General features: G+C 41.2%; 4 protein-coding genes across 5 annotated transcripts; all 4 read right to left on the bottom strand.

The window, feature by feature from the left end:
* Positions 1 to 18877: 18877 nt before the first annotated feature.
* LOC123740619 (endothelial zinc finger protein induced by tumor necrosis factor alpha-like) lies at positions 18878 to 24838 on the bottom strand (the record flags this gene model as incomplete). The annotated part of the gene is made up of 2 exons (XM_045714133.1): positions 24818 to 24838; positions 18878 to 19498 (listed from the first exon to the last, which is right to left on the bottom strand). Coding segments are annotated over exons 1-2 (642 nt in total), but the record flags the coding sequence as incomplete, so codon positions are not given.
* Positions 24839 to 32755: 7917 nt separating this feature from the next.
* LOC123740626 (trichohyalin) lies at positions 32756 to 35830 on the bottom strand. Of its 2 annotated transcripts, XM_045714139.1 has the most exons (4): positions 34928 to 35830; positions 34557 to 34897; positions 33425 to 33971; positions 32756 to 33274 (listed from the first exon to the last, which is right to left on the bottom strand). In XM_045714139.1, the coding sequence occupies exons 1-4, from the start codon at positions 35527 to 35529 to the stop codon at positions 33250 to 33252; spliced, it is 1515 nt and encodes a 504-aa protein (XP_045570095.1). In that variant the 5' UTR covers positions 35530 to 35830; the 3' UTR covers positions 32756 to 33249. The 2 variants fall into 2 exon arrangements, with proteins under 2 accessions (XP_045570095.1, XP_045570094.1); XM_045714138.1 differs by having other exon boundaries at positions 34557 to 35715.
* A 554-nt stretch (positions 35831 to 36384) lies between these two features.
* LOC123740627 (inner centromere protein-like) lies at positions 36385 to 38118 on the bottom strand (the record flags this gene model as incomplete). The annotated part of the gene is made up of 2 exons (XM_045714140.1): positions 37973 to 38118; positions 36385 to 37308 (listed from the first exon to the last, which is right to left on the bottom strand). Coding segments are annotated over exons 1-2 (1008 nt in total), but the record flags the coding sequence as incomplete, so codon positions are not given.
* A 34964-nt stretch (positions 38119 to 73082) lies between these two features.
* Positions 73083 to 120957, bottom strand: LOC123740618 (zinc finger protein 436-like). Its single transcript, XM_045714132.1, has 3 exons — positions 120385 to 120957; positions 116734 to 117239; positions 73083 to 73178 (listed from the first exon to the last, which is right to left on the bottom strand). The coding sequence occupies exons 1-3, from the start codon at positions 120767 to 120769 to the stop codon at positions 73083 to 73085; spliced, it is 987 nt and encodes a 328-aa protein (XP_045570088.1). The 5' UTR covers positions 120770 to 120957.
* Positions 120958 to 142874: the final 21917 nt, after the last annotated feature.

Raw genomic sequence — 142874 nt, 5'->3', positions numbered from 1 at the left:
CAACCAACTGACAATTTTTTTGTGCAATTATATTGACATTCTTGCCCTGCTTTTAGAATATCAGGGTTCATTCTCACAAGGGTGGGCAGCCATAAAGATTTGTGTTTTGTGTTTAGCCAGTGCGTTACCATGGATCTTATTTTGACTGCACGTTTTTCCGTATTGGAGATGAGTTTGGTTTGGGCTCATTCCAAGGGGACCAGAGTTCTAGAAGCTAGTCAGTTTTAGGAAGAGGAGAGTTCTAGAAGCTAGTGAGTTTTAGGAAGATGAGAGTTCTAGAAGCTAGTGAGTTTTAGGAAGAGGAGAGTTCTAGAAGCTAGTGAGTTTTAGGAAGAGGAGAGTTCTAGAAGCTAGTGAGTTTTAGGAAGAGGAGAGTTCTAGAAGCTAGTGAGTTTTAGGAAGAGGAGAGTTCTAGAAGCTAGTGAGTTTTAGGAAGAGGAGAGTTATAGAAGCTAGTGGGGGAAAAATGTTTTTTTCTTTTTAAATGTTGACAGCCAGTAGACACCATGTTTATATTAGTGAAGGTGAAGCATTGTAGTTGATTATAATGTGAAATAGAAGTTGTTTTCTGTTGATGGTGAGCAAACTTTTAAGGTGTTAGTCTTTGGTTTTTCCATTTTGTGTTTTGAGGTTGGACTTTAGCACGTCTAGCTCGTTAGCACGTCTAGCTCGTTAGCACGTCTAGCTCGTTAAGCACGTCTAGCTCGTTAGCACGTCTAGCTCGTTAGCACATAGGACGCACTGATTGGTGTCACCTCGTTAATCAGTATGTGTTACACCTGTGCTGGCTTGTCCATCTCGTTAGTGGGAAGGTGTTTCACCTGAGCTGGTCCAGGTTCTATTTAAGAGTGTCTGGCCTAGTGCTCCAGTTGTCTTGATACATGTGGAGAGTCAACACCTTTAGTTGCTCCACTTTTTTGGTTTGCTTCCCGTTTTTAAGTTTGTGGGTTTTTCTTTTGTTTGTCGCTTCTTGGGCAGATTTAGTGGGTCTCATGGTGGGTGTCTTTTATGTCCCAGTTGTTGTTAGTAGTCAACTTTCAGTGGACACTGAGAGCAAAATTGCAAGATTATGTTTTAATACTTTTATTGCATCAAATGGTTGTTTTATGCAACTGAATAGAGGGTTCTTAGAACTATTGTGTCTGTGTGTTCTACTGAGGATGGGCCTCTGGGAGAAAACACTGACAGGAGATTTACAATGTCTTTTGGGTGATAAAACCTAAAGAGACCGCATTCCAGAGCATGAGTTAATGTTTCTGTTCTATATGGTACCAGGGAGAGATGACCCCAGGGCCAGACCCTGGTCTCTACACAGAGTACTGTTTTTACAGCAGATACTCTCTGCTGAGAATTATAAGTATCTTTCATACAGATCTTAACCTTGTGACCTGTTCTATACATCTGTTGTTTGTCATGTAGGTTAAAAGGGCTGTAAAAGACCTTTGTACTTTTGTCCCGTGGGTCGACCAGCCATCATTATCGTAGGGCACTCAATTGATTCACTTTATATGTGTACGTTGTATTGACCCGCTCCCTTATAAGTGAATAAAGATTTAGTTTAAGAATAACTCTGACTTGTGTGATAAGTTTGTCTCATTTGATTTTAAAGAAATTAACAACCACATATGGAGATGTGAATCTTCACTTGGTGACTGCTCCTGATGACCTGGGTCAATGGTGCACCAGGGATCCCTCTAACTTGGGATCTCAGGGAGACCACACTTCAGGAACGGAGCAGATGAACCCACCTTTGATCTGAGTGGATACCACAACTCAAACCTAGTTTTAAAAAAAGAAAGAGGTGAGAAACACAGAAAGTGGAGATTTTAGAAAAGCCTCGTAGGCTCTGAGTGTGTGTTCCTGTGTGGAGGTGTAAACAGGGCCCAGTCAGTAAGCTCTGAGTGTGTATTCCTGTGTGAAGGTGTAAACAGGGCCCAGTCAGTAGGCTCTGAGGCTGTGTCAGCTCTCTGTGTGAACTGGATGAAAACTAGAATCTGTGTTTACTAGTTAAGACCATTTATGATATAGTATAAGCTAGTAAGGTGCACCTGTAATTGTTTTAAACCTGTAATTATTTTAAACCTGGACCCCATTTTAGAAGTATTGAAAGATGTAAATGTATGAGTTGCATTATCCTAGGAACTAACCATGAGATAGAAATGTGAAAATATTCCTGCAGGTTAAAATATTGTTGAAAAACAACTAATTGATTAGGTATGTTTGGGAATAGCATTGTGTGACTGTGATATGAGAGTTGTGTGAATGTGGAAATGAGTCTTAATCTGACGTCTGGATAGTAACATATACAAACTGGGGTGGTATTGAGAATGGGATGATATTTTAGAAAGCAGCAGAAGGTCTATAGTTCCTGGGAGGCTTGATTTTGCCGTGGTCTCTGGGAGGTTAGAGACCCGTTGAGGATCCCATGGTCATTGTCCGGGAAACAAAAGTTTATTTTTTTTTCTGCTGGGTGTATGTTTGGAGAGCTGCTTCGTAGCCATGGAGAGTCCTTGAAAAAGCAAATGGAATGGTTGTCGTGACTACCTGAGAATTTCTTACGTTTTCTATGGATTCTGTGAATATATGAAAATATGATGAATTGTATGTGTGTATAATGATTACTAGAGATTTGATGAAGTAATACTGGGAATATAATTTGATACAATTTAAACAACCCATATGTAGACGAACATAGGTTTTGAGTTGGTATCTTTAATGGATCATTTAATAAAGATGAGGTTTAAGCATTATTAAACAGTCTACAAAGTCTAAAACTGATGGGAGTGTGTCCACTTTAGGGTAAGTTACCCTAACGATGTAACTATAAAACGTCCGGGTACTACAATTGAAATAAAACTGCCCTTAAGGCCTGGGGAGGTTCTTCCCAGTATGAGAGGAGTTGCTAGATTTATTGAATAAACCTTTTTCCATAAAGTTAGAGTGAACCAAGGTGTCTGACTAGCTGTTGATGTTGAAGAAGCGTCCCGTAAAGGTTCCTGGAGTTTAGGGGTTCTTCAAATTGAACATTGAAACTGTGGGGGAACCCCTATAAGTTCCTCAAATAACATTTTGGGGTTCATTTTTTTAACTCTCGGTCCACCCTCCCTGCATTATAAAAACATATTTTAATAACAACAATATAGACAATATTGATTTAAATAATTCATTGTTTGTTTAGTGGCACCACAAATGTGAATTAATATTTACAAAACACATTACAAAATTGCAACATTTCTGCAGACATGTCAGACCATAATAAATAATACATTTACTTTGTACAGTGCTTTTCATGACATTTACAAAAATACAAATAATGATGTACAATAAAAACAACATTAAAAATGAATCACAGGTCAACTAACAATATTGTAGACTTGATGCTAAATACAGATTTTTCAGCTTTAGTGTGTATATTGTATCCACTTAGTTATGTTAGGAAGTTTGCCATCTTTATGACTGGCCCTGGTAACTTCACCCCAACTTCTCTTATCCCCAGAACACAGTAACTTAACAACATAAGTGTTTTTCTGACATTTTTGGGAAATTGAAGGGAAAATAAAAAATCCAGCCGTAGCAGAGCCCCAAGTCCCATGGGGACGTCCTCGAGGGCCTGAATGTTCTCCCCATCAAAGGCCAACGGAATTTCACTCTCATGGTGAAATGGATTTCCGCCGATGTGCAGTAAAGGAGTGAAGAGCGGTGAAACTCTGTGTCAACAAAAGTAAGAAAAGATTAATACACAAACAATTAACAAAGAACATAACAAATGTTCAGCTGTAGTTTTATATAAGCATGCACACCTATGTTTATGAAGAAACAGATGATTGGTGCATAGACATACCTTGTCACGGACATAAAGGCCACTCGGGTCCTCATTGAAGAGGTAGGGCAAGAGCAGAATCGCTGCTGTGGTCTCCAGTCCTAGTAAAGTAAAGCAATGATCTTACTACACTTGATAATTTTATTACAAAATACATTAGAGAAAGGGAAGGAATAAGAGCAAATCCCTCTTCTGTATTGTCCTTCAGGGACTGTCAAAATAGCAGGATGATGTCCTCACCCCTGCCTCGCCTCTCTACCTCTGATAGTCCTTGAATTATCTTTTTGTCTATATCCATTCCATGGACTTGATTCATTTCTGAGAAGATCTGAAAAGATCATTTGCACACATTTGTATGCTAATAGATTTCAGTTTGTATTGACTGCTATGCAGGTTAAATGTACACTTCAAATGCAGCTGTCCTACAACATATCTGTACCTTCTTCTTGATCCCAATTGCATTGTATCCATGTTCTGTCCTATAAGAATTTCAAAGGAAGAGAAAATGTGTCAAAGAATAGTCTTACAAGCATTAATATATATATTTATATATATATTTATATATTTACATTCATACAATTGAATGTAAAATAGAAGAACATATTGGAGAAAGCACTAGCCAATACAGTACTGCCATACAGTAACAGTACTGCCATACAGGCCTAATATCACATTTCAAGATATCTTTGTACACAAATTGTTCAATATTTTATCAGGCTGACTTGAAAGATTATACTCAACATTTTGCTGCGTGGCAATACTGTGTTTGGATTCTGAAGGGCATTTACACAAGAGGTAGTCTAGACACTGTATTAATACCATTATGCATTTGAATCCCATCTACAGCTACCATCTAAGATATTAATTTCTCTCCACAAGGGGGCGGACATGTAACGTTTCCAAAATGGGATAGTATTGTACATGTAACGTTATGCCCCCTTGTGAGTGTTAGGGTTTGACCAACTATTTGTTTGCATAACCTATATAATATAACAATGAAGCTATGCTATAATATTAAGTTTATACTCCATATGATAAGAGCATACTGCTGTGTGAGAGGAAGGGGCTCATGGGATGTTGAGTCATATGGAAAGAATGCAGATGCTGTAAATCAGGGATATGGAAGAGCTTGTTAAAAGATAAGGGCAGGATATGGGTGAAATGTATATGCAGAGGGGTGTCGGGGTTTTAGAGAACTGTGCATTGTGCAGTCACAAGATAAATCGACTGCCAAGATAATAACTACGCCCGGCATCAGGAGGCGTCTCGAGGTTGGGACCAACCTGCACGCCAACGGTAGGATGAGTAACTTTAAACCACGCTCATCCTCCCTCTGACAGGCCAGCAGTGAGCGGGAACTATCTCTGTCAGAGTATTTAATGAAAAGCAAAGGATGTGAAACTCAGTTCTCTGTTTTGCCCTGCGAGGTGTTACAGGGAGCCCGTATATACGAACCACCTATTTACCCTTCAAGTGTTTGCATTAATTAAAGTACAAAGAAATCAGAAGTTACTATGTGCTGACTATTTTGTTCTGATACCAGATTCGAATTGACGCGACCTAACATGGTGACCCCGACGTGATCTGGTAAAGGGACTTCGCTGAGTATTGATCAGCCAATTGGACATCGCTATCGTGGAACGGTGTGCTTCACAAAGAGTCCGGACAACTAAAAACAGGTAAGCAGACACCTATTGTTATAATAACTAAAGATCTGCATATTGGCTTTAACCAAATTAATTTTGTGAAGCACCTGTTCGATGTAAGTGAACCAAATTATGAATTATTATGAGTAGATAAGAAATATTATAGAGTCATAATTGTGAGTTCCAATTCCAATTTGTAAGTCGCTCTGGATAAGAGCGTCTGCTAAATGACTTAAATGTAAATGTAAATGTGACATGCAAACCTGTGGTGAATGTGTTGTTAGTACCATGGTACCATAGAGTATTGGTCCACTGGAAAGATTTGTGAATACAAAGGTGCGGTTAGGTTCAGGGAGAATACTGAAATCTTTCGGCAAGATTCGTAACTTCGAGGGTACGATTAGGTTCGAAGATATAGGGAATAATTGGTTTAGTAATTGGTATCGGCAAGATTCGTAACGTAGGGTACGATTAGGTTCAAGGAATTACCCCGGCAAGGATCGGGAAATTTTAGATAGAATACTGGGTGACCGGCAAGATCCGTAACATTAAGGGTACGGTTGGGTTCGGCGGAGTAATTCTTAGGAAAGGAGGTGAGGTTGTAGGTGAGATAAAAGGGGGCTAATAAATTAGGAACTTAAAGGCAAGGGAAGGATAGCATAATAGAAGTTTGAAGATAAAATTATATGTCCAAATTAGGTGTAGAATAAAGGAGATATTGCAACACATAAACACATTGGGAAGTTTCCACAGGGGTAAGAGGATAATTGCGTGTGAGATGGATAAGAGGGTCAAAAGCCATATACATGTGAGACCTAATGGATCTATCAAAAGTCATGAAAGAAATTATTCTGGGATCCTAGAGGAAATTACCAATAGGACATGGACAAAGGAAAATACAGCACACACATAGAGATCAATAGCAAGTACACACAGATTGTAATTGAATCATAGTTTTTTAAAAAACACATAGAATAAAATATAATTTAAGATTCATACGAATACTCCTTCTAAAAATTCTAGAGTGGGAAAAGGAGCAGAATAACTACGATAGTAATTTAACAAACAAACACCTTAAAGGAGGTGCAGGAATTAACGGGAGATGAGCGATACATGGAGTTAAATGTTATAAAATAAATATTTATTTCGGTCCATTGTGGAGAAGGAAGTATGAATTTGATGGAACTTTGGATGTGGAAAAGTTGGTACTAATGGTAAGAAAGATGCATAAGGTATGTGGGGACAAGACAAGGAAACAGCATGTCGAGGGTTAGACATAGCCAGGGTGTGGCTGTCTGGAGCCCGCAGAAGAAGGCAAGTGTAGAAGGAGAGAGAGGCAGAGTCAACGGTCGCATGGGAAAGGCTTAGACGTTTACATTAGGGCAATATTCTGGAAATTGTATCGATAGTACGTGCCTAATTGTACGACTACAGACATTGATAAATAAGGTTATTTGCGAGGAGTGTCCATCAGTTCAATAGCGCGTTGGTGGTTCTGTGGTAGAAGTCTCGCCTGCCATGCGGGAGACTCGGGTTCGCTTCTCAGCCTATGCATCAGTGGATAAGAAATGTAGGTGCTGATTGTTATTCAACTGTTGGTGTGTTTTGCCTGGAAAGGTACGGTTGTTAGTGGTTGTTAAGGTATAAACCAAACGTTTTGATGGCTTGTTTAGTTTAAATTGAAGAGACAGTTACCGAAATCTAATGAATTATAATGAGCGTATAGGTTTGAAGGGAGTAGTATTAAGTTGTAGTAAGTATTTTATAAATTTTGCGATTTACATGTTACATTTAAGGTCATAGACATTTCATAAGTGTGAAGCCGAACGAGAGATACAGTTGTAACATTGGTATTAATCTTGCGATAGAGGAAAGGCAGAACGCTGTTTGAAAAGAGGTAATATTTTATTCCTATGAGTATGTGGCTGGAAGCGATTCTGGTCTGAATAATGGAATCGTAAAAGTTTTGTGATAAATTCTGGTTATTGAGTCGTGGTATTGATTGTTTAGTAACACCGGTGAATTGAACATTGCATGGAAAAATATCAAGTCATTAAAGTGAATTAAAGGTGGAGTTAATTTTATTTTTACAGGGACGGTGCACATTAAACACAGTTGTGTATAATGGCAGGGTATTCCTAGCAAACAGAATGGGCCGGTTTGCAGACAAACTGAAGGGGCTTCAGCCTCCAGTATTTATGCTGCAGTAGTTTATGTGTCGGGGGCTAGGGTCAGTCTGTTACATCTGGTGTATTTCTCTTGTCTTATCCGGTGTCCTGTGTGTATTTAAATATGCTCTCTCTAATTCTCTCTTTCTCTCTTTCTGTCTTTCTCTCGGAGGACCTGAGCCCTAGGACCATGCCTCAGGACTACCTGGTATGATGACTCCTTGCTGTCCCCAGTCCACCTGGCCGTGCTGCTGCTCCAGTTTCAACTGTTCTGCCTGCGGCTATGGAACCCTGACCTGTTCACCGGACGTGCTTGTTGCACCCTCGACAACTACTATGATTATTATTATTTGACCATGCTGGTCATTTATGAACATTTTAACATTTTAACATTTTGACCATGTTCTGTTATAATATCCACCCTGCACAGCCAGAAGAGGACTGGCCACCCCTCATAGCCTGGTTCCTCTCTAGGTTTCTTCCTAGGTTTTTGGCCTTTCTAGGGAGTTTTTCCTAGGGAGTTTTTCCTAGCCACCGTGCTTCTTTCACATGCTTTGCTTGCTGTTTGGGGTTTTAGGCTGGGTTTCTGTACAGCACTTTGAGAATATCAGCTGATGTACGAAGGGCTATATAAAAATAAATTTGATTTGATTTGATTTGATTTAAGGTTTTAAGCAATCTTGGGTTAAATTAGTCAAGTAGTACGTTAAAATATGGGGTTTCATAGATTGAAGTAAAATATTGTATCCAAGGGTAGCGCATGTTCAATTAAGTTTAAAACTAATGATTGGGGGGAGTACAATGGAATTATAAGTATCATTAGGTTTTATTGTAGTCAACGTTTGGGTTTTTGAATCGGTGTAGTAGGATGAAATGCTGACCAAGTGGTTGTATTTTCTGGAAAAAGGAGCGTTTCAAATTCCTAGGGACAGGATATCTTAAAGGGGTATACACACATGGAATCTTAGAAGTTATACACCCATGGAATCGTTTAAGTTTTATTTTCTGAGTTTTAATTAAATACGTGAAATTCTTTTGATAGGGAATGTCCTGGGAACCTGGGATACAAAATGTAGATAAAGTTCTTAGCTTTCATTTGTGTAATGTAGTAAGAAACACGGTTCTGAAAGGGTGGTATGACTTTTGACCCCTCTAGTGGCTTCCCTGTGTGGTCTGATCAGCCACATTGAAAAGCCATTTGGATAGTGAATTTAAGGTCATTTGTGATACTGACTTTAAGGAAATTTGTAGAACTGATAATTATGATGGAGTTAAAGTTCTTAGACACAATTGATAATTTGAACCAATGAGAAGACATAATGACGATAAGGGTACAATAATTTTTCTTTGTGGAGTAGTTTAGATTAATAATTTTGATCTGATTATGTTATGTGAATATCGTTTGATAATTAGGGGTACTTTTTACATTATCTAGATAAGTTTATTTTCCCTTAGGAAGTCAGCAGTGGTTGTATTCAGTGGAAGAGATTTAACACAACAAGGCTGTGGAATTAATATAATAGTATTATTATATTTTGTTGTTGAATAATTTTAATAATGGTAGACTTATGTCAAGTATTAGGATATATTCTAAGCCAACGGACCAGCATAGTTAAATTATAAACAGGTGAGGACAGAAATAATACTGGGACAGACAGAAAATACATAATAAGAAGAGAAGATAGGAAGAGAATTTAGTTTGGGTTGCTTAGTTAGGATATTAATTCATGGAGAGACTATCGGCTCCATTTGGCATGTATTTCAGTTTTGATTTTAAGTTTATGTTTGGTAAATTCGCTAAGAAGAGATATGACTGTTTACACAGACAAGCACATAGGCATTTAAAACCATACAAAGCAGCACAGATAAATCTTAAATAAGACACTTGACAGAGAATTGTTACAGGGTAGCTAAGGATGAATGCCCCAGGGAGAATTGGACATGTGGAAAATGAAAGGGGGCAATCCTACAAGAGAAGGGCTGACATAAGGATAATTTGTTTAGATATGCAGCAATATTGATACATGGCTTGAGCCATGTATAAATAGGGGGAGTATGGTAGAGCAGGTGATAGAACAGGTTAGGATAAACAAGGATAATTACTTAAACAAAAACATTTTTTGTAGAATATCCATTCCAACATTTGGAAATGGACTTAGTGAACTATTCCGATTTGAGGGGAAGAAGGGGTGTTTAACAATAATAGATAAGTATAGCAAATGGGTAGAAGCGTTCCCAACTTACTTGGTGGACATGATTATGGTAACTAAAAAATGAGGTCAAGATATTATCCCTAGAGTTGGTTTACTGGGATCTATCTCTTTAAATGATGGATGACATTTTAGCTAATCAGGTAGAGCCTATAGAATGCCAGAGTTAGGGAGAATAGAGATACCAGAACAGGTAGACATAGAAGTTGAAGTAATACTAACAGACACATGAGAAGACTGTTTGTTAACCAAACCCGTATGTCCAAGATTTTGTGTCCAACAGGTGAATTACAGGAGAAGGTGATTCACTCAATCCAACTAGGAGACTGGGTGTGGATCCAGTCCCTGAGGAGAAAAAACTGGAAGCAGCCCCGTTGGGAAGGCCCATACCAGGTGCTGTTAAACCATTGCCTTTGCCATTAGGAAAGCTGAGAGAGTCACTTGGGTCCACGTTACCCACTGCAAGAAGGTATGTACACATATGAACCCTGCTGATCACACACAGAGTTAGGAGAAGAACCGAGAACCAACAGGGTCCGGGGGTTACCTCCTTAACGAAGATTTCCTATCCCGACCGTTCATCACTGTGTGTGCTCCTAGAGGTAGCTGTAGCTCAGTTGGTAGCTGAGTGTATAAAACGTTTGGTGAACAATGCTGTACTTTTATCCCCAATAACACCAGCCCTGATGGAAGCATTACCAAAGCTCTACTGGGACTGGACAAGCTATCTGCTGAAATGAAGGGTGTAGCGGGGGTAGACGAGGGGAATTGGCTGAATACCTTTTTTGGTAAGTACACATCTATGGTGGTTACTGGATTTCTGACCCTAGTGCTTGTGTTCCTATTATTGTTGTGTTGTGTTGCCTGTATAATCCCTTGCTTGAGAAAATATCTTACAGAAGTTGTCAGAGCAACGGGAATGATGTCTTTGATGGTAGTGACCCCAGTGGATACTGAATCCAGCTCTGGGCAAAAGACGGGTCTGTCTGAGGACGATCCTTGGTTTGCTGTTGGGGAAGTGGTTGAATAAAGCTTATCCAAAATGTTCTCATATGTATTGAATGTAGTGGCAGGTGGATGTGAAGATTTTAAGTACTGGGACAAAAAGTCTATCCCATACATGTTAGGTGTAGCCACTGTCGCAAAAAGGTCTTCTTTTTATACGTTTTTTAAATAATAATGTTCTGAATTTATCCTGTGTACTATTTGTCTTTCCTTATGTGAAGGTTTGAAGTTCCTGGGTGACTGGTAGTCAACCTAGTACAGGTTAGGTGTAGCCGGAAGGACATGAGGGTTTTTAACTAATCATTTAATCCTTAAATTGGTAATTTACAATTGTGTTGAGTGACACCCTAGGGTGTGTCAAAAGGGGGAATCTCAAAATGTCCCTGAAATTTTAAGAACTTATGTATTCACACCTATCAGGTGTGAAAAGGGGGATTGTTAGGTTTTAACCAACTATTTGTTTGCATAACCAATATAATACATCTATTTAAACCTATATAATAAAATTAGTTGTGGTGCATAACTTATGAATACTAATGCTAAACATAAGAGGTTTATATTGTATAACATAGATTGAGCGACATATAACAGACATGACTAACTGGAGGGTTGCTGACTAGTAGTGTAGGCTGAGTAGACTCGTGACACACACACACACACAATGCCTGGTTGTGGGGCCGCTCAAGGACAGGTGTACGGGAGGGGCTGGTAGAATGGAAGCAGAAACTGTCCTAACTGTAGCATAAAAACAGGCACTGTCCTTGGGTGTATGACTCTCGGGTACACACATGAAGATAAGCTAGAAGACAACTATGCTTGGCAACAAAGATGCGTCTAGAGGCTGGGACCAGCCTGCACGCCAACGATAGGATGAGTAAGTTTAAACCACGCTCATCCTCCCTCTGACAGGCCAGCAGTGAGCTGGAACTATCTCTGTCAGAGTATTTAATGAAGAACTTATGATGTCATTTGCAGTTCTCTGTTTGCCCTGCGAGGTGAACCCGTATATACGGAATTTGCATTTGCCATTTTTATTAACTGCTGAATAAATATTAACATAATATGAAGATTAATTGACTCTTTGTTCCTATATCAGATTTGAACACATGCAGCCTTAACAGCAGCCTTAACCAACATTTAAAATGGTTAAGGTAGGGGTTAAGGTTAGGGTTTAGGGTAGGGATGTCCCAAGGATCCCAGATAGCATTGACCATTGTGCATTCTTCTGTCTCTTTTACATAGCAGGTGATGGGTTCTGACTTCTGTACTTGAAAATATGAAATAATAATGTATGTTGATGCTAATATGATGTACAATATTCCATGATGTTTCTATATGATAACAATACAGTAATATATTTAATATGATGTACAATATTCCATGATGTTTCTATATGATAACAATAGAGTCAAATATTTAATATGACATATACTCTTTTTTAACAGTTTCACTAATTCATCTGAATTAACTTAATCATTATGACACACCCCTCACTATTGTCATTGGTTACACTAATTGCACTGTTTGTCTACAGAACCTGGTTCAAGTATTCATGACATCACCCTGAGGAAGGCACAGTGATGCTGAAACGTTGGTAAATACCCATTAAATTGCTGGGGGTTTATACATGGAGTGTGCGACTTTCTTTATTTTGATAGTTTATAGTTTATTCGCTGTTAGTCAGGACCTCCACACAAACTATTTTTCTGGGTGTGCGCCAGCTCATGTTTTTTAAGGGTAGGTAACAACACATCCGCCACACTGATCCTCAACACAGGGGCCCCTCTGGGGTGCGTGCTCAGCCCCCTCCTGTACTCCCTGTTCACTCATGACTGCACAGCCAGGCACGACTCCAACAGCATCATTAAGTTTGCTGATGCGACAACAGTGGTAGGCCTGATCACCAACAACGACGAGACAGCCTATAGGGAGGTCAGAGACCTGGCCGTGTGGTGCCAGAAAAACAACCTCTCCCTCAACGTGATCAAGACAAAGGAGATGATTGTGGATTACAGGAAAAGAAGACTGAGCACGCCCCCATTCTCATCGACGGGGCTGTAGTGGAGCAGGTTGAGAAGTTCAAGGTCCTTGGTGTCCACATCACTAACAAACTATCATGGTCCAAGCACACCAAGACAGTCGTGAAGAGGGCATGACAAAACCTATTCCCCCTCAGGAGACTGAAAAGATTTAGCATGGGTCCTCAGATCCTCAAAAGGTTCTACAGCTGCACAATCGAGAGCATCCTGACTGGTTACATCCCTGCCTGGTATGGCAACTGCTCTGCCTCCGACCGCAAGGCACTACAGAGGGTAGTGAGTACAACCCAGTACATCACTGGGGCCAAGCTTCCTGCCATCCAGGACCTCTATACCAGGCGGTGTCAGAGGAAGGCCCCCCCCCCCCACTCTCTGTTATCATCTATGCATAGTCACTTTAATAACTCTACCTACATGTACATATTACCTCGACTAACCGGTGCCCCCGCACATTGACTCTGTACCGGTACCCCCTGTATATAGTCTAGCTATTGTTATTTAACTTCTGCTCTTTAATTACTTGTTCCTTTTATTTAGTATTCTTATTTGTGCTTTTTAAAACTGCATTGTTGGTTAGGGGCTTGTAAGTAAGCATTTCACTGTAAGATACAATTCAATTTGATTTGATTTGATAGACTCATAGTACAGAATGAATGACTGACTGCCCAGTTCAACATCAGTTCACCGTCTCACCTCATACTGTATTGGAGCAGCAGCAGCTGACTGCCCAGTTCAACATCAGTTCACCGTCTCACCTCATACTGTATTGGTGCAGCAGCAGCTGACTGCCCGGTTCAACATCAGTTCACCATCTCACCTCATACTGTATTGGAGCAGCAGCAGCTGACTGCCCGGTTCAACATCAGTTCACCGTCTCACCTCATACTGTGTTGGAGCAGCAGCAGCTGACTGCCCTGTTCAACATCAGTTCACCGTCTCACCTCATACTGTATTGGAGCAGCAGCAGCTGACTGCCCAGTTCAACATCAGTTCACCGTCTCACCTCATACTGTATTGGAGCAGCAGCAGCTGACTGCCCGGTTCAACATCAGTTCACCGTCTCACCTCATACTGTTTTGGAGCAGCAGCAGCTGACTGCCCAGTTCAACATCAGTTCACCATCTCACCTCATACTGTATTGGAGCAGCAGCAGCTAACTGCCCAGTTCAACATCAGTTCACCGTCTCACCTCATACTGTATTGGAGCAGCAGCAGCTGACTGCCCGGTTCAACATCAGTTCACCGTCTCACCTCATACTGTATTGGAGCAGCAGACTGCCCAGTTCAACATCAGTTCACCGTCTCACCTCATACTGTATTGGAGCAGCAGCAGCTGACTGCCCAGTTCAACATCAGTTCACCGTCTCACCTCATACTGTATTGGAGCAGCAGCAGCTGACTTGATCGTTGATGCTAATCATCATGTTTGAATCTGAGAGTAAATAGAGCCGACTACACTCTAAAAATGTATTGTTCTCAGATCCCCTAAGAGTTGTTCTCAGATCCCCTAAGAACCGTAGGGTTCTTGGTCAATGAAAAACAGCCCCAAAAGATTCTTCAAAGAACTTGTTAGAAGGTGGGTTCATCGAGGAACCTCCGTTGTTGCTGGACTTCTTCCGGGAACTTCGCAATTACAACTGAAAACGATGGTGACAAGTTTGGATGCGACAACAGTTAAAAAGGTTAAGTTGGGTTGATGTTTGGCTCTGAATATTTATCGAAATAATTTATTATAATAATATAACATACTAATAATGAATAAGAAGACAATGATGGTTTTCTGTGAATATCTTCCATAACGTTACTATAGTTAATGAACGTAAATATTAGAAAGCCGGGTTTGACTGTCGGTGTTGTATGAGCTACAGTACAGTACCGTTAGCTAGCTAGCTAACGTTATGTCCTAACTAGGCACAACTAGGTTATTTCCTCAACTATATTCTTTCCCATATATTGTATATCGTTTCCATAAAGACAATATGGCTTTACACTCATTAACGTAAGTTTCCAATCTAGAGCAGTTCTCCCTTTTGTGATAATGAACTAGCTAACGTTAGCTTCGTTAACTAACTAACTAACTAACTAAACTCCCCCCCAACTCCTCTCATACCAGGAAGAACCCCCCCCCCCATTTCAAATGTAGATTTACATGTATTTGAAATGTAGTACCCGGACGGAGAAAATCCAATAAGCGTTTTATAGTTACATCGTTAGGGTAACTTACCCTAAAGTGGACACACTCCCATCAGTTTCTGAGACAACTGGACAGACTTTGTAGACTGTTTAATAATGCTTAAACCTCATCTTTATCAAATGATCCATTAAAGATACCAACTCAAAGCCTATGTTCGTCTACATATGGGTTGTTTAAATTGTATCTAATTATATTCCCAGTATTACTTCATCAAATCTCTAGTAATCATTATACACACATACAATTCATCATATATTCATATATTCACAGAATCCATATAAAACATAAGAAATTCTCAGGTACTCACAACAACCATTCCATTTGCTTTTTCAAGGACTCTCCATAGCTACAAAGCAGCCCTCCAAACTTACTCCCAGCGGAACAAAAAAATTTACTTTTGTTTCCCGGACAATGACCATGGGATCCTCAACGGTTCTCTAACCTCCCAGAGACCATGGCAAAATCAAGCCTCCCAGGAACTATAGACCTTCTGCTGCTTTCTAAAATATAATCCTGCTTATTATCCACATTTCAATCATCTGATTAAGCATATTTCTATATGTTACTATCCAGACGACAGATTAAGACTTATTTCCACATTCACACAACTCCCATATCACAGTCACACAACTCCTAATCAATTAGTTGTTTTTCAACAATATTTTAACCTGCAGGAATATTTTCACATTTCTATCTCATGGTTAGTTCATAGGATAATGTAACTCATACATTTACATCTTTCAATACTTCTAAAATGGGGTACAGGTTTAAAATAATTACAGGTGCACCGTACCATCTTATACTATATCACAAATGGTCTTAACTAGTAAACACAGATTCTAGTTTTCATCCAATTCACAGAGATAGCTGACTCAGCCTCAGAGCCTCCAGACTGGGCCCTGTTTAAACCTCCACACAGGAATACACACTCAGAGCCTCCTGACTGGGCCCTGTTTACACCTCCACATAGGAATACACACTCAGAGCCTCCTGACTGGGCCCTGTTTACACCTCCACACAAGAACACAAACTCAGAGCCTATGAGGCTTTTCTAAAAACTCCACATTGTGTGTTTCGCTCACCTCTTTTTTTTTAAACTACGTTGGAGATGTGGTATCCACTATATATACTATACTGATGGTATCCACTATATATACTATACTGATGGTATCCACTATATATACTATACTGATGGTATCCACTATATATACTATACTGATGGTATCCACTCGGCTCGCTGCCTCAGAACAAAGGTGGGTCCATTTGCTCCGTTCCCGAAGTGTGGTCTCCCTGAGATCCCAAGTTTGAGGGATCCCTCATGCACCATTTACCCAGGTCACCAATAGCAGTCACCAAGTGAAGATTCACATCCCCATCGCCAACTGTGGTGGTTAATTTCTTTCAAAACATATCACACAAGTCCGAGTTATTCTTAAACTAAATGTTTATTCACTTACAAGGGAGCAGGTCAATACAACGTACACATACAGCGAATAATTTGAGTGCCCTACGATAATGATGGCTGGTGGACCCACGGGACAAAAGTACAAAGGTCTTTTACACCCCTTTCAACCTACATGACCAACAACAGATGTATAGAACGGGTCACAAGGTTAAGATTTGTATGAAAGATACTTATAATTCTCAGCAGACAGTATCTGCTGTAAAAACAGTACTCTTTGTGTAGAGACCAGGGTCTGGCCCTGGGGTCATCTCTCCCTGGTACCATATAGAACAGAAACATTAACTCATGCTCTGGAATGCGGTCTCTTTAGGTTTTATCACCCAAAAGACATTGTAAATCTCCTGTCAGTGTTTTTTCCCAGAGGCCCATCCTCAGTAGAACACACAGAGACAATAGTTCTAAGAACCCTCTATTCTGTTGCATAAAACAACCATTGCAATTTTGCTCTCAGTGTCCACTGAAAGTTGACTAGTAACAACAACTGGGACATAAAAGACACCCACCATGAGACCCACTAAATCTGCCCAAGAAAAGGCAAACAAAAGAAAAACCCACACCAAACTTAAAGACATGAAGCAAACCAAAAAGGTGGAACAACTAAAGGTGTTGACTCTCCACATGTATCAAGACAACTGGAGCACTGGGCCAGACACTCTTAAATAGAACCTGGACCAGCTCAGGTGAAACACCTTCCCACTAACGAGATGGACAAGCCAGCACAGGTGTAACACATACTGACTAACGAGGTGACACCAATCAGTGCTAACGAGCTCCACGTGCTAACGAGCTCCACGTGCTAACGAGCTACAAGTGCTAACGAGCTACACGTGCTAACGAGCTACACGTGCTACACGTGCTAAAGTCCAACCTCAAAACACAAATGGAAAAACCAAAGCCTGTAACACCTTCTCCCTTAAGACAGCAAATATATCCTATATTTTTGTTGGAGAAGTTTGCTCACCACCAACAGAAAACAACTTCCATTTCACATTATAATCAACTAGAATGCTCACCTTCACCAATATAAACATGGTGTCTACTGGCTGTCAACAATTAAAAACAAGAAAAAACACATTTCTAAATATATATATATATTTTTCTACAATCTTAATTGTTGAAAAACTCACTAGCTTCTAGAACTCGGCTTCCTAAAACTCACTAGCTTCTAGAACTCTCGTCTTCCTAAAACTCACTAGCTTCTAGAACTCTCGTCTTCCTAAAACTCACTAGTTTCTAGAACTCTCGTCCCCTTGGAACGAGTCCAAACAAAAGTCATCGCCAATACTGAAAAACGTGCAGTCAAAATAAATTGTGATCCATGGCAACTCACTGATTAAACGCAAAACACAAATCTTTTTAACTGCCCACCCTTGAGACAATCAGCAACCAAGTTGTCCTTACCACGGACATGTCTGATTTCAAGAGGAAACTCCTGCAATATCCGTAGTAACTTTCCACCTCACTGCAGAGCTTCTCTCTCTTTTCAGGGTTCACTAGATAGGCATGTTGTTGGATCGGGGCCCAGTCCCCAATGTCATGCTCTAGTCCATGTGGGTTGGCACATCTGAGAATGAACCCTGATATTCTAAAAGGATAACGTCAATATAATTGGACCCAAAAAATTGTCAGTTGGTTGCATAAATAATTATTACTAAATGTTACATGAATTGTAAATATGAAATATTTGATTGCATAGTCTTATTTTCAACGTCTTTTCAATTACATTTTGCTAGGTGGGATAGCCCAATGTCAAAACACACTTTTAACGTGTCCAAATCAATAACCAATATGCAGAAACAGTTTGTGATAAATTGAAAACCTAAACATAAAATGTGCTATCTACAAAAACATCTGCCACAATAATCATATTACTTGTATTTTTTAAAACAAGCTCATTATAAACTGCACAAGCACCAGAAACGCTGTTGTTTTGACAAGTAGCAATAAATCACTGATATCGATTAGGGGGGAAATCAGGTTGTACGTGCTGTTGAAACTAACACAACTAAAAAAACACATGGAAATGGGAGATATCTTTTACCTCACTGGTTAGAGGACAACCTGCAGAAGACAGTCAGCTACATTTGGAGTGACACATTTACATTTAGGGGTTGCTAAACAAAGGAACACAACACTTATTTGTCATCACTCATTGATATCATGTTGAAATCAATTGTGCTGACAGGAGGGAGAATTGTGACATCATTTCATTGATATCATGAAACAACTCCTTCATGTATTTTCTGATGTTTAATCAGAGATCTTTTACCAGAGTATCTCTTGTCACACTGATCACAGCTATACGATTTCTCTCCTGTGTGTGTTCTCTGGTGTAGAGTCAGACTGCTAGATGCAGAAAAACTCTTCCCACATTGACCACAACTATAAGGTTTCTCTCCAGTGTGTGTTCTTTGGTGTAATGTCAGCTGGCCAGATTGACCAAAACTCTTCCCACATTGACCACAGCTATAAGATTTCTCTCCTGTGTGTGTTCCCTGGTGTTGAGTCAGATGGCAAGATCGACCAAAACTCTTGCCACATTGATCACAGCTATAGGATTTCTCTCCTGTGTGTGTTCGCTGGTGTTGAGTCAGCTGGCCAGATTGACCAAAACTCTTCCCACATTGATCACAGCTATAAGATTTCTCTCCTGTGTGTGTTCTCTGGTGTAATGTCAGCTGGCCAGATTGAACAAAACTCTTCCCACATTGATCACAGCTATAGGGTTTCTGTCCTGTATGTATTCTCTGGTGCACTGTCAGATCACTAGATTGACCAAAACTCTTCCCACATTGACCACAGCTAGAAGGTTTCTCTCCTGTGTGTGTTCTCTGGTGTAAAGTCAGAGAGCCAGATGTAGTAAATCTCTTCCCACATTGAGTACAGCTAAAAGGTTTCTCTCCTGTGTGGATTCTTTGATGAATTTTAATGCTTGCTGAGGAGGTGAATCTCTTCCCACAGTCAAAGCAGCAGTGAGTTCTCTTCCCTGTGGATGTCTGCAGGTGTTTCTTGAGGTGTTCTGATTTGGAGGGACTCTTCTCTGCCTCGTCAACATCATGAGGTTGTTGAGGCTCCCCAGAGGATCCACAATAGTCACGTCTCTCTCCTGTGTGAACAACAAAGTCAGACAGATGGTTAAAGGCCCACAGCAGCGGTAATCCACTGTAAAAGGTGATGCCAACAGCGTAGCCATGATGTTGTACAACAATTGACGTCTGTAATGAATGTTAAAATTATTTGATAATTGTCTTAAAATGAGCAAGAAAAGTCATATTTTGTCTTGTTTTCACATTAGTAGTAACATCAATGATTGTAGGCTAGAAATAAGTTATTCATGTTGTTGAAATTCTAAGCAGTGTGCCAGACTGGCTCCAGGTCATCTTCAAGTCTCTGCTAGGTAAAGCCCGCCTTATCTCAGCTCGCTGGTCACCATAGCAGCACTCACCCGTAGCACGCACTCCAGCAGGTATATCTCACTGGTTACCCCCAAAGCCAATTATTCCTTTGGCCGCCTTTCATTCCAGTTCTCTGCTGCCAATGACTGGAACGATCTGCAAAAATCACTGAAGCTGGAGACTCATATCTCCCTCACTAGATTTAAGCACCAGCTGTCAGAGCAGCTCACAGATCACTGCACCTGTACATAGCCCATCTGTAAATAGCCCATCCAACTACCTCATCCCCATACTGTATTTATTTATCTTGCTCCTTTGCACCCCAGTATCTCTACTTGCACATTCATCTTCTGCACATCTACCATTCCAGTGTTTAATTGCTATAATGTAATTACTTCACCACCATAGCCTATTTATTGCTTTACCTCCCTTATCCTACCTCATTTGCACACACTGTATATAGACTTTTTCTACTGTATTATTGACTGTATGTTTGTTTATTCCATGTGTAACTCTGTTGTTGCATGTGTCGAACTGCTATGCTTTATCTTGGCAGTTGCAAATGAGAACTTGTTCTCAAGTAGCCTACCTGGTTAAATAAAGGTGAAACATTTTCTTCAAATCTGAAAACGTTGTGAAGCAACTAAAGCAGCTAAAGCTCACAATTCCTGAAGAACATCGGTGATGTTGTACCCACGGCCACTATTAAAACCTTCCCCAACCAGAAACCGTGGATTGATGGCAGCATTCGCGCAAAACTGAAAAGCGCGAACCACTGCTTTTAAATCAGGGCAAGGCGAACGGAAACATGACCGAATACAAACAGTGTAGCTATTCCCTCCGCAAGGCAATCAAACAAGCTAAGCATCAGTATAGAGACAAAGTAGAGACGCAATTCAACGGCTTAGACACCAGAGGTATGTGACAGGGCCTACAGTCAATCACGGACTACAAAAAGAAAACCATCCCCGTCGCGGACCCCGATGTCTTGCTCCCAGACAAACTAAACAACTTCTTTACTCGCTTTGAGGACAATACAGTGCCACCGACACAGCCCGCTACCAAAACCTACGGACTCTCCTTCACCGCAGCCAACGTGAGTAAAACATTTAAACGTGTTAACCCTCGCAAGGCTGCCGGCCCAGACGGAATCCCTAGCCGCGTCCTCAGAGCATGTGCAGACCAGCTGGCTGGTGTGTTTACGGACATATTCAATCAATCCCTATCCCAGTCTGCTGTTCCCACATGCTTCAAGAGGGCCACCATTGTTCCTGTTCCCAAGAAAGCTAACTGAGCTAAATGACTACCGCCCTGTAGCACTCACTTCCGTCTTCCTGAAGTGCTTTGAGAGAGTAGTCAAGGATCATATCACCTCCACCCTACGTGACACCCTAGACCCACTCCAATTTGCTTACCGCCCCAATATGTCCACAGACGATGCAATTGCAATCACACTGCCCTAACCCATCTGGACAAGAGGAATACCTATCTAAGAATGCTGTTCATTGACTACAGCTCAGCATTTAACAGCATAGTACCCTCCAAACTCGTCATTAAGCTGGAGACCCTGGGTCTCAACCCCGCCCTATGCAACTGGATCCTGGACTTTCTGACGGGCCGCCCCCAGGTGGTGAGGGTAGGAAACAACATCTCCACCCCGCTGATCCTCAACACTGGGGCCCCGCAAGGGTGCGTTCTCAGCCCTCTCCTGTACTCCCTGTTCACCCATGACTGGGTGGCCATGCACGCTTCCAACTGCAGACGACACTACAGTAGTTGGCTTGATTACCAACAACAACGAGATGGCCTACAGGGAAGAGGTGAGGGCCCTCAGAGTGTGGTGTCAGGGAAATAACCTCTCACTCAACATCAACAAAACAAAGGAGATGATCGTGGACTTCAAGGAAACTGCAGAGGGAGCACCCCCCCATCCACATCGACGGGACAGCAGTGGAGAAGGTGGAACGTTTTAAGTTCCTCGGTGTACACATCACGGACAAACTGAAATGGTCCACCCACACAGACAGCGTGTTGAAATAGGTGCAACAGTGCCTCCTCAACCTCAGGAAGTTGAAGAAATTTGTCTTGTCACCGAAAACACTCAAACTTTTACAGATGCACAATCGAGAGTATCCTGTCAGGCTGTATCACCGCCTGGTACGGCAACTGCACCGCCCTCAACCGCAAGGCTCTCCAAAGGGTAGTGCGGTCTACTCAACGCATCAATGGGGGCAAACTACCTGCCCTCCAGGTCACCTACAACACCCGATGTCACAGGAAGGCCAAAAAGATCATCAAGGATAACAACCACCCGAGCCACTGCCTGTTCACCCCGCTATCATCCAGAAGGTGAGGTCAGTACAGGTGCATCAAAGCTGGGACCGAGAGACTGAAAAACAGCTTCTGTCTCAAGGCTATCAGACTGTTAAACAGCCATCACGAACATTGAGAGGGTGCTGCCAACATACTGACTCATTTCTAGCCACTTTAATAATAAAAAATTGGATGTGATAAATGTATCACTAGTCACTTTAAACAATGCCACTTTATATAATGTTTACATACCCTACATTACTCATCTCATATGTATATACTGTATACTCTATACCATCTACTGCATCTTGCCTATGCCGTTCGGCCATCGCTCATCCATATATTTATATGTACATATTCGTGTGTGTATTAGGTAGTTGTGAAATTGTTAGATTACTTGTTAGATATTACTGCATGGTCGGAACTAGAAGCCCAAGCATGTCTCTACACTCGCATTAACATCTGCTAACCATGTGTATGTGAAGAATAACATTTTATTTTATTTGGTACAACTCAGACGAGAGTGCTCTGAAATCAGAGTAGATAGCCAGAGTGAATTTATGAAAGCACCCGAATGTCCATTGAGAAAGCACAACGACTGTACCATTTAGCTAAGCTAAGAACGACAGGAATAATCAAGTCAATAAACGTTGGGTAGTTAGTTAGATAGAATATAGAGAATATACTAGCAAGTTTGATGTATAAGTAGCCAACTAACGTTAGGTAGCTAGTTAACATACCGGTACATACTGCTGTAATAACATGCTAGCAAATTGTCAGCCAAAATAACGTGTAAGGTAACTTATTTGAAAAGTCATAACTTTATTACATTGCTCAACATTTTCTTAACATTTGTCATAATTAGTTAAAACAATGAATTTACTGGCAAGTTTGATGTATAAGTAGCCAACTAACGTTAGGTAGCTAGTTAAAACCTGTTGGGGATAGGGGGCAGTATTTGCACGGCCGGATTAAAAACGTACCCGATTTAATCTGGTTACTACTCCTGCCCAGTAACTAGAATATGCATATAATTGTTTGATTTGGATAGAAAACACCCTAAAGTTTCTAAAACTGTTTGAATGGTGTCTGTGAGTATAACAGAACTCATTTGGCAGGCCAAAACCTGAGAAGATTCCAAACAGGAAGCGCTCTCTCTGACCATTTCATGGCCTTATTGATCATCTCTAACAAAAACAGGGGATCTCTGGCATGACGTGACATTTTCGAACGCTCCCATAGGCTCTCAGAAGGCGCCAGAAAGCTGAATCGTGGCTTTGCAGCCCATGGCTGAAAAACATTAGCGCATTTTGTAAGTGGCCGATCTGAGGACAATGGGACGGGGCGCGCGTGCCCGAGTCGACTCAATGTTTACTTTGTCTCTCTTTGAACGAAAACCACCACTCCGGTCGGAATATTATCGCTTTTTTACGAGAAAAATTGCATAAAAATTGATTTTAAACAGCGGTTGACATGCTTCGAAGTACGGTAATGGAATATTTAGAATTTTTTGTCACGAAATGCGTCGTGCGCATGACCCTTATTTACACTTCGGATAGTGTCTTGAACGCACGAACAAAACGCCACTATTTGGATATAACTATGGATTATTTTGAACCAAACCAACATTTGTTATTGAAGTAGAAGTCCTGGGAGTGCATTCTGACGAAGACAGCAAAGGTAACAACATTTTTGTTATAGTAAATCTGATTTTGGTGAGGGCTAAACTTGGTCGGTGTCTAAATAGCTAGCCCTGTGATGCCGGGCTATCTACTGAGAATATTGCAAAATGTGCTTTCACCGAAAAGCTATTTTAAAATCGGACATAGCGAGTGCATAGAGGAGTTCTGTATCTATAATTCTTAAAATAATTGTTATGTTTTTTGTGAACGTTTATCGTGAGTAATTTAGTAAATTCACCGGATGTTTGCGGGGGGTATGCTAGTTCTGAACGTCACATGCTAATGTAAAAAGCTGGTTTTTGATATAAATATGAACTTGATTGAACAAAACATGCATGTATTGTATAACATAATGTCCTAGGGTTGTCATCTGATGAAGATCAAAGGTTAGTGCTGCATTTAGCTGTGGTTTGGCTTTATGTGACATTATATGCTAGCTTGAAAAATGGGTGTCTGATTATTTCTTGCTGGGTACTCTGCTGACATAATCTAATGTTGTGCTTTCGTTGTAAAGCCTTTTTGAAATCGGACAGTGTGGTTAGATTAACGAGAGTCTTGTCTTTAAAATGGTGTAAAATAGTCATATGTTTGAGAAATTGAAGTAATAGCATTTCTAAGGTATTTGAATATCGCGTCCCACCTAGCCCATAGAGGTTAACATACCGGTACATACTGCTGTAATAACATGCTAGCAAATTGTCAGCCAAAATAACGTGTAAGGTAACTTATTTGAAAAGGCATAACTTTATTACATTGCTCAACATTTTCTTAACATTTGTCATAACTAGTTAAAGCAATGAATTTGTATCGGCTCTCGTTGGACTTCGGCTGCATATTTTCTGCCATTTTCTACAAATCTGAAAACAATGTGAAGCCACACCCATTTCCTGAAGAATTGCATTATGGGCCCTAACGTACTGCGTGTTTACGTCATATTATGGCGAATTTAGTACGACATCCGGGAACTTTTGGCATACTAACTACATCATACTATGACCAATAAGCACACTATATACTCAATTAACATCACAAATAGTACGGTTAGTATGAGTATTCTAACACACCTAATGACTTATCAACAGCTCTAACAATTTGGCCCCCACAGGAAATCTACACTGGCAGTTATAGAAAGACCCATTTACTATATAACCATTGATTCTTGAAGAATATAACTTATAAATGCCTCAAATGTTTCAACTTTATTACCCCACCAGAAACCAAAACATAAGCTCGTATAACGCCACTGTTTGTTAACAAGCACTGTATAGCCTTAATCTTGTTTAAAACGATCATTTTGACCTTATGGCCAGCCAGTCCTTGTATTCATAGTGTAGTGAATTCAGGGGGTAGTCCTGAGCTGAACTCAAACCTGGGTCCAGCGACTGTCAAGCCAACACCTTATAACTGTTACACCAAGATGTCTGAACTTCTTGACGAGGTTGCTATGTGTTGGGTTACGGTTGCTACAATAGCTTTCTCTATGAATTTGAGAGTAGTTACACTTCTCCTTCCCCCATCCCTCAGCTGTTTACCAAACCAAGTCTCTGGGCAGCCATTTTGTTACTGTTTAAATCCTAGGTTACCCCTATAAAATAGCCACACATCTATCAACCAATCTGCAGTTCATACAATAACAAAGCTGTCATTCCACCACTAGTTTGGTTATAAGATGATGATGGGGCTGGAGAAATGTAACTACTCTCAAATGCATAGACGGACCTACGGATGCAAGGACTGACCATCCATGATATCAACATAGTTTTAACCATGTTGAGTGTTTACAGTGATTGTTTATCATTTAAATTGTTTCTAAACATTGGAGTAAAAAAAAGCTTATTTGGGGTTCTGATGGGGTACAACAGTTGAACTAAGCTCATGAGGCATGTGTTATATTCTTCAAGAATCAATGGCTATAAATAAATCATTTAAAAAGTCTAAATATGGATGTAGCTATTTCATATTTCCCCTTTAACACCAAACATCAGATCAACAACTGCAGAGTTTGTGCCTCTGTTTTTAAGACAGTACTTACTAGTTTTAGTAATCTCACTAGTATAAAGACCTCCTCCATTCCTGCCATTATTGAAAGAGATTGCAGGTAGCCAAGTGGTTAGAGTGTAGAGGCGGCAGGTAGCCTAGTGGTTAGAGTGTAGAGGCGGCAGGTAGCCTAGTGGTTAGATTGGGTTACTTAATGTTAGATCCCTCACTTCCAAGGCAGTTATAGTCAATGAACTAATCACTGATAATAATCTTGATGTGATTGGCCTGACTGAAACATGGCTTAAGCCTGATGAATTTACTGTGTTAAATGAGGCCTCACCCCCTGGTTACACTAGTGACCATACCCCCCGTGCATCCGGCAAAGGCGGAGGTGTTGCTAACATTTACGATAGCAAATTTCAATTTACAAAAAAAAACCAATGACGTTTTCGTCTTTTGAGCTTCTAGTCATGAAATCTATGCAGCCTACTCACTCACTTTTTATAGCTACTGTTTACAGGCCTCCTGGGCCATATGCAGTGTTCCTTACTGAGTTCTCTGAATTCCTATCGGATCTTGTAGTCATAGCAGATAATATTCAAATTTTTGGTGACTTTAACATTCACATGGAAAAGTCCACAGACCCACTCCAAAAGGCTTTCGGAGCCATCATCGACTCAGTGGGTTTTGTCCAACATGTCTCTGGACCTACTCACTGCCACAGTCATACTCTGGACCTAGTTTTGTCCCATGGAATAAATGTTGTGGATCTTAATGTTTTTCCTCATAATCCTGGATTATCGGACCACCATTTTATTGCGTTTACAATTGCAACAAATAATCTGCTCAGACCCCAACCAAGGAGCATTAAAAGTCGTGCTATAAATTCTCAGACAACCCAAAGATTCCTTGATGCCATTCCAGACTCCCTCTGCCTACCCAAGGACGTCAGAGGACAAAAATCAGTTAACCACCTAACCGAGGAACTCAATTTAACCTTGCGCAATACCCTAGATGCAGTTGCACCCCTAAAAATTAAAAACATCTGTCATAAGAAACTAGCTCCCTGGTATACAGAAAATACACGCGCTCTGAAGCAAGCTTCCAGAAAATTGGAACGGAAATGGCGCCACACCAAACTGGAAGTCTTCCGACTAGCTTGGAAAGACAGTACCGTGCAGTATCGAAGACCCCTCACTGCTGCTCGATCATCCTATTTTTCCAACTTAATTGAGGAAAATAAGAACAATCCGAAATTTCTTTTTGATACTGTCGCAAAGCTAACTAAAAAGCAGCATTCGCAAATGGAGGATGGCTTTCACTTCAGCAGTAATAAATTTATGAACTTCTTTGAGGAAAAGATCATGATCATTAGAAAGCAAATTACGGACTCCTCTTTAAATCTGGGTATTCCTCCAAAGCTCCATTGTCCTGAGTCTGCACAACTCTGCCAGGACCTAGGATCAAGGGAGATACTAAAGTGTTTTAGTACTATATCTCTTGACACAATGATGAAAATAATCATGGCCTCCAAACCCTCAAGCTGCATACTGGACCCTATTCCAACTAAACTACTGAAAGAGCTGCTTCCTGTGCTTGGCCCTCCTATGTTGAACATAATAAACGGCTCTCTATCCACCGGATGTGTACCAAGCTCACTAAAAGTGGCAGTAATAAAGCCTCTCTTGAAAAAGCCGAATCTTGACCCAGAAATTATAAAAAACTATCGGCCTATATCGAATCTTCCATTCCTCTCAAAAAATTTAGAAAAAGCTGTTGCACAGCAACTCACTGCCTTCCTGAAGACAAACAATGTATACGAAACGCTTCAGTCTGGTTTTAGACCCCATCATAGCACTGAGACTGCACTTGTGAAGGTGGTAAATGACCTTTTAATGTCATCAGACCGAGGCTCTGCATCTGTCCTCGTGCTCCTAGATCTTAGTGCCGCTTTTGATACTATCGATCACCACATTCTTTTGGAGAGATTGGAAACCCAAATTGGTCTACATAGACAAGTTCTGGACTGGTTTAGATCTTATCTGTCGGAAAGATATCAGTTTGTCTCTGTGAATGGTTTGTCCTCTGACAAATCAATTGTAAATTTCGGTGTTCCTCAAGGTTCCGTTTTAGGACCACTATTGTTTTCACTATATATTTTACCTCTTGGGGATGTCATTCGAAAACATAATGTTAAATTTCACTGCTATGCGGACGACACACAGCTGTACATTTCAATGAAACATGGTGAAGCCCCAAAATTTCCCTCGCTAGAAGCCTGTGTTTCAGACATAAGGAAGTGGATGGCTGCAAACTTTCTACTTTTAAACTCGGACAAAACAGAGATGCTTGTTCTAGGTCCCAAGAAACAAAGAGATCTTCTGTTGAATCTGACAATTAATCTGGATGGTTGTACAGTCGTCTCAAATAAAACTGTGAAGGACCTCGGCGTTACTCTGGACCCTGATCTCTCTTTTGAAGAACATATCAAGACTGTTTCAAGGGCAGCTTTTTTCCATCTACGTAACATTGCAAAAATCAGAAACTTTCTGTCCAAAAATGACGCAGAAAAATTCATCCATGCTTTGGTTACTTCTAGGCTCGACTACTGCAATGCTCTACTTTCCGGCTACCCGGATAAAGCACTAAACAAACTTCAGTTAGTGCTAAATACGGCTGCTAGAATCCTGACTAGAACCAAAAAATGTGATCATATTACTCCAGTGCTAGCCTCCCTACACTGGCTTCCTGTTAAGGCAAGGGCTGATTTCAAGGTTTTACTGCTAACCTACAAAGCATTACATGGGCTTGCTCCTACCTATCTTTCTGATTTGGTCCTGCCGTACACACCTACACGTACGCTACGGTCACAAGACGCAGGCCTCCTAATTGTCCCTAGAATTTCTAAGCAAACGGCTGGAGGTAGGGCTTTCTCCTATAGAGCTCCATTTTTATGGAATGGTCTGCCTACCCATGTGAGAGACGCAGACTCAGTCTCAACCTTTAAGTCTTTACTGAAGACTTATCTCTTCAGTAGGTCCTATGATTAAGTATAGTCTGGCCCAGGAGTGTGAAGGTGAACGGAAAGGCTGGAGCAACGAACCGCCCTTGCTGTCTCTGCCTTGCCGGTTCCCCTCTTTTGACTGGGATTCTCTGCCTCTAACCCTATTACAGGGGCTGAGTCACTGACTTACTGGTGTTCTTCCATGCCGTCCATGGGAGGGGTGCGTCACTTGAGTGGGTTGAGTCACTGACGTGGTCTTCCTGTCTGGGTTTGCGCCCCCCCTTGGGTTGTGCCATGGCGGAGATCTTTGTGGGCTATACTCGGCCTTGTCTTCGGACGGTAAGTTGGTGGTTGTAGACATCCCTCTAGTGGTGTGGGGGCTGTGCTTTGGCAAAGTGGGTGGGGTTATATCCTGCCTGTTTGGCCCTATCCGGGGGTATCATCGGATGGGGCCACAGTGTCTTCTGATCCCTCCTGTCTCAGCCTCCAGTATTTATGCTGCAGTAGTTCATGTGTCGGGGGGCTAGGGTCAGTCTGTTACATCTGGAGTATTCTCTTGTCTTATCCGGTGTCCTGTGTGAATTTAAATATGCTCTCTCTAATTCTCTCTTTCTCTCTTTTTTTCTTTCTCTCGGAGGACCTGAGCCCTAGGACCATGCCTCAGGACTACCTGGCATGATGACTCATTGCTGTCCCCAGTCCACCTGGCCATGCTGCTGCTCCAGTTTCAACTGTTCTGCCTGCGGCTACGGAACCCTGACCTGTTCACCGGACGTGCTTGTTGCACCCTCGACAACTACTATGATTATTATTATTTGACCATGCTGGTCATTTATGAACATTTTAACATCTTGACCATGTTCTGTTATAATATCCACCCGGCACAGCCATAAGAGGACTGGCCACCCCTCATAGCCTGGTTCCTCTCTAGGTTTCTTCCTAGGTTTTTGGCCTTTCTAGGGAGTTTTTCCTAGGAAGTTTTTCCTAGCCACCGTGCTTCTTTCACATGCATTGCTTGCTGTTTGGGGTTTTAGGCTGGGTTTCTGTACAGCACTTTGAGATTTCAGCTGATGTACGAAGGGCTATATAAATAAATTTGATTTGATTTTGATTTGATTTTAATCAGGGCCCGTTCATCGTTAGAACCATTGGATGCCTTAACATGCCTTTGGGAAATCGAGCCCAGATATCCAGTTTCATCCTCGTCTTCCTCCAATGTGACAGCAATCTCCTCCTCCTCTTTCACTCCAAAAACTGCATCCTCCTCTTTCTCTTCCTCTTCTTTAACAGTAACATCCTCCTCTTTCACCCTGAACGAATCTTCCTCTTCTTTAACTGAAACGTCTTTCTCTTCTTCTTTCACTGTAACAGCCTCACCCTTTACTTGTTTTTGTATTGTGACATCCTATTCCTCCTCTTTCACGACAACGTTAAGCCACAGACCATCTTTCTCCGTCCAGCAGACCTCTTCTTTAGCAGGAGGAGAGTAGCTTAGTGAACTCATGGTCGGGGATGTTAGCTAGCTAGGCTAATGCTAATTTAACCAGCACGCTAGCTGACCAATAACAACAACACCGTAAATATGAAATTAAATCGGATAACTAACTGGACGACAGAAGTGGTTTTAAAACACAGTGGCTAATATACACTAAAGCGTCTAAAGAGCTTTATCGGTTCGGCTATTTTGTCTAGCAAGCTACCGAGGTGGCTGACTAACTGTTGCTGCTGTTGAAAGAAGCGTTCCGTCCACTAGATTATACGTCACACCAACAGCATCGCCTTAAAGCCCCACATGATGTATTGTTACTCCATGTAGGAGCAGTATAGACCTAGTCTGTTCATTATATACATCTACATGATGTATTGTTACACCATGTAGGAGCAGTATAGACCTAGTCTGTTCATTATATACATCTACATGATGTATTGTTACACCATGTAGGAGCAGTATAGACCTAGTCTGTTCATTATATACATCTACATGATGTATTGTTACACCACGTAGGAGCAGTATAGACCTACAGTAGCTAATTGCTAATTTAGATGTTGTTTGACTTAATGATGGTAGGTTTGGTCGATGTGTTGCTGGTAGTTGTGGTAGGTCAGTGTGGTAGGTGTGGTAGTTGTGGTAGGTAGGTGTGGTAGTTGTGGTAGATAGGGGTGGTAGTTGTGGTATGTAGGTGTGGTAGTTGTGGTAGGTAGGTTTGGTGATGGTTGGTTTTGTAGTTGTGGGTGTGGTAGGTGTGGTGATGGTAGGTGTGGTAGTTGTGGTAGGTCGGTGTGGTAGTTGTGGTAGTTGTGATAGGTAGGTGTGGTAGTTGTGGTAGATAGGGGTGGTAGTTGTGGTATATAGGTGTGGTAGTTGTGGTAGGTGTGGTGATTAGGCTTGGGCTGTATCCAGATTTTCATATAGTCATACCGTCCTTCTCTCATACCAGGATTTAAAGTACTACCAACATAGCACATGAGGGGATGCTAAAAACACAAGAAAAGCCTATGGGCATCTATTTCCAGAATGCTAACAAATTAGCACAAACTGTTAGCAAATTCACATAGACGCTGTTAGCTAAATGCTAACAACTGAAAACGAACAAACTAATTGCAAAGCAGTGGAGGCTTCTGAGGGGAGGACAGCTCATAATAATTTCTGGAATGAAGTCAATTGAGTGGTATCAAACACATGGAAACCACATCTTTGATGGGTTGATACCACTCCATTGACTCCATTCCAACCATTATTATGAGCTGTCGTCTCCTCAGCAGCTTCCACTGTTGCAAAGAAAGGCAAATCCAGCTCATAAAGTTATGTCAGGGATAATCAACGAGGGACTATGTGTTCTATGGTAAATAATGAACACTGTGGAACTGACCTTCCATGGATTTGCATTATTTTCCAGAGAACCATAAAGCCCTGAGTTGATTATCCCTTTTATACCATGGCTATAATTTAACACATTTGCCGGTAGAAATGTGTTCATTTGCCGGTGGAAATGAGTTCAACATCCACTGAAGTAGCTAGCAAGTTTACTAGATAGCTACAATAGTTGCCTTGGTAACCAAACAAACATACTTGCTAGTTTAGATAACCAAACCATCAGTCCTAGCTTGCTATTCTAAAAACCTAATTCAACAATACCAATACTGTTTTCAATTTGACTTAATTTGTAATGTCCAAAAGTCCAAACATAATTGCAGTTGATTGAAGGCATGACGTCCCTGAACCAATAACAGTTGGTTGTATTCATGAAAGTCTTATGGGGTGGAAGATATTGATATTTTTTAAAGTATTTTTTATGTAAAGTGATTTATTTTACATTTTGTAGATTTTATAGAAGTAAAAAAAAATGTAACTAATTGTATTGGAGAGAAGAGGTCTCTTTACAGTGTCAAATTTATTTGAGATCTCTATGCCATGTAGTTGAGAAGGAATTGATATTTTTCATTTACAGGCAATTGTTTGCGTTGCAGTTTTAAGACGGTTCCTTAACCCTCTGAGCAGAGGATAGCACATTTTTAGCTACATTTCACCTCCAAAAAGTAAATAGGTTCTACATAAAGCTGTCCCAACTATTTGTGGGCACCGTTTGTCACCGTTATAGTGCAATTTATGTGTATAGAGGACTCCTCTCTAATATAACATGTCACACATTGTGTCAGACTGATGGAATGTTAGGTGTCTCATTGAAAGTCTAACATCTACCATGACTACTGGATGTTTCAATTCTAATAAATAACAACAATCCACACCGTAACAACAATATTGCTTTTTTAATAACTGCTTTTATTAAAGCGTACAACTTTGCTAATGAAAATGACATCAACAAACAACACTGGCCTGACTTGAGCAGCTCTGCCCGGGGATGGAGCCAGCAACTTAGCTGCTACCGGTCCGGTCCAGGCTACCTGCAGACCTCCTCCCAGACCTCCTTTTCAGCACCTCCCCTTAACAGGTGAGGTGGTGGAAATGATCAGAGTTGCATTCAACTTGAATAAAGATGAGAAACTCTGGTCTGTGGAGCCACTGGTCTGAGGGGAGGACTTCTGTTTAAACCATGTCCATTTGGGGATATTTTCTAGGACAGTAGAGGTGGTGAGCAGAGATGAATTCAACTTGGATAAAGATGAGAATCTCTGCTCTGGGGAGGAGAGTCACTGACCTTAGATGGTTTGTTGCCTTGATAAAGAGGGTACTTTCTGGCTTGAGGAGAATATAATGTTTTGTGGAGGAAATGTGGCTTGATGACTTAAAGAGGAGGAGGAATTATTGGGCGACACTTTTAATTACCAATGTAACCTCAGTTGAACTGTGGCTTCATCGAGTTCCAGCTCTAGGCAGACAGCACGTCAGGAATGCTGTAAGACATCACAGAGACAGGTAAGTATCTATATATTTACATGTGTGTTGCATGTACACTAAACCCTCACATTTGGATAATGTCACTCTTAAAGTGACAACATATATATAAACAGTGTAACATGAATACATGTTTAAACATTATTTACCTCATCTTAATTCTCTTCCAGATGCCTGGCCTTTTCTTGTTCTTGGAGGTTGGCTCTGAAGTTTCAGCCTCTTCTGGAGCTTCTAGCTGCTGGCTCTCTGGCACCCCCTGTTGGTTCTCTGGCCACTCCTGCTGGTTCTCCGAACTCCCCTCCTGGTTCTCTGCCCATGCCTGCTGCCTCCTTGGCCCCTCCTGCTGGCCATCTCCAGATCCAACAGGCTCTTGGCTTACTTGTTGGCCTGTGGCCCATCCCGGCAATGCCTGACCGTGGTTGGAATCGTGGCTGTGTTGGGTGGTTAGACACCGGGTGTTGATTTGAGCATCAGCCTCCAGATTCATCTGCTCCAGGTACTTTTCCATCATCCTCTCCCTCTCCTCCTTCAGATTCTGATGAGTCCTTTTTTTAAGCAGGGACTGCTCTCTCCACTGCTTATTGAAATCCTCCAACTTCTTCCTTCTCTCCTCATCCTTCAGCAGCTCCTTCCTCTTCTCCCTCTCTCTCTCTGCCCGGGTCATGGTGGATATTACCCTTGGGTGTCCAGGGAAGGCTGGGAGGGGAGAAGAAGTAGAGTTCACATTCAACTTAGTGGATCTGGTATCAACTTAAATGTAATGGACACAGGGAATTAAGAATAGAAAACACAGTTGGAGCTCTATGATTCTTTAATCTTTTCAATTGAGCAAGGCATGGAATTTGTCAATAAAGTGCAATAATTCCCATCCCGAATTGACCTGACCCTAAGTTGAACATGAGTCCCAAATGGCACCTATTCCTTGTATAGTGCCAGGGCCTATGTGATAGCTTAGGGCTCCATGGCAACTAGGGGACCCCCGACCCCCCCAAAACCCTTTTTTGTGTGTGTTTTTTAGGAACTCTTTCTGGGTCTCTACTTAGTCTTGAGAGTTAGACTAGTAGATGACATAAGGTATCATTTAAAAACGTGTTTGTTACATCAGCAGTATTTTTCTTGTTATGTCAGTCAGTCACTCAATTAGCCATGTCAGCTAACATATTCTTTGGACAGTAGTTTTATATTGAAACAATGATGCAACATGATGACTGGCTTGGAACTTATGTGTGTAGAGGAGACTAAAGAGGATGATGTCATAAGCAGAGGTAAAACAGGTCTTACCTAGGTGGACGATCTTATAGCCCTCCTCAGCCTCTCTCTGATACGTTCTCTCGATCTTTTTGAGGTTCCTCTTCTCCCACTTTTTATTCACCCAGTCCACAGCTCTCCTTCGGATACTTTTATCAGGTGGGAGAATGTCCTCCTTGTCATCTTCCTTCTCCTCCTCCTCTTCACTGTTCTCTATCTCACCCATCTTGTAATTCCCAGGGATCTCTCTTCTTTCCTCTTCTGACATCTCCTCTCTTTTGTTTGCCTTTATGATGTTCTCTCTCTCTCCGATTAAAGCTAAATGGCCTTCAATGGCTCTCTTTCTCTCCTCCTCTCTCTTTTCCTCTCTCTGCCTCTCCTCCTCTCTCTTTTCCTCTCTCTGCCTCTCCTCCTCTCTTAGTCTGAACATTTCTTTCTGTCTGGCAATTCCAATCTCTCGTTTTTTATCCTGCTCCTCTTGTTGTCTTGCCCTCTCCTGTTTTCTTTCCATCTCCAGCCGTCTTTCCTCCTTGTCCCTCCTGATTTGTTGTCCTCTTTCTATGTGTTCTCGTTCCCCCTTCAACACTTCTAACCTCCTCTCTTTACGTCTATTGAAGACTTCCCGTGCTTTAGCTTTAACATTAACTACTACATCTTTCTTCATGCTTACTTCCTTTCCTCTCTCTTCTCTTTCCATGTACTCTTCCTCTGCTTTCTTAATAATCACTTCCTGCTTTTCTTCCATCTCTCTCTCCTGTTCTATCTCCAGTTCATTCTGCCCCTCATTTCTTCTTCCTGCTTCCTCCCTCTCTCTCATAATCATATTTTCTTTCTCCATCTCTTTCTGTTGCTGATCTTTTAATTCTATCTCTCCCTGATTCTCATTGTCTTTCTCCCTTTCTTTCTCTTTCTCCATTTGTTTCTGTCTCTCCTCTTGTTGTTGTCGTCTGTGTATCTCTTCTATCTTTCTCTGTATCTTCTTCTTCTCTCTTCCCTCCTTCTCCATGTCAATTTGCTTCTGTTTCCATATATCTTCTTCTTCTTGATCTCTCTCAAACTTTCTCTTTTTCTCCTCTTGTTGTTGTCATCTCTCTTTCTCTCCCATCTCTCTCTGTCTCTCTTCTTCTCTTTCTTCCTCTTCCATCTCTATTTGCTTTTGTTTACATATTTCTTCTTCATTCTCTCTTTCATTCTCTCTCTGTCTCTCTTGCTCCATTTCCATATTTTTTTGTCTCTTCTCCATTCTCTTTCTTTTGATCTCTCTCTGTCTCTTTTTCTCCCTCTCTCTTTCTTCCTCTTCCATCTCTATTTGCTTCTGTTTACATCTTTCTTCTTCATTCACTCTTTCAATCTCTCTCTGTCTCTCTCCTTCTCGTACTTCCTCTTCCATCTCTATTTGCTTCTGTTTAAATAGTTCCTCTTCATTCTCTCTTTCAATCTCTCTCTGTCTCTCTTCTTCTCGTTCTTCCTCTTCCATCTCTATTTTCTTCTGTTTAAATCTTTCTTCTTCATGCTCTCTTTCAATCTCTCTCTGTCTCTCTTTCTCCCTCTCTCGTTCTTCCTCTTCCATCTCTATTTGCTTCTGTTTAAATATTTCTTCTTCATTCACTCTTTCAATCTCTCTCTGTCTCTCTTGTTTGCTCTCCATATTTTTTTGTCTCTTCTCCTTTCTCTTTCTTTCAATCTCTCTGTGTCTCTCTCCTTCTCGTTCTTCCTCTTCCATCTCTATTTGCTTCTGTTTAAATAGTTCCTCTTCATTCTCTCTTTTAATCTCTCTCTGTCTCTCTTCTTCTCTTTCCATATTTTTTTGTCTCTTCTCCTTTCTCTTTCTTTCAATTTCTCTCTGTCTCTCTTCTTCTCGTTCTTCCTCTTCCATCTCTATTTGCTTCTGTTTACATCTTTCTTCTTCTTCTTCGCTCTCCAACTCCTTCTTCTTCTCATCTACTTGTTGTCTCTGTTTTGGTACTTTCTCCATTCTCTTTCTTTCTACCTCTTTCTGTTTGTTGTTCTCACCCTCCATCTTCTCCTCCATGTCCATTTGGTTCTGTTTCCATTTATATTCGTCTGTTTCCATATTTTCTAATTCTAGCAGCTGTACCTTGATTTTCTTGAAGACTTCCTCCAATTCAGACGTCTTTTTGTCATTGATGAGGGCTGTCTCCATCTCCATCTCTCTCTCCACTCTATTTTTCATCTCCTCTTCACTTCGTCTCCAATCATTTTCTCTCTCTCTGTCTCTATCAAATGTTCTCTCTGGTTCAGTCTCGTCTTTCAATCTAATCTCTTCTTTCATTCTCACAACCTCTCTGTCTAACACTAGTACATTTTGGTTAACCTGTTTCACTCTCTCATTCTGTCTTCTATATGCTTCTTTCGCTCTTTCAAATTTGATTTTGTATTGAATCTCTTTTGTTGTCATATCTTCTTTCAGTCTCTCAACCTCTCTCTCTAACTCTTTTACCTTTCCGTTAACCAGTTTGACTTTCTCATTCTCTGCAATACACATGTCTCTTTCTCTTTCAAATATGATTTCCTTTTCCATCTCTTTCAATGTCTCAATCTCTCGTTCTAACGCTTTTATCGTTTCTTCTGCCTGTTTCACTTTCTTCTTAATTTCTTGTCTTTCCAATTCTGCTTTTCTCTCCCTTTCCATCTCCCTTTCTCTCTCCTTTTCCCTCTCTCTTTCCCTCTCTCTTTCTGTCTCAATAGGTTTGTTGTTCCAGGCCAGTCTTGGTCGCTGATCCTCCATGACTTTCTGCCATAGCCTCAATCTCTCTATCTCTTGCTTCATTTTAAAAGGTGAAATTAGTGATAATCTATGACCAAGACATACTTTCAAAGGATTTGCAGAGAATGATACATAGAAATACAACCTAGACCTAGGTAATTGAATCAAACACTGGACAACATCAATAGCAGGGTTATTTTGATCAATTCATCTGGACAATTCATTGTCAATTAATGTATTGACATGTTTGAAAGAATTATGAGACATTTTATGGACAAATACAAACACACAACTAGCTTGCCCATTCAGTTAGGGGTTTGAGAAATTCCTGTTGCAATTTGTGTGATGTTATAACAATGTTGCCTCTGATGTTTATGCTTGTAGAAATTACTCCTACAAATGAAGTTTCACTAATGCAATTATTTACAACCTGCACACATACAGTTATCAACAACAACAACAGTAATGATGTTAATAAGGAAGTGGATATTCAACCGGCAGAAGAAAGGCATAGGGGTTGAGATAAATGAAGGTTAGGTTCAGGACCTAGGGTTGGGTTAAGGTAAAGGTTAGGTATAGTTTCAGTGAGGTCAAGGTAAGGGTTAACGTTAAGGAAAGGCATAAAAGTTAACATTGGGTTAGTGTACCGCTGTCCACCGTCATTCATTTTCAGCTGGGTGAATATACACGGCCATTTAATAATAACAATGACATGTCTTACGTGGGCCAGTTGTAGATCCACCATCAGTAGCTCCAGCAGATGTTTGACTCTCTTGATCTCCTGCATTTTTCTCTGGTTCTCCATCGCTTCTGTGACTCTCTCTGCCTCCCTCTGTCTCTCTGCCTCCCTCTGTCTCTCTGCTTCTCTCTGGCTCTCTGCCTCCCTCTGTCTCTCTGCTTCTCTCTGGCTCTCTGCCTCCCTCTGTCTCTCTGCTTCTCTCTGTCTCTCTGCCTCCCTCTGTCTCTCTGCTTCTCTCTGGCTCTCTGACTCCCTCTGTCTCTCTGCCTCCCACTGGCTCTCTGCCTCTCTCTGGCTCTCTGACTCCCTCAGTCTCAGGATCTCAGCCTTCCACTCATTCATTAGACCCCTTTCTACTCTTCTTCTCCTCCTTTCCTCTTTTAAAAGGGATCTGAGATGGTCTGTCTCAGACTGTAGATGTTCAATGATCTTGTCCTTCTCCATTCCACCATTCCTCTTCTTCTTTTCCTCCTCCCAGAGGCAGACTTGAAGTCTGTCCATCTCCTTCTTCTGATTTCGGATCGTTCGATCCTTCCCTCTCAACTCAAGCATGTGGGCTTCCTTCTTTGTACAGGTCTTCTTCTCTTCTCTCAGGAACTGAACCTCCATCTCTGCCTGCTTGTAGCTGGGAGCAAATGAATGTCAACACATTATTTAGGAAGTGAACTCAGACAATTTATTACAGCGTTAAAATAATAATTAAAGCTCTGCGCAATTAAACTGTCTTTAATAACACAACTCACACAACTGTGACTTACAGTACGTGAATGTAATGAGTTGACTGTCCATGATGGCCAGAGGTGGGTAATGTGTAGCTCTGGTCCAGGGCGTTACGTGCAGCTTGCAGACACTGAGCCTTCCTTCAGCAAGCCGCACATAATGCCCTGGACCAGAGCTAGGTTATGTGATGAATGACTTACAGACTGTTCCACATGATAGGAGGGGGTAAGAAGACAGTCCCAGTAGGAGACGGAGATCGTCCAGAACAAGAAGAGGTGTCCATCTCCTCAGAGACTGCAGGAAAGGTCTACAAGTTTTATTTCTGGAAAATAAAGAGATGCCTTCGTTCAGCAACAATGTGTGTTTCTATGTTTCTGTCACTAGATGGGGCCATTGTACACAACATTTACTCACCAGGTCAGTGAATTCAGAAATAGTCTACACACTACAGTACTCAAGCTCTCGCTTACAACCCATCATGCATCAGCACAAGTAATATAATAATACCTCATCACAACTTCATAATCCCAGTACACCTGGATTGTGTTCACAAAGTGTTTCAGGGTAGGAGTGCTGATCTAGGATCAGATCCCCCCTGTTCATCAAAACGTAATCAGTTTGATTTAAAAGACAAAATTGATTATTGATCAGCACTCCTTCTATGAGACTTTGTTAATATGAGCCTGTGTGAAAGAACCTTTCTGGCATATGCTGGCTAGACAGTACACAGACAGACAGATAGTCCGACAGACAGACAGATAAGTCAGCAAGACAGACAGACAGAAGAGTAGATATAGATGGACTGATTGATAGCAACAGAAAAAAACAAAGATATAATTGTATTTTATAATGTCAGAAAGAAAAAAGATTTCAAATACATTAACGTTCACCTTCACATGTGTTATCTTACCATGACAGAATTATAGGCTAAGTAGGCTAGCGGTTGGTTCATGTATTGTAAACTTGTGTAAATATTTGACTCACCTCAAATCACACGTGTCAAAGCGCAGTTTTAGTGTGGAACCGAATAATATCTTTGGCATTAACTTTCTCTGGTTTGGAGCTGTATTGTTGCGTCATTTGAAACGCTTGCGCGTCATAATCGGTTCACCGCGCCTGCTTGATTGACAGCTAGGGGTTCTCCTGCGCATCAGTGTCCAAAAGTCGATATTGTTGAGCTACTCATAATTGATAAAGACATTTATAACCATTTTCACTTGACTTTTATTTCGTGTATTTTTGCCTAAGGTTATTTGGTAGTCTATGTTGTGTGATTTCTCTTTGTATGGACCTAAAGTTCAATGAAATACAAACAGCAACCATAGCCTACAAACATTTCCCACACAAATACAAATGTGGGTGTTTAGTGAGTACACAAAATAATAACAGGACAGCCATAACTGTACAAACAAACATACAATCACAACTCTTGGGCACCAAATATTCAATGTAAAAGCCAAAAGGTAGGCTAACATGAAGTCCGATTCTGAAATGCGCGTCAACAATTGAAGAACTCGTTTTTAAGCATGAAATAAATCCTCGTGGACCAGATTGACCCGCTCTCCCCACTATGTATTGTTTCTGCAGTGAGGATGCACCCCCTTTAGACAATGATGTTGTAATTTATCTGCAGAAAAACGTTGATCTGAGCTCAACAAGCAGTAGTAGCAGTATGCAAATCAGAGAGTCAGATGAATGGATCTTTCACCGATGCATTTCGGTTCCCGACGTTCAACAAAAAGATCCGTTCAAAAAGAGCCGTTCGTTCGTGAACGACACATCACCACACTGTAGTTCTCCACCATTGCGTATCGTGAGCTGGAGGAGCGTTCGTCCAACCTCTCATCCAAGTAAATGGCAGCGGCGCATCATCCATCCGCTGAATGTCCCAAGGGAGGGAGGATAGTTTACGATGCAACAAGCGTTTGGGGAGTACATTCATTGAAATGCAATGAGTGTTTTTAAATTGTCGAGGGACTCTTGCCCCAGGGGAAATCTCAGCAGCGATGTCTCTGCTGTGCGTCAGAGGTGGGATCTTTACCTTCTTCACTATGCTTATTATACTGTACATATCTGTCACATTAATCACATTGCACTCAGGAAAGTTGTCTGTAGGCTATTGGGGAGATGCGCATAGCCTGTTGAGTTGTCACGTTCCAGTCCAAACATGACCTGGGATGTGAGAAGGGAGCTATTCTATAACACATGTAGATGACATGTTGTCTTTATATGTAGATTATATTTTGGTTTTATATTTCATATTTGATTGATGATTAGGCCTATGACTTTTGATTCCACTTTGGCTACCTTGCACCATATTGTCCTCTCTTGCTATATCTTACACTTTATGCCCTTGTGCTGATCTTCTCTCTAAACAATAATCATGATAGTGTGAATGAGTTGAGTAAACTACACTGTTGTTAGCTTCTCAGTCTGTACTGTACTGTCCCTGGAAGACCCTCCACATAGTTCACCTAGATCCAGTCCACTTTGTACCACTGGTCAACTAATCATCAAAACCTCTGATTAGTGAATCAGGTGTGCTGGTGGTGGAATACATGATATGAACTGGTTAGGGGGAGGACAGGTTTGAGAAGGGAAAGACTAAATGGACTTTTCGGACCAACATCCCATTGACAGCCCGTCTGGCCAAAACCTGAAACCTAAAACTGACCCTAACCTTAACCTTAACCCTAACATTAACCAAACCTTTAAGCCTTAAAGGTAGTCTCATCATGGGTGTGATTCAGACTGTAGTTTCTCCCTGTGTCTCCAGTAAACCTCCTCTCATCATGGGTGTGATTCAGACTGTAGTTTCTCCCTGTGTCTCCAGTAAACCTCCTCTCATCATGGGTGTGATTCCGACTGTAGTTTCTCCCTGTGTCCAGTAAACCTCCTCTCATCATGGGTGTGATTCAGACTGTAGTTTCTCCATGCGTGTCCAGTAAACCTCCTCTCATCATGGGTGTGATTCAGACTGTAGTTTCTCCCTGTGTCTCCAGTAAACCTCCTCTCATCATGGGTGTGATTCAGACTGTAGTTTCTCCCTGTGTCTCCAGTAAACCTCCTCTCATCATGGGTGTGATTCAGACTGTAGTTTCTCCCTGTGTCTCCAGTAAACCTCCTCTCATCATGGGTGTGATTCAGACTGTAGTTTCTCCCTGTGTCTCCAGTAAACCTCCTCTCATCATGGGTGTGATTCAGACTGTAGTTTCTCCCTGTGTCTCCAGTAAACCTCCTCTCATCATGGGTGTGATTCAGACTGTAGTTTCTCCCTGTGTCTCCAGTAAACCTCCTCTCATCATGGGTGTGATTCCGACTGTAGTTTCTCCCTGTGTCCAGTAAACCTCCTCTCATCATGGGTGTGATTCAGACTGTAGTTTCTCCATGCGTGTCCAGTAAACCTCCTCTCATCATGGGTGTGATTCAGACTGTAGTTTCTCCCTGTGTGTCCAGTAAACCTCCTCTCATCATGGGTGTGATTCAGACTGTAGTTTCTCCCTGTGTCTCCAGTAAACCTCCTCTCATCATGGGTGTGATTCAGACTGTAGTTTCTCCCTGTGTCTCCAGTAAACCTCCTCTCATCATGGGTGTGATTCAGACTGTAGTTTTTCCCTGTGTGTCCAGTAAACCTCCTCTCATCATGGGTGTGATTCAGACTGTAGTTTCTCCCTGTGTCCAGTAAACCTCCTCTCATCATGGGTGTGATTCAGACTGTAGTTCTCCCTGTGTCCAGTAAACCTCCTCTCATCATGGGTGTGATTCAGACTGTAGTTTCTCCCTGTGTCTCCAGTAAACCTCCTCTCATCATGGGTGTGATTCAGACTTTAGTTTCTACCTGTGTGTCCATTAAACCTCCTCTCATCATGGGTGTGATTCAGACTGTAGTTTCTCCCTGTGTCTCCAGTAAACCTCCTCTCATCATGGGTGTGATTCAGACTGTAGTTTCTCGCTGTGTCCAGTAAACCTCCTCTCATCATGGGTGTGATTCAGACTGTAGTTTCTCCCTGTGTCTCCAGTAAACCTCCTCTCATCATGGGTGTGATTCAGACTGTAGTTTCTCCCTGTGTGTCCAGTAAACCTCCTCTCATCATGGGTGTGATTCAGACTGTATTTTCTCCCTGTGTGTCCAGTAAACCTCCTCTCATCATGGGTGTGATTCAGACTGTAGTTTCTCCCTGTGTCCAGTAAACCTCCTCTCATCATGGGTGTGATTCAGACTGTAGTTTCTCCCTGTGTTTCCAGTAAACCTCCTCTCATCATGGGTGTGATTCAGACTGTAGTTTCTCCATGTGTGTCCAGTAAACCTCCTCTCATCATGGGTGTGATTCAGACTGTAGTTTCTCCCTGTGTCTCCAGTAAACCTCCTCTCATCATGGGTGTGATTCAGCCTGAAGCTGGAGAGGCCAGTGGCAAACCAGCCCGACCACTTTATTACTAGTTGGGGATAGATTGTATCTCTAGAGTTACAGTAGGGCATTTCCATGTAAAAGGACCCAGGAGCACCAATGTGATGTTCATATGAGCATGTGTAATTTGGTGTCAAATGAAATCTAAGAGTCTATATTTTTGGTAAATGTAACTCTAGATTCATTTTTCAACCAGTGAAGGCTTTGATTTCTGGGTAAACATGGGAAAAGGGATATTAGAAAACATCTTCCAGAAAAAGTCTTAAAAGGTCCAATATCAAAACTACATAAAAACAGAATCATGTTGACGTAAAGACCCCTGACTACTAATATCAACACTTACATTTGGTCTTAGAGAAAGAGTTAACCTTCTTTAAGTTTCAGAAAAATTCCCTTGTGCCTTTTAATTCCGTTACCAAAAACCCACATAACTTTCAGGTATTTTCACATTTCTCTCACTCAGTGAGGAGGGATTATAATGAAAGAAATGGTAGAAATAAAAATGACTTATAGTGATTTTTCTGAGATCAACTTTGTTAAATGGTTCAAATTCGTAATTCCAAATTGGTAACGGAATTACCCAAAAAATCTGTAATAGAATTACTGCAACTGAATTGGCTACAATGGAAATCATAATAGTCACAAACCTCAATTGGGTCACCTGGTACTGTCCTCCCTTCCACTGGCATACTGTTCAGCTCATAAAGGTTTTCTTTCTCTTCTCTTGTGGTCAAACCAAGAGTCTCTCTCTCTCTCTCTCTCTCTCTCTCTCTCACCAGACTGACGGATTTTGTTTGTTTTCACAGACACTATAATTGATTAACTGTCGATCTCAGGAGTCATATTGAGTTGGCTTTAGTCTCAGTGGTCACACTGCACATGATTCAGAGTCAAGCTTCCTGATTCAGAATCAAACTGACTGATTCAGGATCTCTGTTAACACTGGAACCGCTGGGCCTCAAGACCCCCCCCCCATCAAGCTGATGAGCAGTCATTTTGACTGCAACATTCTAACAGTGTAAAACATTTCATATATGCTATCGCAAAAATAATCATTTGGTTTTGTTTACGATTTCAAATAACACAATCGCATTTCATTACTTGACGTTACTGCAGGCTATATGTAAAAATTAATCACCATGAAAAACACGGTAGTTGTGGTTATGGTAGGTCTGATGGTAGATGTGGTGAAGTAATTATGGTATTGTATTTGTGGTGATGGTAGGTGGGATAGGTGTGGTGATTGTAGGTGTGATAAGTGTGGTGATGGTAGGTGTGTGGATGGTAGGTATGGTGATGGTAGGTGAGATGGTAGGTGTATTTGTAGGTATAGTGATGGTAGGTGTGGTTATGTTAGGTGTGACAGTTGTGGTAGGTGTGGTAGTTTTGGTAGGTAGGTAGGTTTGGTGGGTGTGGTGATGGTAGGTGTGGTGAGGGTAGGTGTGATAGGTGTGGTGATGGTTGGTGTGGTGAAGGTAGGTAGGTAGGTATGGTAGGTTTGGTGATGGTAGGTGTGATAGATGTGGTAGGTGTGATGGTAGTTGTGGTAGGTAAGTTTGGTAGGTGTGGTAATGAAATATACAGTAGGAACATGGTGATGGTAGGTGTGGTCGATGTGTTGATGGTAGTTGTGGTAGGTCGGTGTGGTAGATGTGGTAGTTGTGGTAGGTAGGTGTGGTAGTTGTGGTAGATAGGGGTGGTAGTTGTGGTATGTAGGTGTGGTAGTTGTGGTAGGTAGGTTTGGTGATGGTTGGTTTTGTAGTTGTGGTGGTGGTGGGTGTGGTAGGTGTCTTCAAAGAACTTGTTAGAAGGTGGGTTCATCGAGGAACCTCCGTTGTTGCTGGACTTCTTCTGGGAACTTCGCAATTACAACTGAAAACGCTGGTGACAAGTTTGGATGCGACAACAGTTAAAAAGGTTAAGTTGGGTTGATGTTTGGCTCTGAATATGTCTCGAAATCATTTATTATAATAATATAACATACTAATAATGAATAACGAAGACAATGATGGTTTTCTGTGAATATCTTCCATAACGTTACTATAGTTATTAAGGTAAATATTAGAAAGCCGGGTTTGACCGTCGGCGTTGTATAAGCTACAGTACAGTACCGTTAGCTAGCTAGCTAACGTTATGTCCTAACTAGGCACAACTAGGTTTGGATTATTTCCTCAACTATATTCTTTCCCATATATTGTATATCGTTTCCATAAAGCCAACATGGCTTTACACTCATTAACGTAAGTTTCCAATCTAGAGCAGTTTTCACTTTTGTGATAATGAACTAGCTGAAGTTAGCTTCGTTAACTAACTAACTAACTAACTAACTAACTAACTAACTAACTAACTAACTAACTAACTAACTAACTAACTAACTAACTAACTAACTAACTAACTAACTAACTAACTAACTAACTAACTAACTAACCAACTAACCAACTAACTAACTAACTAACTAACTAAGGACGGTGACCTGTCCAGACGAGATGTTACAACAAACTGAATCGTCAATGGAGGTCTTCCTCTTTATATAACCTGCTACAGCATGCAATACTATTAACTCACAAGGGGGCATAACGTTACATGTACAATACTATCCCATTTTGGAAACGTTACATGTACAATACTATCCCATTTTGGAAACGTTACATGGACAATACTATCCCATTTTGGAAACGTTACATGTACAATACTATCCCATTTTGGAAACGTTACATGGACAATAGTATCCCATTTTGGAAACATTACATGGACAATACTATCCCATTTTGGAAACGTTACATGTACAATACTATCCCATTTTGGAAACGTTACATGGACAATACTATCCCATTTTGGAAACGTTACATGTACAATACTATCCCATTTTGGAAACGTTACAAGTACAATACTATCCCATTTTGAAACGTTACATGTCCGTCCCCTTGTGGAGGGAAATTAATATCTTAGTTGGTAGCTGTAGATGGGATTCAAATGCATAATGGTATTAATACAGTGTCTAGACTACCTCTTTTGTATAAATGCCCTTCAGAATCCAAACACAGTATTGCCACGCAGCAAAATGTTGCGTATAATCTTTCAAGTCAGCCTGATAAAATATTGAACAATTTGTGTACAAAGATATCTTGAAATGTGATATTAGGCCTGTATGGCAGTACTGTTACTGTATGGCAGTACTGTATTGGCTAGTGCTTTCTCCAATATGTTCTTCTATTTTACATTACATTGTATGTTGATGCCATTTATCTTTCTATATTTATTTAATATATATATATACGTTTTAATTCTTGTAAGACTGTTCTTTGACACATTTTCTCTTCCTTTGAAATTCTTATAGGACAGAACATGGACACAATGCAATTGGGATCAAGAAGAAGGTACAGATATGTTGTAGGACAGCTGCATTTGAAGTGTACATTTAACCTACATAGCAGTCAATACAAACTGACATCTATTAGCATACAAATGTGTGCAAATGATATTTTCAGATCTTCTCAGAAATGAATCAAGTCCATGGAATGGATATAGACAAAAAGATAATTCAAGGACTATCAGAGGTAGAGAGGCGAGGCAGGGGTGAGGACATCATCCTGCTATTTTGACAGTCCCTGAAGGACAATACAGAAGAGGTATTTGCTCTTATTCCTTCCCTTTCTCTAATGTATTTTGTAATAAAAGGAGCAAGTGTAGTAAGATCATTGCTTTACTTTACTAGGACTGGAGACCACAGCAGCGATTCTGCTCTTGCCCAACCTCTTCAATGAGGACCCGAGTGGCCTTTATGTCCGTGACAAGGTATGCCTATGCACCAATCATCTGTTTCTTCATAAACATAGGTGTGCATGCTTATATAAAACTACAGCTGAACAATTGTTCTGTTCTTTGTTAGTTGTATCTATATTAATCTTTTCTTACTTTTGTTGACACAGATTTCACCGCTCTTCACTCCTTTACTGCACATCGGTGGAAATCCATTTCACCATGAGAGTGAAATCCCGCTGGCCTTTGATGGGGAGAACATCCAGGCCCTCGAGGACGTCCCCATGGGACTTGGGGCTCTGCTACGGCTGGATTTTTTATTTTATGTTAAATTTCCCCAAAATGTCAGAAGAACACTTATGTTGTTAAGTTACTGTGTTCTGGGGATAAGAGAATTTGGGGTGAAGTTACCAGGGCCAGTCATAAAGATGGAAAACTTCCTAACATAACTAAGTGGATACAATATACACACTAAAGCTGAAAAATCTGTTTTTAGCATCAAGTCTACAATATTGTTAGTTTACCTATGATTCATTTTTAATGTTATTTTTATTGTACATCATTATTATTTATATATTTTAAATGTCATGAAAAGCACTATACAAAGTAAATGTATTATTTATTAGGGTCTGACATGTCTGCAGAAATGTTGCAATTTTTTATGTGTTTTGTAAATATTAATTCACATTTGTGGTGCCACTAAATAAACAATGAATTATCTAAATCAATATTGTCAATATTGTTGTTATTAAAATATGTTTTTTATAATGCAGGGAGGGTGGACCGAGAGTTAAAAAAATGAACCCCAAAATGTTCTTTGAGGAACTTATAGGGGTTCCCCCACAGTTTCAATGTTCAATTTGAAGAACCCCTAAACTCCAGGAACCTTTACGGGACGCTTCTTCAACATCAACAGCTAGTCAGACACCTTGGTTCACTCTAACTTTATGGAAAAAGGTTTATTCAATAAATCTAGCAACTCCTCTCATACTGGGAAGAACCCTACGCCTTAAGGGCAGTTTATTTCAATTAAGGTACCCGGACGTTTTATAGTTTCATACTTAGGGCAACTTACCCTAAAGTGGACACACTCCCATCAGTTTCTGAGACAACTGGCCAGACTTTGTAGACAGTTTAATAATGCTTAACCCTCATCTTTATCAAATGATCCATTAAAGACACCAACTCAAAACCTACGTTCGTCTACATATGGGTTGTTTAAATTGTGTCTAATTATATTCCCAGTATTACTTTATCAAATCTCTAGTAATCATTATACACACATACAATTCATCATATTTTCATATATTCACAGAATCCATATAAAACGTAAGAAATTCTCAGGTAGTCACGACAACCATTCCATTTTCTTTTTCAAGGAGTCTCCACAGCTACGAAGCAGCTCTCCATACTCCCAGCAGAACCAAAAAATAAACTTTTGTTTCCCGGACAATGACCATGGGATCCTCAACGGTTCTCTAACCTCCCAGAAGACCACGGCAAAATCAAGCCTCCCAGGAACTATAGACCTTCCGCTGCTTTCTAAAATATCATCATTTATTATCCACATTTCAATCATCTGATTCAGCATATTTCTATATGTTACTATCCAAACGACAGATTAAGACTCATTTCCACAGTCAAACAACTCTCATATCACAGTCACACAACTCTCATATCACAGTCACACAACTCTCATACCACAGTCACACAACTCTCATATCACAGTCACACAACTCTCATATCACAGTCACACAACTCTCATATCACAGTCACACAACTCTCATTTCACAGTCACAACTCTCATATCACAGTCACACAACTCTCATATCACAGTCACACAACTCTCATATCACAGTCACAACTCTCATATCACAGTCACAACTCTTATATCACAGTCACACAACTCTCATATCACAGTCACAACTCTCATACCACAGTCACACAACTCTCATACCACAGTCACACAACTCTCATAGCACAGTCACACAACTCTCATATCACAGTCACACAACTCTCATACCACAGTCACACAAATCTCATACCACAGTCACACAACTCTCATACTACAGTCACAACTCTCATACCACAGTCACACAACTCTCATATCACAGTCACAACTCTCATACCACAGTCACACAAATCTCATATCACAGTCACACAATGCTATTCTCAAACAAACCTAATCAATTAGTTGTTTTTCAACAATATATTAACCTGCAGGAACATTTTCACATTTCTATCTCATGGTTAGTTCCTAGGATAATGTAACTCATACATTTACATCTTTCAATACTTCTAAAATGGTGTCCAGGTTTAAAATAATTACAGGTTTAAAACAATTACAGGTGCACCTTACTATCTTATACTATATCATAAATAGTCTTAACTAGTAAACACAGATTCTAGTTTTCATCCAGTTTACAGAGATAGCTGACTGGGCCCTGTTTACACCTCCACACAGGAATGCACACTCAGAGCCTACTGACTGGGCCCTGTTTACACCTCCACACAGGAATACACACTCAGAGCCTCCTGACTGGGCCCTGTTTACACCTCCACACAGGAATACACACTCAGAGCCTACTGACTGGGCCCTGTTTACACCTCCAAGGTGCCCCCCTCACACAGGAATACACACTCAGAGCCTACTGACTGGGCCCTGTTTACACCTCCACACAGGAATGCACACTGAGAGCCTCCTGACTGGGCCCTGTTTACACCTCCACACAGGAATGCACACTCAGAGCCTACTGACTGGGCCCTGTTTACACCTCCAAGGTGCCCCCCTCACACAGGAATACACACTCAGAGCCTACTGACTGGGCCCTGTTTACACCTCCACACAGGAATGCACACTCAGAGCCTCCTGACTGGGCCCTGTTTACACCTCCAAGGTGCCCCCCTCACACAGGAATACACACTCAGAGCCTACTGACTGGGCCCTGTTTACACCTCCACACCGGAATACACACTCAGAGCCTACTGACTGGGCCCTGTTTACACCTCCACACAGGAACACACACTCAGAGCCTACGAGGCTTTTCTAAAAACTACACTTTGCGTGTTTCGCTCACCTCTCTTTTTTTTTTTTTAAACTACGTTTGAGATGTGGTATCCACTCGGCTCGCTGCCTCTCAGATCAAAGGTGGGTCCATCTGCTCCGTTCCTGAAGTGTGGTCTCTCTGAGATCCCAAGTTTGAGGGATCCCTCGTGCACCATTTACCCAGGTCGTCAGGAGCCAGGTCATTGACCCAGGTCGTCAGGAGCCAGGTCATTGACCCAGGTCATCAGGTCATTTACCCAGGTCGTCAGGTCATTTACCCAGGTCGTCAGGAGTCAGGTCATTTACCCAGGTTGTCAGGAGTCAGGTCATTTACCCAGGTCGTCAGGAGCCAGGTCATTGACCCAGGTCATCAGGTCATTTACCCAGGTCGTCAGGTCATTGACCCAGGTCGTCAGGAGTCAGGTCATTTACCCAGGTCGTCAGGAGTCAGGTCATTTACCCAGGTCGTCAGGTCATTTACCCAGGTCATCAGGAGTCAGGTCATTGACCCAGGTCGTCAGGTCATTTACCCAGGTCGTCAGGAGTCAGGTCATTTACCCAGGTCATCAGGAGCCAGGTCATTTACCCAGGTCGTCAGGAGTCAGGTCATTTACCCAGGTCATCAGGAGCCAGGTCATTTACCCAGGTCATCAGGAGTCAGGTCATTTACCCAGGTCATCAGGAGCCAGGTCATTTACCCAGGTCATCAGGAGTCAGGTCATTTACCCAGGTCATCAGGAGCCAGGTCATGTACCCAGGTCATCAGGTCATTTACCCAGGTCATCAGGTCATTTACCCAGGTCATCAGGAGCCAGGTCATTTACCCAGGTCATCAGGTCATTTACCCAGGTCGTCAGGTCATTTACCCAGGTCGTCAGGAGTCAGGTCATTTACCCAGGTCATCAGGAGCCAGGTCATTTACCCAGGTCAACAGGAGCCAGGTCATTTACCCAGGTCATCAGGAGCCAGGTCATTTACCCAGGTCATCAGGTCATTTACCCAGGTCATCAGGAGCCAGGTCATTTACCCAGGTCATCAGGTCATTTACCCAGGTCGTCAGGAGTCAGGTCCTTTACCCAGGTCGTCAGGAGCCAAGTGAAGATTCACATCCCCATCGCCAAATGTGGTGGTTCATTTCTTTAATATCAATTGAGGAGACAAACTTATCACACAAGTCAGAGTTATTCTTAAACTAAATCTTTATTCACTTATAAGGGAGCAGGTCAATATAACGTACACATATAAAGTGAATCAATTGAGTGCCCTACGATAATGATGGCTGGTGGACCCACGGGACAAAAGTACAAAGGTCTTTTATAGCCCTTTCAATCTACATGACGAACAACAGATGTATAGAACGGGTCACAAGGTTAAGATTTGTATGAAAGATACTTATAATTCTCAGCAGACAGTATCTGCTGTAAAAACAGTACTCTTTGTGTAGAGACCAGGGTCTGGCCCTGGGGTCATCTCTCCCTGGTACCATATAGAACAGAAACATTAACTCATGCTCTGGAATGCAGTCTCTTTAGGTTTTATCACCCAAAAGACATTGTAAATCTCCTGTCAGTGTTTTCTCCCAGAGGCCCATCCTCAGTAGAACACAGACACAATAGTTCAAAGAACCCTCTATTCTGTTGCATAAAACCACCATTTGATGCAATAAAAGTATTATAACAATGTTGCAGTTTTGCTCTCTCAGTGTCCACTGAAAGTTGACTAGTAACAACAACTGGGACCTAAAAGACACCCACCATGAGACCCACTAAATCTGCCCAAGAAGAGGAAAACAAAAGAAAAACACACACCAAACTTAAAGACAGGAAGCAAACCAAAAAGGTGGAGCAACTAAAGGTGTTGACTCTCCACATCTATCAAGACAACTGGAGCACTGGGCCAGACACTCTTAAATAGAACCTGGACCAGCTCAGGTGAAACACCTTCGCACTAACGAGATGGACAAGCCAGCACAGGTGTAACACATACTGACTAACGAGGTGACACCAATCAGTGCGTCCTACGTGCTAACGAGCTATACGTGCTAACGAGCTAGACGGGCTAACGGGCTAGACGGGCTAACGAGCTAAAGTTCAACCTCAAAACATAAATGGAAAAACCAAAGCCTGTAACACCTTCCCCCTTAAGACAACAAATATATCCTATATTTTTGTTGGACAAGTTTGCTCACCACCAACAGAAAACAACTTCCATTTCACATTATAATCAACTACAATGATTCACCTTCACCAATATAAACATGGTGTCTACTGGCTGTCAACAATTAAAAACAAGAAAAAAACACGTATTACTAAATAATAATATACAATCGTATTATTTTTTGCATTTTATTTTTATAGAATCCAAAAAAATCACTAGCTTCTAGAACTCTCGTCCACTTTTCATTTAACCTTTATTTAACTAGGCAAGTCAGTTAGGAACAAATTCTTATCAACAATGACGGCCTAGGAACAGTGGGTTCAACATATTTTTACCTTGTCAGCTCGGGGATTCGATCCAGCAACTTTTTGGTTACTGGCTCAACGGTCTAACCACTAGGCTACTTGGAAGTACGTTGAAATTAAGTTGTTTTCAAGTAATTTAACTACAACCGAACGAATATAGGACATCGGGCATAGGCTTCTTTTCAAAGACATTTTGCTAGATGGGATAGCCCCAATGTCAAAACACAGTTTTCAATAACAAATACGCAGAAACAGTTTGGGATATATTGAAAAACTAAACATATAATGTGCTATATATACAAACATCTGCCACAATAATCATATTACTTGTATTTTTTTGACAAGTAGCAATAAATCACTGATATCGTCAGGGGGGAAATCAGGTTGTACTGTTGTTGAAACTAACACAAATAAAAAAACACATGGAAATGGGAGATATATTTTACCTCACTGGTTAGAGGACAACCTGCAGAAGACAGTCAGCTATATTTTGGAATGATGCATTTAAATTTAGGGTCGCTAAACAAACGAATGCAACACATTTGTCATCACTCATCGATATCACGATGAGATCAATTGTGAGAGAGGGAGATGAGATTGCACGTCCTGTTAAAACTAACAGCTCAAAAACTACACGGAATCTGGGAATAATGTGTAAATCCCTGGTTAGAGGACAACTTGTAGAAAACAGCTAGCTACCTTTTGAAGTGTTGCATTTTGATTCAAGTGGGTCACCAACATGGTAAGTGTAACAGAACTCTTTTTTTGTTACTCACTTTTTGTTAAATCTCATATATAGTACTCTTTCAATTCAGAGCCTGGATTTTCCCCCTGAGGCTAATATCCATATCATGCGGAAATCAATAGAACAGGGGACAAACGTTTAGGCTTCTACATTGTGACATCATTAAAATACTCCTACTACAATGTTAAAACATTCTACATTGTGACATTATTACATTGTGACATTATTTCATTGATATCATGAAATAACTCCATGTATTTCCTGATGTTTAATCAGAGATCTTTTACTAGAGTATCTCTTCTCACATTGATTACAGCTATAAGCTTTCTCTCCTGTGTGTGTTCTTTGGTGTCTAGTCAGCATGCTAGAACAAGTAAAACTCTTCCCACATTGAGCACAGCTATAAGGTTTCTCTACCGTGTGTGTTTTCTGGTGGTATATCAGGCTGCTTAGCAGAGTAAAACTCTTCCCACATTGATTACAGCCAAAAGGTTTCTCTCCTGTGTGTGTTCTCTGATGTGCTGTCAGGGCGCCAGATGAAGCAAAACTCTTCCCACATTGATCACAACTGTAAGTTCTCTCTCTTGTGTGTGTTCTCTGGTGTATAATAACATAACTAGATTTATAAAAACTCTTCCCACATTGATCACAGCTATAAGATTTCTCTCCTGTGTGTGTTCTCTGGTGTGATATCAGGCTGGTTGACAGAGGAAAACTCTTCCCACAGTCAGAGCAGAAGTAAGGTTTCTCTTTTGTGTGATTTCTCAGGTGTATTTTGAGTTCTGATGAAGATTTAAAATTTTTCCCACAATCAGAGCAGCAGTGAGAATTATCACTTGTGTGAATTCTCCAGTGTGATATAATGCCTGATGAGGTGCATCTCTTCCCACAGTCAAAGCAGCGGTGTGATCTTTTCCCTGTGGTTCTCCGCTGGCGTTTCTTGAGGTGTTCTGATGTGGAGAGATTCTTCTCTGCCCTGTCAGCATCATGAGGTTGTTGAGGCTCCCCAGAGGATCCACGATAGTACCGTCTCTCTCCTGTGTGAACAACAAAGTCAGACAGATGGTTAAAGGCCCACAACAGCGGTAATCCACTGTAAAAGGTGATGCCAACAGCGTAGCCATGATGTTGTACAACAATTGACGTCTGTAATGAATGTAATGATTACTTGATATTTGTCTTAAAATGAGCAAGAATAGTCATATTTTAGTAGTAACTGATGATTGTAGGCTAGAAATAAGTTATTCATGTTGTTGAAACTCTAAGCAGTGTGCCAGACGACTTTTGGTCTCCAATATAGGTCCCTTTCTGTGTTTGCTAAAATTGCGGCATGAGGGCAATTTGATTGCAGAAACTCCTCCCTGCTAATGAGGAAACCGATAGTTATGGATGTACTATATCTGGTAATGAGGAAACCACTAGTTATGGATGTAGTATATCTGGTAATGAGGAAACCACTAGTTATGGATGTAGTATATCTGGTAATGAGGAAACCGATAGTTATGGATGTAGTATATCTGGTAATGAGGAAACCACTAGTTAGTTATGGTTGTAGTATATCTGGTAATGAGGAAACCACTAGTTATGGATGTAGTATATCTGGTAATGAGGAAACCACTAGTTATGGATGTAGTATATCTGGTAATGAGGAAACCACTAGTTATGGATGTAGTATATCTGGTAATGAGGAAACCACTAGTTATGGATGTATTATATCTGGTAATGAGGAAACCACTAGTTATGGATGTAGTATATCTGGTCATGAGGAAACCACTAGTTATGGATGTAGTATATCTGGTAATGAGGAAACCACTAGTTATGGATGTATTATATCTGCTAATGAGGAAACCACTAGTTATGGATGTAGTATATCTGCTAATGAGGAAACCACTAGTTATGGATGTATTATATCTGGTAATGAGGAAACCACTAGTTATGGATGTAGTATATCTGCATGGAGCAAAAATGGTGAGCAAAGATTTTAGTTTTTCACAATGTATTCTGAATGTGAACGGGGGAAAACTCAGGGGAGTAACCTCCATTTCCAGGTTGCTTATGAGTGCATTTCACACTACTTTGGATTATAATTCTAAGGCTCGTTTGAATGTCCTGCTTAACCTGTTAGGGCTAGGGGGCAGCATTGACACGGCTGGATAAAAAACATACCCGATTTAATCTGGTTACCACTCCTACTCAGTAACTAGAATATGCATATACTTATTACATATGGATAGAAAACACCCTAAATTTTCTAAAACTGTTTGAATGGTGTCTGTGAGTATAACAGAACTCAAATGGCAGGTCAAAACCTGAGAGATTCCTTTACAGGAAGTGGCCTGTCTGACCATTTCTGGAACTTCTTTGCCATCTCTATCATTTACTAAGGATCTCTGCTCTAACGTGACACTTCCCACGTCGTCCATAGGCTCTCAGAGCCCGGGAAAAAAGAGAATGTCGTCATTCCAGCCTCAGGCTGAAACACATTATCGCCTTTCTCAAGTGGCCCATCAAGAGACACTAGCTTATGCGCGTGACCCCGACCGCCCCCGCCTTTGGGATTTTTTCCTCTGTTTGCAGAAAAGGAGATTCCCTGTCGGAATTTTATCGCTTTTCTACGAGAAAAATGACGTAAAAATTGATTTTAAACAGCGGTTGACATGCTTCGACGTACGGCAATGGAATACTTTGAATTTTATTGTCAGGAATTGCGCCAAGCGCGCGACACTTCTTTACTATTTCGGATAGTGTCTGGAACGCATACGAACAAAACGCCGCTATTCGGATATAACGATGGATTATTTTGGACCAAACCAACATTTGTTATTGAAGTAGACGTCCTGGGTGTGCATTCTGACGAAGACAACAAAAGGTAATGACATTTTTATAATAGTAAATATGATTATGGTGAGTGCTAAACTTGCCGGGTGTCTAAATAGCGAGCCCGTGATGCCTGGGTTATGTACTTAGAATATTGCAAAATGTGCTTTCACCAAAAAGCTATTTTAAAATCGGACATATCGAGTGCATAGAGGAGGTCTGTATCTATAATTCTTAAAATAATTGTTATGCTTTTTGTGAACGTTTATCGTGAGTAATTTAGTAAAATGTTAGCGAATTCCCCGTAAGTTTGCGGGGGGTATGCTAGTTCTGAACGTCACATGCTAATGTAAAAAGCTGGTTTTTGATATAAATATGAACTTGATTGAACAAAACATGCATGTATTGTATAACAATGTCCTAGGGTTGTCATCTGATGAAGATCATCAAAGGTGAGTGCTGCATTTAGCTGTCTTCTGGGTTTTGGTGACATTTTATGCTGGCTTGAAAAATGGGTGTCTGATTATTTCTGGCTTGGTACTCTGCTGACATAATCTAATGTTTTGCTTTCGTTGTAAAGCCTTTTTGAAATCGGACAGTGTGGTTAGATTAACGAGAGTCTTATCTTTAAATGGCTGTAAAATAGTCATATGTTTGAGAAATTGAAGTAATAGGATTTTGAAGATTTTGAAAATCGCGCCACAGGATAGCAGTGGCTGTTACGTAGGTGGGACGAATTCGTCCCGCCTAGCCTAGAGAGGTTAATATGTTTGTGTTATTGTTGCAAGTCAACCGCTTTGTACTTAAAAAAACACTTCAACCAGTAAAATGCTCTTTGGCTTTTCCATCAGCCTGACAATGAGGGTTTGTACACTGCTTGTTTGCCAAATTGGCCCATAACTTCACCTAACAACAAATATAGGAAAATAGCTCTGTGTGTTGTACAATAGCCTATCCATCAAGGAACAGTTCTCTACACATTATGACCAAAGTAGGAATGTTGGATCCAACGTGGAGCACGGCATAACTGTCTTTACCAGAGTAATGAATGAAGAAGCACTTTGGTTGTTGTTGCATGTCGTGATGTTTGTCATGTGACTGTCATTCAGAAAATGATTTCCTGGATCAGCTGATGATAGTTGAACATGTGACTAACTAAACAGCTACAGTATTAAGAATTATGAGTAATTATTGAAGAACCACATTAATGACAGTATCCATTTGGGTGTTATTTATTTAACCAGGTAGGCCAGTTGAGAACAAATTCTCATTTACAACTGTGACCTGGCCAAGATAAAGCAAAGCAGTGCGACAAAAACAACAGTTACACGTTGGATAAACAAACGAACAGTCAATAACACAATAGAAAAATCTATATACAGTGTGTGCAAATGGAGTACGGAGGTAAGGCAATAAATAGGCCATAGTAGCGAAGTAATTACAATTTAGCAAATTTACACTGGAGAGATAGATGTGCAGATGATGATGTGCAAGTAGAAATACTGGTGTGCAAAAGAGCAGAAAAAGTAAATAAAAACATGGGGATGAGGTAGGCAGTTGGATGGGCTATTTACAGATGGGCTATGTACAGCTGCAGCGATCGGTAAGCTGCTCAGATAGCTGATGCTTAAAGTTAGTGAGGGAGATATATGTCTCCAACTTCAGCGATTTTTGCAATTTGTTCCAGTCATTGGCAGCAGACAACTGGAGGGAAAGGCGGCCAAAGGAGGTGTTGGCTTTGGGGATGACCAGTGAGATATACCTCCTGGAGCGCGTGCTATGGGTGGGTGTTGCTATGGTGACCAGTGAGCTGAGTTAAGGCGGAGCTTTACCTCGCAAAGACTTATAGATGACCTGGCGCCAGTGGGTTTGGCGACGAATATGTAGCGAGGGCCAGCCGACAAGAGCATACAGGTCGCAGTGGTGGGTGGTATATGGGGCTTTAGTGACAAAACGGATGGCACTGTGATAGACTGCATCCAGTTTGCTGAGTAGAGTGTTGGAGGCTATTTTGTAAATGACATCGCCGAAGTTAAGGATCGGTAGGGTAGTCAGTTTTACGAGGGTATGTTTGGCAGCGTGAGTGAAGGAGGCTTTGTTGCGAAATAGGAAGCCGGTTCTAGATTTAATTTTGGATTGGAGATGCTTAATATTTTAATATTAGTCTGGAAGGAGAGTTTATAGTCTAACCAGACACCTAGGTATTGTAGCTGTCCACATATTCTAAGTCAGAACCGTCCAGAGTAGTGATGCTAGTCGGGCGGGTGTAGGCAGCGATCGGTTGTTGATTGATCGGTTGTTCTTTTTGGCTGATGAGTCTGCCGATAAGAATACGGTGATTGACAGAGTCGAAAGCCTTGGCCAGGTCGATGAAGACGGCTGCACAGTACTGTCGCTTATCGATGGTGGTTATGATATCATTTAGTACCTTGAGAGTGGCTGAGGTGCACCCGTGACCAGCTCTGAAACTGGATTGCACAGTGGAGAAGGTACGGTGGGATTCAAAATGATCAGTGATCTGTTTGTTAACTTGACTTTCGAAGACTTTAGAATGGCAGGGCAGGATGGATATAGGTCTGTAACAGTTTGGGTCTAGAGTGTCACCTCCTTTGAAGAGGGGGATGACCACGGAAGCGTTCCCAATCTTTAGGAATCTCAGACGATACGAAAGAGGTTGAACAGACTAGTAATAGGGGTTGCCACAATGGCGGTGGATAATTATAGAAAGAGAGGATCCAGATTGTCAAGACCATCTGATTTGTACGGGTCCAGGTTTTGCAACTCTTTCAGAACATCAGCTATCTGGATTTGGGTGAAGGAGAAGATGGGGAGGCTTAGGGAAGTAGCTGTGGGGAGCTGTTGGCCGGGGTTGGGGTAGCCAGGAGGAAAGCATGGCCAGCCGTAGAGAAATGCTTATTGAAATTCTCAATTATCGTGGAGTTATCGGTGGTGACAGTGTTTCCTAGCTTCAGTGCAGTGGGCAGCTGGGATGAGGTGCTCTTAGTCTCCATGGACTTTACAGTGTCCCAAAACTTTTTGGAGTTAGAGCTACGGGATGCAAATTTCTCTTTGAAAAAGCTAGCCTTTGCTTTTTTAACTGACTGTGTGTATTGGTTCCTGACTTCTCTGAAAAGTTGCATATCGCGGGGACTATTCGATGCTAGTGCAGTACGCCATAGGATGTTTTTGTGCTGTTTGAGGGCAGTCAGGTCTGGAGTGAACCAAGGGCTATATCTGTCCTTAGTTCTACATTTTTTGAAAGGGGCATGCTTATTTAAGGTGGTGAGGAAATTACTTTTAAAGAACAACCAGGCATCCTCTACTGACTGGATGAGGTAAAAATCCTTCCAGGATACCCGGGCCAGGTCGATTAGAAAGGCCTGCTTGCAGAAGTGTTTTAGGGAGCGTTTGACGGTGATGAGGGGTGGTCGTTTGACCGCGGACCCATAACGGATGCAGGCAACGATCGCTGAGATCCTGATTGAAAACAGCAGAGGTGTATTTGGAGGGCAAGTTGGTTAGGATAATATCTATGAGGGTGCCCATGTTTAGGGATTTAGGGTTGTATCTGATGGGTTCCTTGATAATTTGTGTGAGATTGAGGGCATCTAGCTTGGATTGTAGGACGGCCGGGGTGTTAAGCATATCCCAGGTTAGGTCACCTAATAGAACCAAATCTGAAGATAGATAGGGGGCAATCAATTCACATATGGTGTCCAGGGCACAGCTGGGAGCTGAGGGGGGTCTATAACAGGCGGCAACAGTGAGAGACTTATTTCTGGAGTGATTCATTTTTAAAATTAGAAGCTCGAACTGTTTGGGTATGGACTTGGGAAGTATGACAGAACTTTGCAGGACATCTCTGCAGTAGATTGCAACTCCTCTCTTTTTGACAATTCTATCTTGACTGAAAATGTTGTGGTTGGGGATGGAAATTTCAGAATTTCTGGTTGCCTTCCTAAGCCAGGATTCAGACACGGCCAGGACATCACACAGGGCCTAGGTTAACCTCTACATCACCCGAGGAACAGAGGAGTAGGATGAGGGTACGGCTAAAGGCTTTCAGAATTGGTTGAATAGTGCGTTGGGAACAGAGAATAAAAGGAGCCGATTTCTGGGCGTGGTAGGATAGATTCAAGGCATAATGTACAGACAGGGGTATGGTAGGGTGCGGGTACAGTGGAGGTAAACCTAGGCATTGAGTGACGATAAGAGAGGTTGCATCTCCGGGGGCACCAGTTATGGTAGGTGAGGTCACCGCATGTGTGGGAGTTGGGACAAAAGAGTTCTCTGAGGCATGTTGAGTGGGACTAGGGGCTCTGCAGTAAAATAAAACAATGATAACTACCCTAAGAAACAGTATACAAGGCATATTGACAGTTGAGAGACATAAAGCGAGGCATAAAGCAATCATAGGTGTTGATTGGGATAGCTAGCTAAGACAACAACGGTTAATCAGCTAAGACAATAACAGGTAAAATGGCGATGAATGGGCAGAGAGGGTCAGTTAACCTCTCTAGGGTAGGTGGCACCAAATCGTCCCACCTACGTAACAGCCAGTGGAATCCTGTGGCGCGTTATTCAAATACCTTAGAAATGCTATTACTTCAATTTCTCAAACATATGACTATTTTACAGCATTTTAAAGACAAGACTCTCGTTAATCTAACCACACTGTCCGATTTCAAAAAGGCTTTACAACGAAAGCAAAACATTAGATTATGTCAGCAGAGTACCCAGCCAGAAATAATCAGACACCCATTTTTCAAGCTAGCATATAATGTCACAAAAACCCAGAAAACAGCTAAATGCAGCACTAACCTTTGATGATCTTCATCAGATGACACACCTAGGACATTATGTTATACAATACATGCATGTTTTGTTCAATCAAGTTCATATTTATATCAAAAAACAGCTTTTTACATTAGCATGTGACGTTCAGAACTAGCATACCCCCCGCAAACTTCTGGCGAATTTACTAACAATTTACTAAATTACTCACGATAAACGTTCACAAAAAGCATAACAATTATTTTAAGAATTATAGATACAGAACTCCTCTATGCACTCGATATGTCCGATTTTAAAATAGCTTTTTGGTGAAAGCACATTTTGCAATATTCTAAGTAGATAGCCCGGCATCACAGGGCTAGCTATTTAGACACCCACCAAGTTTAGCATTCACCAAACTCCGATTTACTATTAGAAAAGTTTGATTACCTTTGGTGTTCTTCGTCAGAATGCACTCCCAGGACTTCTACTTCAATAACAAATGTTGGTTTGGTCCCAAATAATCCATAGTTATGTTCAAACAGCGGCGTTTTGTTCGTGCGTTCAAGACACTATCCGAATGGTAAATAAGGGTGACGAGCATGGCGCATTTCGTGACAAAAGATTTCTAAATATTTCATTACCGTACTTCGAAGCATGTCAACCTCTGTTTAAAATCTATTTTTATGCCATTTTTCTCGTAAAAAAAGCGATAATATTCCGACCGGGAATCTGCAATTAGGTAAACAGACGAAAGAAAATAAAGCACGGGGGTCGACTCGGGCACGCGCCTAAGCCCATTGTCCTCTGATCGGCCACTTGTCAAAAGCGATTATGTGTTTCAGCCTGGGGCTGCCTCGACATCGTTCAGCTTTTTCCCGGGCTCTGAGAGCCTATGGGAGCCGTAGGAAGTGTCACGTTACAGCAAAGATCCTCAGTCTTCAATAAACAGAGGCAAGAAGAACACCTTGTCAGACAGGCCACTTCCTGCATGGAATCTTCTCAGGTTTTTGCCTGCCATATGAGTTCTGTTATACTCACAGACACCATTCAAACAGTTTTAGAAACTTTAGGGTGTTTTCTATCCAAAGCCAATAATTATATGCATATTCTAGTTACTGGGCAGGAGTAGTAACCAGATTAAATCGGGTACGTTTTTTATCCGGCCGTGTAAATACTGCCCCCTAGCCCTAACAGGTTAACTACATACGGGGCCTGAGTTCGAGGCTGTGGCCGACAGATAAACAAAATGGAGACCCGTGATTAATGAACAGTCCAGAAGGCATCAGCTATGTAGCCAAGTGATCATAGGGTCCAGTGAACAGGAATATATGAAACAGGGAAGCAGTTAGGTAGTCGTTACTACACTAGCATCTTCCGCGCCTGGCTCGAGGCTAACTGGTGCTAGCTTCGGGACAAGGGCGTCACCGACATCCTGCAAAGGCCAGTTGAGGGCACATCGGACGGATTACGTTGGCAGACCAGTCGTGATGGATCGGCGGGGCTCCATGTTTACAAAGGGTCCAGGCCAATTGGCAAAAGAGGTATTGTAGCTGGAGTAATTTTGTTTGCTAGCCGGGAGATGCACCTGGCTCAAGGCTAACTGGTGCTAGCTTCAGGACAAGGGCGTTAGCCACTATAGCCACTCCGGTGCAAAGGTCCCGAACTTACGGCAGGAATCCGGTGATGTAGTGGCTTCTAGTCGTCTTAGTGAAGAGTCTGGGAGGCATCAGCTGTGTAGCCGAGTGATCATAGGGTCCACTGGGCAGGCCGGGAGATGGGCCTGGCTCAAGGCTAGCTTCGAGGCTGGGCCACTCGGTAGCAGCTAGCTAGCTGTAATTATCTGGTGTAATGGTCCAGAGCTTACGGCAGGAATACGGTGATGTAGTGGAGAAAAAAAGTCCAATATGCTCAGGGTTGATAACGCGCTGTGCAGACTGGCAGGTATAATCCAGGCAAAAAGCGGCTGGTGTCTGAGCTAAAAAGGTAAAGCAGTGGCTAAAAATGACTAAATAGCTAGTTGCTAATTAGCTGCTTAGCTCCTGATGGCTAGGTTCTGATGGAGGTTCTAGCTATAAGGTCTAAAAAATAGCAGATCCGTATCACATTGGGTGAGGCGGATTGCCGGAAGGTTTATTTAATTTAAACATGGAAAAAGAGATTGAAATATTTTGCAATATATACAAAAAAGACGAAAAACAACAACATTTACAACAACAATCACGTCATACTGCTACGCCATCTTGGATTAGAAGATGACTCAGTTAAAAAACATTGGATACAGCAAACTCTGAAATTATTTAGTATTTCTGTGCCCACAAACTGTTTTCCCAGCGTAACATAAGGAGCCACTAAATGCTACGTAGGTCGAGTGCATTTTCATTCACCCATCGCTGGAAGCCCCGCCTTCCACAGGTGATGAGCGCGAGGCTCGGGTTTATTCCTTAAATTTAATACCGCTCTTCATCGACCCAGGAAGGGGTGGGGCCAAACAGGTGTTGTACCTCGTTTCCCTCCTTCAGGGAACAGTAATTACAGTGTCAGGTTCTAATTATTCAGAGTAAATAACTCACGGACACTAGAGAAGCTTAACCAAGTTTAATTCTTCCCAAAGGGTCATTACAACTGTAATTCAGACAAAAACATGTTCTCACCATCACAAGTATATATACCCCACTTTGGACACTCGTCCTTCTCTCCAATCCTTACATCTTCTGGTTCAACAGGAAGAGGGTAACAGGATACTAAACCATTATTACTCCCTTCAGGGGATCTGACCTGACCGCCTGACCTCAACCCCTCCTTCGCCTAATCCACAGATGTCCATCCGCTTCCCCTAAAGCAATCCTGTGATCTCCTCCCGTCCACCCAGCACATCCCACAGCCACTCTGTCTTTCTACAGATCTCACTCCTTTATATACTCTGCGTCTGATCTACCATGTCTTTAACCTCTCTGGGCAAGGTGGGACGTTTGCGTCCCACCCTAGTCAACAGCCAGTTGAATCCTGTGGCGCGATTTTCAAAACCTTTGAAATGCTATTACTTCAATTTCTCAAACATATGACTATCTTACAGCTATTTAAAGACAAGACTCTCGTTAATCTAACCACACTGTCCGATTTCAAAAAGGCTTTACAACGAAAGGAAAACATTAGATTATGTCAGCAGAGTACCAAGCCAGAAATAATCAGACACCCATTTTTCAAGCTAGCATATAATGTCACAAAAACCCAGAAGACAGCTAAATGCAGCACTAACCTTTGATGATCTTCATCAGATGACAACCCTAGGACATTATGTTATACAATACATGCATGTTTTGTTCAATCAAGTTCATATTTATATCAAAAACCAGCTTTTTACATTAGCATGTGACGTTCAGAACTAGCATACCCCCCGCAAACTTCCGGGGAATTCGCTAACAATTTACTAAATTACTCACGATAAACGTTCACAAAAAGCATAACAAGTATTTTAAGAATTATAGATACAGAACTCCTCTATGCACTCGATATGTCCGATTTTAAAATAGCTTTTTGGTGAAAGCACATGTTGCAATATTCTAAGTACATAGCCCAGGCATCACGGGCTAGCTATTTAGACACCCGGCAAGTTTAGCACTCACCAATATCAGATTTACTATTATAAAAGTTTGATTACCTTTTGTTGTCTTCGTCAGAATGCACTCCCAGGACTGCTACTTCAATAACAAATGTTGGTTTGGTCCAAAATAATCCATCGTTATATCCGAATAGCGGCGTTTTGTTCGTGCGTCCCAGACACTATCTGAATGTTAAATTAGGGTCGCGCGCATGGCGCAATTCGTGACAAAAAAAATCTAAATATTCCATTACCGTACTTCGAAGCATGTCAACCGCTGTTTAAAATCCATTTTTATGCCATTTTTCTCGTAAAAAAGCGATAATATTCCGACCGGGAATGTCCATTTAGCTAAACAGAGGAAAGAAAAGACAGCTTTTGGTCGACGCAGGCACGAGCCTGAGTCTCACAGTACTGTAACCAGCCACTACCCAAACGCGCTACTTTTTTTTCAGCCAGAGCATGCAAAGCCACGATTCTGCGTTTTGCCGCCTTCTGAGAGCCTATGGCAGCCGTAGGAAGTGTCACGGGACAGCTAAGATCCTCACTCTTCAATAAACAGAGACAAGAAGAACGACACCTTGTCAGACAGGCCACTTCCTGCATGAAACCTTCTCAGGTTTTTGCCTGCCAAATGAGTTCTGTTATACTCACAGACACCATTCAAACAGTTTTAGAAACTTTAGGGTGTTTTCTATCCATATGTAATAAGTATATGCATATTCTAGTTACTGGGTAGGAGTGGTAACCAGATTAAATCGGGTACGTTTTTTATCCGGCGGTGTAAATACTGCCCCCTAGCCCTAACAGGTTAATATCTCAATGTTCAAAGTTTAGCCCGAATCCAACAATAGTCATAAAGTTACACTCCCTTTCAGTTGGTCAACTTCGGTACAACATACTATGGGAAAATACAATCATTCCCCATGCCGACCCAAACGGATACTAAATGAAACGGCCCCTGGCAGACCACCCAGACCTGACCCCGCAAGATGCTTCAGTTTTGTCAATTTATTAATTGTCTTTTGTTTGAAACACTCCTGTCAATGTTGAGTAAGGACGCACACCTAATTACGCATATAGAAGTAGGACTAGTCTTCCTTGCCTGTGTGCAAATGTAGGTCTATAAATGTGCCCATTTGGGGATGTCTGATAGTATTTCTGATTGTCTTAATGCACCACCACTAATGAGTTGTGGAGCTTCTCAAAACAAATGTTTCTTCACCTCAAACAGCAACTGCACCTCAGCTATGCTCAAGGTCCTAAACGATATCTTAACCGCCATCGATAAGAAACAATACTGTGCAGCCGTATTCATTGACCTGGCCAAGGCTTTCGACTCTGTCAATCACCACATCCTCATCGGCAGACTCAATAGCCTTGGTTTCTCAAATGATTGCCTCGCCTGGTTCACAAACTACTTCTCTGATAGAGTTCAGTGTGTCAAATCGGAGGGCCTGTTGTCCGGGCCTCTGGCAGTCTCTATAGGGGTGACACAGGGTTCAATTCTTGGGCCGACTCTCTTCTCTGTATACATCAATGATGTCGCTCTTGCTGCTGGTGAGTCTCTGATCCACCTCTACGCAGACGACACCATTCTGTATACTTCTGTCCCTTCTTTGGACACTGTGTTAACAACCCTCCAGACGAGCTTCAATGCCATACAACTCTCCTTCCATGGCCACCAACTGCTCTTAAATACAAGTAAAACTAAATGCATGCTCTTCAACCGATCGCTGCCTGCACCTGCCCGCCCGTCCAGCATCACTACTCTGGACGGTTCTGACTTAGAATATGTGGAGAACTACAAATACTTAGGTGTCTGGTTAGACTGTCAAACATCTTCAATCCAAAGTTAAATCTAGAATTGGCTTCCTATTTCGCAACAAAGCATCTTTCACTCATGCTGCCAAACATACCTTCATAAAACTGACCATCCTACCGATTCTCGACTTCGGCGATGTCATTTACAAAATAGCCTCCAATACCTTAGTCAATAAATTGGATGCAGTCTATCACAGTGCCATCCGTTTTGTCACCAAAGCCCCATATACTACCCACCACTGCGACCTGTAAGCTCTCGTTGGCTGGCCCTCGCTTCATACTCGTCGCCAAACCCACTGGCTCCAGGTCATCTACAAGACACTGCTAGGTAAAGTTCCCCCTTATCTCAGCTCGCTGGTCACCATAGCAGCACCCATCTGTAGCACGCGCTCCAGCAGGTATATCTCTGGTCACCCCCAAAGCCAATTCCCCCTTCGGCCGCCTCTCCTTCCAGTTCTCTGCTGCCAATGACTGGAACGAACTACAAAAATATCTGAAACTGGAAAGACTTATCTCACTCACTCGCTTTAAGCACCAGCTGTCAGAGCAGCTCACAGATCACTGCACCTGTACATAGCCCATCTATAATTTAGCTCAAACAACTACCTCTTCTCCTACTGTATTTATTTATTTTGCTCCTTTGCACCCCATTATTTCCATTTCTACTTTGCACTTTCTTCTACTTCAAATCTACCATTCCAGTGTTTTACTTGCTATATTGTATTTATTTTGCCTTTTTGTCTTTACCTCCCTTATCTCACCTCATTTGGTCACATTGTATATAGACTTATTTTTCTAATGTATTATTGACTGTATGGTTGTTTTACTCCATGTGTAACTCTGTGTTGTTGTATGTTGTCGAACTGCTTTTCTTTATCTTGGCCAGGTCGCAATTGTAAATGAGAACTTGTTCTTAACTTGCCTACCTGGTTAAATAAAGGTGAAAAAAATAAAATAAAATAAAAGATCAATGTCCCTGTTTTATTAATAGTACTCACTGCATTTACTGGTGTTAATCAGTTCTCCAGTCTTCTCTTCTTCGTCCTCCTCTAATGTGACAGTAATCTCCCCCTATTCATCCTTCATTCCAAAAACGTCTTCATCTTCTTTCACTTCATCCTCCACTCCAAAAACGGCATCCTCCTCTTTCTCTTCCTCTTCTTTCACAGTAATATCCTCCTCCTCTTTCACTCTGAACGCGTCTTTCTCTTCTTTCTCTGTAATGTCTTTCACTACTTGTTTTTGTATTGAAACATCTTTCTCTTCCTCCTCCTCTTTCAAGAGAGTTTCTTTCTCCGACCAGCAGACCTCATCTTCTTTAGCAGGAGGAGAGTAGCTTAGTGAACTCATGGTCGAGGATAATAGCTAGTTAGCATTAGCGACTAGACTATTTCTAACTTAACCAGCCAGCTAGCTGACTTACAACGGAAATATTACATAAAATTGAGTACTATGTTTAAATCACAGTGGCAATTAAACCACGAAATTGTCTAAACAGCTTGAATGTTCCGACTTTGTCAGCTAGCGAGCTACCGAGGTGGCTGCAGTTGTTGAAGAAGCGTTCCGTCCACTAGATTATACGTCACACTAGAAACATCGCCTGAAAGACACATATCGCCATCTGCTGTCTGGAGGGAGGAAACGCAGTTGAGTAGGGAAAACTATTTTTATTCTTCATTGAATTATAATATTATAAAACAGTTTAGGGAAACGGTTTTTTCTCTCCATTAAATATTAATATTATATCAACACGTATAAAGAGCAACAAGTGTTTGATTAGTTCAGATTTCTTTATGAGAATTTAAAACAAACTCTACATCTACTCCACATCTGTATTTCTGATTCAGTCAAATAACTAGATATCAAAATAAGCACCTAGTTATTGATACCCTTGATAAAGATGAGCAAAAATGATTGTATAAAATAAATAAACTTTACCCACAACCAGGATATTTTAGCCCAAAACCTGGTTACCTCTGCTAGGAGGCTGAAACTTGGCCATAAGGGGATCTTCCAGCAAGACACATCAACATCCACGAAGAAATGGTTAATTGGGCACAAAAATCAACATTTTTAATGGCCATCTCAGTCTTCGGACTTGAACTCCATTGAAAACCTGTGGTTTGAATTGAACAGGGCAGTCCACCAGCGCAGACAAAATAAATCGAGGACATGGAGAGATTCTGTATGGAGGAAGGGTCTAAGATCCCACCCAATGTGTTCTCTAATCTCATAAAACATTTGAGTGTCGTTATCCTCCCAAGGGGAGGCTGTTGGAGTATTGAAAACATGGGTGGCAATAATTCAGACCCCTACATTTTGAGAATTACATGTTAAACTAAATATTTCTCTCTGAGCAATTGAATTAGTATAAAATGATGTAATTTCCCTTTATTTTGGTGTAACAATACATCATATAGATGTATATAATGCACAGACTAGGTCTATACTGCTCCTACATGGTGTAACAATACATCATGTAGATGTATATAATGAACAGACTAGGTCTATACTGGTCCTACATGGTGTAACAATACATCATGTAGATGTATATAATGAACAGACTAGGTCTATACTGCTCCTACATGGTGTAACAATACATCATGTAGATGTATATAATGAACAGACTAGGTCTATACTGCTCCTACAGGGTGTAACAATACATCATGTAGATGTATATAATGAACAGACTAGGTCTATACTGCTCCTACAGGGTGTACCAATACATCATGTAGATGTATATAATGAACAGACTAGGTCTATACTGCTCCTACATGGTGTAACATTACATTATGTAGATGTATATAATGAACAGACTAGGTCTATACTGCTCCTACATGGTGTAACAATACATCATATAGATGTATATAATGAACAGACTAGGTTCTATCCTATTCCATTGTATCTTAGTCTATGTATTACTCATCTCATATGTATATACTGTATTCTATCCTATTCTACTGTATCTGTCTATGTATTTCTCATCTCATATGTATATACTGTATTCTATACTATTCTACTGTATCTTAGTCTATGTATTACTAATCTCATATGTATATACTGTATTCTATCCTATTCTACTGTATCTTAGTCTATGTATTACTCATCTCATATGTATATACTGTATTCTATACTATTCTACTGTATCTTAGTCTATGTATTACTCATCTCATATGTATATACTGTATTCTATCCTATTCTACTGTATCTGTCTATGTATTACTCATCTCATATGTATATACTGTATTCTATCCTATTCTACTGTATCTTAGTCTATGCAGCTCTGACATTGCTCGCCTAAATATTTATATATTCTTAATTCCATTCCTTTAGATTTTGTGTATTGTTAGATATTACTTGTTAGATATTACTGGACTGTTGGAGCTAGAAACACAAGCATTTTGCTACACCCACAATAACATCTGCTAAACAAGTGTATGTGACAAATAAAATGTGATTTGATGTATATAGGTCTGGTGTTGGAGGTCATTCTACACTCTGTGTTCTACTTCCCAGGTCTGGTGTAGGAGATCATTCTACACTCTGTGTTCTACTACCCATGTCTGGTGGTGGAGATCATTCTACACTCTGTGTTCTACTACCCAGGTCTGGTGTTGGAGGTCATTCTACACTCTGTGTTCTACTACCCAGGTCTGGTGTTGGAGGTCATTCTACACTCTGTGTTCTACTACCCATGTCTGGTGTTGGAGATCATTCTACACTCTGTGTTCTACTACCCAGGTCTGGTGTTGGAGGTCATTCTACACTCTGTGTTCTACTACCCAGGTCTGGTGTTGGAGGTCATTCTACACTCTGTGTTCTACTACCCAGGTCTGGTGTTGGAGGTCATTCTACACTCTGTGTTCTACTACCCAGGTCTGGTGGTGGAGATCATTCTACACTCTGTGGATCTCCTGCATGTATTTTCTGATGTTTAATCAGACCACATGAATGAGAGTATCTCTTGTCACATTGATCACAGCTATAAGGCTTCTCTCCTATGTGGCTAAGTTCAAGTTGGGTACTGAGGTCCATAACCTCTTAGCTGAAAGCCGAAGCCCGGAGGGCGGTAAAAAAGTTTTTGGGGGGGTTAACGATTCTCAGCCGTTTTTGCTTTTCTTTTCAGTTTTCCCTTTTTTTGGAAGAGAGTGGGAGTGGAGATGGCGCAAAATTCTTCAAATAGGTCGGTCCCTTGGATCGGACTGGCGAATACGGTTCGCTTTGCGTGGAAGGACAAGGAGATGGAGCCATTCGGACGTGAAACTTTTGGAAGGACTATCTTGATCTGGATCTTTAAACTGACAGGGAAGGATGTGTTTTGCCTCCAAGGTTACCCGTTGGAGGGAACTTATGATGTGGCTTTACACACAGAAGAAAAACATGACGAGATCCTGAAAAAGGTGAGAGAAGTAGGAGGTGCGAGGCCGATGTGCCACTATGAGGTAACCAGCTTGGCAAAAAACAGCAAAAACTATTTCAGGATTGTAACTGTGAACATTTATAACCCGTCCGTCAAGGATGAGGAGGTGAGGGCCTTTCTGGGGAGATACATGGATGACATCTCCTCAGCAAGGCACCTCAAGGACTCCCTGGGTTTTTGGAACGGGAGGAGAGACTTCCAGGCCCTCCTCAGGGAGGACCCAAAGGGACTGGGCGGCTACCTTCATCCTCCAGCTCTGTTCTCCCTGGGGGCTGACAGGGGGACGTTGTTTTATGCACGTCAGCCCCCGTTTTGCAGGCGTTGTATGGCCTACGGCCACATCCTAGCCTCGTGCAGCACAAGAAAGTGCAGATTTTGTGGATCTGGGGAGCACAAGGCGAAGGACTGTGACGAGCTCAAGGCGTGCCACGGGTATGGCTCGTCAGCACACCTGTGGCAGGAATGCCCGGCTCGTCAGAGGCCATACGTGTCTGCGGCTGGGGGGGAGCAGGAGCGGGGGATGGGGGAAGAAGGGCAGGAGGCCCAGACCAAGAACCGAACACAGGCCCAGAGAGGACGGTCTCACGGAAGGAGGAGGAGCAAAGAGCGGCAGCAGGAGGAGAGGGGGACAGAGAAGGCACGGGAGCAGCAGAACCGGGAGGAGAGGAGGGAAAAGAGGTGGGAGGAAGCAAGGGAGTGGAGGAGCCAGAGAGGGCAGCAATGGAGGGAGAGGTGGTGGAGAAGGAGTCGGTGGCAGGACCAGTGGAGGAGGGGGGAGAGGGAGTGGGGGGACAGCAGAATGTCGAGGGCCCTCGTGGAAGAGATGGGGGGGAATGGTGGAGGAGTTTGCGGGTAGGGGGGGTGGTGTCTCCCTGTTACTGCCATCGCCAAAGAAGAGAGGGAAGAGGAAGGGGCTCTCGACGGACAGCGAGAGGGAAGGGGGTATGGGGGGGAGGGGGTGGCCAAGCCCCTCAACTCCTGGTGGAGCTTGATACACCAAGCACGGCTCAGGGCTGGTCAACTGAGGGGGGGGGTCGCAGTTCCTGTTTGGGGACACGGGCTCCCCTACTCTCTACCCAACCAGATACGGGGCTGGGGAAGTGGAGGAGTTTGGTGGTCAACCCAGGATGCAGAGCACTCAGGTGCCAAACAGCCTTCCTGCATCCTGGGTTGGTGAGATGGAGGAAGACGGGGGGACGTCGGGAGGAGAGACGGCGTCCCTGCCGGTGGAGATGGAGCAGGGGAGCATCAGGTGAGACTCCTGGGGGGGTTAGTAGTTGGGTGATGGTTGTTTTTGATTTGATTTTATAATTGTTTTCATGGAGCCTACTATAACTTTTGTTAGTTTAAATGGAAGCGTTTAAGGGATTTTGTTAAGAGAAGGAAGGTTTTTAGTTATTTAGAGGGTGTGGGTTTTGACTTTTGTTTTTTAAAGGAGGTTCACCTGAGGGATGGAGGGATGTTAATAGATTTAGGAGGGAGGGGGACAAGGGGAGTCGGTTTGGGGTATAGGGGGGAGGGATGTTAATAGATTTAGGAGGGAGCGGGCCAAGGGGAGTCGGTTTGGGGTATAGGGGGGAGGGATGGAGGAGATGTTAATAGATTTAGGAGGGAGTGGGACAAGGGGAGTCGGTTTGGGGTATAGGGGGGGAGGGATGTAGGGGATGTTAATAGATTTAGGAGGGAGTGGGACAAGGGGAGTCAGTTTGGGGTATAGGGGGGTTGCACTCATCGGGGGTAGGGATTTTGTGTGGGCACAGGGAGGTAAAGGTTGAGCGTTCATTTGTGGTATTGCAGGGGAGGGTTTTGGGGGTGGATGTCACCTTAAGGGATTGCAGATATAGATTAGTGGGGGTGTACGGGCCACAGGTGGTGGCAGACAGGAAGGAGATGGTGGAATGTCTGGTGCCCCTTTGCGCCACAAATAGGCAAGTGGTGATAGGGGGGATTTTAATATAGATTTAGGGGTGGGGGATTTTAATATAGATTTAGGGGTGGGGGATTTTAATATAGATTTAGGGGTGGGGGGATTTTAATATAGATTTAGGGGTAGGGGGGATTTTAATACAGATTTAGGAGTAGGGGGGATTTTAATATAGATTTAGGGGTGGGGGGGGATTTTAATATAGATTTAGGGGTGGGGGGGATTTTAATATAGATTTAGGGGTGGGGGGGATAGCAGTGCAGGTGCCATCACCGGGCTAATGGCTTGCCATGGTCTGGTTGATGGAGGTCTGCACACCACTCCTACAATGGCTGGTTCCACTTGGTGCAACTCCCGGGGGGTTGATGGAGGTCTGCACACTACTCCTACAATGGCTGGTTCCACTTGGTGCAACTCCCGGGGGATGTTGGAGGTCTGCACACTACTCCTACAATGGCTGGTTCCACTTGGTGCAACTCCCGGGGGGTTGATGGAGGTCTGCACATTACTCCTAAAATGTCTGGTTCCACTTGGTGCAACTCCCGGGGGGTTGATGGAGGCCTGACTATATGTTTCTGTCCAGGTCCTTGGGTCAGTTGTCTAGGCAGCTGTTGCCTGTGTTCTTTTCGGATCCCGACGGGCTGCTCCTGCAGGTGAGGTCACCAGTCAGCCTCTTCGGTAGGGGGTACTGGAAATTAGATCGGGATGTGCTGGATGAGCTTTCATTGAAGCCTTTACTGGTTAGTTTCGGGGGATTGAAGGCCTCCGGTCCATGTGTGAGGGGGTGTTAGAGTGGTGGGATTTAGTTAAGGTAAGGTATGGACAACAAGCTCAAGGACCTGAATTGTGCTTGCCGGTACGTTCCATCATGTACCGGCATAGCTTGGCGCGATCCCCCACCTGTCCAAGACCATCTTGTGGTGGGGAGGAGACAGTGCACCTTTTGGGACTGTGCCTTTGCCGGAGTAGTATGGGCACGGCTGTTGTTAGGTAGGGTGAAAGGGAATTTTGTTTTAACTTGGGCTAGGGTAGAGAGAGGTGTAGGGAGAGCGAGGGGGACGGTCAGGGACAGGTTTCTGCTCTGGCTTCTCATAAGCCTCTTTAAATGGGGGCTGTGGGAAGCCAGGCAGGACATGGTAAAGACAGGGAGAGATTGGTGGATGGAGGGGATAGTGAGGAGGGTGGAAGCAAATTTGAGGGGGAGGATGAAGAGGGAGGAGAGGAAGTGGGGGCAGCATGCTGCCCGGCAGAGGAGGAAGGGAGGTTTAGGGCTGGGGTTAATTTAGATGATTTAAGGGGATAGAATAGTGACTGGGAGATGGGGGAAGGTTGGGCTTTAGAGATGTAGTTTGTAGGCATGAAGGGGAGGGAAGATGCTCCCCTGAGTTTTTAGTTATTGGGTTTTTGTTTCGTTTTGAATTTAAAAATGCCTTTTTTTGTTTGTTTGGAATATTGATGGTTTTGTTTTGTATGAATGGCATTGTACGTAATAAAAATGTTTATATACTGCTCAAAAAAATAAAGGGAACACTTAAACAACACATCCTAGATCTGAATGAAAGAAATAATCTTATTAAATACTTTTTTCTTTACATAGTTGAATGTGCTGACAACAAAATCACAGAAAAATAATCAATGGAAATACAATTTATCAACCCATGGAGGTCTGGATTTGGAGTCACACTCAAAATTAAAGTGGAAAACCACACTACAGGCTGATCCAACTTTGATGTAATGTCCTTAAAACAAGTCAAAATGAGGCTCAGTAGTGTGTGTGGCCTCCACGTGCCTGTATGACCTCCCTACAACGCCTGGGCATGCTCCTGATGAGGTGGCGGATGGTCTCCTGAGGGATCTCCTCCCAGACCTGGACTAAAGCATCCGCCAACTCCTGGACAGTCTGTGGTGCAACGTGGCGTTGGTGGATGGAGCGAGACATGATGTCCCAGATGTGCTCAATTGGATTCAGGTCTGGGGAACGGGCGGGCTAGTCCATAGCATCAATGCCTTCCTCTTGCAGGAACTGCTGACTCCAGCCACATGAGGTCTAGCATTGTCTTGCATTAGGAGGAACCCAGGGCCAACCGCACAAGCATATGGTCTCACAAGGGGTCTGGTACCTAATGGCAGTCAGGCTACCTCTGGCGAGCACATGGAGGGCTGTGCGGCCCCCCAAAGAAATGCCACCCCACACCATGACTGACCCACCGCCAAACCGGTCATGCTGGAGGATGTTACAGGCAGCAGAACGTTCTCCACGGCGTCTCCAGACTCTGTCACGTCTGTCACGTGCTCAGTGTGAACCTGCTTTCATCTGTGAAGAGCACAGGGCGCCAGTGGCGAATTTGCCAATCATGGTGTTCTCTGGCAAATGCCAAACGTCCTGCACGGTGTTGGGCTGTAAGCACAACCCCCACCTGTGGACGTCGGGCCCTCATACCACCCTCATGGAGTCTGTTTCTGACTGTTTGAGCAGACACATGCACATTTGTGGCCTGCTGGAGGTCATTTTGCAGGGCTCTGGCAGTGCTTCTCCTGCTCCTCCTTGCACAAAGGCGGAGGTAGCGGTCCTGCTGCTGGGTTGTTGCCCTCCTACGGCCTCCTCCACGTCTCCTGATGTACTGGCCTGTCTCCTGGTAGCGCCTCCATGCTCTGGACACTACGCTGACAGACACAGCAAACCTTCTTGCCACAGCTCGCATTGATGTGCCATCCTGGATGAGCTGCACTACCTGAGCCACTTGTGTGGGTTGTTGACTCCGTCTCATGCTACCACTAGAGTGAAAGCACCACCAGCATTCAAAAGTGACCAAAACATCAGCCAGGAAGCATAGGAACTGAGAAGTGGTCTGTGGTCCCCACCTGCAGAACCACTCCTTTATTGGGGGTGTCTTGCTAATTGCCTATAATTTCCACCTGTTGTCTATTCCATTTGCACAACAGCATGTGAAATTTATTGTCAATCAGTGTTGCTTCCTAAGTGGACAGTTTGATTTCACAGAAGTGTGATTGACTTGGAGTTACATTGTGTTGTTTAAGTGTTCCCGTTATTTTTTTGAGCAGTGTTTATAGAAAAATATATTAAAAAATCTTCCACTTTGTCAATATAGTGCATTTAAGTTTAGTATCACTTTCAACCAAACCAGTGCATTTGTTGAAAATTAAAAATGTTGAAATCAACAATATGTCAAAGGATTCAACTACTGAAAACTGAAACGAACAATTGGATCAAACAGATCAATCCTACTGGACATTGGGTTTGATTCAGACCCTGCCAGCATGGCCAGAGATGTAACTTATAACCACTGAACCACCCCAGACCTTTCATGCATGACTAAAAACACCTAAGTATTAGATTTACTGCCATGGTCTAGTATGTCACTGCATCAGACACCATTCACAATGCTGGCTGAGGTACGAGTAAAACATGACATATTATTTCCTAACCATTCACAATGCTGGCTGAGGTACGAGTAAAACATTACATATTATTTCCTAACCATTCACAATGCTGCCTGAGGTACGAGTAAAACATGACATATTATTTCCTAACCATTCACAATGCTGGCTGGGGTACGAGTAAAACATGAAATATTATTTCCTAATTGTAAAAAATTCCCCAATCTTTTAAAAAAGATCAAGGCTTTAGTTCAGTGGGCTTTTCCATTGTTGAGGAAAGCAGGGGAAGTGTTGTGAGTAACAGAACTGCCTGAGATGTGGGGGAAGGGAAGCTGCTCGCTGATTGGCTGTAGTGACAAGGGTCCCTCCAAAAATCTATCACTATTCCAACTCAAATTCTCCCCCAAATCTACCACTAATAGGCCAAGCCTCCACAGACCCTGTCTTGTATTGACAAACAGGACAAATCATTTGACATTCAAATATGTCATTTTAAATAGCTCAATTCAATCCAGCTGGGCCTTTTTAACACAGACAGTTGTTCCTGCTGTAGATGTTATGCCTTTGTACAGATCTAAGATCAGTTCTCCTCCACAATGCATATTCAGTACCGGTCAATTGTTTGGACACACCTTCAAATTCAATGTTTTTTCTTTATTTTAACTGTTGTCTAAGTTGGCCTTTCCTGTGGCTCAGTTGGTAGAGCATGGTGTGTGCAACGCCAGGGTTGTGGGTTAGATTCCCACGGGGGGCCAGTACAAAAAAAAAAAATGAAATGTATGCATTCACTACTGTAAGTTGCTCTGGATAAGAGCTTCTGCTAAATAACTAAAATGTAAAAAATGTACAATAATAGTGAAGACAACACAACTATGAAGTAACTCATATGGAATGATGTAGTAACCAAAAAAGTGTTAAACAAATCAAAATATATTTTATATTTGAAATTCTTCAAAGTAGCCAGCCTTTGCCTTGATGACAGCTTTGCACACTCTGCATTCTCTCAACCAGCTTTACCTGGAATGCTTTTCCAACAGTCTTGAAGGAGTTCCCACATATGCTGAGCAATTGTTGGCTGCATTTCCTTCACTCTGCGGTCCGATTCATCCCAAACCATCTCATAGGCATAGTTGTTGTCTTCACAGTTAACTCTAATGAACTTATCTTCTGCAGCAGAAGTAACTCTGGGTCTTCCTTTCCTGTGGCAATCCTCATGAGAGCCAGCTTCATCATAGCGATGGATGGTTTTTGTGACTACACTTGAAGATTCATTCAAAGTTTTTGAAAGTTTCCGTATTGACTGACCTTCATGTGTTAAAGTAATGACGGACTGTCATTTCTTTTTGCTTCTTTGAGCTGTTCTTGCCATAATATAGACAAATAGGGCTATCTTCTGTATACCACCCCTACATTGTCACAACACAACTGATTGGCTCAAATGCATTAAGAAAGAAAGAAATTCCACAAATGAACATTTAACAAGGCACACCTGTAAATTGAAATGCATTCCAGGTGACTACCTCATGGTAGATGATAGATGGTCAAAAGATAAACTTTTTTTAAATGTTTTAAGTCAAAATCAAACATAATAAAAAGTACATTTGAATGACACTAAGTGGCAGTGTTTTTACAACTAATGCCGGTTTGCCTGAGGCTGATGCCGTGCAGGTGTTGGAACACATGCATATTCACACACTCTCATTCAAACAAACACATACAAGAACACACACATACATGTAATAGTGCCAGACATGCACACAAACATATACAGTTGGCATTGCTGTTATGATTTTAGTTGTCCTTGATGTCCTTTGTTTTAAATGTATTATTTAGTTTTATAATTTTTTTGCATTGTTGTTTGCTGTTTTCTTCTGTCTTTTCCTTTTTTCTCTTTAGTTCATTCTCTTGGTTGTTGGTGCATTGGGGGGTTCTTGGAGGTGGGGAATGGAATTAATTGTCTTTTTTTATTAGGGGGGACTGTGGGAGGGGTCTGGAATGGTTGAGAGAAAGCTATTGGGGAACTGTGGGGGATCTTGGAGGGTTGAGGGACAGCTATTGGGGAACTGTGGGGGGATCTTGGAGGGTTGAGGGACAGCTATTGGGGAGAAGTGGGGGGATCTTGGAGGATTTGAGGAACAGCTATTGGGGAACTGTGGGGGGATCTTGGAGGGTTGAGGGACAGCTATTGGGGGAACTGTGGGCTTCTGAACTCCTTGTGTCATCGAGCTCTCGGCCTTCCACCTCAGAGTGTAGGGCTGACCAGCTACATTATTGCAATTCTTATCAAATAAAGGTTGATTGTTTGAAGAAATGACAGTCTCTCCTGATTGGTTAGAATTTCCACCACAATGTTAGACCAGACTCATAGTACAGAATAAATGACTGACTGCCCAGTTCAACATCAGTTCCCCGTCTCACCTCATACTGTATTGGAGCAGCAGCAGCTGACTGCCCAGTTCAACATCAGTTCACCGTCTCACCTCATACTGTATTGGAGCAGCAGCAGCTGACTGCCCAGTTCAACATGAGTTCACCGTCTCACCTCATACTGTATTGGAGCAGCAGCAGCTGACTGCCCGGTTCAACATCAGTTCACCGTCTCACCTCATACTGTATTGGAGCAGCAGCAGCTGACTTGATCGTTGATGCTAATCATCATGTTTGAATCTGAGAGTAAATTGAGTCGACTACACTCTAAAAATGAAGGGTTCAACTGGAGTTGTTCTCAGATCCCCTAAGAACCGTAGGGTTCTTGGTCAATGAAAAACAGCCCCAAAAGGTTCTTCAAAGAACTTGTTAGAAGGTGGGTTCATCGAGGAACCTCCGTTGTTGCTGGACTTCTTCCAGGAACTTCGCAATTACAACTGAAAACGATGGTGACAAGTTTGGATGCGACAACAGTTAAAAGGGTTAAGTTGGGTTGATGTTTGGCTCTGAATATGTCTCGAAATAATTTATTATAATAATATAACATAGTAATAATGAATAACGAAGACAATGATGGTTTTCTGTGAATATCTTCCATAACGTTACTATAGTTAATGAACGTAAATATTAGAAAGCCGGGTTTGACCGTCGGCGTTGTATGAGCTACAGTACAGTACCGTTAGCTAGCTAGCTAACGTTATGTCCTAACTAGGCACAACTAGGTTTGGATTATTTCCTCAACTATATTCTTTCCCATATATTGTATATCGTTTCCATAAAGCCAACACGGCTTTACACTCATTAATGTAAATTTCCAATCTAGAGCAGTTTTCACTTTTGTGATAATGAACTAGCTAACGTTAGCTTCGTTAACTAACTAACTAACTAACTAACTAACTAACTAACTAACTAACTAACTAACTAACTAACTAACTAACTAACTAACTAACTAAGGACGGTGACCTGTCCAGACGAGATGTTACAACGAACTGAATCATCAATGGAGGTCTTCCTCTTTATATAGCCTGCTACAGCATGCAATACTATTAACTCGAAAGGGGGCATAACGTTACATGTACAATACTATCCCATTTTGGAAACGTTACATGGACAATACTATCCCATTTTGGAAACGTTACATGTACAATGCTATCCCATTTTGGAAACGTTACATGTACAATACTATCCCACTTTGGAAACGTTACATGTACAATACTATCCCATTTTGGAAACGTTACATGTACAATACTATCCCATTTTGGAAACGTTACATGGACAATACTATCCCATTTTGGAAACGTTACATGTCCGCCCCCTTGTGGAGGGAAATTAATATCTTAGATGGTAGCTGTAGATGGGATTCAAATGCATAATGGTATTAATACAGTGTCTAGACTACCTCTTTTGTATAAATGCCCTTCAGAATCCAAACACAGTATTGCCACGCAGCAAAATGTTGAGTATAATCTTTCAAGTCAGCCTGATAAAATATTGAACAATTTGTGTACAAAGATATCTTGAAATGTGATATTAGGCCTGTATGGCAGTACTGTATTGTATGGCAGTACTGTATTGGCTAGTGCTTTCTCCAATATGTTCTTCCATTTTACATTATATTATTTGTCGATGCCATTTATCTTTCAATATTCATTTAAAATATATATATATTAATACTTGTAAGACTATTCTTTGACACATTTTCTCTTCCTTTGAAATTCTTATAGGACAGAACATGGACACAATGCAATTGGGATCAAGAAGAAGGTACAGATATGTTGTAGGACAGCTGCATTTGAAGTGTACATTTAACCTACATAGCAGTCAATACAAACATAGAACATCACCCAAAACACCCAAAACAAACACTCCCTGCCACGCCCTGACCAAACTACAATAACTAATAACCCCTTTTACTGGTCAGGACGTGAGAGCACTGTCATCATTCACCGTTTTGCCGCCTTCTGAGAGCCTATGGGAGCCGTAGGAAGTGTCACGTTACGGCAGAGATCGTCAGTTTTCAATAAAGAGAGTGTAGAAGGCCAAGAAATGGTCAGCGAGGGCACTTCCTGTAAGGAATCTTCTCAGGTTTTGGCCTGCCAAATGAGTTCTGTTATACTCACAGACACCATTCAAACAGTTTTAGAAACTTTAGGGTGTTTTCTATCCAAAGCTAATAATTATATGCATATTCTAGTTTCTGGGCAGGAGTAATAATCAGATTAAATCGGGTACGTTTTTTTATCCGGCCGTGAAAATACTGCCCCCTAGCCATAACAGGTTGTAGTTACTGTATACTACAATTAACTAATAGTATGTAGTATATACTCATTAATGCTAGGGGGCAGTATTGAGAATTTTGGAAAAAATATGTGCCCATTTTAACTGCCTCCTACACCAACTCAGAAGCTAGAATATGCATATTATTGTTCAGGTTTGGATAGAAAACACCCTAAAGTTTCTAAAACTGTTTGAATGGTGTCTGTGAGTATAACAGAACTCCTATGGCAGGCAAAAACCTGACAAGGTTTCATGCAGGAAGTGGCCTGTTTGACAAGGAGTCGTGCGTCTTGCATCTGTTTATTGAAGAGTAAGGATCTTAGCTGTAACGTGACAATTCCCAGGGCTCCAATAGGCTCTCAGGACCCGGGAAAATCATGAAGGTTGACGAGGCAGCCTCAGGCTGAAACAGATTATCACCTTATCCAAGTGTCCCATTAGGTGACAATGGAATGAGGCGCGTGCGCGATTAGCCCCCGTGGAGTATTTTAATTCGGCTGTTTAGTTTATTGCAGATTCCCGGTCGGAATATTATCGCTTTTCTACGAGATAAATGGCATATAAATTGGTTTTAAACAGCGGTTGACATGCTTCGAAGTACGGTAATGGAATATTTAGACATTTTTCTGTCACGCCATGCGCGTGACCGTGGATTACCATTCGTATAGTGTCTAGAACGCACGAACAAAACGACGCTATTTGGATATAACTATGGATTATTTGGGACCAAACCTACATTTGTTATTGAAGTAGAAGTCCTGGGAGTGCATTCTGACGAAGAACAGGAAAGGTAAGAGCATTTTTCTTATAGGAAATGTTATTATGGTGAAGGCTAATCTTGCCGGGTGTCTAAATAGCTAGCCGTGATGGCTGGGCTATGTACTTAGAATATTGCAAAATGTGCTTCATCCGAAAAGCCATTACTCCTCTATGCACTCGGACATATCGAGTGCATAGAGGAGTAATGTATCTATAATTCTTAAATTAATTGTTATGCTTTTTGTGAACGTTTATCGTGAGTAATTTAGCAAACTGTTAGTAAATTCCCCGGAAATTTGCGGGGGTATGCTTTTTCTGAACGTCACATGCTAATGTAAAAAGCTGTTTTTTGATATAAATATGAACTTGATTGAACAGACATGCATGTATTGTATAACATAATGTCCTAGGTGTGTCATCTGATGAAGATCATAAAAGGTTAGTGCTGCATTTAGCTGTGGTTTGGGTTTTGGTGACATTATATGCTAGCTTGAAAAATGGGTGTCTGATTATTTCTGGCTGGGCACTCTCCTGACATAATCTAATGTTTTGCTTTCGTTGTAAAGCCTTTTTGAAATCGGACAGTGTGGTTGGGATAAACGAGAGTCTTGTCTTTAAATAGCTGTAAAATAGTCATATGTTTGAGAAATTGAAGTAATAGTATTTCAAACGATTCAAAAATCGCGCCACTGGATTAGACTGGCTGTTACGTAGGTGGGACGAATTCGTCCCGCCTAGCCAATAGAGGTTTAAGTATGTAGTTACAGAATACTACAATTAACTAATAGTATGTAGTATATACTCATTAAGTATGTAGTTACAGTATACTACAATTAACTAATAGTATGTAGTATATACTCATTAAGTATGTAGTTACAGTATACTACAATTAACTAATAGTATGTAGTATATACTCATTAAGTATGTAGTTACAGTATACTACAATTAACTAATAGTATGTAGTATATACTCATTAAGTATGTTGTATACAGTATGTTAGTATGGGTATTCAAACACAGATATTCGCCTTTTTTCTATTGTTTTCAATGCCATTACATTAAAGGAGAAACATACCTACATTCAATAACATTTTTACATTGTCTGAAACCTTTGTTTTAAACCCTTCTCAAAGTTGGTGCCTTGCCGGATTTGTATTTTTTTATTTTTTTTATTTAACACTACTTGACTTTCCTTGTATTTATGGCAGTGTAGTTCCCTTCAGGGTCAGTCAACTTTGGTACAACATACTATAGGGAGTCGCGACTTCGGTTGAAGGATCTAAAATCACACCTGAAAAGGCCAATGAAATCCGCGCCTGACTGGAAGTCCCGCCTTCCACAGGTGATGAGCGTCAGGCTGGGATTCATTCCTTCCATTATTCCGCTCTTCACCTCGGTGTGAACAGGAACAATTCATGCTACTAAAACATACAATTGGAATACGAAACTGTCTTACGTTGCTCCAACTAAACTGACCCTTAGTGGTAGAGTGTGATCACCCCCTGGACTTTGTGTGGTTCTCATAGTTTCCTAATCACAATGTCCTGGTTATAGCAATGAGAAAGATGGCTAAAAATGAGACCTAGACAATGAAAGTTAAGACCGAGGTAAAGTTGGATTTATATTCACACATTCAGATATTCAACAGACATTGGCCAAAAGCCATTTAAAATGGTATAAATCAATAACTAATTCATTGATTATCACAGAAACATCAAACTAGATTTATTATATACATGTCTAGCATACTTTTACAACTTTTTTAAAACAAAAATTCCAGTTTTGATTTTATAGAAATACATAAATATATAAAATGCCATTTAAAAGTGGTATAAATCAATAACTAATTCACCATTTGTCACAGAACAAATAATAATTAAAAGTTAATTTGTGAAATGTCTTTCCTTAATGCATTTGAGCCAATCAGTTGTGTTGTGACAAGGTAGGGTTTTCTCACTTTCTAGTAGGCTTATATTGAACATATGGCAAATAGGAGTGGCAATGTCGTCCTCTATTATCCTCAGTAATTTTTCCATCCAAGTTGTCAGACCCCGGTGGCCTGAAAAAGAAAAGGAGAACCTCACACTCTAGGAGCTCAGATGCAATAATTTAATAACCTAATAACCAACGTTTTCACAGACAAGCTGTTTTCATCACGGTATAATGACAAACACTGCAGGTAACTGGTTTATATTGTGTCAAAGGACACACACAGGTGTCTGTAATCATGTCTGAGTGTGGCCTGATATCATTGGTTCATTTACAGATATAAATAGAACATATGAAAACATAAATGGATAGCATACGATCATAGATACAATTTGGCTATGTAGACCTACAAACATTTACAATGAATAGCAATATTACAATAATGGATACATAGACCTCCAAACATTTACAATGAATAGCAATATTACAATAATGGATACATAGACCTGCAAACATTTACAATGAATAGCAATATTACAATAATGGATACATAGACCTGCAAACATTTACAATGAATAGCAATATTACAATAATGGATACATAGACCTGCAAACATTTACAATGAATAGCAATATTACAATAATGGATACATAGACCTGCAAACATTTACAATGAATAGCAATATTACAATAATGGATACATAGACCTGCAAACATTTACAATGAATAGCAATATTACAATAATGGCTACGTTGAGACAGACGGGAGCAAAGGTCTTTAAATTAAAGATCCAGACAGCCTCTTGTTTTTAACAATAAATTGTCGAGGTCACCCCCTCTCCTAGGGAGGGTGACGTGTTCGATGCCGATATAACGTAGGGACGAAATCAAGGGGTTCGCTTCCAAAAAGATTTTACCACAAGGACAAATGAAAAGATAAATAACTGCCTTAGTGGTGCACCTGATAACACCTGTGATTGGGATCTGTTTCCCTGTTTGGGGGTGTTTGAAGGATCTACATTTGTAAGTGCCATTGCATTGAGCGCAGTGACCAAATTAATGAATGAATATGAAACTGCCTTAAATACAGATGTGAAGGACAGTATGTTTTAAATTCTCACTCAAAATATGCATTGCTCTATTTGAACGTCTCAATATAATATTATTATTTAATGAAAGGAATGAAAAATAAATGTGTGTGCAACAAAAAAACCAATCTTAACTGCGTCTCCCTCCAGTCAGCAGACGGCGATGTGCGTCTTTCAGGCGATACTGCAGCGTGACGTATAATCTAGTGGACGGAACGGATCAACAACAACGAGTCAGCCACCTTGGTAGCCAACAGCCGAAACATTTAGACTGTTTCTGTGCATATTTGCCTCTGTGTTTTAAATATACTTCTGACATCTAGTTAATTGCCCCCATTTAAATGTTATAGGTACATTGTTAGTCAACTAGCTGGCTTGATAAGTTAGCCTAGCACAAAACTAGTCGCTCATGCTAACTAGCTAGCTAGCTAACATCCCCGACCATGAACTCACTGATGTATTCCTCGCCTGCTAAAGAAGAGGTCTGAACATGAGCTCCCTAAACTACTCCCCTCCTGTTAAAGAAGAGGAGGTCTGCTGGACGGAGAAAGAAGCTCTGGGGCTGAACATTGTCGTGAAAGAGGAGAAGGAAGAGGAGGATGTCACAGTAAAACAAGAAGTAGAAGGTGAGACTGTTACTGTGAAAGAAGAAGAGAAAGACGTTTCAGTGAAAGAAGAGGAAGACACGTTCAGAGTGAAAGAGGAGGAAGATGTTACTGTAAAAGAAGAGGAGAAAGAGGATGATGCAGTTTTTGGAGTGAAGGAGGAGAAAGAGGGAGAGATAACGGTCATATTGACAGAGTAGTCAGGAGATCTGATTACCATCAGTAAGTACTGTCTTAAAAACGGGCTCTAACTCTCCAAAGGTTTTGAACGAACGTGTTGTTTTAAAGCAGCATGCTACTGAAATTCTATACTTGAAGATGTTGTTCTGTACTATAGGAATTCATGTTATAATATAATGTTAAAGCTACATTTTAAAATGGGTGATTAAAACCCTGAATGCTGATTGGCTGACAGCCGTGGTATATCAGGCCGTATACCACGGGTGTGTCATGTATTTTTACTGTTCTAATTATGTTGGTAACATGTTTATAATAGCAATAAGACACCTCAGGGGTTTGTGATAGATGGCCAATATACCACGGCTAAGTTCTGTATCCGGGCACTCTGTGTTGAGTCGTGCATAAGAACAGTCTTTAACCGTGCTATATTGGCCATATACCACACTTCCTCTGGCCTTATTACTTAACTGTAACATGTGTAGACCATCAGAGTGCCCCCACCACAAAATCACAACTAAATTGTCTCACAGAATGGCCAACATGTTATAAATGAAATGTTTGACGTGTGTCCATTGTAGGCCTTGCGTAGAGTGTGTATACCCGCAAACACAGATTTCTAAATAATGTTGGAGAAATACATAAAATTAGAAGCATTATTGACATGAAAAGGACATGTGTTATGGGGAGACTTAACATATTAGCTAAAGGACAAGCGTTTTGGGGAGACTGAACATATTAGCAAAAGGACAAGTGTTTTGGGGAGACTGAACATATTAGCAAAAGGACAAGTGTTTTGGGGAGACTGAACATATTAGCAAAAGGACAAGCGTTTTGGGGAGACTGAACATATTAGCAAAAGGACAAGTGTTTTGGGGAGACTGAACATATTAGCAAAAGGACAAGTGTTTTGGGGAGACTGAACATATTAGCAAAAGGACAAGCGTTTTGGGGAGACTGAACATGTTAGCAAAAGGACAAGTGTTTTGGGGAGACTGAACATATTAGCAAAAGGACAAGCGTTTTGGGGAGACTGAACATATTAGCAAAAGGACAAACGTTTTGGGGAGACTGAACATATTAGCAAAAGGACAAGCATTTTGGGGAGACTGAACATAGTAGCAAACATTTGTTAGTCGACAAAAAACATGGGCAAAATAGCCATTTCAAGGAAAGGCTAAACTAAAGAATTATCATTTCGAAAAGATGGTAATTATTACTTTAGAGATGAAGTGGGCCACCAACAAAACGTTAATAACAATGGATCAATTGCAGCCTTTAACATTAGTAATATATATTATTATAGAGCTCTGCTCAGCCTATAAACATGACATTATCTATTATTATAGAGCTCTGCTCAGCCTATAAACATGACATTATCTATTATTATAGAGCTCTGCTCAGCTTATAAACATGATCTATTATTATAGAGCTCTGCTCAGCCTGTAAACATAACATTATCTATTTTTATAGAGCTCTGCTCAGCCTATAAACATGACATTATCTATTATTATAGAGCTTTGATCAGTCTATAAACATGACATTATCTATTATTATAGAGCTCTGCTCAGCCTAAAACATGACATTATCTATTATTATAGAGCTCTGCTCAGCCTGTAAACATGACATTATCTATTATTATAGATCTCTGCTCAGCCTATAAACATGACATTATCTATTTTTATAGAGCTCTGCTCAGCCTGTAAACATTACATTATCTATTATTATAGAGCTCTGCTCAGCCTATAAACATGACATTCTCTATTATTATAGAGCTCTGCTCAGCCTGTAAACATGACATAATCTATTATTATAGAGCTCTGCTCAGCCTATAAACATGACATTCTCTATTATTATAGAGCTCTGCTCAGCCTATAAACATGACATTATCTATTATTATAGAGCTGTGCTCAGCCTATAAACATGATCTATTATTATAGAGCTGTGCTCAGCCTATACACATGACATTATCTATTATTATACAGCTCTGATCAGCCTAAAATACGACATTATGTAGACTGGCAGGTAGGAGCGTTGGGCCAGTAACCGAAAGGTTGCTGGATCAAATCCCTGAGCTGAAAAGGTAAAAAGCTGTCATTCTGCCCCTGAGCAAGTCAGTTAACCCACTGTTCCCTGGCTGCCGACGACGTGGATGTCTATTAAGGCAGCCCCCCACACCTCTCTGATTCAGAGGGGTTGGGTTAAATACGGGACACACATTTCAGTTGAATCCATTCAGTTGACTAGGTATTTCCCTTTCCCTATTATAGAGCTCTGCTCAGCCTATAAACATGAGAGAAAGATTAGATTTTATGTTCTACATTATTATTATTATTATTATTATTATTAGGGCGGCCACCAAGTTTTTATTAAATTATGTAATGTTCTGAAAACTGACTTCATGTTTTTGAGGAATCTAGCCTCACAGGAAGACAGTTTTATTTCATGGAGGTTTAATTCAGTTCTCTGTTTAATATTTAACTAAAAACTCTGTTTGTCTTTGGTAGGAGAGGGACCAGACTCTCACTCTGACAGCAGGGAGACTCCTTTAGGGGAACCAGACCCAGAGACGCCCAAACCAGCGAAACAACACCACTGTTCCCAGTGTGGAAAGAGTTTTAAGTGGTTAAGGAACCTGAAAGTACATGAGAGAACGCATACAGGAGAAAACCCTTACGAATGCTCCCACTGTGGAAAGAGTTTTACCAAGTTAGGGAACCTAAAAGAGCATGAGAGGACACACACAAGAGAAAAGTGTTTCCAATGTTCCCAGTGTGGAAAGAGGTTTACCCAGTTACGGTACCTGAAACAACATGAAGAAATACACACAGAAGATAGGAAGACCTACCACTGCTCTCAGTGTGGAAAGATATTTACTGGGTTAGGGAACATGAAAATACATATGAGAATACACTCTGGAGAGAAGCCGTACCACTGTTCCCACTGTGTAAAGAGTTTTACCCGGTTAGGGAACATGAAAACACAGAGGGGACACACTGGAGAGAAGCCTTATCACTGTTCCCACTGTGGAAGGAATTTTAGGTGGTATGCGAGCCTGAAGGAGCATGAGAGAATACACACAAGAGAAAAGCCTTACCACTGTTCCAATTGTGAAAAGAGTTTTACCCATCGAGGGAGCCTGAAAGCGCATGAGAGAATAGAGAGGCTGTGTTCTGACTTATGTTTTTGATTGAGAAATTGTGTTTTTGTTCATTCTACATTAAATAATATTGTATGAATAAAATCATACTGAAAAATAGGTCTACATGTTTTTTCCAGCTCAAGACATGATCATGTCGAAAATCGGATTAAAAGAGTAAAAAATGTTTTGATTATGAACTTAAGATTGATTGAATGCAAGTGTAAACCCCTAAATGTTGTTCACTATATAATTGGGATGTTTCAAACCTGTTAATTATTAAATAGATTGATATTAGTATTTCTTCATTCAGATTGTCATTGTAAATGCATATTGGTTCTCAATTGACATATCTGATTAAATAAATGTGAAATAAAGTAAATGCCATATTATTTTTGGGAAGTCTATTTGGTTCTATGTTTGGACTATAAGAATATTTTGAAGATAAATACACAAGGCAGAGTACGAGAGAGACAGAGGACGAGAGGTCAGTACAGTACTAACAACCAATGGAAATAGTGTTTTTTCTGTAATAGGGAGTTATTGATCAGTGGTTCAGCGACATGGGAGGATGTAGATGTACACTACCGTTCAACAGTTTAGGGTCACTTAGAAATAACCTTGTTTTTAAAAGAAAGCAATTTTTTGTCCATTAAAATAACATCAAATTGATCTGAAATACAGTGTAGACATTGTTAATGTTGTAAATGACTATTGTAGCTGGAAACAGCTGATTGTTTATGGAATATCTACATAGGCGTACAGAGGCCCATTATCAGCAACCATCACTCCTGTGTTCCAATGCCACGTTGTGTTAGCTAATCCAAGTTTATCATTTTAAAAGTGATAAGAGAATTATCAAATAAATGTAAATGAATCAATAAACCATGATGAATTATTAGTCATACAGCAGGTTTAAGGAAAAATCAATGTAATGATCAATGTAGGGATCGATTAGTCTGATTAGTTCCGGAAAGTCCAAGAACCACTGGAGAGGGAAAGAAATGTGTGTATGCAATTAGTATAGAGAGATAGAGAGACAGATGGTCAAGGGAGTAAAAGCTTCAGAGAGTTCCTAACCTTGAGGGAAAAGAACAGGCTGAGCTCTGGATAGTGATAAACAGTGTGAGAAGTTTATGGGGGATGCAGGTCACCAACGGATTGTGTGTAAATGCATGTGCGTAAGTAAGCAAGAACTATATAATGACTGTTTTGTTATCCTGACCTCAGAACGTTGTCATGAATAAAGCTACAGAAACCTTTTGCAGAAAGCTGAGTCCTTGCCTAATTATTTGAACCCATTGTCTTACAAACCTTGGGCATTAGTCAAGGCGAATTGATTATTGATTATTATCATCAAGATATAAAATTCCTTTAACAAAAAGGCTAATTGATCATTAGAAAACCCTTTTGCAATTATGTTAACACAGCTGAAAACTGTTGTTATGATTAAAGAAGCCAAAGAACTGGTCTGCTTTAGACTAGTTGAGTATCTGGAGCATCAATGTAACCTCTCAAATTCATAGACAGGTGTCGCGTCTTTTTTACCCAAAAGTAGTTTTTTTACCCGGACACTGTAGTGCTACTTTCTCAAAATGAACATAAATGCTGTAGGGGGAGGGTTCTGGTGTTTTACCAGGAGACTGGGGCCGATCCCCATTTAGGAATGTATGCCTTGCTTACGCACACTCTGCATGTGTTGATACCTTGCTGAAAACCCTCACAATTGTTGGCCATCAGATTTTGTCATGGAGTTTTCATTCAATAGGGTTTAGAGTACATTTCATCTTAAGCCATTCTTTTAAATACGGTAATACCTTTAATTAGAATGTTGTACCTTTAAATACCTTTTAATTCTAATTTTGTTGACGGACTCAATAGAATACACGGAGTCAGAAACTAGGGATCAATTCAAGAAAGTCATCATTCGTCTCTGTTTCAACACCAACTGGTAGATTTAAAAATACTCTGATCTTGTAAATTATTTAGGTACATTTTAGGGTTAGGAAAGTATGTATGAATCATAAAAACAATAGTCCTATAAATCTACCCTAATTCTTACTAATCATGGAAGTTTGATGACAACGGCCCAATCCTACATTTACATAAGTGTTCAGACCCTTAACTCAGTACTTTGTTGAAACACCTTTGGCAGCGATTACAGCCTTGAGTCTTCTTGGGTATGACACTGGAAGCTTGGCACACCTGTATTTGGGTAGTTTCTTCCATTCTTCTCTGCAGATCCTCTCAAGCTATGTCAGGTTGGATGGGGAGCATCGCTGCACAACTATTTTCAGGTCTCTCCAGAGATGTTTGATCGGGTTCAAGTCCGGGCTCTGGCTGGACCACTCAAGGACAACAGTGCAATAATATGTAACAACTTCACAACAAATACACACATCTAAAGTAAAGCAATGGAATTAAGAATTTATAAATATTTGGACGAGCAATGTCAGAGTGGCATAGACTAAAATACAGTAGAATAGTATAGAATACAGTATATACATATGAGATGAGTAATACATAGACTAAGATACAGTAGAATAGGATAGAATACAGTATATACATATGAGATGAGTAATACATAGAGAGATACAGTAGAATAGGATAGAATACAGTATATACATATGAGATGAGTAATACATAGACTAAGATACAGTAGTCTGTTCATTATATACATCTACATGATGTATTGTTACACCATGTAGGAGCAGTATAGACCTAGTCTGTGCATTATATACATCTACATGATGTATTGTTACACCATGTAGGAGCAGTGTAGACCTAGTCTGTTCTTTATATACATCTATGTGATGTATTGTTACACCATGTAGGAGCAGTATAGACCTAGTCTGTTCATTATATACATCTACGTGATGTATTGTTACAACATGTAGGAGCAGTATAGACCTAGTCTGTTCATTATATACATCTACGTGATGTATTGTTACACCATGTAGGAGCAGTATAGACCTAGTCTGTTCATTATATACATCTACATGATGTATTGTTACACCATGTAGGAGCAGTATAGACCTAGTCTGTTCATTATATACATCTACATGATGTATTGTTACAGTATGTAGGAGCAGTATAGACCTAGTCTGTTCATTATATACATCTACATGATGTACTGTTACAGTATGTAGGAGCAGTATAGACCTAGTCTGTTCATTATATACATCTACATGATGTATTGTTACACCAACACAAAAAAGGAAATTTAATTATTTTATACTAATACAATTGCTCAGAGAAAGAGATTTAGTTTAAAATGTAATTAGCTTCCCCATTTAATTTTATATTTACGTTGTAAGTCAGCTAGCTGGTTCATATTTTCATTGAACCATACTTCTGACATGGATCATTTTGACCCCAGAGGCATATCTTTGATCATAGCCGAATGTGGTTCATTCAATTCTTCAAATTTTGAATGACTTTGTCAAACAACTTGTTTTTAATATATATAAATCATGGTTTAGTGTTTCTGTATCAAAATTGACTTTTTATTAAAATCCTTTGTAGTCATTTTGACCCCAGCCAAAAGCACCTTTGATAAATAGGACGTTTATTTCAAATAAAAATCAAATCACATTTTATCATACACATGTTTAGCAGATATTAATGTGGGTGTAGCGAAATGCTTGTGTTTCTAGCTCCGACAGTGCAGTAATATCTGACAAGTAATATCTAACAATTTCACAACATATTCCCAATACACACAAATCTAAGTATTTTAATCTAGGTTTCTCTGTAGACCTGATCCATCCCACCAGAGGGTGGAGTGGCTCCTGTATCAGTGGTTTTGACCAGATAGACACCTGCAGACACGCAGTATAGTGCCTCCCATGTACTCTCCTAAGATTGGACTTTTCTATACCACGTATCACATGACTGTGTACAAAACTGCCAAAGGCAGCAGGGTAGCCAAGTGGTTAGAGCGTTGGACTAGTAACCAAAAGGTTGCAAGTTCAAATCCCTGAGCTGACAAGGTACAAATCTGTTGTTCTGCCCCTGAACAAGGCAGTTAACCCACTGTTCATAGGTCATCATTGAAAATAAGAATTTGTTCTTAACTGACTTGCCTAGATAAATAAAGGTTAGAAAACTCTGCCAGCAATATACATACAATCCCAAAACAGGTTTTTAGACATTTTTACAAAAACTTAAGTATTCAGACCCATTGCTATGAGACTCGAAATTGAGCTCAGATGCATCCTGATTCCATTAATCATCCTTGAGATGTTTCTACAACTTGATTGGAGTCCACCTGTGGTAAATTCAATTGATTGGACATGATTTGGAAAGGAACACACCTCTCTATATAAGGTCCCACAGTTCACAGTGCATGTCAGAGCAAAAACCAAGCCATGAGGTCAAAGGTACTGTCCGTAGAGCGCTGAGACAGGATTGTTTTGAGGCACAGATCTGGGGAGGGGTTCCAAAAATGTTTGCAGCATTGGAGGTACCCTAGAACACAGTGGCCTCCATCATTCTGAAATGGAAGAAGTTTGGAACCACCAATACTCTTCCTAGAGCTGGCCGCCCGGCCAAACTGAGCAATCGGGGGAGAAGGGCCTTGGTCAGGGAGGTGACCAAGAACACGATGGTCACTCTGACAGAGCTCCAGAGTTCCTCTGTGGAGATGGGAGAACCTTCCAGAAGGACCATCATCTCTGCAGCACTCCACCAATCAGGCGTTTATGGTAGAGAGGCCAGACGGAAGCCACTCCTCAGTAAAAGGCACATGACAGCCCACTTGGAGTTTGCCAAAAGACACCTAAAGGACCATGAGAAACAAGATTCTCTGGTCTGATTAAACCAAGATTGAACTCTGGCCTGAATGCCAAGTGTCACGTCTGGAGGAAAATTGGCACCATCCCTACGGTGAAGCATGGTGGTGGCAGCATCATGCTGTGGGGATGTGTTTCAGCAGCAGTGCAAATTGTCCACTGATATTGGTATAACTTCTCACCCCTTTTGGCTGTATGAAAGTTAATTTCCCCTCAGACACACACATTTGTTCTTTGATATAATGAAGGTAATTTGTGTAGAATGTACTTTTCCCCACCTCTTTATTTTTTTCAAGAGAAAAACTGCTGATGCACAACCACATTTCTAAATGACACCTTGTCTATTCTTCTATTCTAACTCTCAACAGTAAGTTTAGACCCCGACAGATTAAAAAAAAAATATATATATTATTATTTATTACAAAAAACACAAGGAAGGGGTAACATTAAAGTATTAGAACATGAAGGACAAACAATACAGCATCAAGACACTATCAAACATGTATCAGTCTGTCCACAACAGAGCCATCCTTATGTGTGAGGGTGCGTGTGCATGATAGTGATATAAAATATATGTCATAGTTTCCTTTTTCATGATCACAATCTAGTGAAACCCGAACCCTCCAAGATCCCCCCCACAGTTCCCCAATAGCTGTCCCTCAACCCTGCAAGAACCCCCCCACAGTTCCCCAATAGCTGTCCCTCAACCCTGCAAGATCCCCCCCACAGTTCCCCAATAGCTGTCCCTCAACTAACAACCAAGATCCCCCCCCACAGTTCCCCAATAGCTGTCCCTCAACCCTGCAAGATCCCCCCACAGTTCCCCAATAGCTGTTCCTCAACCCTCCAAGAACCCCCCCCACAGTTCCCCAATAGCTGTCCCTCAACCCTCCAAGATCCCCCCCCACAGTTCCCCAATAGCTGTCCCTCAACCATTCGAGGCCCCTCCCACAGTCCCCCGTCCCCCCCTGCCGGAAGAAAAAATATAAAACATACAATTAATTCCATTCCCCACCTCCAAGAACCCCCCCAATGCACCAACAACCAAGAGAATGAACTAAAGAGAAAAAAGGAAAAGACAGAAGAAAACAGCAAACAACAATGCAAAACAATTATAAAACAAAATAATACATTTAAAACAAATGACATCAAGGACAACTAAAATCATAACAGCAATGCCAACTGTATATGTTTGTGTGCATGTCTGGCACTAGTACATGTATGTGTGTGTTCTTGTATGTGTTTATTTGAATGGGAGTGTGTGTATATGCATGTGTTCCAACACCTGCACGGCATCAGCCTCAGGCAAACCGGCATTAGTTGTAAAAACACTGCCACTTAGTGTCATTCAAATGTACTTTTATTATGTTTTATTTTAACTTTTTTTAAAAACGTTTATCTTTTGACCATCATTCTATCTCCTATAATCTATCTACCATGAGGTAGTCACCTGGAATGCATTTCAATTAACAGGTGTGCCTTGTTAAATGTTCATTTGCGGAATTTCTTTCTTTCTTAATGCATTTGAGCCAATCAGTTGTGTTGTGACAAGGTAGGGGTGGTATACAGAAGATAGCCCTATTTGCTGAAAGACCAAGTCTATATTATGGCAAGAACAGCTCAAATAAGCATAAAGAAATAACAGTCCATCATTACTTTAACACATGAAGGTCAGTCAATGCGGAAACTTTCAGGAACTTTGAAAGATTCTTCAAGTGCAGTCGCAAAAACCATCCATCGCTATGATGAAGCTGGCTCTCATGAGGATTGCCACAGGAAAGGAAGACCCAGAGTTACCTCTGCTGCAGAAGATAAGTTCATTAGAGTTAACTGTGAAGACAACACAACTATGCCTATGAGATGGTTTGAGATGAATCGGACTGCAGAGTGAAAGAAATGCAGCCAACAAGTGCTCAGCAAATGTGGGAACTCCTTCAAGACTGTTGGAAAAGCATTCCAGGTGAAGCTGGTTGAGGGACTGCAAAGAATGTGAAAAGCTGTCATCAAGGCGGCTACTTTGAAGGATTTCAAATATAAAATATATTTGGATTTGTTTAACACTTTTTTGGTTACTACATGATTCCATATGAGTTATTTCATAGTTGTGTTCTCTTCACTATTATTCTACAATGTAGACAACAGTTAAAATAAAAAAAAACTGAATTTGTAGGTGTGTCCAAACAATTGACCGGTACTGAATATGCATTGTGGAGGAGAACTGATCCTAGATCTGTACAAAGGCATAACATCTACAGCAGGAACAACTGTCTATGTTAGAGAGCATATACAGTGAGGGAAAAAAGTATTTGATCCCCTGCTGATTTTGTATGTTTGCCCACTGACAAAGAAATGATCAGTCTATAATTTTAACGGTAGGTTTATTTGAACAGTGAGAGACAGAATAACAACAAAAAAATCCAGAAAAACACATGTCAAAAATGTTATAAATTGATTAGCATTTTAATAAGGGAAATAAGTATTGAACTAAAGCCTTGCCATTTCAGATCTTTTTTAAAAGATTGGGGAATTTTTTACAATTAGGAAAGGATATGTCATGTTTTACTCGTACCTCAGCCAGCATTGTGAATGGTTAGGAAATAATATGTCATGTTTTACTCGTACCTCAGGCAGCATTGTGAATGGTTAGGAAATAATATGTCATGTTTTACTCGTACCTCAGCCAGCATTGTGAATGGTTAGGAAATAATATGTCATGTTTTACTCGTACCTCAGCCAGCATTGTGAGTGGTTAGGAAATAATATGTCATGTTTTACTCGTACCTCAGCCAGCATTGTGAGTGGTTAGGAAATAATATGTCATGTTTTACTCGTACCTCAGCCAGCATTGTGAGTGGTTAGGAAATAATATGTCATGTTTTACTCGTACCTCAGCCAGCATTGTGAATGGTGTCTGAGGCAGTGACATACTAGACCATGGCAGTAAATCTAATACTTAGGTGTTTTTAGTCATGCATGAATGGTCTGGGGTGGTTCTGTGGTTATAAGTTACTGACCTTGGAATACATTTCTGGCCATGCTGACAGGGTCTGAATCAAACCCAATGTCCACCTGGTACACTGACAGGGTCTGAATCAACCCAATGTCCACCTGGTACACTGACAGGGTCTGAATCAAACCCAATGTCCACCTGGTACACTGACAGGGTCTGAATCAAACCCAATGTCCACCTGGTACACTGACAGGGTCTGAATCAAACCCAATGTCCACCTGGTACACTGACAGGGTCTGAATCAAACCCAATGTCCACCTGGTACTCTGACAGGGTCTGAATCAAACCCAATGTTAAGGGGAGGGAAGATTGGTCAAGAGGGTGATGATTATTGTTGGTCTACTGCCTGATTGTAATGCAACAACACTGTTTACAAAAGCTTTGTTAAAGAACAAGAAGGCCTGCATACTGTTTACAAAAGCTTTTGTTAAATCAGCACAACAGTTTTCAGCTGTGCTAACATAATTGCAAAAGGGTTTTTCTAATGATCAATTAGCCTTTTAAAATGATAAACTTGGATTAGCACGTGCCATTGGAACACAGGAGTGATGGTTGCTGATAATGGGCCTCTGTAAGCCTATGTAGATATTCCATTAAAGATCAGCCGTTTCCAGCTACAATAGTCATTTACAACATTAACAATGTCGACACTGTTTCTGATCAATTTGATGTTATTTTAATGGACAAAAAATGTGATTTGCTTTCAAAAACAAGGACATTTCTAAGTGACCCCAAACTTTTGTTACACCATGTAGGAGCAGTATAGACCTAGTCTGTTCATTATATACATCTACATGATGTATTGTTACACCAACAAAAAAAAGGGAGATTATATTATTTTATACTAATACAATTGCTCAGACAAAGAGATTTAGTTTAACATGTAAATCTCAAAAGGTAGGCGTCTGAATTATTGCCACCCATGTTTTCAATTCTCCGGCACTCTCCCTTTGGGAGGATAACGACACTGAAATATTTTATGAGATTAGAGAACACATTGGGTGGGATCTTAGACCATTCCTCCAAACGGAATCTCTCCAGAACCTTGATTGACTTTGTCTGCGCTTGTGGACTGCCCTGTTCAATTCAAACCACAGGTTTTCAATGGAGTTCAAGTCCGAAGACTGAGATGGCCATTGAAAATGTTGAGTTTGTGCCCAATTTCTTTGTGGATGTTGATGTGTCTTGCTGGAAGATCCTCTTATGGCCAAGTTTCAGCCTCCTAGCAGAGAGGTAACCAGGTTTTGGGCTAAAATATCCTGGTAGTGGGTAAAGTTTATTTATTCATTTTATACAGTAATTTTTGCTACTCTTTATCAAGGGTATCAATAACTAGATGCTTATTTTGATATCTAGTTATTTGACTGAATCAGAAATACAGATGTGGAGTAGATGTAGAGTTTGTTTTAAATTCTCATTAAAAAAATCTGAACTAATCAAACAACACTTGTTGCTCTTTGTAAGTGTTGATATAATATTAATATTTAATGGAGAGAAAAAAACGTTTCCCTAAACTGCTTTATAATATTATAATTCAATGAAGAATAAAAAAAGTTTTCCCTCCTCAACTACGTTTCCTCCCTCCAGACAGCAGATGGCGATATGTGTCTTTCAGGCGATGTTTCTAGTGTGACGTATAATCTAGTGGACGGAACGCTTCTTCAACAACTGCAGCCACCTCGGTAGCTCGCTAGCCAACAAAGTCGGCACAATCAAGTTCTTTAGACAATTTCGTGGTTTATTTACCACTTTGCTTTAAACATACTTATGTGGAAACAACTAGCTACCCCATTAAATTTAATATTTACGTTGTAAGTCAACTAGCTGGCTGGTTAAATTAGCACTAGTCTAGTCGCTAATGCTAACTAGCTATTATCTCCGACCATGAGTTCACTAAGCTACTCTCCTCCTGCTAAAGAAGAGGATGTCTGCTGGACGGAGAAAGAAGCTCTGGTGAAAGAGGAGGAGGAAGAGGAGGCTGTTACAATACAAAAACAAGTAGAGGGTGAGGCTGTTACAGTGAAAGAAGAGGAAGACGCCTTCAGAGTGAAAGAGGAGGAGGATGTTACTGTGAAAGAAGAGGAGAAAGACGTTTCCGTGAAAGAGGAGGAGGATGTTACTGTGAAAGAAGAGGAGGAAGATGCAGTTTTTGGAGTGGAGGATGAAGTGAAAGAAGATGAAGACGTTTTTGGAATTAAGGCTGAAGAGGGGTCAATTACTGTCAATGATGAAGAGAAGACTGGAGAACTGATTAACACCAGTAAATACAGTGAGTACTATCTTATAAAACAGGGACATTGATCTGATTAACACCAGTAAATACAGTGAGTACTATCTAATAAAACAGGGACACAAACCATTTTGAGAACTTGTTCTCAACTGGCCTACCTGGTTAAATAAAGGTAATATATATATATATATATATATATATATATATATATATATATATATATATATATATATATATATATATATATATATATATATATATATATATATAATAGTAACTTTATTGACAACACCCAAATGGATACTGTCATTAATGTGGTTCTTCAATAATTACACATAATTCATAATACTGTAGCTGTTTAGTTACAGTCACATGTTCAACTATCATCAGCTGATCCAGGAAATCATTTTCTGAATGACAGTCACATGACAAACATCAGGACATGCAACAACAACCAAAGTGCTTCTTCATTCATTACTCTGGTAAAGACAGTTATGCCGTGCTCCATGTTGGATCCAACATCCCTAACAAATTGATGTTTATAAAGTGTTATTGTCTACTTGATTTACTGTAGGGTCTCGTTAGTCTGTTTGGAAACAGAGATACTTAGCTCATCATGTGTAGAGAACTGTTCCTTGATGGATAGGCTATTGTACAACACACAGAGATATTTTCCTATATTTGTTGTTAGGTGAAGTTATGGGTCCTACAGTAGGTCTATGTTATTGTTAGGTGAAGTTATGGGTCCTACAGTAGGTCTATGATATTGTTATGGGTCCTACAGTAGGTCTATGTTATTGTTATGGGTCCTAGAGGACACTATGTATGTCATGCAACAACAACCAACGTGCTTCTTCGTTCATTACATAGGTATGTTTGTTGTTAGGTGAAGTTATAGGCCAATTTGGCAAACAGTGTACAAACCCTCATTGTCAGGCTGATGGAAAAGCCAAAGAGCATTTTACTGGTTGAAGTGTTTTTTACGTACAAAGTGGTTGATTTGCGATGACGACACAAACGTTATATTAAGCAGGACATTCAAACGAGCCTTACAATTATAATCCAAAGTAGTGTGAAATGCACTCATAATCAACCTGGTAATGGAGGTTACTCCCCTGAGTTTTCCCCCATTCACATTCAGAATACATTGTGAAAAACTCAAATCTTTGCTCACCATTTTTGCTCCAGGCAGATATACTACATCCATAACTAGTGGTTTCCTCATTAGCAGATATACTACATCCATAACTAGTGGTTTCCTCATTACCAGACATACTATATCCATAACTAGTGGTTTCCTCATTACCAGATATACTACATCCATAACTAGTGGTTTCCTCATTACCAGATATACTACATCCATAACTAGTGGTTTCCTCATTACCAGATATACTATATCCATAACTAGTGGTTTCCTCATTACCAGATATACTACATCCATAACTAGTGGTTTCCTCATTACCAGATATACTACATCCATAACTAGTGGTTTCCTCATTACCAGATATACTACATCCATAACTAGTGGTTTCCTCATTACCAGATATACTATATCCATAACTAGTGGTTTCCTCATTACCAGATATACTACATCCATAACTAGTAGTTTCCTCATTAGCAGGGAGGAGTTTCTGCAATCAAATTTCATGTGCATCGCTCTCGTGCCGCAATTTTAGCAAACATAGAAAGGGGCCTTTATTGGAGACCAAAAGTCGTCTGGCACACTGCTTAGAGTTTCAACAACATGAATAACTTATTTCTAGCCTACAATCATCGATTTTACTACTAATGTGAAAACAAGACAAAATATGACTATTCTTGCTCATTTTAAGACAATTGTCAAATAATTTTAACATTCATTACGGACGTCAATTGTTGTACAACATCATGGCTACGCTGTTGGCATGACCTTTTACAGTGGATTACCGCTGTTGTGGGCCTTTAATCATCTGTCTGACTTTGTTGTTCACACAGGAGAGATACTTAACTATCGTGGATCCTCTGGGGAGCCTCAACAACCTCATGATGCTGAAGAGGCAGAGAAGAGTCTCTCCACATCAGAACACCTCAATAAACACCTGCAGACATCCACAGGGAAGAGAACTCACTGCTCCTCTGACTGTGGGAAGAGATGCACCTCATCATCAGGCATTCAAATTCATCAGAGAATCAAGACAGGAGAGAAATATTTTAGCTGTGGTCAATGTGGGAAGAGTTTTACTCGGTCAACCAGCCTCATATCACACCAGAGAATACACACAGGAGAGAAACCTTATAGCTGTGGTCAATGTGGGAAGAGTTTTGTTCAATCTACATCTCTGACAGTGCACCAGAGAATACATACAGGAGAGAAACCTTATAGCTGTGGTCAATGTGGGAAGAGTTTTACTAGATCTGACCATCTGACTAAACACCAGAGAACGCACACAGGAGAGAAATCTTATAGCTGTGATCAATGTGGGAAGAGTTTTACTAGATCTGACCATCTGACTAAACACCAGAGAACGCACACAGGAGAGAAATCTTATAGCTGTGATCAATGTGGGAAGAGTTTTACTAGATCTGACTATCTGACTGTACACCATAGGACACACACAGGAGAGAATACATATAGCTGTAATCAATGTGGGAAGAGTTTGCCTACATCAAGCCAGCTGACTTTACACCAGAGAACACACACAGGAGAGAAACCTTATAGCTGTAATCAATGTGGGAAGAGATACTCAGATAAAAGATATCTGACTAAACATCAGAAAATACATGAAGGAGATGTTTCATGATATCAATGAATTAATGTCACAATGTAGAATGTTTTAACATTGTAGTAGCAGTATTTTAATGAATGTCAGAATGTGGAACCCTAAAAGTTTGCCCCCTGTTCAATTGATCTTACCCTCAGTGAAAGATCCAGGCTCTGAAATGAAAGAGTATTATTTATGAGATTTAACAAAAAGTGACTAACAAAGAAAGAGTTGTTACACTTCCCACGTTGGTGACCCACTTCAATCAAAATGCAACACTTCAAAATGTAGCTAGCTGTTTTCTACAATTTGTTATCTAACCAGTGATGTACACATTATTCCCAGATTCTGTGTGGTTTTTGAGCTGTTAGTTTTAACAGGACGTGCAACCTCATTTCCCTCCTCTCGGCACAATTGATTTCAACATGATACCGATGAGTGATGACAAGTGTTTCGTTCCTTTGTTTAGCGACCCCTAAATGTAAATGCATCACTGTTGCCCTGCTTTTAGAATATCAGGGTTCCTTCTCAGATGTGCCAACCCAAATGTACTAGAGCATGACATTGGGGACTGGGCCCCGATCCAACAACATGCCTATCTAGTGAACCCTGAAAAGAGAGAGAAGCTCCGCAGTGAGGTGGAAAGTTACTACGGATATTGCAGGAGTTTCCTCTTGAAATCAGACATGTCCGTGGTAAGGACAACTTGGTTGCTGATTGTCTCAAGGGTGGGCAGTCAAAAAGACTTGTGTTGTGCATTTAACCAGTGTTACCACAATTTATTTTGACACGTTTTTCCGTGTTGGAGATGAGTTTTCTCTTATTCTTTTCTGTATTTAAAAAAACTGCACTGTTGGTTAGGGGCTCATAAGTAAGCATTTCACTGTTAGGTCTACACCTTTTGTATTCAGCGCATGTGACAATTTGATTGCAGTTTTGTTTGTTCCAGTGCTCCAGTTGTCTTGATACATGTGGAGAGTCAACACCTTTAGTTGCTCCACCTTTTTGGTTTACTTCCTGTCTTTAAGTTTGGTGTGGGTTTTTCTTTTGTTTGTCTCTTCTTGGGCAGATTTAGTGGGTCTCATGGTGGGTGTCTTTTATGTCCCAGTTGTTGTTACTAGTCAACTTTCAGTGGACACCCCCATAGTGTCTTTCAGAGACCCTCCTAAAAAACAAGCTTATATTTTGGGTTGGATGTTGCATCATATTGTTAATATTTTAATTAATGGCATTTCCTTACAATGCTCATTAGTCTTTACATTGTTATTCTTCTGTTTTTTATCCTCTTATGTTTGTGTACTAAATATTTCTCTTTGTTTTTTCCTGTGAAGCCATTGTGTTGCATCCATGTCTGACATGTGCTGTATAAATAAAGCTTGATTTGATTTGAACATATTGCAAAACAAATTAACCCAATGACTGACCAATCAACAGACTCTTGGTCCCTCTTAGTATGAAAACAGTATCAATCCCACTTTTCCAGCCTGCTGAAGGCGTGGTGGAGTGGTAAACACCACCCCCGGCTCTACCAGGGGCTTGAGGTGGTCTCCCACAGCTCTGCTTATGTCATGTTCTGTGGCCTTGCCGTTCCATTTCTTGACTGCCCCTGCAACACAGAAATAAACACATTTAGTTATATTATATAAAACTCTCAAAGTAATGGATATGGAGCATCTATGGCCTCAGTTACACCTGGCACCTGAATGTGACCGACGTCATCCGATCACTCCAAGCTGCAAATTAATCACTATTTTAGTAGTTCATTAAAGTAAATAAGGCTTTATGACTGCTGAATACCAACTATCAATCACTTAGATAATGTATTTTCAGGTAAAGATATATCCTTGGGACGTCCCTAGGCCATTTTAGTTGACATTTAAAATGGTTACGGTAGGGGTTAAGGTAGAGATGTCTCAAGGATCCCAGATAGCATTGACCATCGTGCATTCTTCTTTCTCTCTTACATAGCAGGTGTAAAAGAAACAGACAAGGCAATGAATTATGGTCATTGTAGTTAATTACGTTTTATGCGCTAAACTATGTAGAATACTGGCCTGTTGGAAACTACAACTCCCTACTACATCACACAGTTCAGTCTGGATCTGATTTATCTCTAGAGAAACTACAACTTCCTACTACATCACACAGTTCAGTCTGGATCTGATTTATCTCTAGAGAAACTACAACTCCCTACTACATCACAAAGTTTAGTCTGGGTCTGATTTATCGCTAGAGAAACTACAACTCCCTACTACATCACACAGTTCAGTCTGGATCTGATTTATCTCTAGAGAAACTACAACTCCCTACTACATCACACAGTTCAGTCTGGGTCTGATTTATCTCTAGAGAAACTACAACTCCCTACTACATCACACAGTTCAGTCTGGGTCTGATTTATCTCTAGAGAAACTACAACTCCCTACTACATCACACAGTTCAGGCTGGGTCTGATTTATCTCTAGAGAAACTACAACTCCCTACTACATTACACAGTTCAGTCTGGATCTGATTTATCTCTTATGAGGGAAAATCTATGTTAACCTCTTTAAGTTGATATGACTTCTAATGTGTTGAAGGATCTCTTTAAGGTTGAGAAGTTTATGTGTATGTTTGTGTGGGTGTGCAACCACACACCCTCTTGGCAGACAGGCCAAAGGCGCTTGGCCCAATTCAGGGAACCATTGATCTACTTCAGAGGAACTGTGTCTAGAGTGATTTCCTGTTGTTTTGACACCTCACTGGAAAACTAGAATAACTAGCTGTTGCCACAGAACGAGACGACCAATTCACAGTTAGTCTATGTCTCGTTCTCCACACACGTACACATACCAAGATCACGTGTTTACCAACTACACTTGATCGTTGATACTAATCATCATGTTTGAATCTGAGAGTAAATAGAGCCGACTACACTCTAAAAATGAAGGGTTCAACTGGAGTTGTTCTCAGATCCCCTAAGAACCGTAGGGTTCTTGGTCAATGAAAAACAGCCCCAAAAGGTTCTTCAAAGAACTTGTTAGAAGGTGGGTTCATCGAGGAACCTCCGTTGTTGCTGGACTTCTTCCGGGAACTTCGCAATTACAACTGAAAACGATGGTGACAAGTTTGGATGCGACAACAGTTAAAAAGGTTAAGTTAGGTTGATGTTTGGCTCTGAATATGTCTCAATCATTTATAATAATAATATAACATACTAATAATGAATAACGAAGACAATGATGGTTTTCTCTGAATATCTTCCATAACGTTACTATAGTTAATGAACGTAAATATTAGAAAGCCGGCTTTGACCGTCGGCGTTGTATGAGCTACAGTACAGTACCGTTAGCTAGCTAGCTAACGTTATGTCCTAACTAGGCACAACTAGGTTTGGATTATTTCCTCAACTATATTCTTTACCATATATTGTATATCGTTTCCATAAAGCCAACATGGCTTTACACTCATTAATGTAAGTTTCCAATCTAGAGCAGTTCTCACTTTTGTGATAATGAACTAGCTAACGTTAGCTTCGTTAACTAACTAACTAACTAAGGACGGTGACCTGTCCAGACGAGATGTTACAACGAACTGAATCGTCAATGGTGGTCTTCCTCTTTATATAGCCTGCTACAGCATGCAATACTATTAACTCACAAGGGGGCATAACGTTACATGTACAATACTATCCCATTTTGGAAACGTTACATGTACAATACTATCCCATTTTGGAAACGTTACATGTACAATACTATCCCATTTTGGAAACGTTACATGTACAATACTATCCCATTTTGGAAAAGTTACATGTACAAAACTATCCCATTTTGGAAAAGTTACATGTACAATACTATCCCATTTTGGAAACCTTACATATCCACCAATACTATCCCATTTTGGAAACCTTACATGTACAATACTATCCCATTTTGGAAACGTTACATGTACAATACTATCCCATTTTGGAAAAGTTACATGTACAATACTATCCCATTTTGGAAACGTTACATGTACAATACTATCCCATTTTAGAAACGTTACATGTACAATACTATCCCATTTTGGAAACGTTACATGTACAATACTATCCCATTTTAGAAACGTTACATGTACAATACTATCCCATTTTGGAAACGTTACATGTACAATACTATCCCATTTTGGAAACGTTGCATGTACAATACTATCCCATTTTGGAAACGTTACATGTACAATACTATCCCATTTGGGAAACGTTACATGTACAATACTATCCCATTTTAGAAACGTTACATGTACAATACTATCCCATTTTGGAAACGTTACATGTACAATACTATCCCATTTTGGAAATGTTACATGTCCGCACCCTTGTGGAGGGAAATTCATATCTTAGATGGTGGCTGTAGATGGGATTCAAATGCATAATGGTATTAATACAGTGTCTAGACTACCTCTTTTGTATAAATGCCCTTCAGAATCCAAACACAGTATTGCCACGCAGCAAAATGTTGCGTATAATCTTTCAAGTCAGCCTGATAAAATACTGAACAATTTGTGTTCAAAGATATCTTGAAATGTGATATTAGCCCTGTATGGCAGTACTGTTACTGTATGGCAGTACTGTATTGGCTAGTGCTTTCTCCAATATGTTCCTCTATTTTACATTCAATTGTATGTCGATGCCATTTATCTTTACATATTGATGTAGTACATTTACGTTTACGTCATTTAGCAGACACTCTTATCCAGAGCGACTTACAAATTACAAAGTATATATATATAGATATATATATATTAATGCTTGTAAGACTATTCTTTGACACATTTTCAAGAAGAAGATACAGATATGTTGTAGGACAGCTGCATTTGAAGTGTACATTTAACCTACATAGCAGTCAATACAAACTGACATCTATTAGCATACAAATGTGTGCAAATTATCTTTTCAGATCTTCTCAGAAATGAATCAAGTCCATGGGATGGATATAGACAAAAAGATAATTCAAGGACTATCAGAGGTAGAGAGGCGAGGCAGGGGTGAGGACATCATCCTGCTATTTTGACAGTCCCTGAAGGACAATACAGAAGAGGGATTTGCTCTTATTCCTTCCTTTTCTCTAATGTATTTTGTAATAAAATTATCAAGTGTAGTAAGATCATTGCTTTACTTTACTAGGACTGGAGACCACAGCAGCGATTCTGCTCTTTACCAGGGCCGGTCATAAAGATGGAAAACTTCCTAACATAACTAAGTGGATACGATATACACACTAAAGCTGAAAAATCTGTATTTAGCATCAAGTCTACAATATTGTTAGTTGACCTGTGATTCATTTTTAATGTTTTTATTGTACATCCTTATTTTGTAACTGTCATGAAAAGCACTATACAAAGTAAATGTATTATTTATTATGGTCTGACATGTCTGCAGAAATGTTGCAATTTGGTAATGTGTTTTGTTTGGTAAATTGTTTTGTAAATATTAAACATTTGTGGTGCAACTAAATAAACAATGAATTATATAAATCAATATTGTCAATATTGTTATTATTAAAATATTTTTTTTATATTGCAGGGAGAGTGGACAGGGAGTTTAAAAAATCAAATCAAATCAAATGTATTTATATAGCCCGTCTTACATCAGCTGATATCTGAAAGTGCTGTACAGAAACCCAGCCTAAAACCCCAAACAGCAAGCAATGCAGGTGTAGAAGCACGGTGGCTAGGAAAAACTCCCTAGAAAGGCCAAAACCTAGGAAGAAACCTAGAGAGGAACCAGGCTATGAGGGGTGGCCAGTCCTCTTCTGGCTGTGCCGGGGTGGAGATTATAACAGAACATGGCCAAGATGTTCAAATGTTCATAAATGACCAGCATGGTCAAATAATAATAATCATAGTAGTTGTCGAGGGTGCAACAAGTCAGCAACTCAAGAGTAAGTGTCAGTTGGCTTTCAAAAAGGTTCTTTGAGGAACCATGATAAGGGGTTCTTCAAATAACTTATAGGGCTTCCCACAAAAGGTTCTTCAAATAACTTTTAGGGGTTCCCTCACAGATTCAATTTGAAGAACCCCTAAAGGATACTCCAGGAACCTTCACTTTTTAGAGTGTATATTGATAAAAGTCACCTGGTCCGAGAGACATTTACATAGTTATACACAGCCCAATTTGGGATGACTATTTTGGGGCGAAATAGCGGCCACAACAGACAGACCTGATATCGACCATAATTCAACGTCCTTGGACGTCACGTGCTGACTGGTGTCGTGTCTTTGGCTATGCCGGATTAAGTGATATGACATGCTAACTTATAAAATGATTTCTCTGTAATTAATATTACCTGATTAAGCTAATCATGTAAATGTAATTAACTAGAAAGTCGGGGCACCACGGAAGAACGTTTATAGAGCCGTTATCTTCCGAATAAACTCTTAAAATACTTTGTAATATTTTACATCGATAGCAGTCAATATTAACCCTTGTCTTATTTTCAGTCTCATAATGAAAGTTGTAAATTCTTGGTTATCTTCACGAACCCTGGCTAACAAGTTGAATCAGCAATACAAAATTGGGTTTAAATTACCGCCCATTTGGAAAAGGAAAATGCAATAAATATTTACTCTGAGCTGCGCTTCGGTAGATTGGTCGTAGATGCTGGCCGGGTTGGCCAACAGATCTTCCTGTCCTCGGGAAGAATGTCTCTGGTGGTAAATTGAATACGTGGTGGTATCTTCGTCTGTTTGTTAGACTGGGTCCGTCATCCGTCCTTTCCTAGCCCACGTCTACAGCGGCCGCTGCTAACTCAACGGCTAGGAAGTATCACTTCTGTAGTGAATAAGCTCAAAGTTCATACCAGTTCATACCATAGCTCACGCCGAGGTTGGCTTAGTTCTGTCCTTGACATGTGTGTCCTTCTAACGTAGAGGCTGCAGTACTGGAACAACCGGTTATCTTTTCGTCAAAGGCTTATATAGTGGAGAGGGGGGAAGGATGTGTTTCATCGTTTATAACCCCTCCTCTTCACAGGGGTGGGCCACTGATCAAGCAGGGCACTTTCCTTAATAAAACCCAATTCTCTCATTTGGAAGCTAAAATTACATTTAATCTACTAACAAACAATTTCAATATCAAACATTTCAATTGCATAACAATTCCATGTGACTCTGATAACTAGAGGGTGTATACTTTCTCAGGTACAGTTTGTGTCGTCCTGTCATCAGTCATAATGTCTCAGATGACAACAGAACTGACATACATACTCATTACGTTCCCAAGCATATTTACAACTGGTTTTATTACCAAAATATGGTTCCTTTTCCCCATTTGTTGGATGTTCCCAGACTCTCTATATTTAACACAGGCTATTCAAGTCCTTCAGTACGGTCAGAGAGGGGAAGGGAGAAAGGTATTTATGGGGGGGGTCATAAACCTTACCCACAGGCCAACGTCATCACAGTCCCTCCATGTTGGGTTCAATCTTGCGATTAAACTGCATGTTGTAAACCAACATAAAAATGAACGTGGGTTGTCCTGGTTGTGGATCATCGTTGTGGTCCCCATCTGGCGGTCGACCCGGGTAGGGTGTCTGCAAATGAAGAAGTCCACTCCAAGGCTGGGCAGCAGATGTCCAGTTGGTGGTTGCTTTGCAGTCCCCCCTCTGGTGGTCGACCCGGGTAGGGTCTCTGCAAATGAAGAAGTCCGTTCCATGGCTCGGCAGCGGATGTCCGGATTGGGATCGCCGTTCCGGACCCGTCGTCTGGTCGTCCAGACTGGAATATCTGGGCAGTAACTTAGGCAGATGTTAACAACGCACACACACTCATGAAATATATCATTACATTTCCCCCCAAATGAGCGGCGTTGTGGCACTAACTGATGGTTGTATGGGGGAGTTGTTTATGGCTCTATCACTTTCTATGTGCCAAAGAAAATGAAACAAAATTAATGAAAACATAAACCAAACAAAATAGTTATGCCACCTTAATCATCTAATTGGACTGTATTCTATCTACGTCCATGGTCTTGGCAAAATGACCCTATCATGGCATTGTCTAATGACATATTTAGGGCTTTCCTAATTTGCGGGGTGGCGCTTAGGGTACTATCCTAAGTTGACAACTATATGATAAGTCTACAGCTGTAAGGCACTAGTTTTGGGCAGTCTACAGGATGACCTATGGACTTCTGGTTAGAAAACTGGTGAGTGCTGTAGAGTCAAAGGCCTAGAAGTAAATGTTCAACTTTACTAAGGCTGGTATTTTGCTTGGACCCTTAAGTGATCCTAGCATAAATCCTAATTGGATGTTCCGTTGTGCATGTGCGTTTATGCTTACACAATCGCGCATGTCAAGGGAAGAAAACCAAGTATCCTGGCAGATTACAACTTGTTCAGAATGAGTCTGACGTAGTCAGGTAATTTTCAGGTCAATGCCTGAAGGTCAGTCAGAATTGGTGTCAAGGGAGTCTGTAGTAGTTTTCTACAAGACACGGTGTCTTCCACTATTGTAGTGGCGGTAGGAATGAAGTCTATTTCATAGCTATGTTATCCATGGAGGAGCTAACCTCACGACGGAAGTACTCTTTAAGTATTAGACCAGTCGTACGTGGTGTGATCATGGTTCATGACTTCTAATAACTTTTCTCCTGAACGGAGGGTTCTATTTATTAGTGGCATGTGTTAATCATTGGAAGAGTGCAATGGAGATTCCCTTCCCCGTGTTGCACTCTGAGTGACTCCTATGTCGCTATTATCAATAGCAATTTAACTTGTGAGGTTACTAATCCTCTTACTGAGTGTTGCTGGACTGACTGTGGTATTGGTACTGGTATTCAAGGGGTCCAGTTGTCCTACCGATTTATTCTGAAATATTATCTACCGGAACACATGATTGGAGCATATTACTAGTTGTATTGTAGTTGAACCTACACATGGCAAGGAATGATTATTGTTGCCATTTGTTTTGGAGGTGGACAAGTCCATTGGACTTCCTTTACGACCAGTGTGGTACACCTCAGAACTATCTTAGATGTGTTCTAAGATAATCCCCGTCTAGGGGCCTGTCTGCTCCTCACTGTTCTCATAGGGGAGTTTACAACTAGATTTGATTTATGCTCTGGCGGCCTCGTACGGTGTTGTCCGTAGTCTCGACCCCCCCACCGGCCTCGATGAGGCTCATCATGGGTCTGGGCTACTATTCCCCCCCTTTGTGTCTCGGGACCCCCCCACCAGCGGGTGGTGTTGGTGTCCGAGGCGCAAACGAAAAGGTCGGACCCTATGTACGAGTTGTCAGTGGCCGCGTTATTATGAGAATGGCTGTAACCTTTCAACCAAATCTCCTGGTGTTTGTGCTTCAACACCCTCAGTGGCTGTCGAGGTCTGTCAGTCACCACCGCGTCCGCGTGTAGCAACCTTTTCAGTACCTGCAAACTAAGACGAGGATATTGGTCTGTGATATCGCAAAGAGTTTCACCAGTGGGAGTCATCGGGTCAGTTGCTGGACTGACGCCATTAGTGTCATTGTAAGGGGTGACAGTCCACAACAAAGCAGAAGGTGTATCATCGGAAGCAGAGTGTACTCTGCGCATCAATGTTTTTCTTGCTGAGACGGCCGCAGTGCTTGCGGAAGTGTCCGAAGGGCAAGAGAAATTCATCTCAACTACCGTATTGCACGACTGCAAGGAGGAGGGAAGAACCTCAACGGTTCTCTAACCTCCCAGAAGACCACGCAAAATCAAATCAAATCAAATCAAATGTATTTTTATATAGCCCTTCGTACATCAGCTGATATTCTCAAAGTGCTGTACAGAAACCCAGCCTAAAACCCCAAACAGCAAGCAAAGCATGTGAAAGAAGCACGGTGGCTAGGAAAAACTCCCTAGGAAAAACTCCCTAGAAAGGCCAAAAACCTAGGAAGAAACCTAGAGAGGAACCAGGCTATGAGGGGTGGCCAGTCCTCTTCTGGCTGTGCAGGGTGGATATTATAACAGAACATGGTCAAAATGTTAAAATGTTAAAATGTTCATAAATGACCAGCATGGTCAAATAATAATAATCATAGTAGTTGTCGAGGGTGCAACAAGCACGTCCGGTGAACAGGTCAGGGTTCCATAGCCGCAGGCAGAACAGTTGAAACTGGAGCAGCAGCACGGCCAGGTGGACTGGGGACAGCAAGGAGTCATCATACCAGGTAGTCCTGAGGCATGGTCCTAGGGCTCAGGTCCTCCGAGAGAAAGACAGAAAGAGAGAAAGAGAGAATTAGAGAGAGCATATTTAAATTCACACAGGACACCGGATAAGACAAGAGAAATACTCCAGATGTAACAGACTGACCCTAGCCCCCCGACACATAAACTACTGCAGCATAAATACTGGAGGCTGGGACAGGAGGGATCAGAAGACACTGTGGCCCCATCCGATGATACCCCCGGACAGGGCCAAACAGGCAGGATATAACCCCACCCACTTTGCCAAAGCACAGCCCCCACACCACTAGAGGGATGTCTCCAACCACCAACTTACCGTCCTAAGACAAGGCCGAGTATAGCCCACAACGATCTCCGCCATGGCACAACCCAAGGGGGGGGCGCCAACCCAGACAGGAAGACCACCAAAATCAAGCCTCCCAGGAACTATAGACCTTCCGCTGCTTTCTAAAATATCATCATTTATTATCCACATTTCAATAATCTGATTCAGCATATTTCTATATGTTACTATCCAAACGACAGATTAAGACTCATTTCCACAGTCAAACAACTCTCATATCACAGTCACACAACTCTCATACCACAGTCACACAACTCTCATATCACAGTCGCACAACTCTCATATCACAGTCACACAACTCTCATTTCACAGTCACAACTCTCATATCACAGTCACACAACTCTCATATCACAGTCACACAACTCTCATATCACAGTCACAACTCTCATATCACAGTCACAGCTCTCATATCACAGTCACACAACTCTCATATCACAGTCACAACTCTCATACCACAGTCACACAACTCTCATACCACAGTCACACAACTCTCATACCACAGTCACACAACTCTCATATCACAGTCACACAACTCTCATACCACAGTCACACAAATCTCATACCACAGTCACACAACTCTCATACCACAGTCACAACTCTCATACCACAGTCACACAACTCTCATATCACAGTCACAACTCTCATACCACAGTCACACAACTCTCATATCACAGTCACACAATGCTATTCTCAAACATACCTAATCAATTAGTTGTTTTTCAACAATATATTAACCTGCAGGAACATTTTCACATTTCTATCTCATGGTTAGTTCCTAGGATAATGTAACTCATACATTTACATCTTTCAATACTTCTAAAATGGTGTCCAGGTTTAAAATAATTACAGGTTTAAAACAATTACAGGTGCACCTTACTATCTTATACTATATCATAAATAGTCTTAACTAGTAAACACAGATTCTAGTTTTCATCCAGTTTACAGAGATAGCTGACTGGGCCCTGTTTACACCTCCACACAGGAATGCACACTCAGAGCCTCCTGACTGGGCCCTGTTTACACCTCCACACAGGAATGCACACTCAGAGCCTACTGACTGGGCCCTGTTTACACCTCCAAGGTTCCCCCCTCACACAGGAATACACACTCAGAGCCTACTGACTGGGCCCTGTTTACACCTCCACACAGGAATGCACACTCAGAGCCTCCTGACTGGGCCCTGTTTACACCTCCAAGGTGCCCCCCTCACACAGGAATACACACTCAGAGCCTACTGACTGGGCCCTGTTTACACCTCCACACCGGAATACACACTCAGAGCCTACTGACTGGGCCCTGTTTACACCGCCACACAGGAACACACACTCAGAGCCTACTGACTGGGCCCTGTTTACACCTCCAAGGTGCCCCCCTCACACAGGAATACACACTCAGAGCCTACTGACTGGGCCCTGTTTACACCTCCACACAGGAATGCACACTCAGAGCCTCCTGACTGGGCCCTGTTTACACCTCCACACAGGAATGCACACTCAGAGCCTACTGACTGGGCCCTGTTTACACCTCCACACAGGAACACACACTCAGAGCCTCCTGACTGGGCCCTGTTTACACCTCCAAGGTGCCCCCCTCACACAGGAATACACACTCAGAGCCTACTGACTGGGCCCTGTTTACACCTCCACACAGGAACACACACTCAGAGCCTACGAGGCTTTTCTAAAAACTACACTTTGCGTGTTTCGCTCACCTCTCTTTTTTTTTTTTTAAACTACGTTTGAGATGTGGTATCCACTCGGCTCGCTGCCTCTCAGATCAAAGGTGGGTCCATCTGCTCCGTTCCTGAAGTGTGGTCTCCCTGAGATCCCAAGTTTGAGGGATCCCTCGTGCACCATTTACCCAGGTCATCAGGAGTCAGGTCATTTACACAGGTCGTCAGGAGCCAGGTCATTGACCCAGGTCATCAGGTCATTGACCCAGGTCGTCAGGAGTCAGGTCTTTTACCCAGGTCATCAGGAGTCAGGTCATTTACCCAGGTCGTCAGGAGCCAGGTCATTGACCCAGGTCATCAGGTCATTTACCCAGGTCGTCAGGAGTTAGGTCATTTACCCAGGTCGTCAGGTCATTTACCCAGGTCATCAGGAGTCAGGTCATTGACCCAGGTCGTCAGGTCATTTACCCAGGTCATCAGGAGTCAGGTCATTTACCCAGGTCATCAGGAGCCAGGTCATTTACCCAGGTCGTCAGGAGTCAGGTCATTAGGAGCCAGGTCATTTACCCAGGTCGTCAGGTCATTTACCCAGGTCATCAGGAGCCAGGTCATTTACCCAGGTCATCAGGAGCCAGGTCATTTACCCAGGTCATCAGATCATTTACCCAGGTCATCAGGAGCCAGGTCATTTACCCAGGTCATCAGGTCATTTACCCAGGTCGTCAGGTCATTTACCCAGGTCATCAGTAGTCAGGTCATTTACCCAGGTCATCAGGAGCCAGGTCATTTACCCAGGTCATCTACCCAGGTCGGCAGGAGTCAGGTCATTTACCCAGGTCGTCAGGAGCCAAGTGAAGATTCACATCCCCATCGCCAAATGTGGTGGTTCACTTCTTTAATATCAATTGAGGAGACAACCTTATCACACAAGTCAGAGTTATTCTTAAACTAAATCTTTATTCACTTATAAGGGAGCAGGTCAATATAACGTACACATATAAAGTTAATCAATTGAGTGCCCTACGATAATGATGGCTGGTGGACCCACGGGACAAAAGTACAAAGGTCTTTTATAGCCCTTTCAACCTACATGACGAACAACAGATGTATAGAACGGGTCACAAGGTTAAGATTTGTATGAAAGATACTTATAATTCTCAGCAGACAGTATCTGCTGTAAAAACAGTACTCTTTGTGTAGAGACCAGGGTCTGGCCCTGGGGTCATCTCTCCCTGGTCCCATATAGAACAGAAACATTAACTCATGCTCTGGAATGTGGTCTCTTTAGGTTTTATCACCCAAAAGACATTGTAAATCTCCTGACAGTGTTTTCTCCCAGAGGCCCATCCTCAGTAGAACACACAGACACAATAGTTCTAAGAACCCTCTATTCTGTTGCATAAAACAACCATTTGTTGCAATAAAAGTATTATAACATAATGTTGCAGTTTTACTCTCAGTGTCCACTGAAAGTTGACTAGTAACAACAACTGGGACCTAAAAGACACCCACCATGAGACCCACTAAATCTGCCCAAGAAGAGGAAAACAAAAGAAAAACACACACCAAACTTAAAGACAGGAAGCAAACCAAAAAGGTGGAGCAACTAAAGGTGTTGACTCTCCACATCTATCAAGACAACTGGAGCACTGGGCCAGACACTCTTAAATAGAACCTGGACCAGCTCAGGTGAAACACCTTCCCACTAACGAGATGGACAAGCCAGCACAGGTGTAACACATACTGACTAACGAGGTGACACCAATCAGTGCGTCCTACGTGCTAACGAGCTAGACGTGCTAACGAGCTAGACGGGCTAACGGGCTAGACGGGCTAACGAGCTAAAGTTCAACCTCAAAACATAAATGGAAAAACCAAAGCCTGTAACACCTTTCCCCTTAAGACAACAAATATATCCTATATTTTTGTTGGACAAGTTTGCTCACCACCAACAGAAAACAACTTCCATTTCATATTATAATCAACTACAATGCTTCACCTTCACAAACATGGTGTCTACTGGCTGTCAACAATTAAAAACAAGAAAAAAACACGTATTACTAAATAATAATATACAATCGTATTATTTTTTTCATTTTATTCTTTATAGAATCCGAAAAATCACTAGCTTCTAGAACTCTCGTCCACTTTTCATTTAACCTTTATTTAATTAGGCAAGTCAGTTAAGAACAAATTGTTATCGACAATGACGGCCTAGGAACAGTGGGTTCAACATATTTTTACCTTGTCAGCTCGGGGATTCGATCCAGCAACTTTTTGGTTACTGCCTCAACGCTCTAACCACTAGGCTACTTGGAAGTACGTTGAAATTAAGTTGTTTTCAAGTAATTTAACTACAACCGAAACGAATATAGGACATCGGGCATAGGCTTCTTTTCAAAGACATTTTGCTAGATGGGATAGCGCCAATGTCAAAACACAGTTTTCAATAACAAATACGCAGAAACAGTTTGTGATATATTGAAAAACTAAACATATAATGTGCTATATATACAAACATCTGCCACAATAATCATATTACTTGTATTTTTTTGACAAGTAGCAATAAATCACTGATATCGTCAGGGGGGAAATCAGGTTGTACTGTTGTTGAAACTAACACAAATAAAAAAACATGGAAATGGGAGATATATTTTACCTCACTGGTTAGAGGACAACCTGCAGAAGACAGTCAGCTATATTTTGGAATGATGCATTTAAATTTAGGGATCGCTAAACAAAGGAATGCAACACTTATTTGTCATCACTCATCGATATCACGATGAGATCAATTGTCAGAGAGGGAGATGAGATTGCAAGTCCTGTTAAAACTAACAGCTCAAAAACCACACGGAATCTGGGAATAATGTGTAAATCCCTGGTTAGAGGACAACTTGTAGAAAACAGCTAGCTACCTTTTGAAGTGTTGCATTTTGATTCCAGTGGGTCACCAACATGTTAAGTGTAACAGAACTCTTTTTTTGTTACTCACTTTTTGTTAAATCTCATATATAGTACTCTTTCAATTCAGAGCCTGGATTTTCCCCCTGAGGCTAATATCCATATCATGTTGAAATCAATAGAACAGGGGACAAACGTTTAGGCTTCTACATTGTGACATCATTAAAATACTCCTACTACAATGTTAAAACATTCTACATTGTGACATTATTACATTGTGACATTATTTCATTGATATCATGAAATAACTCCATGTATTTCCTGATGTTTAATCAGAGATCTTTTACTAGAGTATCTCTTCTCACATTGATTACAGCTATAAGCTTTCTCTCCTGTGTGTGTTCTTTGGTGTCTAGTCAGCATGCTAGAACAAGTAAAACTCTTCCCACATTGAGCACAGCTATAAGGTTTCTCTACCATGTGTGTTTTCTGGTGGTATATCAGGCTGCTTAGCAGAGTAAAACTCTTCCCACATTCATCACAGCTACACGGTTTCTTTACTGTGTGTGTTCTCTGGTGTGATATCAGAGCGATTAAAATAGGAAAACTCCTCCCACATTGATCACAACTGTAAGTTCTCTCTCTTGTGTGTGTTCTCTGGTGTATAATAACATAACTAGATTTATAAAAACTCTTCCCACATTGATCACAGCTATAAGGTTTCTCTCCTGTGTGTGTTCTCTGGTGTGATATCAGGCTGGTTGACAGAGGAAAACTCTTCCCACAGTCAGAGCAGAAGTAAGGTTTCTCTTTTGTGTGATTTCTCAGGTGTATTTTGAGTTCTGATGAAGATTTTAAAAAATTCCCACAATCAGAGCAGTAGTGAGAATTATCACTTGTGTGAATTCTCCAGTGTGATATAATGCCTGATGAGGTGCATCTCTTCCCACAGTCAAAGCAGCGGTGTGATCTTTTCCCTGTGGTTTTCCGCTGGCGTTTCTTGAGGTGTTCTGATGTGGAGAGATTCTTCTCTGCCCTGTCAGCATCATGAGGTTGTTGAGGCTCCCCAGAGGACCCACGATAGTACCGTCTCTCTCCTGTGTGAACAACAAAGTCAGACAGATGGTTAAAGGCCCACAACAGCGGTAATCCACTGTAAAAGGTGATGCCAACAGCGTAGCCATGATGTTGTACAACAATTGACGTCTGTAATGAATGTAATGATTACTTGATATTTGTCTTAAAATGAGCAAGAATAGTCATATTTTGTCTTGTTTTCACATTAGTAGTAACATCGATGATTGTAGGCTAGAAATAAGTTATTCATGTTGTTGAAACTCTAAGCAGTGTGCCAGACGACTTTTGGTCTCCAATATAGGCCCCTTTCTGTGTTTGCTAAAATTGCGGCATGAGGGCAATTTGATTGCAGAAACTCCTCCCTGCTAATGAGGAAACCGATAGTTATGGATGTACTATATCTGGTAATGAGGAAACCACTAGTTATGGATGTAGTATCTCTGGTAATGAGGAAACCACTAGTTATGGATGTAGTATATCTGGTAATGAGGAAACCGATAGTTATGGATGTAGTATATCTGGTAATGAGGAAACCACTAGTTAGTTATGGTTGTAGTATATCTGGTAATGAGGAAACCACTAGTTATGGATGTAGTATATCTGCTAATGAGGAAACCACTAGTTATGGATGTAGTATATCTGGTAATGAGGAAACCACTAGTTATGGATGTAATATATCTGCATGGAGCAAAAATGGTGAGCAAAGATTTGAGTTTTTCACAACGTATTCTGAATGTGAATGGGGGAAAACTCAGGGGAGTAACCTCCATTACCAGGTTGCTTATGAGTGCATTTCACACTACTTTGGATTATAATTCTAAGGCTCGTTTGAATGTCCTGCTTAATGGTGCAAAGGTCCCGAGCTTACGGCTACGTAGGTCGAGTGCATTTTCATTCACCCGTCGCTGGAAGCCCCGCCTTCCACAGGTGATGAGCGCGAGGCTCGGGTTTATTCCTTAAATTTAATACCGCTCTTCATCGACCCAGGAAGGGGTGGGGCCAAACAGGTGTTGTACCTCGTTTCCCTCCTTCAGGGAACAGTAATTATAGTGTTAGGTTCTAATTATTCAGAGTAAATAACTCACGGACACTAGAGAAGCTTAACCAAGTTTAATTCTTCCCAAAGGGTCATTACAACTGTAATTCAGACAAAAACATGTTATCATTCCCCATGCCGACCCAAACGGATACTAAATGAAACGGCCCCTGGCAGACCACCCATACCTGACCCCGCAAGATGCGTCAGTTTTGTCAATTTATTAATTGTCTTTTGTTTGAAACACTCCTGTCAATGTTGAGTAAGGACGCACACCTAATTACGCATATAGAAGTAGGACTAGTCTTCCTGGCCTGTGTGCAAATGTAGGTCTATAAATGTGCCCATTTGGGGATGTCTGATAGTATTTCTGATTGTCTTAACGCACCACCACTAATGAGTTGTGGAGCTTCTCAAAGCAAATGTTTCTTCACCTCAAACAGCAAGTGCACCTCAGCCACGCTCAAGGTCCTAAACGATATCTTAACCGCCATCGATAAGAAACAATACTGTGCAGCCGTATTCATTGACCTGGCCAAGGCTTTCGACTCTGTCAATCACCACATCCTCATCGGCAGACTCAATAGCCTTGGTTTCTCAAATGATTGCCTCGCCTGGTTCACCAACTACTTCTCTGATAGAGTTCAGTGTGTCAAATCGGTGGGCCTGTTGTCCGGACCTTTGGCAGTCTAGTCTCTATGGGGGTGCCACAGGGTTCAATTCTTGGGCCGACTCTCTTCTCTGTATACATCAATGATGTCGCTCTTGCTGCTGGTGAGTCTCTGATCCACCTCTATGCAGACGACACCATTCTGTATAATTCTGCCCCTTCTTTGGACACTGTTAACAACCCTCCCGACGAGTTTCAATGCCATACAACTCTCCTTCCGTGGCCACCAACTGCTCTTAAATACAAGTAAAACTAAATGCATGCTCTTCAACCGATCGCTGCCTGCACCTGCCCGCCCGTCCAGCATCACTACTCTGGACGGTTCTGACTTAGAATATGTGGACAACTGTCTGGTTAGACTGTCAAACAGCTCCAATCCAAAGTTAAATCAAGAATTGGCTTCCTATTTCGCAACAAAGCATCTTTCACTCATGCTGCCAAACATACCCTCAAAACTGACCATCCTACCGATCCTCGACTTCGGCGATGTCATTTACAAAATAGCCTAGAATACCCTACTCAATAAATTGGATGCAGTCTATCACAGTGCCATCCGTTTTGTCACCAAAGCCCCATATACTACCCACCACTGCGACCTGTAAGCTCTCGTTGGCTGGCCCTTGCTTCATACTCGTCGCCAAACCCACTGGCTCCAGGTCATCTACAAGACCCTGCTAGGTAAAGTTCCCCCTTATCTCAGCTCGCTGGTCACCATAGCAGCACCCATCTGTAGCACGCGCTCCAGCAGGTATATCTCTGGTCACCCCCAAAGCCAATTCCCCCTTCGGCCGCCTCTCCTTCCAGTTCTCTGCTGCCAATGACTGGAACGAACTACAAAAATATCTGAAACTGGAAAGACTTATCTCCCTCACTCGCTTTAAGCACCAGCTGTCAGAGCAGCTCACAGATCACTGCACCTGTACATAGCCCATCTATTATTTAGCTCAAACAACTACCTCTTCCCCTACTGTATTTATTTATTTTGCTCCTTTGCACCCCATTATTTCCATTTCTACTTTGCACTTTCTTCTACTTCAAATCTACCATTCCAGTGTTTTACTTGCTATATTGTATTTATATTGCCTTTTTGTCTTTACCTCCCTTATCTCACCTCATTTGCTCACATTTTATATAGACTTATTTTTCTAATGTATTATTGACTGTATGTTTGTTTTACTCCATGTGTAACTCTGTGTTGTTGTATGTTGTCGAACTGCTTTTCTTTATCTTGGCCAGGTCGCAATTGTAAATGAGAACTTGTTCTTAACTTGCCTACCTGGTTAAATAAAGGTGAAAAAAATAAAATAAAATAAAAGATCAGTGTCCCCGTTTTATTAATAGTACTCGCTGTATTTACTGGTGTTAATCAGATCAATGACCCTGTTTTTTAAAGATAGTACTCACTGTATTTGCTGGTGTTAATCAGATCAATGTCCCTGTTTTATTAGATAGTACTCACTGTATTTACTGGTGTTAATCAGTTCTCCAGTCTTCTCTTCTTCGTCCTCCTCTAATGTGACAGTAATCTCCCCCTCTTCATCCTTCATTCCAAAAACGTCTTCATCTTCTTTCACTTCATCCTCCACTCCAAAAACTGCATCCTCCTCTTTCTCTTCCTCCTCTTCTTTCACAGTAATATCCTCCTCCTCTTTCACTCTGAACGCGTTTTTCTCTTCTTTCTCTGTAATGTCTTTCTCTTCTTCTTTCACTGTAACAGCCTCACCCTCTACTTGTTTTTGTATTGAAACATCTTTCTCTTCCTCCTCCTCTTTCAAGAGAGTTACTTTCTCCGACCAGCAGACCTCATCTTCTTTATCAGGAGGAGAGTAGCTTAGTGAACTCATGGTCGGGGATGTTAGCTAGCTAGGCTAATGCTAACTTAACCAGCCAGCTAGTTGACTTACAACGTAAATATTACATTTAATGGGGTAGCTAGTTGTTTCCACATAAGTATGTTTAAAGCAAAATGGCAAATAAACCACGAAATTGTCTAAAGAACGTGAATGTTCCGACTTTGTCGGCTAGCGAGCTACCGAGGTGGCTGCAGTTGTTGAAGAAGCGTTCCGTCCACTAGATTATACGTCACACTAGAAACATCGCCTGAAAGACACATATCGCCATCTGCTGTCTGGAGGGAGGAAACGCAGTTGAGGAGGGAAAACTATTTTTATTCTTCATTGAATTATAATATTATAAAGCAGTTTAGGGAAACGGTTTTTTCTCTCCATTAAATATTAATATTATATCAACACTTACAAAGAGCAACAAGTGTTGTTTGATTAGTTCAGATTTTTATGAGAATTTAAAACAAACTCTACATCTACATCTGTATTTCTGATTCAGTCAAATAACTAGATATCAAAATAAGCACCTAGTTATTGATACCCTTGATAAAGAGTAGCAAAAATTACTGTATAAAATGAATAAATAAACTTTACCCACTACCAGGATATTTTTGCCCAAAACCTGGTTACCTCTCTGCTAGGAGGCTGAAACTTGGCCATAAGAGGATCTTCCAGCAAGACACATCAACATCCACAAAGAAATGGTTAATTGGGCACAAAAATCAACATTTTTAATGGCCATCTCAGTCTTCGGACTTGAATTCCATTGAAAACCTGTGGTTTGAATTGAACAGGGCAGTCCATAAGCGCAGACAAAATAAATCAAGGACATGGAGAGATTCTGTATGGAGGAAGGGTCTAAGATCCCACCCAATGTGTTCTCTAATCTCATAAAACATTTGAGTGTCGTTATCCTCCCAAGGGGAGGCTGTTGGAGTATTGAAAACATGGGTGGCAATAATTCAGACCCCTACATTTTGAGAATTACATGTTAAACTAAATATTTCTCTCTGAGCAATTGAATTAGTATAAAATGATGTAATTTCCCTTTATTTTGGTGTAACAATACATCATATAGATGTATATAATGCACAGACTAGGTCTATACTGCTCCTACATGGTGTAACAATACATCATGTAGATGTATATAATGAACAGACTAGGTCTATACTGCTCCTACATGGTGTAACAATACATCATGTAGATGTATATAATGAACAGACTAGGTATATACTGCTCCTACATGGTGTAACAATACATCATGTAGATGTATATAATGAACAGACTAGGTCTATACTGCTGCTTCATGGTGTACCAATACATCATGTAGATGTATATAATGAACAGACTAGGTTCTATCCTATTCCATTGTATCTTAGTCTATGTATTACTCATCTCATATGTATATACTGTATTCTATCCTATTCTACTGTATCTGTCTATGTATTTCTCATCTCATATGTATATACTGTATTCTATACTATTCTACTGTATCTTAGTCTATGTATTACTCATCTCATATGTATATACTGTATTCTATCCTATTCTACTGTATCTGTCTATGTATTACTCATCTCATATGTATATACTGAATTAAATCCTATTCTACTGTATCTTAGTCTATGCAGCTCTGACATTGCTCGCCTAAATATTTATATATTCTTAATTCCATTCCTTTAGATTTTGTGTATTGTTAGATATTACTTGTTAGATATTACTGGACTGTTGGAGCTAGAAACACAAGCATTTTGCTACACCCACAATAACATCTGTTAAACAAGTGTATGTGACAAATAAAATGTGATTTGATGTATATAGGTCTGGTGTTGGAGGTCATTCTACACTCTGTGTTCTACTACCCAGGTCTCGTGTAGGAGATCATTCTACACTCAGTGTTCTACTACCCAGGTCTGGTGTTGGAGATCATTCCACACTCTGTGTTCTATTACCCAGGTCTGGTGTTGGAGATCATTCCACACTCTGTGTTCTACTACCCAGGTCTGGTGTTGGAGGTCATTCTACACTCTGTGTTCTACTACCCAGGTCTGGTGGTGGAGATCATTCTACACTCTGTGGATCTCCTGCATGTATTTTCTGATGTTTAATCAGACCACATGAATGAGAGTATCTCTTGTCACATTGATCACAGCTATAAGGCTTCTCTCCTGTGTGGCTAAGTTCAAGTTGGGTACTGAGGTCCATAACCTCTTAGCTGAAAGCCGAAGGCCGGAGGGCTGTAAAAAAGTTATTTGGGGGGGTAACGATTCTCAGCCGTTTTTGCTTTTCTTTTCAGTTTTCCCTTTTTTTGGAAGAGAGTGGGAGTGGAGATGGCGCAAAATTCTTCAAATAGGTCGGTCCCTTGGATCGGACTGGCGAATACGGTTCGCTTTGCGTGGAAGGACAAGGAGATGGAGCCATTCGGACGTGAAACTTTTGGAAGGACTATCTTGATGTGGATCTTTAAACTGACAGGGAAGGATGTGTTTTGCCTCCAAGGTTACCCGTTGGAGGGAACTTATGATGTGGCTTTACACACAGAAGAAAAACATGACGAGATCCTGAAAAAGGTGAGAGAAGTAGGAGGTGCGAGGCCGATGTTCCACTATGAGGTAACCAGCTTGGCAAAAAACAGCAAAAACTATTTCAGGATTGTAACTGTGAACATTTATAACCCGTCCGTCAAGGACGAGGAGGTGAGGGCCTTTCTGGGGAGATACATGGATGACATCTCCTCAGCAAGGCACCTCAAGGACTCCCTGGGTTTTTGGAACGGGAGGAGAGACTTCCAGGCCCTCCTCAGGGAGGACCCAAAGGGACTGGGCGGCTACCTTCATCCTCCAGCTCTGTTCTCCCTGGGGGCTGACAGGAGGACGTTGTTTTATGCACGTCAGCCCCCGTTTTGCAGGCGTTGTATGGCCTACGGCCACATCCTAGCCTCGTGCAGCACAAGAAAGTGCAGATTTTGTGGATCTGGGGAGCACAAGGCGAAGGACTGTGACGAGCTCAAGGCGTGCCACGGGTATGGCTCGTCAGCACACCTGTGGCAGGAATGCCCGGCTCGTCAGAGGCCATACGTGTCTGCGGCTGGGGGGGAGCAGGAGCGGGGGATGGGGGAAGAAGGGGAGGAGGCCCAGACCAAGAACCGAACACAGGCCCAGAGAGGACGGTCTCACGGAAGGAGGAGGAGCAAAGAGCGGCAGCAGGAGGAGAGGGGGACAGAGAAGGCACGGGAGCAGCAGAACCGGGAGGAGAGGAGGGAAAAGAGGTGGGAGGAAGCAAGGGAGTGGAGGAGCCAGAGAGGGCAGCAATGGAGGGAGAGGTGGTGGAGAAGGAGTCGGTGGCAGGACCAGTGGAGGAGGGGGGAGAGGGAGTGGGGGGACAGCAGAATGTCGAGGGCCCTCGTGGAAGAGATGGGGGGGAATGGTGGAGGAGTTTGCGGGGAGGGGGGGTGGTGTCTCCCTGTTACTGCCATCGCCAAAGAAGAGAGGGAAGAGGAAGGGGCTCTCGACGGACAGCGAGAGGTAAGGGGGTATGGGGGGGAGGGGGTGGCCAAGCGAGTGATGGGGCGGGAGAAACTTCTGTGTCCTCGCTGGCTTCCCCATAAACTGCCCAGTGATGTTAAACCATTCCCTTACCTGAGCAGCTCGGTGGAAACTGACATTGTCCCACACTATCACATAGGTGGGAATGGGATTCTCATTTAGCTCTCGACCCTGCTGCTCTTGAACCTGCTGCTCAAATAAAATATCTCTTAGATTGGCAATAAATCTTAGAAGGTGCTGTTATATGGCCCGAGTGTAACATGGTGATGTAGAACACCATGGTTGCTGATAGCAGCACAGATTGTGACATTGCCACCTTGTTGACCAGGGACTTCAACAATGGTCCGCTGTCCAATCATGTTTCGGCCTCTCCTTCTCCTCTTTGTTAGATTGAAGCCTGCTTCATCGACAAAGATGAACTCATGGGGTCTGTCCAAGGATTCGAAGTCAAATATTGTCTGTGTAGAAGTACAATATACTGTATGTAGGATTTTGTAAGTCATACAGAGACAGTGCTATACTGTAGAGTACAATTAGGCCTACTGTATGCACTTCTGATTCACATACATTGTATGTACTGAAGAGTAATGTCATTCACATAGTATGTGTTAGTACTGTAGACAATCTGGATTACAGTAAATGTTTCTGAATGTACACTTACTTGCACATACTGAGCTCGCAATTCTTTCACCCTTGGTGAGTTGCGCTCAAAAGGTACTCTGTATACTTGTTTCATTCGCATCCTGTTACGATGGAGGACACGGTCAATTGTGGAAATGCTCACACTGTCGATTCCCTGGAAGTGTGTGTTGTCTTGTATGTATCACTCGTTCCTGGATTTCTCTGAGTCGTAGTGCATTATCTTGAAGGACCATGCCAACTATAACGGCCTCTTGCTCCCGAGTGAATATAGCTGTCCTTCCACCTGCACGTGGCAGCCTTGCAATTCTACAAAAAGTAGTTGTGCAGTTACAAAACATCTTCATGCAGTACAATACATACAGTGATTAACTTTACAAATGTCTATTGAAACAGCTGCATATAGTGTAGTACAGTAAATTTGCAATTACAAAAATACAGTAGTATACTGTACCTGTTCTCTTCTCTGAATGTCCTTACTATGGTGGACACAGAAAATCGGCTCAAATTGGGTTGCACTCTAAGTCCTGCTTCCCTCATTGTCAGTCCATTGACAAGAACATGGTCTATAACTGTTGCTCGAATTTCATCAGATATTTGCACTCTTTGTCTTCCTCTTTCTTGCCCTCCTCCTCGTTGCCCACCTCGCATACGCACTCGTCCTCTCACATTGTTTCTTCTATCCATTCTCAGACTTTCTCCTTCAACAACCTGTTTGCTCTCTGAACTGGCTTATATTGGTTGTGTCGCATCATTTGAAACAGGTTAAATCAATTTTGAGTGGTTGTGTTCAATCAATGACATGTGTTCTCTGTTTGTATTTGATGACATGTGCATTAGAGTGCAGAATGTGTTTTTAGAATGAGAATGTGTTTAGAGTTTTGCTGAAAAGTCTAAGTGAGATCTGCAAATTGTGTTTTACCATGTGAAATGGTTTAAGGCTGTCACGTCCTGACCAGTAGAGGGTGTAGTTGGGTCAGGACGTGGCAGAAGGGAGTGTGTGTTTTTTATTGTTTCATTGATTTTGGCCGTGTGACTTCCAATCAAGCACAGCTGTAGAGGGTTGTGGTTGATTGGGAGTCACACATAAGTTGCCTACATTTCCTTTGTGTTTCGTGGGTAATTGTGCTTGTCAATGTGGTTGCACCTGACAGGACTGTGTTGGCTGTCAGTTTTTGTTGTTTTTGTAAATGCATAGTGTTCGTGACATGAAATATGACGAACCCTAACTCTGCCGCATTTTGGTCCACTTCTTCCATAGACAGCCGTTACAAAGGCATTGACAACAGACTGTATAATTAGCTAAATGAGTCCAGGCAACTGAGAACTTTGTTCAGCCAATGGGTTTTAGTGTTTTAGCAATTGAGAAAAACTGTAATAGATTTAGGAGGGAGTGGGACAAGGGGAGTCAGTTTAGGGTATAGGGGGGAGGGATGGAGGAGATGTTAATAGATTTAGGAGGGAGTGGCGAGAGGGGAGTCAGTTTGGGGTATAGGGGGGAGGGATGGAGGAGATGTTAATAGATTTAGGAGGGAGTGGGACAAGGGCAGTCAGTTTGGGGTATCGGGGGGGAGGGATGGAGGGATGTTAATAGATTTAGGAGGGAGTGGGACAAGGGGAGTCAGTTAGGGGTATAGGGAGGGAGGGATGGAGGAGATGTTAATAGATTTAGGAGGGAGCAGGGAGAGGGGAGTCAGGTTGGGGTATAGAGGGGGAGGGATGGAGGGATGTTAATAGATTTAGGATGGAGTGGGACAAGGGGAGTCAGTTTGGGGTATGTGGGGGAGGGATGGAGGGGATATTAATAGATTTAGGAGGGAGTGGGACAAGGGGAGTCGGTTGGGGGTATGGCGGGGGAGGGATGGAGGGATGGAGGAGATGTTAATAGATTTAGGATGGAGTGGGACAAGGGGAGTCAGTTTGGGGTATAGGGGGGAGGGATGGAGGAGATGTTAAAATTATTAATTAACAACCAGTTGATTGACAAAGTCATGAAAAATTGGAAGAATTGAATAAACCACATTTTGGCTATGATAAAAGATATGCCTCGGGTCAAAATGATCCATGTCAGAAGTATGGTTCAATGCAAATATGTAGTGGGTGTAAAGTTTTTTTTAAATTCTCACTCATTAAACACGAATCAATCAACACATGCTTCTCTTTGAACGACTTAATGTAATATTAAACTTTCCTGAAATAAATGAAAAATAAACGTTTGGTTCCTCAACTGCGTTGCCCACTCCAGTCAGCAGATGGCGATGTGCGTCTTTTAGGTTCAGGCGATGCTGCCAGTGTGACGTATAATCTAGTGGACGGGACGTTCCTTCAACAACAACAGCTAGTCAGACACCTCCGTAGCTTTCTAGCAAACATAGCTACAACATTCACGCTCTTTACACTGGTTTGGTGTATATTAGTCGCTGTGTATTAAACACACTTATGTCGTATGTACGTGTTGGCCCATTTAATTCTATATTTACGTTGTTTGTCAGCTAGCAGGTTTGCTAAGTTATCTTAGAACTAGGCTAGTCGCTAATGCTAACTAGCTAACATCTCCGACCATGAGTTTACTAAGCTACTCTCCTCCTGCTAAAGAAGAGGAGGTCTGCTGGACGGAGGAAGAAACTCTTGTGAAAGAGGAGGAGGAAGAGAAGGATGTTACAATACAAAAACAAGTAGAGGGTGAGGCTGTTACAGTGAAAGAAGAAGAGAAAGACGTTTCAGTGAAAGAAGAGGAAGACTCGTTCAGAGTGAAAGAGGAGGAGGATGTTACAGTAAAAGAAGAGGAGGATGAGAAAGAGGAGGATGCTGTTTTTGGAGTGAAAGAGGAGGAGGAGGAGATCACTGTCACATCGAAAAAGGAGGAGGAAGAAGAAGAGGAGGAAACTGGATATCTGGGCCCGGTTTCCCAAAAGCATCTTGAGGCATCCAATGGTTCTAACGGTGAACTTAGCAATAAGATGGTTTTGAGAAACCGTTCCCTGATTAACACTAGTAAGTACTGTCTTAAAAACAGAGGCACAAACTCTGCAGTTGTTGAACTGATGTGTGGTGTTAAAGGGGAAATATGCAATAGCTACATCCATATTTAGACTTTATAATTATTTATTTATAGCCATTGATTCTTTAAGAATATAACACATGCTTCGTGAGCTTAGTTCAACTGTTGTACCCCATCAGAACCCCAAATAAGCTTTTTTTACTCCAATGTCTAGAAACAATGTAAATCAACACTGTATAGCCTCAACATGATTAAAACTATAATGTTGATATCATGGATGATCAGTCCTTGCATCCATAGGTCTGTCTATGAATTTGAAATTAGTTACATTTCTCCAGCCCCATCATCATCTTATTACCAAGACAGTGATGGAATTACAACTTTGTTATTGTTTCAACTGCATATTGGTTGATTGATTGTTGTGTGGCTTGTTTAAAGGGGCAACCTAGGTTTTAAACAGAAACAAAATGGCTGTCCAGAGACTTGGTTTGGTAAACAGCTGAGGGATGGGGGCTGGAGAAATGTAACCACTCTCAAATTCATAGAGGAAGCTATTGTATCAACCTTAATCCAAAACCTAGCGACCTCTTCAAGAAGTTCAGACATCTTGGCGTAACAGTTATAAGATGTTGGCTTGACAGTTGCTGGACCCAGGTTTGAGTCCAGCTCAGGGCTACCCCCTGAATTGACTACACTATAAATACAAGGACTGGCCACCCATGAGGTCAAAATTATAGTTTTAACCTGATTTCAAGGCTATATAGTATATTCTATAATTGGCAGTTAAGATTTGCTGTGGGGGTCAAATTGTTGTCAAATTGGAAGTTTACATACACTTATGTTGGCGTCATTAAAACTCGTTTTTCAACCACTCCACACATTTCTTGTTAACTAACTGTAATTTTGGCAAGTCGGTTAGGACATCTACTTTGTGCATGACACAAGTAATTTTTTCAACAGTTGTTTACAGACAGATTATTTCACTTATAATTCACTGTATCACAATTCCAGTGGGTTTGAAGTTTACATACACTAAGTTGACTGTGCCTTTAAACAGCTTGGAGAATTCCAGAGAATTATGCCATGGCTTTAGAAGCTTCTGATAGGCTAATTGACATCATTTGAGTCAATTGGAGGTGTACCTGTGGATGTGTTTCAAGGCATACCTTCAAACTCGGTGCCTCTTTGCTTGACATCATGGGAATATCAAAAGAAATCAGCCAAGACCTCAGTCTGGTTCATCCTTGGGAGCAATTTCCAAATGCCTGAAGGTACCACGTTCATCTGTACAAACAATAGTACGCAAGTATAAACACCATGGGACCACGCGGCTGTCATACCGCTCAGGATAGAGACGCGTTCTGTCTCCTAGAGATTAACGTTCTTTGGTGCGAAAAGAGCAAATCAATCCCAGAACAACAGCAAAGGACCTTGTGAAGATGCTGGAGGAAACAGGTACAAAAGTATCTATATCCAAAGTAAAACAAGTCCTATATCTGAAAGGCCGCTCACCAAGGAAGAAGCCACTGCTCCAAAACTGCCATAAAAAAAAGCCAGACTACGGTTTGCAACTGCACATGGGGACAAAGATCGTACATTTTGAAAAAATGTCATCTGGTCTGATTATACAAAAATAGAACTGTTTGGCCATAATGACCATCGTTATGTTTGGAGGGAAAAGGGGGAGGCTTGCAAGCCGAAGAACACCATCCCAACTGTGAAGCACAGGGGTGGCAGCATCATATTGTGGGGATGCTTTGCTGCAATAGGGACTAGTGCAGTTCACAAAATAGATGGCATCATGAGGAAGGAAAAGTATGTCGATATATTGAAGCAATATCTCAAGACATCCGTCAGGAAGTTAAAGCTTGGTTGCAAGTGAGTCTTCCATATGGACAATGACCCCAAGCATACTTCCAAAGTTGTGGCAAAATGGCTGAAGGACAACAATGTATTGGAATGGCCATCACAAAGCCCTGACCTCAATCCTATAGAACATTTGTGGGCAGATCTGAAAAAGCGTGTACGAGCAAAGAGACCTACAAACCTGACTCAGTTACACCAACTCTGTCAGGAGGAATGGGCCAAAATTCACCCAACTTATTATGGGATGCTTGTGGGAGGCTACCCAAAACGTTTGAACCAAGTTAAACAATTTAAAGGCAATACAACCAAATGCTAATTGAGTGTATGTAAACTTCTGACCCACTGGGAATGTGATGAACGAAATAAAAGCTAAAATAAATCATTCTCTCTACTATTATTCTGACATTTCACATTCTTAAAATAAAGTGGTGATCCTACTTGACCTAAGACAGGGAAGAATTTCCACTCGGATTAAATGTTAGGAATTGTGAGAAACTGAGTTTAAATGTATTTGGCTAATGTGTATGTAAACTTCCGACTTCAACTGTATACATAGATTCAATTACATTAAGGGTGAAACATACCTAGATTCAATAACATTTATATGATTCAATAACATTCATGAATTGGTTTGAAACCTTTGTTTTAGAACCTTCTCAAAGTTGGTGCCTTGACGGTTTCTCACTCGTACCCTGACTTTTTAAAAGGGATTTTGGGACAATTAGCTTAGTTTATAACATGTATTTTAGGAACTGCGTGTCACAGCATGACAATGTGAACATGATTGGTCGACAGTCTCTTGGATGGGCATTAAACATTTGAATAAAGCTGTAATTTAACAAAATGTGGAAAAGGGAAGGGGTCTGAACTTTCTGAATGCTCTATGTTTTATTATATTTTTCAAATGTAACCTTTATTTAACTAGACAAGTCAGTTAAGAACAAATTATTTTTTACAATGACGGACGACGCTTGGCCAATTGTGCGTCTCCCTATGGGACTCCCAATCACGGCCAGTTGGGATACAGCCAGGATTCGAACCAGGGTCTGTAGTGACGCCTCAAGCACTGAAATGCACCACTCGGGAGCCCCAAAATCATCTTCTAGTGCTGTCCCCAACTAAAATAAATCTTGGCCAACCAAGAGTCTAATTTTGTTTCTACCAATCGATTGGTTGAAAATTTCGAATGTGTATTTTTCCATATATAAACACCACCCACGTGTATTAACCTGTTATGGCTAGGGGGCAGTATTTTCACGGCTGGATAAAAAACGTACCCGATTTAATCTGGTTACTAATCCTGCCCAGTAACTAGAATATGCATATAATTATTGGCTTTGGATAGAAAACACCCTAAAGTTTCTAAAACTGTTTGAATGGTGTCTGTGAGTATAACAGAACTCATATGGCAGGCAAAAACCTGAGAAGATTTCATGCAGGAAGTGGCCTGTCTGACAAGGTGTCGTTCTTCTTGTCTCTGTTTATTGAAGAGTGAGGATCTTAGCTGTCCCGTGACACTTCCTACGGCTGCCATAGGTTCTCAGAAGGCGGCAAAAAGCGGAATCGTGGCTTTGCAGGCTCTGGCTGAAACAAAGTAGCGCGTTTGGGTAGTGGCTGGTTACAGTACTGTGAGACTCAGGCTCGTGCCCGCGTCGACCGAAAGCTTTGTTTACTTTCCTCAGTTTAGCTAAATGGACATTCCCGGTCGGAATATTATCGCTTTTTTACGAGAAAAATGGCATAAAAATTGATTTTAAACAGCGGTTGACATGCTTCGAAGTACGGTAATGGAATATTTAGATTTTTTTGTCACGAATTGCGCCATGCGCACGACCCTTCTTTACCATTCGGATAGTGTCTGGGACGCACGAACAAAACGCCGCTATTCGGATATAACGATGGATTATTTTGGACCAAACCAACATTTGTTATTGAAGTAGCAGTCCTGGGAGTGCATTCTGACGAAGACAACAAAAGGTAATCAAACTTTTATAATAGTAAATCTGATATTGGTGAGTGCTAAACTTGCCGGGTGTCTAAATAGCTAGCCCGTGATGCCTGGGCTATGTACTTAGAATATTGCAAAATGTGCTTTCACCAAAAAGCTATTTTAAAATCGGACATATCGAGTGAATAGAGGAGTTATGTATCTATAATTCTTAAAATAATTGTTATGCTTTTTGTGAACATTTATCGTGAGTAATTTAGTAAATTGTTAGCAAATTCCCCGGAAGTTATGCTAGTTCTGAACGTCACATGCTAATGTAAAAAGCTGTTTTTTTATATAAATATGAACTTGATTGAACAAAACATGCATGTATTGTATAACATAATGTCCTAGGTGTGTCATCTGATGAAGATCATCAAAGGTTAGTGCTGCATTTAGCTGTCTTCTGGGTTTTTGTGACATTATATGCTAGCTTGAAAAATGGGTGTCTGATTATTTCTGGCTTGGTACTCTGCTGACATAATCTAATGTTTTGCTTTCGCTGTAAAGCCTTTTTGAAATCAGACAGTGTGGTTAGATAAAGGAGAGTCTTATCTTTAAAATGCTGTGAAATAGTCATATGTTTGAAAAATTGAAGTTTTTGTATTTTTGAGGAATTTGTCATTCGCGCCACGCCTATCATTGGATATTGGAGCAGGTGTTCCGCTAGCGGAACGTCTAGATGTAAGAGGTTAATAAAATAAAAATTATTCTCGACCAGGTTGAAATACTATCAGACATCCCCAAATGGGCACATTTATAGGCCTACATTTGTGTACAGGCCAGGTAGATTAATCCTACTTCTATATGTGTAATCAGGTGCCCGTCCTTACTCAACATTGACAGGAGTTTCAAACAAAAGACAATGAATAAATTGACAAAACTGCGGGGTAAGGTCTGGGTGGTCTGCCAGGGGTCGTTTCATTTAGTATCCGATTGGGTCGGCATGGGGAATGATTGTATTTTCCCATAGTATGTTGTACCGAAGTTGACCGACTGAAAGGGAGTGTAACTTTGATTATAATTACTCTTCCATGAAGGAGGGAAACGAGGTGCAACACGTGTTTGGCGCTGCCCTTTCCTGGGTCGGTGAAGAGCGGTATTAAATTTAAGGAATAAATCCGAGCCTCACGGTCATCACCTGTGGAAGGCGGGGCTTCCAGAGAGGCACGGATTTAATAGTATGTTGTACCTAGTTTTCCTCCTTCAGGGAACAGTAGTTATAGTCATAACATGAGGATTTAATTGTATGTTGTACCTAGTTTCCCTCCTTCAGGGAACAGTAGTTATAGTCATAACATTAAGCTTGTCATATGATGAACTTCAACTTAAATACTGGATCTTGCTGTCAGACAGTTTTTTGTATTCAGATCTCTGAAATGCTCTCTAATTACGTAACATTTAGTGTCTCCTTATATTACGCTGGGAAAACAGTTTTCATGGGCACAGAAATCCTAAATCATTTCAGAGTTTGCTAAATCCAATGGTTCTAACCAAGAGTCATCTTAACTTTATTGACAACACCCAAATGGATACTGTCATTAACGTGGTTCTTCAATAATAACACATAATTCTTAATACTGTAGCTGTTTAGTTCCAGTCACATGTTCAACTATCATCAGCTGATCCAGGAAATCATTTTCTGAATGACAGTCACATGACAAACATCACGACATGCAACAACAACCAAAGTGCTTCTTCATTCATTACTCTGGTAAAGACAGTTATGCCGTGCTCCATGTTGGATCCAACATCCCTAACAAATTTATGTTTATAGTGTGTTATTGTCTGCTTGATTTACAGCGGGGTCTCGTTAGTCTGTTTGGACACAGAGATACTTAGTCTTATCTTTCAAATGGTGTAAAATAGTCATATGTTTGAGAAATTGAAGTTATAGCATTTTTAAGGTTTTTGTATTCCGCGCCACGCTCTACCGTTGGATATTAGTGAGGCGTTCCGCTAGCGGAACGTCTAGATGCAAATGTACAAACCCTCAGTTTCAGGCTGATGGCAAAGCTAGCTAAAGAGCATTTTACTGGTTGAAGTGTTTTTTAAGTATAAATTAGTTGATTTGCGACAATAACACAAACATATTAAGCAGGAGATTCAAACGAGCCTTACAGTTATAATCCAAAAGTAATGTGAAATGCACTCATAAGCAACCTGGAAATGGAGGCTATTTTTGCTGTCAGCCTATGAGAACTCCCCTGAGTTTTCCCCCATGGTGGTGAATTAGTGAATAGACACAGAGCTTAATGTGAGTTTCCTTGAGTAGCACTCCTGATCTTGCGCTGTAATATTCAGAATACATTGTGAAAAACTAAAATCTTAGCTCACCATTTTTGCTCCAGGCAGATATACTACATCCATAACTAGTGGTTTCCTCATTAGCAGATATACTACATCCATAACTAGTGGTTTCCTCCTTACCAGATATACTACATCCACAACTAGTGGTTTCCTCCTTACCAGATATACTACATCCATAACTAGTGGTTTCCTCATTAGCAGGGAGGAGTTTCTACAACCAGATTGTGTGTGCATCGCCCTCGTGCTGCAATTTTAGCAAACACAGAAAGGGGCCTATATTGGAGACCAAAAGTCGTCTGGTACACTGCTTAGAGTTTCAACAACATGAATAACTTATTTCTAGTTACTACTAATGTGAAAACAAGACAAAATATGATTGTTGCTAAGTTGACTGTCTTAATTGTCAAATAATTGAACAGACGTCAATTGTTGTACAACTTCATGGGTACGACCTTTTACCTCAAATAAACAATGGATTTCTGCTGTTGTGGGCCTTTAACCATCTGTCTGACTTTGCCGTTCACACAGGAGAGAGGCGGGACTATCGTGGATCCTCTGGGGACCCTCAACAACATCATGAAGCTGACAAGGCAGAGAAGAGTCTCTCCAGATCAGAACTCCTCAAGAAACACCAGCAGAGACCCACAGGGAAGAGAAATCACTGCTGCTCTGACTGTGGGAAGAGATTCACCTCATCAGGCATTAAAATTCATCAGAGAACACACACAGGAGAGAAACCTTATAGCTGTGATCAATGTGGGAAGAGTTTTGTTCAATCTGGCAATCTGACATCACACCAGAGAACACACACAGGAGAGAAACCGTATAGCTGTGATCAGTGTGAGAAGAGTTTTACTGAGTCTGGGGGTCTGACTAAACACCAGAGAACACACACAGGAGAGAAATCTTATAGCTGTGATGAATGTGGGAAGAGTTTTATTACATCTAACATTCTGACTCAACACAAGATAACACACACAGGAGAGAAACCTTATAGCTGTGATCAATGTGGGAAGAGTTTTGGTCGATCTGGAGAACTGACTGTGCACCAGAGAATACACACAGGAGAGAAACCCTATAGCTGTGATCAATGTGGGAAGAGTTTTGCTGCATCTACCAATCTGACTCTACACCAGAGAACACACACAGGAGAGAAACCTTATGGCTGTGGTCAATGTGGGAAGAGTTTTGTTCAATCTGGCCATCTGACATTACACCAGAGAACACACACAGGAGATAAACCTTATAGCTGTGATCAATGTGGAAAGAGTTTTGCTGCATCTAGCACTCTGACGCTACACCAGAGAACACACACAGGAGAGAAACCTTATAGCTGTGGTCAATGTGGGAAGAGTTTTGTTCAATCTGGCCATCTGACAGTGCACCAGAGAACACACACAGGAGAGAAACCATATAGCTGTGATCAGTGTGGGAAGAGTTTTACTGAGTCTGGGGGTCTGACTAAACACCAGAGAACACACATAGGAGAGAAACCGAATAGCTGTGATCAGTATGGGAAGAGTTTTTTACTGACTAAACACCAGAGAACACACACAGGAGAGAACCCTCATAGCTGTGACCAGAGATAATCTGATAAAAGATCTCTGATCAAATGTCAGAAACTACTTACATGAAGGAGTTGTTTCATGATATCAATGAACTAATGTCACAATGTAGAATTTTTGAACATTGTAGTAGGAGTATTTTAATGATGTCCCAATGTAGAACCCTAAACGTTTGTCCCCTGTTCTATTGATTTCAACATGATATGGATATTATCCTCAGGGGGAAAATCCAGGCTCTGAATTGAAAGAGTACTATATATGTGATTTAACAAAAAGTTACTAACAAAAAAGTTGTTACACTTACCACGTTGGTGACCCACTGGAATCAAAATGCACCACTTCAAAATGTAGCAAGCTGTTTTCTATAAATTGTCCTCTAACCAGTGATGTACACATTATTCCCAGATTCCGTGTGGTTTTTGAGCTGTTAGTTTTAACAGGACGTGCAACCTCATCTCCCTTCTGTCACACAAATGATTTTAGCATGATATCGATGAGTTATGACAAATAAGTGTTGTGTTCCTTTGTTTAGCGACCCCTAAATTTAAATGCATCACTCCAAAATGTAGCTGACTGTCTTCTGCAGGTTGTCCTCTAATCAGTGAGGTAAAATAGATCTCCCATTTCCATGTGTTTTGTTTAGTTGTTAGTTTCAACATCACTTACAACCTGATTTCCCCCCTAATCGATTATCAGTGATTTATTGCTACTTGTGAAAACAAGGTGCTTGTTTAAAAAAAAATACAAGTAATATGATTATTGTGGCAGATGTTTTGTGTATATAGCACATTTTATGTTTAGGTTTTCAATTCATCCCAAACTGTTTCTGCGTATTGGTTATTGATTTGGACACTTTAAAACTGTGTTTTGACATTGGGGCTATTTCATATTTTCATTTCATGTAACATTTAGTAATCATAATTATTTATGCAACCAACTGACAATTTTTTTGGTACAATTATATTGACATTGTTGCCCTGCTTTTAGAATATCAGGGTTCATTCCCAGATGTGCCAAACCAAATGTACTAGAACATGACATTGGGGACTGGGCCCCAATCCAACAACATACCTATCTAGTGAACCCTGAAAAGAGAGAGAAGCTCTGCAGTGAGGTGGAAAGTTAGTACAGATATTGCAGGAGTTTCCTCTTGAAATCAGACATGTCTGTGTCCTATTGGAGATGAGTTTTGTTTGGGCTCGTTCCAAGAGGACGAGAGTTCTAGAAGCTAAGGAAGGATTGTATAGAACGAAAGATGGAGAAAAGATACTGTATATTATTTAGAAATGTTTTTTCTTGTTTTTAATTGTTGACAGCCAGTAGACACCATGTTTATATTGTAGAAGGGAATACATTTAGTTGATTATAATGTGAAATGGAAGTTGTTTTCTGTTGGTGGTGAGCAAACTTGTCCAAAAGAAATGTAGGATATATTTGTTGTCTTAAGGGGGAAGGTGTTACAGGCTTTGGTTTTTCCATTTATGTTTTGAGGTTGGACTTAAGCACGTCTAGCTCGTTAGCATGTACAGCTCGTTAGCGCGTCTAGCTCGTTAGCACGTCTAGCTCGTTAGCCCGTACAGCTCCGTTAGCACGTAGGACGCACTGATTGGTGTCACTTCGTTAGTCAGTATGTGTTACACCTGTGCTGGCTTGTCCATCTCGTTAGTGGGAAGGTGTTTCACCTGAGCTGGTCCAGGTTCTATTTAAGAGTGTCTGGCCCAGTGCTCCAGTTGTCTTGATACATGTGGAGAGTCAACACCTTTTTGGTTTGCTTCCTGTCTTTAAGTTTGGTGTGTGTTTTTCTTTTGTTTGCCTCTTCTTGGGCAGATTTAGTGGGTCTCATGGTGGGTGTCTTTTTAGGTCCCAGTCATGTAGGTTGAAAGGGGTGTATCTTGACTGTAAAATACCTTTGTACTTTTGTATTGTGGCTCTCAACGAATCATCTGGGGGGGAGTTGTTGACCAGCCATCATTATCGTAGAGCACTCGTTTGATTAATTTTGTACGTTGTATTGCCCTGCTCCATTATTAAGTGAATAAAGATTTAGTTTAAGAATAACTCTGACTTGTGTGATAAGTTTGTCTCCTCAATTGATTTTAAAGAAAATAACCACCACATTTGGGGATGTGAATCTTGACTTGGTGACCGCTCCTGATGACCTGGGTAAATGGTGCACGAGGGATCCCTCTAACTTGGGATCTCAGGGAGACCACACTTGGGATATCCTCTATTGATTAAGACACGTTAAAACACCGTTTTAACGTGTCTAAATCAATAACCAATATGCAGAAACAGTTTGGGATAAATTGAAAACCTAAACATAACATGTGGTATTTACACACAAACATCTGCCACAATAATCATATTACTTGTATTTTTTGAAACAAGCAGCTTATAAACTGCACAAGCACAAATAAATCACTGATATCCATTAGGGGGAAATCAGGTTGTACGTGATGTTGAAACTAAAAAAAACACATGGAAATGGGAGATATATTTTACCTCACTGATTAGAGGACAACCTGCAGAAGACAGTCAGCTACATTTTGGAGTGATGCATTTAAATGTAGGGGTCGCTAAAATCATTTGTGCGAGAGGAGGGAGATGAGGTTGCACATCCTGTTAAAACTAACAGCTCAAAAACCACACGGAATCTGGGAATAATGTGTACATCACTGGTTAGAGGACAACTTGTAGAAAACAGCTGGCTACATTTTGAAGTGTTGCATTTTGATTCAAGTGGGTCACCAACGTGGTAAGTGTAACACAACTCTTTTTTTGTTAGTACTTCTTGTTAAATCACATAAATAGTACTCTTTCAATTCAGAGCCTGGATTTTCCCCCTGAGGCTAATATCCATATCATGCTGAAATCAATAGAACAGGGGACAAACGTTTAGGGTTCTACATTGTGATATCATTAAAATACTCCTTCTACAATGTTAAAACATTCTACATTGTGACATTAATTCATTGATATCACGAAATAACTTCATGTATTTTCTGATGTTTGATCAGAGAGCTTTTATCAAAGTATCTCTTGTCACACTGATCACAGCTATAAGATTTCTCTCCTGTGTGTGTTCTCTTGTGTGATTTCAGGCCACCTGACTGAGTAAAACTCTTCCCACATTGAGTACAGCTATAAGGTTTCTCTCCTGTGTGTCTTCTCTGGTGCACTGTCAGATCTGTAGATTGAACAAAACTCTTCCCACATTGACGACAGCTATAAGATTTCTCTCCTGTGTGTGTTCTCTGGTGTAATGTCAGATGACCAGATTGAACAAAACTCTTCCCACATTGACCACAGCTATAAGATTTCTCTCCTGTGTGTATTCTCTGGTGCACTCTCAGACCTGTAGATTGAACAAAACTCTTCCCACATTCACCAGAGCAATAAGATTTCTCTCCTGTGTGTGTTCTCTGATGAATTTTAATGCCTGATGAGGTGAATCTCTTCCCACAGTCAGAGCAGCAGTGAGTTCTCTTCCCTGTGGATCTCTGCTGGTGTTTCTTGAGGTGTTCTGATCTGGAGAGACTCTTCTCTGCCTCGTCAGCATCATGAGGTTGTTGAGGTTCCTCAGAGGATCCACGATAGTCACGCCTCTCTCCTGTGTGAACGGCAAAGTCAGACAGATGATTAAAGGCCCACAACAGCAGAAATCCACTGTTTATTTGAGGTAAAAGGTCGTACCCATGAAGTTATACAACAATTGACGTCTGTTAAATTATTTGACCATTAAGACAGTCAACTTAGCAACAATCATATTTTGTCTTGTTTTCACATTAGTAGTAACTAGAAATAAGTTATTCATGTTGTTAAAACTCTAAGCAGTGTGCAAGACGACTTTTGGTCTCCATTATAGGCCCCTTTCTGTGTTTGCTAAAATTGCAGCACGAGGGCAATGCGCACACAATTTGATTGCAGAAACACCTCCCTGCTAATGAGGAAACCACTGGTTATGGATGTAGTATATCTGGTAATGAGGAAACCACTAGTTTTGGATGTAGTATATCTGGTAATGAGGAAACCACTAGTTATGGATGTAGTATATCTGGTAATGAGGAAACCACTAGTTATGGATGTAGTATATCTGGTAATGAGCAAACCACTAGTTATGGATGTAGTAGATCTGGGAATGAGGAAACCACTAGTTATGGATGTAGTATATCTGCCTGGAGCAAAAAATGGTGAGCAAAGATTTTAGTTTTTCACAATGTATTCTGAATATTACAGCGCAAGATCAGGAGTGCTACTCAAGGAAACTCACATTAAGCTCTGTGTCTATTCACTAATTCACCACCGTGGGGGAAACTCAGGGGAGTTCTCATAGGCTGACAGCAAATATCGCCTCCATTTTCAGGTTGATTATGATTATTATTATCATTTGTTGTTGCTTATAAGTGCATTTCACGTTACTTTTGGATTTTAATTGTAAGGCTCGCTTGAATCCCCTGCTTAATATGTTTGTGTTACTGTCGCAAATCAACTGCTTTATACTTAAACACTTCAACTACAAAAATGCTCTTTGGCTAGCTTTGCCATCAGCCTGACAATAAGGGTTTGTACACTAAGTTTTTAACCAATTGGCCCTTAACTTCACCTAACAACAACATAGACCTACTGTAGGTCCCATAACTTCCCCTAACAACATAGACCTACTGTAGGACCCAAAACATCACCGAACAACATAGGTGAAGTTATTGGTCCTAACAACAACATAGACCTACTGTAGAACCCATAACTTCACCTAACAACAACATAGACCTACTGTAGAACCCAAAACATCACCGAACAACATAGACCTACTGTAGGACCCATAACTTCACCTAACAACAACATAGACCTACTGTAGGACCCATAACTTCACCTAACAACAACATAAACCTACTGTAGGACCCATAACTTCACCTAACAACATAAACCTACTGTAAGACCCATAACAATAACACAGACCTACTGTAGGACCAAAAACATCACCGAACAAGATAGGACCAATAACTTCACCTAACAACAACATAGACCGACTGCAGGACGCATAACTTCACCTAACAACAACATAGACCTACTGTAGAACCCAAAACATCACCGAACAACATAGACCTACTGTAGGACCCATAACTTCACCTAACAACAACATAGACCTACTGTAGGACCCATAACTTCACCTAACAACAACATAAACCTACTGTAGGACCCATAACTTCACCTAACAACATAAACCTACTGTAAGACCCATAACTTCACCTAACAATAACACAGACCTACTGTAGGACCAAAAACATCACCGAACAACATAGGACCAATAACTTCACCTAACAACAACATAGACCGACTGCAGGACGCATAACTTCACCTAACAATAACATAGACCTACTGTAGGACCCATAACTTAACCTAACAACAACATAGACCTACTGTAGGACCCATAACTCCACCTAACAACAACATAGACCTACTGTAGGACCCATAACTTCACCTAACAAGAACATAGACCTACTGTAGGACCCATAACTCCACCTAACAACAACATAGACCTACTGTAGGACCCATAACGTTACCTAACAACAACGTAGGACCCATAACTTCACCTAATAACGACATACACCTACTGTAGGACCCATAACTTCACCTAACAATAACATAGACCTACTGTAGGACCCATAACTTCACCTAACAAGAACATAGACCTACTGTAGGACCCATAACTCCACCTAACAACAACATAGACCTACTGTAGGACCCATAACTTCACCTAACAAGTCTCCGGTCACAACTTGCAGACTTGTTACGTGCTGCTGTGCGTTTTGTTGCTAATCTTACTTTGCTACCTGACAACTTTACGGTTTTTAGCTTTTTAATTACGTTTATATTGTTAGTTTTTCCCTCACTCAACTTTTTATTTTCATTAAACTTTTTCACTCCGGACGCTTTATCTGGACATGGTTCGTCAGGACTTCCACCAGCCGAAGCTAAGTAGTAACATTAACATGATGCCTTCTAATTGCAGTCGCTGTACTCATAATATACAGGAGAACGATCGCCTTACAGCGAGGATAGCTGTGCTGCAAGCCCAGCTTCAGACGCAATCGTTAGGCAAGGGTAACTTCAGTGTAGGAAAGGATGAAACAGCGTCTGTGCCACCAGCAAGTACAGATAGTAACGTTAGTATAAACCCCCTCGCACGGTCCCCGCAGCCGGACAACTTTCTCATGGCTTCTGGAGGGAAATGCTGTAGGAATGCTCAACCGGTGTCACTTATTCAGCCGACAGAAACTTTCAACCGGTTCTCCCCATTAAGCAGCAAGTCGGAGTTAGAGGCCGAGCGGGGTCTGAGACGCCGAAGCCTCCCACCATTAGCTCTGACAAATTGAAAACCCTAGTCATTGGCAACTCCATTACCCGCAGTATTAGACTTAAAACGAATCATACACTGTTTACCAGGGGGCAGGGCTACCAACGTTAAGGCTAATCTGAAGATGGTGCTGGCTAAAGCTAAAACTGGCAAGTGTAGAGAGTATAGGGATATTGTTATCCACGTCGGCACCAACGATGTTAGGATGAAACAGTCAGAGGTCACCAAGCGCAACATAGCTTCAGCTTGTAAATCAGCTAGAAAGATGTGTCGGCATCGAGTAATTGTCTCTGGCCCCCTCCCAGTTAGGGGGCGTGATGAGCTCTACAGCAGAGTCTCACAACTCAATCGCTGGTTGAAAACTGTTTTCTGCCCCTCCCAAAAGATAGATTTTGTAGATAATTGGACCTCTTTCTGGGACTCTGACAGAAGAATTTGTATGTTTAAGATAATGACTAATGTATTCCACCCTGAAACCATATAATTGTATGAAATGTGTTAGAGTCATAATCCAATAATGTGTGTGACTTTTTAAGACTAGGTCATTGTGTTACTATTTTGCAATACGAGATAGTTGAGACATTCAAGGACAGCTGAACTGTCGACTTGTGATAACGGTGAAACTAATAACTGGAAAGAGGCCTCCCCAACCTAGGGAGGAGAGAAACTGTTAGAAATGGCTAGGCTTGCAGAAGATGATGAAACATATTGCAGAAGTGTGATAAACAATGTATGTGAACTGTGGAAAAATACAGTCCACCTAAAGAGAGGTGGAGTTTCTACTGATGCGAGTTCATTTGTGTGTGTGCTATAAAAAGACTGTTCTCATTTTGAAGAATG

The sequence above is a fragment of the Salmo salar genome, unplaced genomic scaffold (assembly GCF_905237065.1).
Source record: "Salmo salar unplaced genomic scaffold, Ssal_v3.1, whole genome shotgun sequence".
Lineage (NCBI taxonomy): Eukaryota > Metazoa > Chordata > Actinopteri > Salmoniformes > Salmonidae > Salmo > Salmo salar.
This window is presented reverse-complemented; position numbering and strand designations above follow the sequence as displayed.

Coding starts and splice junctions, on each gene's coding strand:
- LOC123740626 (XM_045714138.1), bottom strand. CDS start 35,529: ATGGAGAAGGAGGGAAGAGAGAAGAAGAAGATACAGAGAAAGATAGAA. Junction 33,972..34,556: donor CTATAAGATCGTCCACCTAG/GTAAGACCTGTT, acceptor CTCCCCTCCCAG/CCTTCCCTGGACACCCAAGG. Junction 33,275..33,424: donor TGGAAGAGAATTAAGATGAG/GTAAATAATGTT, acceptor GATGTCTTACAG/CATTCCTGACGTGCTGTCTG.
- LOC123740618 (XM_045714132.1), bottom strand. CDS start 120,769: ATGAGTTCACTAAGCTACTCTCCTCCTGATAAAGAAGATGAGGTCTGC. Junction 117,240..120,384: donor GATTAACACCAGTAAATACA/GTGAGTACTATC, acceptor TTGTTCACACAG/GAGAGAGACGGTACTATCGT. Junction 73,179..116,733: donor GGAGTTTTCCTATTTTAATC/GCTCTGATATCA, acceptor TCTAATTTCCAG/TACCCCCTACCGAAGAGGCT.